Source organism: Phyllostomus discolor, chromosome 9, assembly GCF_004126475.2.
Source record: "Phyllostomus discolor isolate MPI-MPIP mPhyDis1 chromosome 9, mPhyDis1.pri.v3, whole genome shotgun sequence".
Classification (NCBI taxonomy): domain Eukaryota; kingdom Metazoa; phylum Chordata; class Mammalia; order Chiroptera; family Phyllostomidae; genus Phyllostomus; species Phyllostomus discolor.
In genome coordinates, this window is record NC_040911.2 from 104,598,655 (window position 1) to 104,729,630 (window position 130,976).

A 130,976-nucleotide genomic window follows, 5' to 3' on the forward strand; every position below is an offset into this window, starting at 1 on the left:
GGAATCGAACTGGCGACACTGGTTGGCAGCCCGCCCTCATTCCACTGAGCCACACCAGCCAGGTTTCTCTCTCTTTTTTAGGGAGGTGTAGAAATTCGAGGATTTTCTTGACCTTGGTTTAAACCCCGCCCGCACCAGGGCCCAGGAAGTGTAGCTGGGCACGGGCAGGGCAGGGCAGGGAGGGCGCTCCGGCCGGGCTGCAGGGGCTGGGGGGGCTGCGGTGTGGGGTGGAGTGCTCCCGGTCGAGTTGCTGCTTCCACCCGTTCTTGCATCCTCACCTGAGAACACTTTCACCCAGAGAGGGAGGAGGGGCGGGGCAGGGAGAGAGAGCAACACGGTGTGAAGGAGTGAGGTCGATTGGTTGCCTCCTGCATACGCCCCGACCGGGGATCGAACCAGCGACCTTCCATTGTCCCAGACGGGGCGCCAGCCAGCCGAGCCACTAGGCTGGGGCCCGAGGCCTGTCACTAAGGTCCCCTGAGATGCTCCGGGGGCCTCGCGGTCGGGGGGGGTGGCCCCCGTGCCCCAAGGAGACCAGGGTCGCTGCTGCGCCTGTGGGCGGAGGCCCTCGCTGTGCGGGTCTCTGTCTGTGTGTTGCTCGCTGTGTACTTTCACGGCACTGAATAGACTGTGTGTCACCCGAACGGCTCGACCTCAGAATTCGCATCTGACCGGCACAGTGGGCGTGGAGTTCTCCCGTTGTCCGGGACTTTTCCCACTCTCTGGGGGCTGCGTCTCGGCTGCCCCGCCCATTTCCACAGACAAGGGAGGCCGCCAGGGCCCCTCCACCTCCGAGACCCAGCCTGGAGACCCGGGTCTGCAAGCTCCGAGCCGGTCGGGCGCTGCCCCACGGGCGGCCAGCCCTCCTTGTCTCCTGAGGAAGCCGTGGGGGCGGCTGCCCGAGGCCCCCGAGCCAGCAGCCCGGCAGGGGGGGGGGGGTTGCGTTCTGAGCCCGGGTCCTCCGGGGCGGGACGTGTGGCCCTAGTGGGCGGAGCCGGGCAGGCGCGTCCCAGGAGGTGGGTGCTTTGTGGGAAGTGGGCAGGCACCGGGGGGCGTCCTGGGCTGGTGCCTGGCCAGGGTCCCCGTGGCCAGACTGGGAGAGAGGATTCACTGTGGCCGAGAGGCGCACATGCCTGGGCCAGTGCTGGCGGCCACCATGGCCAGTGCGTCAGGGCACCGGTGCAGTGCGGCCCGGGGCTCCCTCCCCGACACTCTTCCGCCTCCATCCCTTCTGTGAAGGGACGTGCTCCGCCCTGGCCATCCGGCCACACAGCGGCACCGGCCACCTGCGCTGGACAGTGGCTCGACGTGCCCTGTTGTCCACTGGGTTCCGAGAGGGTGTGTCGGCCTCTCCGGGGCCCTGGTTCTCAGCTCCTTCAGCGTCTCTGTGAGCTTGGCACGGGACGGGATGGGCGGCCCGTCCTCAGCGTGGCGCACACGTTGGCACTCCGATCGGACTGCCGTCAGGGGGCCTCTGGGGGTCGTCCCGGCTGCGGCGACACCTGACAGCTTCCAGCCGCCCAGCAGGACCCTGTCCCGGTGCCAGCCTGCTCCCCTGCAGGGAGGCCCGGTCCCCCCGGGTGGCCCCTGGGGGGCAGAGCGGGTTGCTGGCCACGTGGCCAGACCCTGTCTGTCCTCCCAGAGCAGTGAGGAGCGAGGGGGGCGGGCGGCTCCTCCAGGGGGTGCAGGAGAGGCTCTGCGGGGGGCTCCAGAAGGTGCTGGCCCACAGGGCGGGTGCAGGGTGGGGGAGCGAGAGGAACTCCGGGGCGTGGCCGCCGAGTGTGCGCAGGACCCCCGCCTGAGCTGCTCCGTGGCTGCTGGCCGCACAGCAGCTCCCCCGGGTGGGGTGGGGTGGGGTGGGGGGCAGGGCCCTGGGGAGAACCGGGGGCCCCTGCCGCCGCTCCCACGCTCAGAGCCGGCCCGTGGGGACGAGGCCCGCCCGTGGCTTCAGTGTCCCACCGCCTGCAGAGTGCCGCCCCTCCCGATGGGCCGCACGGACGTGCATGGGGGGGCGGGGCGCCTCGGTGGAAACTGAAGTGGGTGTCAGCTTGCGCTGGCAGCTCCTCCAGAACGGGGACGGCTTCGGGCTGATGGGAAACACACGTCTTACCGTGACCTCCCCCCCAACACCCGCCTGCTTCTGCCAGGCCCCAGGGGACCGTCAGCACAGCCCCTGCGGGCTTCCCGCCCCGCGGCCGGCCGAGACTCGCCTGGGCCTGGCCGTGGGACCGTCCCGCGAGCACCACTGCCTCACGTCTGTGTGTGCGACTGCAGGGGGGGCTCCCCAGTGAGCACGGCTCCTCGTCAGGCTCCTCGTCAGTCGCTGGTGACGCCCCAGGGGGGTGTCTGTCCCTTGGGGTCCCGGCGCCCTGTCCCCTCGCGTGTTTTCGGAAACCGCACGCCTGCTGTCTGCTGCGAGACCGCTCCCCTCGTCCCTTTGCTCAGACGTGACTGAGGCCGACTGAGAAAGGGAGCACGAGGGGTGTCTGAGGAACGCCTCCAACCGTGGGACCTCTGGAAGCTAAGTGTGCGGACACGTTTCTCCCCACAGGCCTCCCCCGCCATCGGACCCCCCCACGCGCCCCTGCACGGCGCCCGCCCACCGCCGATGGAGACCGGGGCGATGACGCAGTAGGGACCTCGGGCAGGCGGGCCGCAGCCGAGGATGGACGGGGACGAGGAGTTCTTCGACGCCGTCACAGGTGGGCACGCGGCCGGCCTGGCCCAGACCAGCCCTCGGGGTGGGGGGGGGGGCGGGGCCGGCCACCAGGCTGGGGGAGGAGTGCGGCCCGGCACCCCCGGGGTCACAAGACAGGGCAGCCGAGGTCTAGTCTTCAGGAGTCTGGCCCCGTGGCGCCAGTGGTCGAGGGCCAGCTGGTGCTCGACCCGACCCCCCCACCCCCTCGCCACGGCCGTGGTGAGGAGCGGTGCCGCCCGGCGCTGGGAAGCTGCCCACCAGCGTGCCAGAGCAGGGACGGCGCGGCTGGGGTGAGCCACGTGGGGCCCGGAACCGGAAGGTCAGGACGGCCCTGGCTCTCTGCCCACCACCCTCAGGGACTCCGGCCCCGGGTCGTCCTTGGTGGAGAGTGCCAGCGATGGCGGGGGCTCCGGGAGACCCGGCCTGCACCTGCCCCGTAGGAAGAGGCACAGGGGGGGCCGGGCACGGACCGGCAGCCCAGGTTTCCGACCGACCCCGGTCGGACCCCCAGGAGGGGCTGCTGGGCACGACGTCCTCTTTCACGGTCAGGGCCGGGGCCACGCGCTCCGGGTCCAGCCAAGCGCCCCAGCCCCCCCCCCCCCCCCGCCAGCTGGCACACGCGTGTCCCCTGCGGGGCTGCGGCGTGCTGCCCGCCAGGGCTCTGCGGGCGGGCCGGCCTCCACCTCCTGGGCCGCAGGGTGACCTGACTGCCCGCCTGTCCCGCGCAGGCTTCGACTCTGACAGCTCCTCTGGGGAGCCCTCAGAGGCCGGCCCGAGGGCCCCTGGCCCGGCTGACGCGGACGCCGGCAAGAGTAACGGCGTTGGCCAAGCCGAGGAGAGGCCCCCTCAGGAGAATGGGGTTCAAAAGCACAGGTATGTCGTCCCGCGTCCGTGTTCTGGAACCTTCCAGCGTGTCTGTGGTGGCCCCAGCGCGCTGCGTCCTGAGTGCCATGTGGGCCGGCTCCGGGCGGCACCCCGCGCGGGTGCGGCCCAGGATTCCCCGACGCCACGCCGCTGTGTGTGGGCCTGGAGACCCGCGGCGGCGCCTTGCAGGGCCTCGGGGCGTGCCCCAGGCGCCCCGGTCGGTCGGACGCGGGAGGAAGGGCTCCTTGCGCGGAACCCAGGTTGCGAGCGAGCCGGCACCAGCCGGACGGTGACGCGGCCACTGGGCCGCTGCCTTTCAGGACGCGGCTGCCGGCCCCGACCTTCACCAGGAGCGACTTCAGCCTGTGGGGGATCCTGAAGAAGTGCGTCGGCCTGGTGAGTGTGCGCGTGCCAGGGGCTCCGTGGCGGGGCGGGGGGGGGGGCGGGCCGGGGGGGGGGGCACTAGACCCAGGAGGTCGCCCTGCATGTCCGTGTGGCGGCGTGGCCCCTGGTCGGCCGCCTTCAGCGATGGGCGTGAGTGGGTGTGTCTGTGGGGTCCACAGAGGGCGCACCCCGGCAGCCCGCCCACGCAGGGCTGCAGGCAGAGCCCGGTGCTCAGAATCTGTCACCGGGAAGAGGGGTCCCCAGGGTGCAGAGGCCATGGGTCCGTCCCTGTCCTCCCTCCACCGACCACCAGGGTCCTCGCTGTGCTCCCGGGCGCTCCCCGGCGGCGGGTGGGCCCACGCTCGGCTGCACCCGGGACCTGGCCCCGCTCCAGGTCTGCACGGAAGGGCTGCCCCTCAGGTGCCCGCCCCGTCCTCCTAACGCTGCCCGCCTGCGGCCCCGGTCCAGCTCCGTCCTTGCCCCAGAGGGGCCTTCATGGTGTCTCCCAGTGGCGCATTTTAGAGAAAGCATGGACCCACAGACAGGGGCGAGGCCGCGCTCCTCCGTGGGGTGACAGAGGTGCGGTGACCCAGCAGAGGGACCCTCGGTGACACTGCTGTGGCCCGAACGGTCCACCCAGGTCCCTCACTGCAGGCCGGAGTTTCCACGCCGAGACCCGGCGTGGGGGTGGCCGTCCCCTTGGTCCGCTGCCCTTCCCCCTGCACGTTCAGGATCTCTCCTCTCCGCGACAGCGGCCCCCCGCCCGGGGCTGGACCGCTCTGGCCTGAGAGAAGCGAGTCTGGGGCCCTGACCCTTTGGGCTTCGTGACTCTGTTCTGTGGGGGGCCATCCGGGGCGGTGGTTCGGCCTGGCTTTCCGGCTGAAAGCTGCTGTGTGCCGTCTGGGATCCGCAGGCAGGCCCTGGTCTGGGGAGCAGGAGGAACACAGGCCCCGGGGCCCCTGGGAGGCTGCCAGGTGGGACGGCAGCGACTGTGTTGTGACTTGTGTCCACGGTGCTTCACCCCAGGGCGACAGGACCCCTCCAGCTCGTGTGTGTCTCCCGTCCCCCGACACCTGGGGGTGAGGGGGGCTGACGACTCTTGGATGATGTTTTGGGGCCACAGATCCGGAAGTGGCATTGGGGATACACTGCAGTGGGGGGCGGGCCACTGGGGGTGCCGGAGGCATGGTGGAGGAGGGCGTGGTGGCCGCTCCTGCCGCCTGGCTGTGCCAGTGGTCTGAAATGGGGGTGGGGGGCAGGGCGAGGCGGAGCGCCAGTCGGAGCCATCCTGTGGGAGGCAGCGGGGCCCGCGGGCAGGGCAGGGTGAGGACAAGTCCCTGCAGTCCTGGGCCTGGCTCCGAGAAGTTAGAGGGTTGGAGGGGTGGGGGTGGGGCGTTGTGGGCAGAGCTCTCAGGGAGGGCTGCCCCTGACGCCCCTGCCGGCCCCCAGGAGCTGTCCAAGATCACGATGCCCGTGGCCTTCAACGAGCCCCTGAGCTTCCTGCAGCGGCTGACCGAGTACATGGAGCACACGGCCCTGGTGCGCCGGGCCGCCCGCCAGCCCCGGGCCCTGGAGCGCATGCAGGTGGGCCGGGCCGCGCTGCGGGGTCTGGGGTGGGGGAGAGGGGGGTGGCGGGGGCTGGAGGGCGGGCCTCGGCGTTGGTGGGCGTGACCCCCTGTGGCCGACCTCATCACGGCAGGGGCCCGGCACCCCCCCCACCAGCCTCGCCCTGGGCTGTCCTGCCCGGCGGCTGAGACACCGGTGCCAGGCCCCACAGGGGCGCACGGGGCCTGTGTGTGTGTATACGTGTAACGTGTGCCCCTGAGTTCGTGTGCACACGCGTGTGTGTGTGAGTGAGGGGGGACAGACACGCCGCCCTCGCCGCAGGGCCTGCTGGGAAGCACGGGCCGGGGCGGGAGGGCCGGGCCCTGCTGTGTGCGGAGGCACAGGTGGTGGCGACGGGAGGGGCTTCCCCGGACGCCGTGCCGTGCACACGGCCCCAGGGGCAGGCTGAGCCGGCACCAGAGGGGGAGTCCCGACGAGGGCGAGCGGGGGGCCTGCCCGCCCTGCCGCCCGGGGGCTCCTCCCCGGGGGGCCGCTCACAGCCGGTGTCGCCCGCAGTGCGTGGCCGCCTTCGCGGTGTCGGCGGTGGCCTCCCAGTGGGAGCGGACCGGCAAGCCCTTCAACCCGCTCCTGGGAGAGACCTATGAGCTGATCAGGTGAGGCCAGGGCTCCGGGAGGGGCCCAGGGGCAGGCTGGGTGTCAGGTGTGGGTGTCAGGTGTGGGCCCACTCTGGTCTCAGGCCCCAGGGGCGGGGTTGCCCCCCGGGGGCCCACGTCTGCAGGCACGCCGCTTCCATGAGGGGTGGCCACGCAGGCACTCATGTCCTAGGGCCTGACCTGGGCCCGGCCGTCCCGAGGGTCGTGCGGGGGCGTCCCCCGGCCTCTGGGGGGGCCTTGGGTCGGCAGCTCAGAGCCGGCAGAGGTGACGAAGGGCAAGAGCAGCAAGTGACTGTGGGCCGCGGTGGGCCCAGGAGAGGCCCTGCGCCTCCCATGTACAGACGGGGAGACTGAGGCCAGAGGCGCTGCCAAAGGGGGCGTGGTGTCGGACTCAGCAGTGCTGTGCCCCGAGGGGCCGGCCGAGCAGGCACCTGCCGCCGCGTGGGTGTGTGGGTGCGTGGGTGTGTGGGGTTGGGACGGGGTCAGCCCCTCCGTTCATCTCACGGGAACCAAGAAGGAGACGGGGGGCCACAGTGCGACGGGAGGGGTAGTGGCGGGAAACACGCCCTGGGGACCGAGGGGCCGTGGCGCCCAGACGCCGAGGGCCGGGCTGCGCCTGATCCTCCCCTGCCCAGGGGCCTCCGCAGGCCCGGAGCTCACCCCCCTCGGTTCCCGCGCCCGGGGGCCATGTCTGCAGCTCGTCCTGCAGCCAGGGCTGGGCAGCCGCCCGGTGCGGGCGGGAACCGGCCGAGTCCACCCTGGCCGGTCCCGAAGCGGCAGATGCCACTGCTCCTCTCAGTCGAGTACTCCTGTGACAAGCTCTGTGCCCGGGCGGGCAGCCACCTTGGAAGCCTAATTTTTCGACTTTCCTTCCTCGGCGCTGGTGGGAAACTCAGAACCCAGCGAAGTCAGTAATTATGTGGTTTAGCTTTTGTCATCTTTAATGACTGCAGGTGTAGGTGGGTTCATAGTTCCGGAACAGTTTAAAAATGACATTTTTATTGAACAGGAGAGTGCGGGAAAACTCCCATTTCCTGGACAGAAATATCCTAGGGCCTAGGACACCCCAAAGGAAAACTGCCCGGGGCCTCGGAGGAGCTGGGGGGCCCTCGGGGAGGCGGGCAGCCCTGGCCCCGGGCGGGCAGTGGGCGCCCCCCAAGACCCCGACGGCGGTCTGCTCCCGGGCCTCGTCCCGACGGGCCCTGGCAGACCCGCGTGTGCTCGGGGCGGCCCCGGGAGCCCAGCTCGCACGTACGTGTCCGCGTGAGTGTGCACAGGCGCGCGTGAGTGTGCACAGGCGCGCGTGCCGTCAGCGCAGGGCGAGGGGGACGTCACGGTGCAGGTCACACATTTCTCCCACACGAGCGGCCGCGTGGAGCGGTCCCGTCCCCCAGCAACCCCACCCCACCCCATGGCCCCGGGGCTGCGGGGCCTGGGGGACACGGAGCTGGCCGTGCTGGGGGCCCGCCGTCGCTCACGGCCCCCCCTCCCCCACCGCCCGCCCAGGGAGGACCTGGGGTTCCGCTTCATATCGGAGCAGGTGAGCCACCACCCGCCGGTCAGCGCCTTCCATGCCGAGGGCCTGCGCCAGGACTTCCGGTTCCACGGCTCCATCTACCCGAAGCTCAAGTTCTGGGGCAAGAGCGTGGAGGCGGAGCCGCGGGGCACCATCACGCTGGAGCTGCTCAGGTGGGCACCGGCGGTGGGGGCACCCCTCCCCAGGGGCCGCTCTGGGGGCGGGGCGGGTAGCCCTCCGGCAGCGGACCTGTCCCCAGTCCAGCCGGAGCCGGAGCTGCGGCCGGCCCTGGCTGAGTGTGGGGGGGGGTGAGTTCCAGCAGCAGAGGCACCCGAGAGGCCGCCCGTGAGGCCGCCCCACCCTGTCCCTTCTAACCCTGAGCGCTCCTCCGTCCGGTGTGGGTCACAGACACCTGCTCAGAACAACCTGGCTGTGGCGGAACCATTGCAGCCGCGGCCCAGGCTGGGGAGCAGCCGCAGGCTGAGGCGAGGCTGTGACCGACCAGACTACCGATGGAGTCTGTCCCCCGTGGGCCTGGCTGGCTGGCTGCGAGAGGCCCCCGAGGCCCCAGGGCGGGGGGCGGCGAGGTCACCAGGCCCAGGGAGGGCGGCCCCTTCTGGGAGACGTTTGGGTTCCACCTGGGAGACTCGAGGAATTGCAGATAATTGCCGTGGACCACGTCACGCCGGGCTGTCTTGGCCCTTAAACGTGGCTCTTCGATGTGGCGTCCCTGGGGACCTGGGTCTGGGGACGGGCCCACCTCACATCCGTGGGGGCTTTTCTCTGGGGGTCAGGCCGCTGGGGAGGGCGAGCCAGGGGGACGGTGAGGGCCGTGCGGTCGGCAGGGCAGCCCCCGGCGCCTCTGGGAGCCCCCGCCCTGCCTGCCTGAACGGTGTGGGCTGTGGGCCAAGAGCCCCCTCCGTCCGGCCTCATTGGCATTCAGGTGGACACTCTGTTGTCGCCACAGAGGAGGGGGGCTCGGTTTCAAACGGAGGCTGAGTGATTCAGCGGCAGTTCAAAGCCACGGCTGGCCGCGGCAGGCTTTGAGGTGGCGACACCACTCTGTCTGGGGTTTCACTCCGCGGGCTGGCTGGGCTGAGCCCGCCCCTGACGCGCCCGGCCCCCCTGGCAGGCAGGAGGAGGCCTACACCTGGACCAACCCCACCTGCTGCGTGCACAACATCATCATCGGGAAGCTGTGGATAGAGCAGTATGGGACGGTGGAGATCCTCAACCACAGGTAGCCCCCCGCCCGGGGCACCCAGGGCACCCAGGGTGGGCTGGCCGGCCGGTGTGCAAGCGCGCGGGCTGCTGCCCTGGGCCGTTTTCTTGGAGCCCCGCTGCTGCGCCGACGGCGGGACAGGGAGCCTGAGTCCATGGGGGTGGGGCGGGCCCTGCCGCGCACGCTCTGTGTGGACGGCGCTTTCTCTCTGCTCACGAGCTGGCTCCTTCTGAAACGCTCAACCACACTGGACAGCGGTGCGGGGCCCAGGCCACTGTCCAGTGGCCCCCCCCCCACCATCCCGGCCCCTCCGTGCCTGCTGTCCCCTCCTCCTGGACCCCACCACTGTCCGGCCCGCCCTGCTGCAGCTCTGCCGAGGCGTCACTGGCTCCTCAGAAAGTCCGCTGTTTAGGGTTGGACGCTTAAGGGACCTGTAGTCCGTGGGCCAGACCGTGCAGCTGCCCCACGGGGGGCCCGGAGCCTTTGCACCCCTGGGAGGCCGCACACCCTTGGCTGCACTCCCCCTTCCCCCCACCCCCCGCCGGGGCAGCCTGTCCGCCCGCCCCCGCCCGCCCCGCAGCGGAGGCCCGTGTCTGCTCTGCCCGCAGGACCGGGGACAGGTGCGTGCTCCACTTCAAGCCGTGCGGGCTGTTCGGGAAGGAGCTGCACAGAGTGGAAGGCTACATCCAGGACAAGAAGTAGGTCTGCGGGCGGCGGGCCCTTCCGTGGGCCGGGGGTGGTGCTCCCAGCAGACACTCTCGGGGCCCCCTTGTGCCCCTTTCCGGTCAGACAGATCGTTTCATGATTGGGCGTAGCAGGGGCAAAAGACGGGTTTCCGGTGGCGCATCTGCGTGTCGCCCTGTCTCGAGGGTGAGAGACACAGCGGGGCGTCGCCACGGAGCCGGGCCTCGGCCTCACCTGAAACGGAGACCCCGGAACCGGACGGGGCCTCCTCCTCTTGCCCCACCCCCGCCCGCTGCCCCACTGCCCGCTGCGTGTCCGTGTCCGTGTCCTCAGCACGGTTATCTCCAGTCCGTGGATCGGGGAGTTTTAAAGGTTTTGTGAGCAGAGAAAAGGTCAATAGCGTCTTAACACGTTTTCTGCATGTTTTCTTCCCTCTGGGTTATTTCCGTATGTTTGGGTCTCCACTTTCTCCCAAGTGACTCAGGTCACGAGGCTCCGTCCAGCCCCTACACTCTGCCCGTGTGTCTGGTGAGACACAGGCCGCTCCGTGGTGACGCAGCCGGGCTGCTCGGTCTGCTCTGCCGGGCCAGAGGGGCCCACCGGGCAGCCCGGAGAGCGCCTCGCGCTGCTGCCCTGCCCACCGGCCCCCTGAGATAAGTCAGGGCTCTGTGCCGAGGCAGCAGGACCTGCCCCGTCACAGCCTGTGCCTGGTGGAGTCCCCCCGGGAGGGTCCTCCAGGCTGAGCCACTGAGGCCTGGGTGCGCCTGACGCCCCGCACTGGCAGAGCGGAGGATTCCCAGGGTGTGGGGCTCCCATGCCCCCACCCCCAGGAAGGGGGCCTCGCTCCTTCTGGAGCCGCAGGGACTGACTGGGAAGGTCCGCGGAGGCGTGCCGCTGCCGGAGGGGGCAGGCGGGCAGCGAGGGGCCTCGTGTGGCGACAGCGGTACAGCCCACTCCCTGTGCGGGGCCTGCCCCCGGGGCGTGGGAGAGAGGGAGAGAGGGCCGGGTGCACGCAGCCCCGGGAGCCAGCGAGTCTCGGAGTGCGATGTGCGTGCATGCGTGCCTCTCTGCCCCGTCTCTGGCCAGCCGCCTCGTCCCGCCCCGTCCCGCCTGCCCTGGCCTCTCAGGGCGTGTGGTGTCCCCGAAGCGGCAGGAGCAGAGGCCCTAAAACGCACGCTCCCTCCTTTGCGTTTATGCGCAGAGAGCCCCGCGTGGGCGAGACAGCCAAACCGCCCGTGCTCTGTGGGCGAGGCTGTGGGCCGCGCGGCGGGACGGCCGGCGTCTCGCCGCGCCTGACGCAGTTCCAACCCCTCCGTTCCAGCAAGAAGAAGCTGTTCGTCATCTACGGCAAGTGGACCGAGTGTCTGTGGGGCGTGGAGCCCGAGGCCTACGAGTCCTTCAGGAGGCAGGGGCGGCGGGGCGAGCCCCCCGGAGCCGCTCAGCCGGTAAGGCGCTGCCCTGCTGGGTGGGGGTCCCGGGGGAGAGGACGCATGGGCTCTCTGGTCGGTTGGGGGTCTGTGTGTCGGCCCCTCCGTCCCCCCTGGAAACACCTTGCTGTGCCCACCTGGGGGCTGACCCCCGTCTCGCAGCCCCTCGGCGGCTCAGGCCCAGTCCAGAGCCATTCCCGGGGTCGCGCTGAGGGACAGGCAGCGGCTCCCGGGGGGCCCTGGGCACGCCGACCCGCAGGGCCCTGTTTCCCGGGTGACGCACCGGACCTCCGTGTGCGGTGTGGGCTGGTAGCTGGGCCCAGCGACCTGCAGACGGGAAGCTCGTGCTTCCTGTGTTTCCGCCCCGGGCGCTTCCTGGTGCGGTCAGGCCTCTTGTGCAATGAGGCTCCCGCACTAGCAACCAGCCGGGCGTCTGTGAGGACACACGGGCTGGCACGTCGGACCCCCCCCCCCCCCCCCCCCCGGGCTCGCTGCCACGTTTGTGCTGAGCGTCCGTGTTGCTGGGCCCCCTGGAGGTGACGGAGCCTCGTCCCGGTTCAGCTCCGGGACCCACCGCGTGACCTGCAGGCAGGCGGCAGCCCGCAGCTGCGTCTGCCGCGCTGACCTGGGCGGCTGCACAAATGAGCGCCATCCCCCGGCCCCTTGCTTCTGAGAGGCGGCTGCAGGCGCAGCGCCTCTCAGGGGGAGGTGTGGTCTCCGGTGGGCGTGGCCTGCAGGTGCGTCCCCGGCCCCCCCAGCCCAAACCACCTCTGGGCTGGGGGAGCGGGGAGGGGGTCCCCCGCGGCTTGGACAGAGCGCGCTTCCAGACCGCTCCGCCAGCTGGCGGCCAGTGGCGGTCAGACGCGGAAGCGCGTCCTTTCCCGGGGCCGCACTCCCAAGAGGAGAGCCGGGCCCACCGCCGCCTCCGCGCCCTGTCCGCGGGGGCCCCAGCACGGGAGCCCGCCAGGGGGCCAGCACACAGAGGCAGGAGCCCCTAGACCGCGGCAGCCAAGTCCAGACGGGCAGCGGCGTGCCCCTCCCCGGAGGGCATCTCGCTCTGCCCCGCTCGGGGCTCAGTATCGCGTCGGAGAGGCGCTCCCCGGGCCGCTGCCCCTCCCCGGCTCAGCCCTGCGCTCCGTGTTCCAGGACAGCCGCGCGGAGCGCGCTGACGGGGACGCCGGGGACGCCGGGGACGCCGTGCCTGAGGCTCCGGAAACGGTGCAGGTCATTCCCGGCAGCAAGCTGCTCTGGAGGGTCAACAGCCGGCCCCCCAACTCTGCGCAGGTCTGTGCGCCCCTCCCCGACACCGCCCTCCGCAAGCCCTGCCTTCCGCCGGCCCCGCCCCCGGGAGCCTCCCGGCCCGGCCCCCAGAGCCGCACAGGCAGCGCCCCGTCCACATGGGTCCCCTGGACGCGTGGACGCAGCCGACCCGCACGTCGGCACACGGGTGTCGCTGCCCCAGTGCACGGGCAGAGGCCCGGAAGGCGTCCACCCAGCGCCCTGCGGGGTGGTTCGCGGGGACACTGCGTCTGACCCGTCGCTCCAGATGCATTTCGGCGTTTTTGGAAAACTTGCAATCTGTGTCACACACAATGACATGTTAATAGTTCTATAATAAGGATAATGTGACAAATCGTACTTTTTCATGTTTTAAATTGTACGTGTTTACACACAGAACACACGCAACATGTAACTTTTCGTGGCATCGTCACACCCTCCTACAGCGCAGGGCACGTGTAGAGTAAAAAGCCTCTCGCCCCGGAGACGCAGGGGACACACGTGCAAGCTGGGGTCTGCGCTGAGAGGGGGCCGAGGGGACTGAGGCCGGTGCGTCCCCGGCCCGGGAGGGGCCCTGCCCGGCGTGAGCTGCGGGGGCGTCTCCAGGTGCGGGAGGCCGTGCCCCAGGGGCGCCCGCATGACGGCCCCTCTGCCCCCAGATGTACAACTTCACCAGCTTCACCGTGACCCTCAACGAGCTGCAGCCGGGCATGGAGAGGACGCTGGCGCCCACCGACTGCCGCCTGCGCCCTGACATCCGGAGCATGGAGAACGGCGACATGGGTGCGTGCCGGAGCGGGGCTCGGGGGGGGGGCCCACCTGGGCAGGGTTCCCTGGTGGCAGCGTGCTGTCCTCCGGTCCCCGGCGAGGGCGGCGCCTCACCTGGCCGTGTGCTTGCCCCAGACCTGGCGAGCCAGGAGAAGGAGCGGCTGGAGGAGAAGCAGAGGGAGGCCCGGCGGGAGCGCGACAAGGGGGACACCGAGTGGCAGACGAGGTGAGGCCCCGCCGAGCCGTGGGGCGTGGGAGCAGGGAGGGGGGCCCCCCACACCTGGGCCCGCGCACGAGCCGTCCCTGCCCCTGTTGCGATGGTGGCGGCAGCCCCGAGCCCAGCGCTGTGCCCACCAGGCCGGCGGGCCGCGGCCCGGAGCGAGCCCAGGTCCCCTCCATCCCCCCCGGCCCTGTGTACTTGGCCCGAATGTGGCAAATTTACAAAGACAAGGTGGCCGGGACGGGCTGGTGACGGAGGGGGGATCGCCCCCAGGGATGACAGGCTGCGGGGAGGGCTGTCTCTGCAGCTGTCACTGCTCCGTAACTAACGGCCACCCCCGGGCCGCAGCCCGCATCCGGGGCTGGCCCCCCAGGGGCTGCCAGGCCGCAGCGTGAGCTCAGGGTCCAGCCACGAGCCGGGATCGGGGTCTCGGAGGTCTCAGGGCACCAGCGGCTCGCAGCCGTGTCCAGGGCCCGGGGTGGCCCCCTCGTGGCTGTCACATGGGTGTCACGTGGGTGTCGTGTTCGAAGCCAGCTTTCCGCAGCCGGGCGTCCAGTTTCCTTCGGTATGTTACTCTCGGCAGCCTGACATGTGGAGTGTGCCCTGGCCCAGCAAGGGGCAGTGAATGATGCCCCTGGCAACTGAACCCAGCGAATACCCCTGCACTGCTTTTTAAGCAGCCAATTTAAGAAAATACCGTGCAAACACTGACGTTTGTCCCAAGAAGACAATCACCCCCACTTTGTGGGTCCCCACCCCTGCCCCCCAGGACCCTGCGGGTGTCCTTAGCTGTTCCCACATCGTGAGCAGAGAGGGGAGGGGGCAGGTGGCTATCGGGCCGGGGACTGAGGACAGTGACCGCGCCGGCTCTCCCTGTGCCCTGGCCCCGCCCCTCCCCGGGCCACAGCCTGTGGCCACCCTCACCTGCGGCGGCTCGGGGCTCAGGCCCCTCTCTGGTGGCGGGCCAGCCTGCCGGTTGGCTGCGAGGCCCGTGAGGTTTCAGTCCGGGGTTTACGGCGTGAGCGGGGGCTGCCCCTGGAGACGCAGGCTGCTGGGCGGGCCCCTGGCAGCGTCCTCGCTGCGCGGGCTCCGCCCCTGACCCCGCCCCCAGGCCCCGCCACTCCTGACCCCGCCCCCCGCCCTGTGTTGCAGGTGGTTCCGCCGGGGCAGGAACCCGCACACGGGCGCCCCCGACTGGCTGTACGCGGGCGGCTACTTCGAGCGGGACTTCTCCGGCTGCCCGGACATCTACTGAGGGCCAGGGCTGCCCGGGGCCCGGGCGCCCGCTGGGCCGCGCTCCACCCGGGGCTCCCCCGCGCTCCGGCCCGCAGAGCCGGCCTTCCTCAGGACCGCGTTCGGGGAGAGGGGCGGCCCTGGCCGGCGCCCCACCCCGGTCACCTCTGACTGCCACCCCGTCGCGCTGGCGCGGCCCCTTCATAAAGCTTCCCGTGGGGCGGCCGTGCTCCCATCGAGGTCTGAGAAGGAAGGTCCTTGCACGCCCCGCGGGGACGGCGTCCGTGGGGCGCGGTGGCCGGCAGCGCCCCTGGCGGGCCTGTCTCTAGAGGAAGGAGCAGGAAGGAAGGGGCCGGTGCCTCCGAGAGGCGGTGTCCCCGTGTCCGGGGCCCCGAGAGCTGGACTCGGCCCCGCGGGGAGCCCCTCCGGGCCGGGGCGAGGCTGTGGGGCGTCAGAGCGGGGGAGTGAGTAGCTGTCAGAATCCGTATTTTTCGCCAGTCTTCAATGATGTAAAGACGACCTTTAAAATTCTTAAAAGTACTCGACTAGGATCTGCTGAAGACAAGACACGCATTATCGCCAACTGTGTACGTCCACAAGGAGGTGTCTCCACGGCCCCCCGCGGCCACGGCCCCCCGGGGCGGCACTGCTGGCCTCCAACGAGTCCTGGACGCACGGCTCCGGGCCTCGGCCCCCGCTCCCACCCCCCGGGCCCCTCGTCCTGCAGGCCTCGCCCGAGTCTCCGAGCGGGAGCCATTCCAGAGCACCCGTGCTGTGGGCCCACGGTGCCGTGTCCTGGTTTTCCCGCCGGTGTGTCTGACACGCGGGCACTGGGGGTCAGGGCAGAGGCTCCGTCCAGGTTGGGGGGGGGCCCCGGGCGGCGCCCGTCCGGCCCGGTGGCCACTGTCTACTGAGCGAGCTCAGCCCCGGTCACGGCCCCCCAATCCAACGGGAGACTGCCCGCTGGGTGTGGCACACAGGCACACACACACACACGAGCACACAGGCGCACGCAGCACACGCACGCACACACCCGTGCACACACGCACGGCGCCCCATGCACGCGTGAGCACACGGCGCACACACACGAGCCGTGTGCGTGTGCGCACACCTGTCCCCACACACACTGGTGAGAGTGGCGGGCTCCCGGGGAGGGTGTTGCCGCGGCGTCCGGTTGGAATCACATCTGTAATTAAAACACGATTGGCAGCGAAGACTCGCTCTGACGGCGTCACTGTGTCACCCGGCCCCCGTCGGCCCCCGTGCCGCGACAGAGCCCTGCACGCAGCCACACGGCCACCGGCTCGCCGCCTGCTTTCCTGGCAGCCCCCGGGCCTTGGCGTGTTCTCTGTACGACATCCCGTCCTGGGACCCGCGGGTGTCGACTGCAGAACGGCCCACCCAGGGTCGGGGGCAGCCCACCCAGGGTCGGGGGCGGCTCGGCCCTGGAGGGCTGCAGCCCCCAGGTCGGGTCGGGCCGGGCCAGGTACGGGGTCCCCAGCCCCTCGGGCTTCCCGCCAGGGTGCCACCTGCACAGAGAGGTCACAGAAAGGCAGGTCCTGGTCCCCGCCCAGCTTCCCGGGCAGGTGAGCTGGGCGGGGCTCTCCTCCCAACGGCCGGGGAAGCTGGGGGTGGGGGGGAGGGACAGACAGGCAGCGCCCCCAGGTGTGAGCGCGCTCAGAGGGCTCGGCTCCCCGTGTGGCCGCCGCCGCGGGTCGCTGGGTGTGCACACGGGGACTGCGGAGCCCTGGGCCCTGGTGGCGGCGACGGTGGCGGCAAGGGGCCGAGGGCCACGCGCGGTGAGACCGTGCGAGAGTGCCCCAGACAACACGCCCTGCTCTGCTACTGCCCCCGGGCTGACGGCTGGCGCGGGGGCAGCCGGCCGCCCAGAGGCGGAGCCCGCTCCCTGCACGGCAGCAGCCCCACAGGCCTCGTGCCCCGAACGTGGGGCCTAGAGCTGCCCCACGCCCCGAAGCAGACGCAGGGCCTGAGCCCCGCACCACTGGGCTGGCGGTGACCGCTGGGGTCCCTCACCGAAGGCCTGGCCGGCCGCGGCAGAGTGCCGGCAGCCCACACAGCGGGAGGGGGGCTTGAAAACCACATCCGGCAGCAGATCAGCGCCCGGGGTGCAGCGAGAATTCCTAAAACCCAACAACATAAACACACACGGGCAGACACGCCGGCCTCCTCGCACGCCCACGCCAAAATGCCGAGCCGAGTGGCGGCTGACAGCTAGGGAAGTGGGGAGCCACGCCCACCCAGGCTGGCAGCGCGGCACAGACGGAACGGGAACGGCTGGTTCCTCGCCCACGGGCGGCGGATGAAACTGGGGGAGGGATGTCTCAGGAGCCAGGAGGCCCAGCCCCACCCAGGGTCCCAGTGCCAGGAAGGTAAGTCCCCACACTCTGGCCGAGAGAACCAGTGGGGACTGAGTCCATGGAGGAAACTTCTGGAGCCCCAAGCAGTTCCTCTTAAAGAACCCATACACAGGCTACTCAGACGCACTTCCTCCAAGCTCCGGCACCGGCACCGGGTGGCAGCTTGAAAGGCCCCAGGGGCGTGCAGGGGGAGGCTGAGGTGCCTGGCACCGGGGCGAGCAGAGGCCACTGTCCCTTTTCTGAGCCTGCTCCCACCACACAGCTGGCAAGCCGGTGCCATATCTGAGACTCCGTCAACCTGGCTGACGCTGTTTGACCCGCCCTGGAGACCCCCAGAGACTCCGCCCCACCCAACTTAGGAGCCCACCCGAGCTGTTAACAGAGACTTTTCCATACGAATGGCTGGTCTTGGCTCCTGCCACACGGCTTCCTAAATCCTCTCGGACAAGCAGCAGCCGGCCTCGGGGAGCCCCGGCCCGGCACTACAGCAGCAGCCCAGGTTCCCAGCTCGGCTTCACTTGGGAGTCTCCGCACCCAGCACAAGCAGCAGGCAGCTCAGGTTCTTTACAGCTCAGGCAGGGGGCCCCGGGTACAACACAGGTGGGGGCTGACCTTGGCCTGCGCCACCCAGGAAACTCCAGGGCCAGGGCACCCAGTGGACAGCTACAGGCCACGTCGGAGCACCACCACCCTGCCCCCACACATTTCATCCTCTACGGAGGGTGGAGGTGGGTGGTCGGTGGTCACAGCCAGTCCTTGCCCCTGACTAGCCTGGGTAAATCCCTCCCATTGACCTGCCAACAGCACCCAAGGCTCAACTGCAGGAGGAGGGTGTACTCAGCCCACATGAAGGGTGCACCTTGACTACCCAGTTTGGGTGACAGGGGAGGCTGTGCCACTGCCACTGGTCCCTACAGGACACCTACTATACTAGGTCACGCTACCAAAACACAGAGTCAAAGCAGCTCTACCTAATGCATAGAAGCAAACACAGGGAGGCTGCCAGAACAAGGAGACAAAGAATCATGGCCCAAGTAGCAGATCAAACTCCAGGAAAGGAGCTAAATGAAATGAGGGCAAACAATCTATCAGATCCAGAGTTCAAAACACGGGTTATCAGGACACTGCAGAGCACGGCGGGGCCCTCGGCAGCACGGAACACGCCCAGGCAGACGCGAGGGACACAGGAACCGAAATAAGGACGATTCTCAGGGGAACAACAGTAGCGGGGGGATGAAGCCGGGAATCAAATCAACGATGTGGAACATAAGGAAGCAAAACACAACCAGTCAGAAGAAGAAGAAAAAAGAATCCAAAACAAACAAACCAAAACGAGGATGGTGTAAGGCCTCTGGGACAACTGTGAATGTCCCAGCATTGCTTCACAGGGGTGTCAGAAGAGGAGAAAACAAGAGTTCGAAAACCTGTCTGAAAAAGCGAGGAAAGAAAGCGTCCCTACTTTGGTGGGGGAAATAGACACACGAGTCCAGGAGGCCCAGGGAGCCCCAGACGAGCGGGACCCAAAGAGGCCCACTCCCGGACACATCGCGGTTAAAATGCCAAGGGTTAAAGAGAAAGAGAGAATCTTAAAAGTACCAAGAGAAAAGCAAAGAATCACCTACAAAGCAGTTCCCATGAGACTCTCAGCTGATTTCTCAGCTGGAAAAAAGAAACCTTACAGGCAAGAAGGGGCTGTTAAGAAATATTCCAAGTCACGTCAAGAAAAGCAGGGACCTACCCCCAAGACGGCTCCACCCAGCAAAGCTATCATTTAGAATGGAAGGGCGGATAAAGAGCTTCCCAGACAAGAAAATAAAGGAGTTCATCATCACCAAACCATTACTACATGAAATGTTAAAGGGACTTGTGTAAGAAAAAGAAGATCAAAACTGTGAACAATAAAGTGGCAAAAAATGCATATCTATCAACAATTGAATCTAAAAAACTAAGCGAACAGGCAGAACAGAGACAGAATCATGGATACGGAGAGCGTTTTGATGGTTGGCAGATGGGGGTGTGGGGGGGGGTGGGGAAGGGGGAGGGGATTAAGGAGTACAAACAGGCAGCTGCACAGGAGCCACGGGGACGCCAGGTACAGTGTGGGAAGTGGGGACGCCAAAGGACTTACACGCGTGACCCACGGACATGGGCAACGGGGGGGGGATTGCCTGGGTGGAGGGGGGGAAAGGGGGAAACATCAGGACAAGTGTCATGGCACAATCAATAAACTATAATTTAAACAAGATTACAAGAAAAACAACCTGATTCGGCAACGGGCCAAGGGCTGGAAGAGACACCCCCTCTCACTGAGGAGGGCACAGGCGCGGCCGAGGGGCAGGGGAAAGACGCTCAGCCTCGCTGACCCCCGGGGACACGCACATCGAAACCGCAGCGAGCCCCGGCCCGCGCGGCCCCGTGGGCTGGATGTTGTCCCGCAAACCGGAAGGTCGTTGGTTCTATTCCGGGTCAGGGCGCAGGCCTGGGGTGCAGACCAGGTCCCCAGTAGGGGGCGCTCAAGAGGCAACCACATATTGATTTTCTCTCCGCCTTTCTCCCTCCCTCCCCCTCTCTCTCAAATAAAAGAAATTGGAAAAAACCCACCACCAAAAACACCCTACAAGGAGATAACCACCTCTCGCCCATTAGGAAAGCTGCTATCTGAAAAATAAAAATGAGCCCCGGCTGGTGTGGCTCAGTGGACTGAGTGCCAGCCTGCGAACCAAAGGGTCACGGGTTCGATTCCCAGTCCGGGGCACATGCCTGGGTTGTGGGCCAGGTCCCCAGTAGGGGGGCCCGTGAGACGGAGACACACACTGATGTTTGTCTCCCTTTCTCCCTCCCTTCCCCTCTCTATCTGGAAATAACAAAAAACCCGACAACAACCCCCCCAGGAAATAGCCAGCCCTGGGGAGGTGGAGAGACGGGAGCACGTGGGCACTGTTGGGGATGCAGACCGGCGCAGCCGCTGTGGGAAGGTCTGGAGTCCTCAAAAAATCAACAACGGAACTGCCCGGTGACCCAGCGACCCCGCTTCCAGATACGCACCCTAAAGGGTTGTGATCTGGGTCCCCGAGAGGAACCCCGACCCCGTGAGCACAGCCACTGCAACCTGCGGGCCCCCAGAGTGCTGCGGATGGGGGGAACGGGGACCAGCACCGAAGTGCAGAGCCTCTGTCTTTGTGCTCGGGCCCCCCCCACGCCCCCCTCCCAGAGCTCAAGGACAGCGCAACAGTGAGGGGACTGCGGGGAGGGCGTGGTGGGAGGCGGAAGGGGGTACAAGGGGGATAAATGGTAACAGAAAAAGAAACACAATACACTGTTGAGAAATAAAAACAAAGAGAAACCACCTCTACATTTAGAACGAATCACTCAGCCTCCAAAAGGGAAGGAAGTCCCGCCCTCGCCGCGGCCTAATTGGTCGGACTGTTGACTCGCAGCCACAAAGGCTGCGGGTTCGATTCCCGGTCCCGGCGCCTGGGCTGGTGGGGGTGGCAAACCAGTCCAGGCTTCTGTCCGGCCTCTGATGCTTCTCTCCCCCCTCCCCCACTCCCTCTCTCTCTAAAAGAGATAAAAATACGTCTTCGGGGGAGGATCACAAAACAAAAACGTAAACGAAGGAGGGAGACCCTGACCCGGGTCACGACCTCCAGGACGTCACCCTCAGTGCCCCTGCTTGTGTGGGTTTCATCTGCGGTACCCGACAGTCAGAACTTTACATGAAGAACCGCAAGCACACTGATCGGGAAGGGCGGGCCCGTTCACCCGTGACCTTGGACGGCGTTCCCTGCGAGAGGCAGCTCCATTTGGGGGGACACGGAACGGGCTGTGACTCTAGACCCCTGCGGCAGCGCCGGGAGGTCGAGTGGGCGTGGTGGGAGCAACAGGGAGTAGCAGCGCTTTTCGCTCCCCGGCTCGTCGTAAAAACGCACGCGAGGTACCCACGCAGCGGCCGCCCGGCCCTTGCTCGGGGGTGGGGGGGGGGCGCCGACGGACGTCCCCTGGGGGCCCGGAGGGCGGCGGCAGGGCGCGCCCCCACTCCTGGGCTGTCCGGTCGGCCTCCCGGGAGGACAGCGGCCGCCAGTCTGCTCCGACCCCACACCGGCCGCTGGGGACTCGAGCTGCCCACGGGGCCGAGGGGAGACGGCCCCCTGCGCTGTCGTCGGGGGGTGTGCAGGCACCGCAGTGGGGACCGCGCGCTCCCACGACACGGTTCAGTCATTTCCCGGAGGACGCGAAGCCAGACCCCCGTGTCCTAAGATACCCCTCCCCTGTCCCCCTGACCATACCCCCTACATCTCGGGACCTGCCGCCCTTCACCGACGGTGACCCTGGAAGGCGCCACCTCGCCCCCGCAGGCGCCCCCGCCTCTCCGGGCGACCCCTTCCCGACCCGCCATCCCCAGGCGCTGCCGCCAGGGGCCGCCGCCGCGCCCCTATGACACAGCAACAATAGGAGCCGCTCTGGCCCGCGCTTCGCTGGCCCACGCCTCCGCCGGAAAGGGCCGGGTCGGGCGGATGGACGGCGGGCCTCGCCAATCGCTCGCGGGGCAATGCCAGCCCTAGCGTCTGCCAGAGGCCAATCGGCAGCGACAGCTGCGGGCGGGGCGGGGCGAGCGGGGGCTTCCGGCGGGGCCCGGCAGGCGCCGAGGAGGAAGAGCGAACCCGGACGGTAGCTCTCGGCTGAGTCTCTGTGCGGGCCAGGTGAGTGGGCTGGCCGGGCACCGGGGCCGCTGCGGGCGGCGCCCGCGCCGTCGGGACCCTCGAGCCGGGCGCCGGGTCTGCGGAGGCCCGCGGGGCCGGGCGTTCGGGGCGGAGGGGCTCGGGGGCCTGGGAGCCGGGGTCCGTGAGCGGGCCGGCGCGCTCGGAGGCTGGGAGGCCTTTGGGGGGGCGGCCTGCGCGAGGCGAGGACTCTCGGGACCGGGGACCCGGGAGGCGGCTCTTGGGCCATCCCGGGCCCCCGCCCCGCTGCAGGCCGCCCGGGCCCCTCCGCGCAGCGCGGAGGCGAGGCCGTCGGGCTGTCGGGGGTGCGGGGCGGGGGGCGGGCGGTGCACCTGGCGGCAGGCTCCCCCCGGCTGCTGGCTGTTTTCGGAGGGAGCGCCCTGCAGCCCCACGGGCGTGGGGCCAAAGTCTCGTGTCCCGCCCGACGTGTTGGCGGTGTCTCCGCCCAGCCCGAGCTTTTAAATCCTTGGGGCCCCGGCCGGAGGACCGAGTTCCCGAGTGAGCGCGGCCGCGGGCCGCGAGACCGCGGAGATGCAGAAGTTGATTCCGCCCTTTGAGAAACGTGAGAAGCTGCGGGGTGGCTCCGTGGCTCAGGTGCCCGGCGGCGCTGCCCCCCCGCGCCCCGCCAGGTGCTCTGAGCGGGTGTTGGGCAGCCCTCCGTGTTCCCTTGTGCCCGGCGGAGGCTCTGCGAGGGGCGCCCCCCCGCCCCGGGTCGGGGCCAACGCAGCGCTCGAGTGGCAGGTCTGGCCTTCCACGTGTGACCGGGTCTGCCCGCTGGTCCCCTTTCCAGGATGACGACTTCGGGCGCTCTGTTCCCCAGCCTGGTGCCAGGCTCCCGTGGGTCCTCCAACAAGTATTTGGTGGAGTTCCGGGCAGGAAAAATGTCGCTGAAAGGAACGACCGTCACCCCCGATAAAAGGAAAGGGCTCGTGTACATCCAGCAGACGGACGACTCCCTCATTCACTTCTGCTGGAAGGACAGGACGTCTGGGAACGTGGAGGACGTGAGTGTGGGCGCCGCCCCGCCTGCGGAGGCCGCGCCTGCCCCCCGGGGAGCTGCCCTCCCGCCCTGCATGGGGTCAGCGGCAGGGTCGCCGCTCCGGCGGCCTCGGCGTGTGTGTGGGGGACTGCTGCCTTCAGGAGCTGCTCCGCGCTGCTCCTGGGTCGTCCCTGCCTGTGTGCGCCGCAGACCCCGGGGGTGAGGGGCTTCGGCCCTGGGGACCTGCTCCAGGAGGCTGGCTCAGCGCCCTTCACCCTCCAGGCCACAGTGCCCCAGGTTAGGTTCGAGAGCAGGTCGGAGGTGGCTTTCTGACTCACCTGGGAAGTTGTTCCCAGAATGTCCCTATTTACACACTCTTTCAAGAGTGGAAAGTCTCATCCTGGCCGGGGTGGCTCCATGGGTTGAGCACCAGCCTGTGAACCTAGGGACCGCGGGTTCGACTCCCAGGCAGGGCACACGCCTGGGCTGCAGGCCAGGTCCCCAGTAGGGGGCGTGAGAGGCACCCATACAGGGATGTTTCTCTCCTTCTCTTTCTCCTTCTTTCCTCCTTTCTCTAAAAGTAAATATATAAAATATTTTTTAAAAAGAGTTGAAAGTTCCCTTTCCCTGTCGGGTGCTGGGCCTGCCCCGGGCCCCCTCTCCCTTTGCAGGGGCCTCGGACCCCGGCTCGTCTGCCCTGCGGGGACCCTGCTGGTGAGGAGCTGGGTCCGGTGCCCTCCCCGCACCACGCCCCGAGGAGACACAGGGCTCGGCGGGTGTCCCTGGGAGGCTCTGGGGCCGGAGGGCGTGTGAGGGAGACACTGACACGCCCCCTGTGGCTGCCGCAGGATCTGATCATCTTCCCGGACGACTGTGAGTTCAAGCGCGTCCCGCAGTGCCCCAGCGGGCGGGTCTATGTGCTCAAGTTCAAGGCGGGGTCCAAACGGCTCTTCTTCTGGATGCAGGTGCGTAGGACCCGCGTTGGCCTTCTTCCGCGCCGTCGGCAGCCGCGGTGAGCGCAGCCCTGCGCAGCGGGCGGCGGGGCCGGCTGTCCCGGCCGGGCCGGCGGGCTCTGGCCAAGCGCTGGCCGCGCGTGCCGCCGCGGAGTCCCCGCGCGGCCCTCTGTGGGGGGCGGGGGCCGCTTCCCCAGCCGGCTGCCTGCGCTGGGCCCTGAGTGCCTCCCTGGGCGTGGAGTTCCCCGGACGACGGGCACGGATTCGAGGGCCGGGGCCCGCTGTGGCTTGCCGGTCTCTGGCCCCCTCGAGGGTCACGAGGACCCCGGGGCGGAAGCAGGGTGACGGTGTGTGGTGTCTGCGCAGCGTGTCGGGCGGAGACGCAGGGTCCTTTCCAGGGCGGTGCCGGGGTGTCCCGCACCCACGGCGGCAGGCCGCCTTCTGTCTGGCCACGCTGCTGCCTTGTCCTCGGCCGGCTGCAGTGCTCCCTGTCACAGGCGGTGGGTGTCACGGAGAAGACCCTTGTGCCAGGGCTGCCTCTGCGCATGAGCCTGGTCTGCAGGTCAGAGTGCAGGAGCGGCTTGCGCGTGCAGTGGGCACACGTGTGTGTGGGCGTGGCAGGAGTCGCAGCATCCCCCCCCCACCCAGGGCCAAGCCTGCCCCTCCCCAGCACCTTCTGGGGCCGGGAGGAAAGGTTTCCGTGGCGGGGGCCCCTCTGCTGGCCTGGCTCGTGCCAGGGCGGCGGGAGCGCAGCTGTGGTCCAGTCAGACTGTGCAGACTCGGTGTGTGAGGTTCGCAGCCGCTGGGGTAGATAGAGCCTGTCTCTCCAGTTTCGCTGGGAAATCTTGCCAGATGTTCTCCACCCGCTGGCCTTGCTGACCGTCCCCGTGTCACTCCTGGGACGGTGTCCCTCCCACTGCCCGTCTGCCCTGTCTCCATGTCCCCAGCACGTGCTCAGGGGCTGCTGGACGGAGGAGGCCTGGACACCGACAGGCGACCCTGCTCAACGAGCCCCAGCGCACCCAGGGGCTCTTCATCCCGCGGCTCACCCCAGGGGCCGTGGGCAGGCGGAGCCGGGGCCGGGGTCACTGCATTGCAGGCACCCGCCGAAGGGGGCGCTGTGGCCGTGCGGACCCCCGGCCCTGGGGGGGGCGGGGCCTCGCCCTGGCGGGGGGCGGGGCCTTTATTTGCGGCCGCAGAGCGCACGTCCCTCGCGTGGGACCGCTGCCGCGTGGCTGGGGGCAGCCCGCTCAGCGGCGGCGGTGTCCTGTCGCCCCGCAGGAGCCCAAGACGGACCAGGACGAGGAGCACTGCCGGAAGGTGAACGAGTGCCTGAACAACCCGCCCATGCCCGGCGCGCTGGGGGCCGGCGGGGCCGGCGGCCACGAGCTGTCCGCGCTGGGCGGCGAGGGCGGCCTGCAGAGCCTGCTGGGGAACATGAGCCACAGCCAGCTCATGCAGCTCATCGGGCCCGCCGGCCTCGGAGGACTGGGTACGCCCGCCGCTGGGGGCGGGGGTGCTGGGCGGCTTGCGTGCTGGCGCCGGTTTCCTTCACACGTCTGATTGGCCCTGAGGGGTGTCCGAGTGTGTGCACGTGCGGTGCTACCCCCTGGGGGAGGGCCCGTGAGTGGCAGCAGGGCGGGCGAGGTGCCACAGGAGCGCCCCACTGGGTGCCTTGGGCCCCGGGCTCCCTCTGTCCTGGCCGCTGCCCCTGGGGGGTTTTGGCAGCCGTGTCCGGGAACTGCTGGGCAGCACTCGCTGCTTTGTGCTGGATTTGCACTGTGGTCACGCTGACCCCGAACGTGGTGGGCGGAACAGGGGCCACCCAGCCGGATGGAACGGGCTTCCAGAACCGTTCGCGTAGCCGCTGCCCAGGCTCTGTGGTCACCACCTCCCCGCGTGTCCCTCTCGGCCTCTGGGCCCGCCTCTGTGCCATTGGCGGGGGGTGGGAGGGGGCGCCCCAGGTGGCTGTGATGGCTGAGCCTGTGTCCTTGCTCCCTGCAGGTGGGCTGGGCGCCCTGACGGGGCCGGGCCTGGCCAGCTTACTGGGGAGTGGAGGGCCTCCAGCCAGCAGCTCCTCCTCCAGGTGAGCCCCCGTCTTGTCCCCACTGCACCCTCGGGTGCCATCAGAAGCTCCCTCCTCAGGGAGACTGGGAGTGGGAGACGTGGGACGAAGCAGGTGTCTGGGAGGGTCCTTTCACGGTCCCGGTGCTTCCCGGACGCCTGCGCCTTGACGGCCTTTGGGGCGGGGCCGGTGGCTGCGGGGCACATGTGGGCGCCCGGCGGCTCCAGCTGCCCTGCTCTCCCCAGCTCCCGGAGCCAGTCGGCAGCGGTCACCCCGTCCTCCACCACCTCTTCCGCCCGCGCCACCCCAGCCCCTTCTGCTCCAGCAGCCGCCTCGGCCAGCAGCCCGAGCCCCGCGCCCAGCTCAGGGAACGGAGCCAGCACGGCAGCCAGCCCGACCCAGCCCATCCAGCTGAGTGACCTCCAGAGCATCCTCGCCACGATGAACGTGCCGGCCGGGCCAGGCGGCGGCCAGCAAGGTAACGCGGGGTCCTCAGCTCCAGGGCGAAGGGGCCGGCCGCCCCCTGCAGGGCGCCGTCCCAGGGGTCTCTGTGGGGCACGTCCCACCCTCCCGGTGGCGCCAGGCCCGCCTCTGGCCCCTGACGGCCGTGTGCTCGCCCCCAGTGGACCTGGCCAGCGTCCTGACGCCCGAGATCATGGCGCCCATCCTGGCCAACGCGGACGTCCAGGAGCGCCTGCTGCCCTACCTGCCCTCCGGGGAGTCGCTGCCCCAGACCGCGGACGAGATCCAGAACACGCTGACCTCCCCGCAGTTCCAGCAGGTGCCTTGCGCCGTGCCGTCCGCGGACGGCCTGCGTCCCTGCCGCGCGCGTCCGGGTCCCGCCCGGGTGGGTGCCCCGCCCCCAGGCTTGCTCAGAGGTGCTGGCCCTCCCTTGCAGGCCCTGGGCATGTTCAGCGCGGCCTTGGCCTCGGGGCAGCTGGGCCCCCTCATGTGCCAGTTCGGTCTGCCCGCGGAGGCCGTGGAGGCTGCCAACAAGGGCGGTAAGTGCCAGCCCCCCTCTGCGGTCGGGGAAGGGAGCCTCCCTGGGGGCGCGGCGCGGGCCGGCTGCCCCCACGCCTCGGTCAGCATCGGCAGGCCAGGGCCGGGGCCGGGCGGGCGGCAGCCTCACGTCTCCGGCACCTTGTAGACGTGGAGGCATTTGCCAGAGCGATGCAGAGCGGCGCCAGGCCGGAGCCGGAGGGCGACGGGAAGGACAAGAAGGATGAGGAGGAGGACATGAGCTTGGACTGAGGTGCCGCCGGCTCTCCCGGGGTGCGGAGCTCGGCCGTGCGGGGGCCGCACCCGCCCCCAGGGGCCCCGCGGCTCTCCCCCGACTTGCTAATAAATAAAGGTCTTGTCTTTTATCTCACAACTCTCCGGTTCTGTGCCTGGGACTCCATGCGGCGGCCCCGCCCCTTTTTCGGCTGCACGGGAGCCGGTGTCTCGGGGTGTCCTCACCTCGGGGTGAAAGGCCGTCCCCCACCCCGCCCCGTGGCCCTGTGACCAGGCTGTCTGACGCTCCTCTTTCTAAGTCTGAGGTCAGCGGTCAGTTAAGTGATTCCCTTTTTAGTTCGTGTTTTAAGAAAAGGGACCAGCGACTTACGGCTTCTCAAACTGTTAAAAATTGGTGGAAGGGAAACCTCGCAACGGCAAGCAAAGGTCAGAAGTGTAAAAACCCAGTTTTATTGTGTCCCGTCCCGCGTAAAAAGACATAACTTAAACGGCTCCTGGAAACGAGGCCGCCCGCTGCCCCGTGCAGAGAAACCCACATGGACTTCATCCACGGGCCTGGCCGCAGGCGGCCTGGGCGGCTGGCTGTTCTCGGGGGCGGGATTTCCGGGAGGCGGGCCCCTGCCCGCCCGGGCAGCCGCTGGCCCCCACTGCGCCCTGGATGCCCGCGGAGCGCGGCAGCGTGACCGGGGACCCGTTCACCGTCAGGCTCCTCATGCAGCCCTGGAAACCCGGAGGCCCGTCCTGTGCGCCCTCGAGTTCTGGGGGGTGGGGCAGATGGAGGGACACGGGTTGGCGCACGGCCTGGTTTCCAGCGGGCACCCCACCACGAGAGGGCGGGAGGAGATCGGGGCGACCCCTCCCCTGGGCGAGGCCGCACTCACCAGGCAGGCCGCCGAGGTGCAGGGGCACCGGGGTGTGCTCCGAGGCCTCCGGCGCGGGGCCCAGGGTCTGGCTGCTCTGGCCGTCCACCTCCAGCCGCAGGGCGCTCCCCGCTTTGGTCACTGTGGGCACAGGCTCTCTGAGGCGCGGCTGGGGGGCCCTCGCCAGCCGCGGGGCCCGGGCTCTGCCACGCTGTTGGCCTCTGCGGGTTGGTGCCCGAGTCCCCGCCCGGCTCCGGAGTCAGGGGAGGGGCCCGGCTCACCTGCCAGCTGGTGCCACTGCCCGTCACACAGGGCCCCGGAGAGCGTCACGGCGGTGGAGACCGCGCCCGCTCCATCGTCTGCCCGCAGCAGCACCTGGGGTGGGGGCGGCCGTCAGGAGGGCCCTGCCAGCCCCAGTGCCGCCCCCCGGTCACAGCCCCCGCCGGCTTACCTGCTTCCCCAGCACCTGCGCCTGTAGGTAGGGGGGCGCCTGGAGGCGGCCCAGGTGGAAGAGGAGGCCCGTGGCTGTCTGGGGCCGCACCTCCAGCCGCAGGCTCACGTTGGGCAGGCTGGCCCCCAGGGTGTCTGCAGGGGGGTGCCGTGAGCAGCAGGGGAAGCGGCCCCAGGCCCCTCCCTCCCTCCCGGGCCGTGGCTCCCACCCTGCCCCGTCCGGGCCCTGCCAGGAGTGGGGCCGGCAGACACACCTAGAGTGAGGGCTCCCCCGCTGCTGGCGAAGAAGAGGCCGAGCTCCAGGGGCTCCAAGAGGCAGGGCGTGACCCCCACCGTTGTGTGGGGGCTCCTCAGGGGCCGCCCATCCAGGGCCAGCCTCTTCACACAGCCGCCGAACCGGGTGCTGCTCACGGACGCCTGGGGGCACAGCACACGTGGGGTCAGGTCCTGGGGCTGCTGGGGAGGGGGTGCCGGTCTGGCTGGGCTGGGGCCCGGGTGGGGAGACTGGGCAGGGAGAGCTCTCACCGGGAGCCTGTGGCTGTGCTTGCTGCCAGGAGGAAGACCCCCCACAAAGAGGGTGTGGGGCCGGGGGGCCTGGGCCCCCTGGTGCCGCTTGTCCGTCTCCTCTCGGCCCTGGGCCCAGACCCCATTCACCCCCATCTGGATCCGAGTCTTGTCCCAGCGCACGGACACCTGGCGGTGGGCAGAGGTGCGTGAGGCTGGGAGCTCTCAGAGCCCCGCCCACGTCCCTTCCCCTCAGCCCCTTACCCGGTGCCACCGGCCAATCTGACCACGCAGGCGGCTCTGAACCCGGAGCCGGGGCACAGGGCCACTCGCCGCCTGAGCCACGAAGTGCCTGTGGCTCAGGAAGAGGGCCAGGGCGGGGCTGCCGGGCGCCCGGGGCACGGCGAGGGCCAGGAGCCCACTCCCCGAGCGGGGGCGGACCAGCATCGAGAGGCGGGACCTGGAAGCCAAGGGGGCGTCAGCTGGGTGGTCCCTCCGCACCTGCCCCGCCCGGCCCGGCTTGGTCCAGCTTACCGGTTGCTAAGGGGCGCTGGGAGGCCTGTGAACTCCAGGTAACTGGGCAGGGGGCCCCCAAACTGGTAGGTGCCCTGGAGGATCCCGAGGGGCTGTGGCGTGCAGGCGGGGTCTTGGGCGGGCTGCCGGCTGCGCCGGGAGGCCTGTGGGGTCAGAAGGGGATGCAGGGGTGCTGGGGAGCTGTCTTCCACCCGCCCCAGCTCCGCCCACCCCAACCTCGACCCCAGTGCCCACCTTCCGAGCCGCTGTGCCCTGTAGTCCTTGAGGTGCAGGTGATGTCTGGGGCCTGGGGGCCGGGGCGCAGCCTGAGCTCACACTGACACCCCCCAAGTTCTCCTGCAGGTCAAACACGCGCTGGGGCCCCTCGAGCCTGCGGGGGGAGGCGGGGGGGCAGTCAGCCACGCAGGCAGCCCCTGGGTGGGGCGTCAGCGCCAGCGTCCCAGCACCCGCTCAGCTCACCTCTGCACGAAAACGTTGCTGATGCAGCCACTGAAGTTACGGTAGGTGTCCGGCTCAGGCAGGCCTCCCAGGAGGAGCCGGGGGGGCTCCACGGGCTGGGGCCGGGGCCTGGCGGGGGGCCCCCGGTGGGGCACCATCTGCTGAAGCTGGTCATCCACGTACAGCCAGACCCTGTGGGGAGAGCGGAGTTTCTCCCCCTGCCCCCCTGCCCCCCAACCCCCTGCCCCCCACCTGGCCACTGCCCCACCTGCTCCCAGCTCACCCCGTGGCGTTGCTGTAGAAAGCGACGTAATGGGGGGCACCGTCCGAGAAGACCCCTGACGACCTCACCTCGGTCCTCACACACCGGAGGGTCACATGGCCCTGCTGCAGGGACACGCCGCACAGCCCATCCTGGGGACAGTGGTCAGGTCAGCAGGCCACGCCGGGGTCCCAGGCTTGCTCCCTCCCGCGGCCCGGGCCCTGTCACCCCAGCTGCAGGGGGTCAGAGCCACGAGGGGAGGGCGGGGCAGAGTTGGGGAGCAGCTGGAGGTCCGCGGGGCCGCTGGACCCACCGGGGAGGCTCTGTGGTAGAGCAGACCGCTGTCCTGGGTGCTGCGGAAGCCGAAGCCAGAGTAGACTTGGCCAGTGAGGGGCGGGACGTCTGGGAGCGCCAGGGGCAGGAAGCCGCGGCCGGTGAAGGTCATGGCCCGTTCCACCTGTAGGCAGGCGACAGTGAGGCCCAGGTCCGCCGGCAGGAGAGGGGCCGCCAGCGGGGCGGGGCGGGGCGGGGGTGCAGGGCTCACCAGCAGGTCCGCGGTGCAGCCGGCGCTGATGCCCGTGGTGTTCAGCCGCTTGAGATCCACGTACTTGCCCAGGGACTTGATGCCCTTGACGCAGCCGCGCACGGAGCCGCCGGTGGGGAAGAGCCGCAGCAGGCTGCGGGGGCGAGCGCGTGTTGGGGACTGGCATGGGGGCAGGGAGGGTGGGCGTGGTCGAGGGGGGCCCTGCGCCGGCTCACCTCGGGGGCAGCTGGTCCGGAGGCACGCCCCCTAAGTAGTAGGAGTCGGCCAGCTGCAGCACGTTGTCCTGTTCCACGTTGAACACGTTGGCCCTCTCCACGCGCACCAGCACGCGCTGGCGGCCGCCCCCCAGCAGCAGCACCTGGATCTGCAGGGCAGGACAGGGGCTGCGGAGCCTGCAGCGTCCGCTGGCCCCTCCCGCCCAAGGCCGCCCCACGGGGCTCCAGCCTTACTGCCTTGCTGGCCGAGGTCAGGAGCGGCGGGGTCGTCAGCGGGACGGCCTCCTTCAGGCCCTCGCCGAAGTCGTAGAGGAGGTGGAGACTGCCGTCCATCACCGCCAGGCACAGGAACTGGCCCTGCGGGGCGGGCGGAGTCAGCGTGGGTGGGGCCAGCACGGGGCGGGGCCAGCACGGGGCGGGGCCGGCGGCGGAGGGCGGGGCAGTGGGCGGGGCCAGCGTGGGGAGGCGGGCCCAGCAGGCCTGCCTGGTGCTGCAGGAAGAAGATGATCCCGTTGGAGGACACCAGCCGCAGCTCCTGGTCGAAGCGCTTGGTGTTGCCCGACGGACTGGCCGCCTTGATGTGGGCGAAGCCGGAGCCCTCCAGGTAGGAGCCGTCTGTGAGCCACGGGTCTCCAGTCGACTTGGAGCTGCAGGGCAGAGGTCACGGGGTCAGTGGAGAGTGGGCCAGGTAGGGGGGAGGGGCGGGCCCCAGGCGGCACCTACCGCGGACAGGGCTTGTCCACCGCGGTGCTGAGCCGGAAGGTCTGCTCGAAGTTGTAGAGGCTGATCACCTGCTCGTTGAGCGTGCCGACCTCGATGCAGCCCTTGTACCCGGGGAGGCGCAGCGGCTCCGGCGGCTGTGGGCGCAGGCTGCGTCAGGGCGCCACCGGGCGGGCTGGCGCCAGACGCCAGCGGGACTTGCGGGAACCAGCGAGGGGGGAGGGGTGGCCACGCGCCCCGGCCCGGCTCACCGTGAAGCTGCTGGGGTAGCCCCCCACGTAGAAGACGAAGTCGTCGGGCTGCAGGCTGAGCAGCCCCTCGTCCCCGGGGGCCACCGTGTCGCCCTTGGTCTCCTGGATCACCCTGTTCTCCACCGTCACAGACATGTGGCCGAACTGGAGGGTCCTGAGGGCAGAGCGAGGGCGTCTGGAGTGGACACGCAGCCCTGGCAGGGGGCTGGGGAGGCGGGGGGTGGGCCAGCTGCCCACCTGTCGATGCTGACGGCTGCAAACTGCTCCCCGATGTTCTCATCGACGCTGAGGTTGGCGGGGCCCGCGGCCCCCAGGCGGTACACCCAGTGCACCTTCTGGTCCCGGAGGGCCACACCCATGTAGTCGCCAGTGGCCTGTGGACAGGAGACGCGGTGGGACGGGGACCCAGCCCGCCCGCCGCTCTAGCCTGACCACCCGGCCTGCCCAGCCGGCCCGGTACCTGGCGGCTGCCCATGTACAGCACAAACCGGTCCTCGGAGGACTGGTTGGACCCTGACTCCGGGCTCTGCAGGTAGAACTTGAGGGCCGTGTAGGCGGCAAGGTCGCTGAGGTCCCGGGGGGCGCGCAGCTGCACCCCCGAGTTCCCGTTGAACTTCATGGACACCTTGACCTGCGTGGACGGTGCACAGCCCATCAGCGTCCACCGCCCAGCTTCCCGGGTGCCCCCCCGCCCCTGCCCCGCTGCACCCAGCACTCTCGCCCACCTTGCTGGCGGCGCCTCGGGCCTGGGCGATGAGCTCCCGCACGCGGCCGATGCTGGCGGACAGGGCCAGGCTGGCGTTGTGCGCCCCACGGTTCTCCAGGAGGCTCAGCTTGGCCAGCAGCTGTGGCAGCGTCTTCTCCAGGGTGGACACTACAGAGAGGGGGGCGGAGGGGCGGGGTCAGCTCTGAGACCCCTGCCTCCCACCCCTGGCCCACCCCCCGCAGGGGGGAAGGGGGGGCGGGGGCCCACCTGAGCGGCCTGCGTCGAGCACCACCTGGCCCAGGTCCTGGCTCTGCAGACCGCCGTACTGGCCCTGCCACTGCTCCAGGTTCTTCTGCATGTCCCGAAGCCGGGACTGCACGTGGGCAGCTGTGTCCTGGGCCTCGGCGGCTACTGCCTTGGCGTTGGCGATCTTCTTGCTGGTCTCGTCTGTGGTGGGCCGGGGCAGGCTCAGCGGGGCCAAGCAAAGACCATGCCGGCCCCGCCCCCGCCAGGAAGACCGCCGAGGCCCCCCCGACGGCCAGCAACGGGGATGCTGAGAACACGGAAGCCCACACCCCACGCCCCGTCCCCCCCCCAGGTGGCTGCTTCTGCGCCAGCCTCTTGGACCAGAGCTGAGCTGCCCTGACGCATCCGTTCAGCCTGGTCTCCCCGCAGCCACCACTGCCGTCCCCGGGCCACCGCCCTCTCCCCGTGGCCCTGCCACGGTCCCCAAGGCTCCCGAGGCCTCCACGCGGGAGCAGGCAGCACTGGTTTACTGCACACCAGGGTCGGACTCGCAGTTCCTCTGCTCTGAGACGGCCTGGGCCCCTCTGTGTGCCCACCCCCCTCCGTGCTGGCCTGCTGTCTGTGCCCCCTCACAGTTACCCCTTGCTGCTCGGGTCCCTTTTGCTTGGCGTTCACCTCCCGACCAGCAGGAGGCGCTCAGGGCCGGGCGCCCAGGGGGTTGCCACTGTGGACAGCGCAGGTGTGAACCTTTCCCCCCTCACAGAGCCCTACCACCGGCCGCTGGCTGAAGTGACGCTCGTGTGGGCAGGTGTCCCTTCGCCTCTGGGGACAAGCAGTGGGGGTCGGAGGAGGAGGGGAGGTGCGACCTACCTGTGTCCATAGCCAGCATGGCCTGCACCTCCCGCACTCTGGCCGCCAGCTGCTCCTTTCTGGCCCGGGCATCGCTGAGCTGGGTCCCGGTGCCCTGGAGCGCGGCCCACACTGCGGGGGAGGCAGCCTCAGCCCCTGGGTGCCCCTCCCCTCCACGTCTGGGTGCAGCCACCCTGGCCGAGGCAGACCAAGGCTGGCGTGCACACAGACAGATGGAGATGCCCAGACACGAAGGCCCTCGGCCCAGGGGCAGGCGCTGGAGGGGCCGGGGCTGCTCTGGTCCCACCGTAAATGAGATTGCCCCGTTGTGGAGACGAGACCCCAGAGGCTCAGAAACGCCAGCGTCCGGCTGAGATTCCGGCAGCAGCTGGCCCCGTGTCCCCTGACCTGGGCACTTGCCCTCCCCAAGCCAGGGACACCCAGGCGTGGTGGTGCTCACCTCGGCCCAGCCTCCGCTGCTCCCCGAGAATGGCCTCCTCCAGGGCGCTGCTGTTGGCCCGCAGCTCCCGGGCCCGGGAAGCCAGGCCCTGCTGGACCACCGTCTGCAGACGGGAGACAGGACACAGGTCACACCCACGCGACAGGAGCGGATCGGGTGACTCAGGGCTCCTTCAGCCGAGGGGAGGAACGGGGGGGGGGGGGGGGGCAGTTGGGGCCCCACCTCCCACGTGCGGCCGGCCTCTTGCAGCGCCTGGCCCGCGGCGCCCTCGGCGGCCTGCACGGCTCTCAGGATGCTGCTGTAGGCGTTGGCAGCCTCGATGGCGCGCTGGATGAAGCGGTCCTGGTTGACTCCGAGGATGATGCTGGGGGGGGGGAGAAGAGCCCGAGGGTGGGGTCAGGTGGGGACCCAGAGATCCTCAAGGGGCTCAGGGGCCTCCCTGCTGAGGACAACTGCTCCTCCCTCTGGGCCGCGCCAGCCGCGTCCCGCTGAGGCCCGGCCTGGTCCCCCCGGCACCCTCGGCAGGCCCCGCACCTGGACAGGTTGTGCGCCAGCTGGTCCAGCTGCCACGCGTGGGCCTCGGCGGCCTCCACCAGCTCCACCTTGCTGTCGATGGAGGCGAAGGCCCGGATCTTCTCCTGCAGTGGCGCCCGGGCTCCGTCCAGGCTGGCGGCCAGGCGCTCGTACTCCTGGGGGCAGAGGGGCCGGGTGGGACCTGTCCCCCATCCCTACCCCCTTCCCACTCCGCTGGGACCCCAGGGGCCACGCTCCACACGGGGAAAAGCCTCCCGCCCCGCCCGGGCGCAGCACACGGGCAGCGCTCACCTCCTTGGCCCGGTCCATGCCCTGCAGAAGCTCTGAGACCCGGGCCAGGGTCTCCCTGGCCGCCTGCAGGGTGTCACTCAGAGTGGCGTTGTCCTGGGACAGCTCCTGCTTGCGACGCTGCAGGGGACAGGCAGAGTGGTGGCAGAGACAGAGAGACATGATGGGGTGGGGGCAGGTGACCGGGGTGGAGGGGTGCAGGGGTGAGGCAGGGGCACAGGGCGGGAGGGGAAGGGGAGAGGGCCGGGGCGGGACGGGACGGGGCGGGCCCGCACCAGCGCCTCCTCCAGGCGCTCCTGGTTGCGGCTGTTGAGCTCCTCGGCCTCCCGTGTGGTGCCCACCGCCCGGTTCAGGGCCTCCCGCAGGTCCATGAGGCCGGCCTCGTGCTGCGCCAGCTGCTCCCGGGCGCGGGCGGCCAGGGCCTGGTTCCCCTCCCAGCGGCTGGTCAGCTGCTCCTGCACTCGGGCCAGCACTGGCGGAGATGGGGCACGGGGACGGTCACTTGGGCTGGGATCCCCGGAGCCCGCCCCTGCCCCCTGGGCCAAGGCCTCCTCCACTCACGCCTCTGGGCCTCGTCCAGCTCGGCCTCAGCTGCTGCCCGGGGGGCCCCCAGGTCGCGGGCCCGCATCTCCCTGAGCATTCGCTCCACCTCGGCCAGGGTCCGGCGCAGCTGCTCGCCCGATGGGGCCGTGGCGTTGGCCGGCAGCAGGTGCTCTGTCACCAGCTCTGAGGGTTTGAGAAGGGGGCTGTCACGCCTGAGGCTGACACCGGCCCGCCAGCTTCGGGGCTGAGGACCCTGCCTGAGCTCCTTCAGCACACCCGGGGGAGCGGGGGGTGCTCCGGGCGGCTCGGCCCTCATGCCCCACCCCTACCACCCCCAGCCGCTGTGCCCCTGCTCAGCCTTCTCCCTCGGCCCCTGGCCTGGGCAACCTCTCCTCCTGTCCAGTGCTCAGCTGGACCTGCCCTTCTTCCCTGACCCTTGGGCTGAGCCAGGTCGCCTCTGATCTCTTCCTGGTGACACATTTCGGTTTGTAATTCAGGTGCTCCCTAGCGAGTTTCCCCAGGGGGCAGGGTGCCCACCGGGCGGGCACCGGCCCACTTCCCACCGCTCTCCTACCCTCTCCCCCTGGCTGCACCGGCTGCCCCTCCCACCTCGGACTCTGCCCGCCTGCTTCCTCGGCAGCCGCACCCTCTGCCCAGTGAAACGCCCGAGCTCCCTGGAGGCCGCTGCACTGCCCTGAGCCCTGAACATCATCCTGACCCCCCTGCCCCCGCCCCCCGCACCCGGGGCCAGCGCCTACCGCTCAGGGTTCGGCCCAGAGCCTGGATGGTCTCCAGCAGTGTCTGTGCCCGGCCCAGTGTCGCCTCCGTGCTGGCCAGAAGCTGGCCAGCCTGAACTCGGGCCCCTGTGGCCTGTGGACACAGCAGCCCATCAGCCCTGAGCCTCTGCTGGCTGCAGGGCGTGGGGAAAGGCTGGGCCTAGGCAGTGGTCTTGGGCCTGAGCGGAGGCTCAGGAGAGACACAGACAGTCTGGGGCCCGGGGGGAGGGGTCCATGGGAGGAGAACCCTGAGGGGCGGCCCTGAGGGCCTTGGGGTCCTGCCTGTCCGTCCAGCCGCTGGGTGTCCTGCCCGAGGCTCTCGCTCTGCCCCTCCAGGGCCTCCAGCTGCCGCACGGTCTCGTGGCGGGGGCCTCCCGGGCTCCGGAGCTGGCTCTGTGGGGAGGGGACCGTGAGGGCCTGCCGCTCGGGGTGGGGAGGCCAGGGGGCCTGGACTCCAGGGCACCGCCGCTCAGTACCTGCAGGTCGGCGATGGAGGCGTTCAGCCTGTGCAGCTGGGCCCAGGCCGCAGAGCTGACGTTGATGCCCTGCAGCTGCTCCCGGATGGCGGGGAGGAGGCCGCCGAGCCGCTCCAGGTCATCCAGCAGCAAGACCACACAGTGGTCACACACTGGGCGGGCAGACAGGTGGGGCGGGTAAGCCAGGGGGTGGGGGGCCGTGGGGCTGGGGGGGGCTGCTGAACTGGGCTAAGGTGAGGGCCAGGGGTCAGCCCAGGGGGTTGAGGGTCAATGTAAGGACAGGTGCAGCATCCCTCAGAAAACCGAGAGGGAGAGTTGTGGCCACAGGACTCCCCTGGGTGTTGAGGTCAATGCTGGGGTCCCCGGGTCAGTGGGGGCTGGAGAAGGGGGTGTGGTCGGAGGGGTGGGGCGGGGCAGAGACCCACCTTCGCAGTGCACACCGGGGGCCCCGGGCCGGCCAGGCACCGGCACCGGCACCTGGTGCTGCTGGCTGCAGCTGTCGCAGCGGTCCCCGCTGAGCCCCGGGGGGCACGTGCAGCGGCCCGTGTGCACGTCACAGTGGCCCCCCTGGCACTGGCAACCTGGGGTGGGGGGCGGAGGGTGAGGCGGGTGGCTGGCAGAGGGCCCCTGGGTGCTCGCCACCCCTTGGGCCCCACCCACCACACTCACGCCTGCAGCCTTGCTCAGGGTGGCCCCAGTGGCCGGCGGCACACTCTCGGCACTGGAGCCCCCCCGCCCCCGGCCGGCAGGGGCACTGCCCACTCTGGGGGTGGCAGTCGGAGCCCTCGGAGGCCGGTCCACAGGCGCACGGGCGGCAACCCCCGCAGCCGTCGAAGCCGAAATGTCCTTCCTGTGGGCACAGGTGTGGTCACAGCTCTGGCCAGCCCTCAGGACCCTGCTTCCGCCACTCCTTCCACCCTAAGTTCCCACCCTCCAGCCCGAGGCCACGCCTCCCCAGCCCAAGGTCCCGCCCCTGCACACCAGAGCCCACCCTCCAGCCCGAGGCCACGCCTCTCCAGCCCGAGGCCCCGCCCCTGCACACCAGAGCCCACCCTCCAGCCCGAGGCCACGCCTCTCCAGCCCGAGGCCCCGCCCCTGCACACCAGAGCCCAGCCGGAGGCCCCTTCCAGGCAGCCCTACCTGGCAGCGGTCACAGCGAGGCCCTGTCACACCGGCCTTGCACAAACACTGTCCAGTGTGGGGGTCACAGGCCTCTGTCCCACACGGGGAGCAGTCGCACCCTATAGGAGGTGGAACTGTGACAGTAGCCCCCGCCAGCCTCTCCCCTCCCCCACACTTACTGAGCAGGAGTAAGGCCGCCCCTCGGATCCTCACCTGCCCCTTTTTACCACCTTCCCCTGGTCCAGAGTGCAAGGACGTCCCGCCCGACCACAGGTGGCCCCCTCGCTGTCCCACCCTGCCAGAGGGACCGGCCAGAGCCCTCCCGGGGTTCACCCTCAGTGGAGGCCGGCCCGGGGCTCTTCCTGCCGGGCCTGGCAGGGGACACAGCCGGCTCCCAGGGACATCCAGCGCCCGCGCCGGGCCGCCCCGCCCCGGGGGACCTACGGGTGCAGTTTCCTGGCAGCAGGGCGTTGCCGTAGAAGCCGGGGGCGCAGGTCTCGCAGTGGGGCCCGGCGGTGTGGTGCAGGCAGGTGCGGCAGGCGCCCGTCAGGGGGTCGCAGTCGTTAAAGAGCAGGTTGGGGTCCCCGTTGCCGCTGCAGTTGCAAGGCCGGCACGAGCTGCCCAGCACCAGCGGGTTCCCGAAGAAGCCGGGGGCGCACCTGGGGCGCGGGCGGGGTCAGCGGCGCTCTCGGCTGCGCCCCGCCCCGCCCCCACCTCCTAGGCGCCGCCCCCCGGCTCACCGCTCGCAGGAGGCTCCCGCGTAGCCAGGTTTGCACAGACACTGCGCGCGGCCCCCCGTGAAGACGCAGCCCACCGCGAAGCTGCCGAAACGGAGGCGGTTGTCACGCACCCGCACACCCCGCGGGAGCGCCCCTCGTATCCAGACTGCCCCGGACTCCAGGGGGGGCATCACCCCCAGCTCTGGGGCCCACCCAGCGGCCCCGGCCGCGGAGGACGGCAGGGTCGGCTGGACCAGCTTACTTGTTGGAAGGCACCGAAACGGGGCAGGGGCAGCTGACGCAGGGGGCTGCAGGGTCCTCGGACCCGTTGCGCACGAAGCCGGCCTGGCAGCGCTCGCAGCGGTCACCCTCGGTGTTGTGCTGGCAGCCCTGGGGGAGGGGCGGGGGGCGGGTCAGCACGGAGCACGCTGACTTCCAGCTCCGCCCGCACTCCGCCCAGAAGCCTCCCCACGCCTCCGTGGGTCCGCAACCACGGACCCACAGGTCCCTCGTGGGTGCCTTGGTGGCTGCCCTCCCTCCGCCAGGGCCCACTCACCACGCAGGTGCCCGTGCCAGGGACGCAGAGGTCTGAGTGGCCGTGGCACTGACAGGGGACACAGCGACCCAAGAAGAGCCCTTTGACGTCCCGGTAGTAGCCGGGGGCACATTCCTGGGGGCAGAATCGGCATCGGGGGTCAGCAGCGGAGGCTGGCCAGCCCGGCTCAGGGGCGGACCGGGAACCGCGTTCACGAGCCAGACTCAGGCGGACCGGCGGGCAGCCCGGCAGCAAGCAGGTCAAGGGCGGGGACACCGGGTGACAGGGGACGAGCAGACAGCGGAGCCAGCGGCTGGCCTGGCCCGAGGTGCGGGGGTCGGGCTGCTGGGAGGGTGGTACCCGGCAGATGGAAGGTAAAGTGGGGTGGCAGCAGCGGGGACCCAAGGCAAGAGTGGGCGGCCGCCCCTCCCCCACCTCACCTGGCAGGAGGCCCCCAGGTAGTTGGCGGGGCACATGCACAGCTCCACGCTGCTGGCCGGAGGCCCCCTGCCCGCCTCGCCGGCCACCTCCAGCGCCACCCCGCGCAGGGAGACGGCGGAGGAGACCCTGGAGAAGAGCGCGCGGATCTGCAGCTGCTGCAGGCCGGCCAGCACCATCATGAGCTCCTCGCGGGACACCGGGCTGTGCGTCTCCGCGTGCCGGAAGTTCCCCTGCGGGGCCACCACAGTCCTCAGTGGGCGGAGCATGCGCCCCTGACAGACCCTCCCGTGGGGGCGGGGTTTCCCCTGGGCTGGAATGAGCCCCAACAGCCCACGGTCACTGTCATCGTCGGGGGTGGAGTGGCCCCAGTCCCCTCCCGTGGGGCACAAACCCCAGCTCTGGGTGCGGCGAGTTTTCCAACAAAAAGGGAGTTGGAGCTTTTAGAAGAAAACGAACGTCAGAGAGACACACGCTCTCCTAAAGGAGACGCAGAAATGCCCACTGCCGATGGGAACGCCAGGAGTGAGCGGGGCAAAGACACAGGCAAGCCCCAGTGGGGAGCCGGGCGGGGAGCCACGGGGCCCAGCAGGGAGCAGGGACGCAGGCTGGGGCCCGCTCCACCCACCTCCACCAGCTGCAGCTGCCCGCGGTGCCCGCGGCCGGCCTCCGGGTACACTGGCTCCAGGAACATGATGCTCATCTGGTTGCCCTGGGGAGGCAGGCAAGGGCCCCGTCAGGGCTGCCCGAGTCCTGGCTGCTGCGCCGCGCCCCCCCGCCGCCCACCCGGCTGCGACCGCCCCGTCGGCCACCTGCAGCACCACGTCCGGCCTGCTCTCCGTGGGGAGGAACACGTCTCCACGCTGGATCTCTGAGTGCAGCTCGTAGCGGAGCGTCCCCCCGTAGGACGACACCTGGAGGACGGACAGAGGAGTGTGACCTGGCCAGACGCTGCCCACGGGTCGAGCCGTCCGCGGCGGCCCTGGGCACGCTCTGGGAGCCCCTGCGCCTCCCTGCACACAGGCACCGCCCCCCGACACCCCCCCACCCCCGCCCCAGAACCGGGGCGCCTGCTCACCCGGTCCCCCAGGTAGGAGGGCGGCGCCTGCCAGTACAGCTCCGGGGAGCCCTCGGGGACGCGCCGCAGGTCCGCGTAGAGCAGGCTGCCCTCCTCCCGCAGCGCGTGGGGCACCACCTGCCGGTCGCCGCTCACCAGCGTCCAGCCCTCCATGTCCACGAACTGCGGAGCACAGGGGCCGTGAGCGCCGCCAGAAGCCCCAGGGCCCGCCCTCCACGGCAGACACCGCTGCTGATTGGCCAACAACGTGGCCCCGCCCCGAGGCCGGACGGCCCCGCCCACGCACCTCCTGGCGGCCGTGGGTGGAACTGCGGCAGCGCTCCGTGGCCCCGAAACAGAAGCAGCGGGTGCAGCCTTTGGGGTTGGCAGCGTCCAGGGAGAAGGTCCCGACGCGGCACTGGTCACATCTGGGGCCCTGGACGTTCTCCTGGGGGCAGAGGTCAGGGCAAGCCAGTTGGTGGGCCATGTGCGGGCCCCTGGCTGCCTCGTCTCCTTGTCACCCCATCGCCTGCGGGCGGTTCTCCCACACCCCCCGGGGGGTCCCGGCCGTCCCAAGGGACAGGCTGCTGTGGACAAGGCAGGGTGAGGGTCAGGTGGGGCGCAGGCCCCGGTCCCCCTGGGACCCTCGCCCCTCACCTTGCAGCGGCACTGGCCTGTGACGGGGTCGCACACGCCAGGCGCAGAGCCGGCGTGCAGGCAGTCACAGGGCCGGCAGCCGGGGTAGCCGTAGAAGCCCGGGGCGCAGGTGTCACAGCGGCGCCCGGCCACGTGGGGTCTGCACCTGCCAGGGGGCGGGGTTCAGAAGCCGGCCGGGCCTGCCCTCCACCCGGACCCCTCACGCTGAAGGGAGAGACGGCAGGCGGCCCCCAGTCCCCCAGACGGAAGGAGAGCGCGCTGCAGAACCCCAGGAACGATTGTGGGGGGCAGTGTGGGCTCCGCCCGGAAGCACCCCCAGGACCCAGGCCCCCGGGAGGCCCCCGCCCCGGGCCCTCACTTGCACTGGCCGCTGTCCTTGTCGCAGGCGGGGTCCGTGAGCTCCTGCACCCCGGGGCCCGAGCAGTTGCACTCCTCGCAGCCGGCCAGCGGGTGGCAGCCGAAGGTCTGGGGCTGGCAGACGGTACACGCAGGCGGGACGGTGCGAGGCGGGCAGATGCAGCGGCCGGTCAGCTCCTCGCACAGGCGGCCACTGCAGTCGCAGGCTGTGGGGTCACCCGCAGGGCTGGTGGGCCCGTCTGCCCCGCTGGGAGGCCCAGGCCACGGCTCGGGGCGGCGCATCCCCGGCCTCCCAGCCTGGCTCCCCCCAGCTCCACGACCCAGCCTCAGGCGGCTCCTCCAGCCCCGGGTCAGAGGCCCAGAACCTTCTGGACAACCCTGTAAGGCCTGGGCCAGACGCTGCCCAAGGTCCCATGGACAGGAGGTGGCTGGGCTGGTCTGCCAGGCTCTAGAAGGTTCTCCTGACCACTGTCCCTACTTCCTGGGGAGCCCCCTGGACCAGAAAGCACCCCCCTGAATTCAGGCGCCCCCCCCCCCCCCGGTGCTGGTGAAGCCATGGACGGAGGTACTCACGCCTGCAGTTGGGGAAGCCCCAGTAGCCGGTGGCACAGCGGGAGCAGTCTCGGCCAATGACATACGCACGGCAGGGACACTGGCCCCCAAAGGGCTCACAGGTAGGGCCGGTGGCACCCACTTCGTGGCAGCCACAAGGCCGAGCCCCATTGTTGTAGAAGAGGGACAGGGAGGTGGCGGCGTCACGGCAGAACTGGGAGGAGCTGGTGGGGCTGGGGCGAAGGGCGGGCAGTGAGAGCAGCTCCGGGCCTGGACTGGCCCTGCCCCAGAGCCCCGCCCCTGCCTGGAGCCCCGCCCCTCCCAGCCCCGAGCCCCGCCCACCTGATGTGGTAGCCCTGGCTGGCACACTGGCTGATGAAGTCGTAGGACTTGTCCAGGGGCTCCTCCCTGAGGTAGCTGGGGCTGTAGGCGTCCTCGGGGACCACCAGCACGTACTCCTAGGGCACCAGGGTCTGGTCACCTCCCAGGAGCCCAGCAGAGGGCCCCCGTCCGGGAAGTGTGCCGGAGCCTGCTGGCTGCAGCTGAGCTCCAGGGGCCACCGCGACCGGCCACCATCTGGCCGGGCAGCTAAGACGGAGTTGGCATCACCCCTGGGGCCCGGGCCCCGGCGAGGCTGGCAGGGTCTGGGTCCCTGCCTGGAGGGCGGCTGGACTCCTGGCTTCCCGGGAGTTTGGGGAAGAGGCAGCACCTTCTTCTGCCAGGGGCCCTCCCTCCGTCCCCCTGCCGGCCCTGCCCGCTCCAGGAAGACCACCCTGACCCGCAGGGCTCTGGGGGATTGGTGCCCCCTCTGGAGGTCCCCAGAGGTCGCTGCCCCTGGCATCCAGCATGGGTGCAGGCGGGGGAACACACCCTGGTTGAGTGACCTCGGGCCGTGTGACAGGCGTGGGGACGGCTGGTCCCTGGACAGGTTCAGGATGCCCACACGCGGGGACACCAGCCTCAGGACTCACCAGCCACAGCCACCGGCCCTTGGGCACACGCACGGTCACGGTGAGCTCGCTGTCGGTCACGTCCAGGACGGCCCGGCCCTCACACACCACCAGGACGCGGCAGCCGTAGGCATGTGGGCAGAAGGTGGCGTTGGCGTGGCCTGGAGGGGCAAGGACGGGCAGGTCAGCCCTCCCCCGACAGACCACCTGGGCCAGCAGGGGCGAGGACTCGGCCCCACACCCCACGAACCAGTGAGGCCCCTGGGCTGGGCCGAGTGAAGACAAAACACACAAACGTGTAGGGACACGTGTGCCGTCAACCCGGGACCCGTGCTGACCCCTCCAGCGCCCGTGTGTGATGGGCGACCCCTAATCCTCGGAATGGGCGGGAGGAGCAGAGTCTGGGAAGGGGACGGGGAGGCGGGGCTGGCTGCACAGGACACTGGGTGGGCCCCGGGGCACCTCGCTGGGGAACTGGCGGCAGGAGGGGGGTGGGCCTGTCACTCCCAGCCAGGTCCATGGGCCACGTGACCTGCGTAATCAGCACATCACCTGCCCGCATCGCGTGGTGACCCCACGGCAGGGCCGTGTGGGGGAGACCCCCAACGGGCTCCCAGCCCTGAGCTGTGCCCCCGCCGCCCGCCGCAGCCACTCACCCTGCCAGACGCGGCCGCCATTGATGAGGACCTCCACGGTGAAGCTGGGGTGGGCGGGCTGGTAGCCGTGCAGCAGGAAGGCGTAGCGGCCCAAGGCCGGCACGTGGGTGGCGAAGACCACCGTCCCCTGCAGGGGGCAGCACTGTGCGTGAGCTGGCAGGGGAGGGGGGGCGCGGGGGCCCCCCTGCGGGTCCTGCCTGCCCACGTCCCTGTCCCTAGGCCTGGCCTCTCACCTGGGGGTGCTGCAGCAAGGTGGGCTCGGCGTCAGGGTCCACGGCGGTGGGGGGCCGCGGCTGGGGCCCCGGCGGGGGGGCGCCCGGCGTGAGCTCCTGCGAGAGGGTCAGCGGGAGGCCGGGCGGCAGCGGCAGCACCTGGCAGTCCCTGAGGATGATGGGCTGGGGCGGCTTCGGGAAGCGGGAGGGCAGGCAGGCGGCACTGCGGGGGCACAGGGGTGAGTCTCCGTCCGGGTCAGCGTGCCCGCTGGCCGCTCCACCCTGCCCCCGAGCCCGCTACCTGCTGGGGCTGAAGGCCCCGTGGCTGCTGACACAGTGGACCTGGGGCTCCACGAACTCCAGGCTGAACGTCTCCACGGGCACCAGGGTGACGCTGTGCTGTGGGCAGAGGGCCGGGTGTGGGCGTGGGGGCACAGGTCCAGCCTGTCCACCCCGGCCTGCACCCTGTGCCCTGCGCCCGCCACCAAGGCTCCGCCGGGCTCTGCCAGCCCCTCCTCCGCTGGCCCAACCCCTTGCCTTCAACTGCAGCTTCTGGGGCCTGCGGCACCTCCCAGCTGTCCCCAACGCCACTCCTCTCCGCGGGCCACCCCCTCGCCACCTGCAGTCTGACCGCCTGCCCTCCCCGAGCTCCCGGGATGGGGTCTCGGGCGGGTGTTCCTGCCCTGGACCGTCCCCTGGCACAGAAGTGTGCACCCGACAAACGCGACCAAAACGGGGCGTTGCAGCTGCGTGACCACGGTGACACCCACATCCGTCGCCCACATGGGGTTGGCAGGGGGGCGCCCTGTGTGACTTGCTACAGAGAGTTCTGGAAGGGGCCGAGCCAGGATGCCCTCGGGGTGCGAGTGGCTGCCCTGGGGGCCCGAGGGGCGTCCTGTGCCCCGTGGGTGCACTCCCATGTGTGTGGGAGTGCTCCGTGGAAAGGTGGACAGAGCCTGGTCCTTGGATGGGGGGTCGGGGGGGAGCGCGGGGCCCAGCATGGACAGACTGGCAGCAGCCACAGCGGCCCGTGTCCGCTAGGGACACAGAGAGGTGCTTGGACTCCACAGAGTGGGGTCGGCACCCCGGGGCACAGGGCCCCTGTCCTGCGTGGCCAGTCTCTCATCAGTACCAGACACCTGGATAAAAACTGCATGTTTATGGCTCCGAGGAGTCTCCCAACTCCAGGAGGCTGGTGTGGGCACCGGTTCCCGGCGCAGGACGCGGCTGAGCCCTCAGCGTCAGGACACCCAGCAAACGGGACCCTTCCCAGCGCCAGGGAGGGGCCCCTGGGCATGCGGTGGGGGGTCTCGGTGAGTTATATACCCCCAGACAGGCTTTCGCTAAGACCACCGTCTCTTCCCACCCCAACTCAGGGACTCACGCGTCCCCGTACGGGGCCAGGGGCGTTATTGGTAAATAGAGAAGCGTCTCGTGCCCAGAGGAGGGGAGAAAAGCCTGCGGGGGAGGGGCTCTGGAAGAACCAGGACAGGGCACGAGCTGACCCGGCCCTGGCGATGGGGACCTCGGTTCGTTAACACTCGTCTCCCTACTTGTTACGTGGGTTTAAAATCTGAGCGATCTGCCCCGGCTGCTGTGGCTCAGCGGACTGAATGCAGGCTGCAAAGCAAAGGGTCGCCGGTTCGATTCCCAGTCAGGGCACAGGCCTGGGTTGCGGGCCAGGTCCCCAGTAGGGGGCGCACAAGAGGTAACCACACACGGATGTTTTTCTCTCTCTTTCTCCCTCCATTCCCCTCTCTCTAAAAATAAATAAATAAAATCTTTAAAAAATATATTTAAAATAAAGTAAAATAAAATCTGAAAGATCTGACCTCACCCCCGGGGGGTCCTGGGGCCGGCGCAGGTGAGAGACCAGAGGTCAGGGGTCAGGGCCTTACCAGGAAGAAGTGGGCCTGCTCGGCGGTGAGCCGGATGCTGGCGTCCGTGTCCAGCTGGAAGACTGCTGGGAGGTGCTGGTGGTCCAGAGCGGCGCCCCGGCATAGCGTGCTGGGGGGGGGGGGCAGGGCGGTCAGCAGCCGGGCAGCCCCAGGGCCCGACCCCCCACCCGGCCTGGAGCCCTCCCACCCCTCCGGGCGCACCTGTACAGGCAGGGGTGCAGGGTGAGCACCCCCTGCTGGGGGGGCTGCCGGGGGGTGTGCACGGCCACGCCCAGCTCCTGGCGGGCCGCCTCGTTGGCGTACTGCACCACCAGGGCGTAGCGGCCTGGCCTGGGCACCACCACCTGCAGCTGGACGTCCACCTGGGGGGGCGGGGCGATCAGAGGCCCGTCCCGCCCCCCTCCGCCCGCCCCCCAGAGAGCAGGAACGCACGGGGACACTGCTGGACGCTGCCAGGGGCCCTCATCCCAGGACACTGCAGCCCCCCCCCCACCTGCCCCGCCCACCCACGGCCCCAGAGCTGAGCCGTCGGAGGGGACCAGCGACCCTCGTGGCCCCTTGGTGAGCCCAAGGGCCGGGGCTGCGGACCGGGCCACTCGGGTGTCCTGGCTGCCAATGCCAGACCCCCAGCCTTGCCCGAGTCACTCCCGCCTGCGCCTGTGTCCCGTCTCCCTCCCGGCCAAGGGCACCCCCCCCGCCCCCGCAGGTCTGGACCCCGGGGACACGCACGTCGCTGCCCCGGCAGAGGACCAGCGGGGGGTGCGAGGGGCTGAGCTGCTCCGTCGGGCAGGGCCGGGGCAGGCTGTTGTCTTGCAGGCACAGGGCCCCGGGCCCAGGGGCCGAGGGGAAGCCATCCAGGGGCAGGTGGGCGTAGAGGAGGCAGCTGCGGGTGGGGGCACGGTCTGGGTCAGCTCGGGGCCAGAGGCCTGAGCACAGGGAGGGCCGGCCCCCCCAGCCCCCCGTCCCTGAGGGGCAGCCCTCACTTCTCCCTGGAGCCCTGGGCGGCGGGCCGGAAGGTGCAGGCCTCGGTCACCCGCAGCTGCAGCAGAGCGGCCTCGTAGTAGGCACTGGGCAGCAGGGCCACGTAGTCCTGGGGGCGGGGGGCGGGAGGTCGGTGCTGCAGCCCTGCCCGTCCCCGCCCTGCCCCCCCATGCCCTCGAGCCCCTGCCTCACCAGGAGCACCCCCTCGGCCTCCACGAGCAGGGCCCAGGTGCCGGGGTTCAGCACGAAGGGCTCCCCAAAGCCCCTCTGAGGCACAGTGACGAAGGCGGGCTCCGTGCTGGGCGGGAAGATGACCGGCTGGCTCTGTTCCGTGCCTGGGGGGCAGGGGGAGGGTAGCTGGGACTGGACGTGGGCCGCGGCAGGGCAGAGGCCCCGTGGGATGCCGGTGCCAGGGGGTGCAGGGAGCAGGGAGAGGGGTGCGGGCCCCCCACCCCCCCCAAGGCACTCACAGTTGGTGCAGGTGGCAAACTTGCTCTCCTCCTGCACGGAGACGCGCCCGCTCACGCTGGTGGGCCCGCGGTTGACGTAGCGGAAGACCAGCCAGAAGAGGTCAGGAGAGGTCACGGTCAGCCTGGCCACGATCCTGGGCTGGGGTGGGGAGCGGAAAATCGGAGTCGCCCCTCCCTGGCCACTCCCAGCCGGACCCTGGGGCTTCGGAGACCCACCCGCCCGCCCCCCTGGGTGCTGCCCACGGAGCCCGGCGGACGGCAGCCCCTCAGCCCCAGGCCCACCTGGATGGGCGCCATCTGGGCGTAGCCCCGCCAGCTGAAGTTCTCGAACTCCAGGGGGTTGAAGCCGAAGCGCACCGCGTGGCCCCCGGGCGTGGCCGCCTCCTCCAGCTCCAGGCGCAGGTGGTGCAGGTCCGGGAGGTAGTGGTTCTGCGCCGGCCTGGCCAGGGCAGCGGCACGTTGGGCAGGGCGGGCACTGGCCCCGCTCAGCCCCGGGACCCCAGGGACAAGCCCAGGGGCCGGGCCCCCCTCCCCCCAGCCCGGGTGGGGCGGGCACTCACTCGCTGCAGGTGGGGCCCTGGGTGTTGGGGCGGCACCGGCAGGCGCCCGTTCTGGGCTCACAGCCCTGGCCCAGCGCGCCGCCAACGTTGCACCGGCAGCCTGCGGGGGGTGGGGGTAGGGGGCGGGGGCGAGGTCAGCGCTGCCGCCCCCCGCCCCCCCCACTCAGGACCCTGCTCCCTGCTCACGGGGCTCCGTCCGCCCTGCCGTGTGGCAGCGGGGCTGAGGCGCCGCCTGGCACTCTGGACGAGGGGGGTCCCGAGGCCCGGCCCGGGGGCAAGGGGGTGGACCCGTGGGGCCCGAGGGCGCAGGACTGAGCGGAGGAGGCCTGAGGGCAGAACCCCGTCGGTGCCCAGGTCCCGCTGGGCGCCCCCGAGGCGTCTGTCCCGCCCTGGGCTCGGCCTCCCCCGGGGCCCAGCAGGGGCCCTCACTGCGGCAACCGAAGTAGTCGGCCCGGTCCAGCCCGAAGAAGCCGTCCTTGCAGGCCGCGCAGGTCGGGCCGCAGGCGTGAGGCTTGCAGAAGCACTGGCCGTTTCCCTGGGGGTCGGCAGGAGGTGGGGTTGGGTGGGCGGGCGGGCAGGCAGGTGGGCGGGCGGGGTCCCCCCCGCCCCATGTCTGTCCCACGGCCCTCAGCGCCTCGGCCCCCAGAGTAGACTCACCAGCTGGCACTGGGCGGCCCCTCCCAGCGTGCCCCGGGGGTCGCAGCTGCAGCCTGGGGGAGGGCAGAGCAGGCCTGAGAGTGCGGGGGGGGGCTGGCCCTCGCCTCCCCACCCCCCGCTCCGGCGTCTCCCCCAGCCCCCACACCCACTGCAGGAAAACTCACGGGTGCAGCCCTCGGGGTTGCTGGGACTCAGCCCCCAGAACCCCGGTTTGCAGCGGTCACAGCTGGGCCCCTCCACGTGCGCCCGGCACCTGCAGGGGGCCTGCGCCTGGGGAAGGGGAGACCGAGGGTCAGAGTGGCCCCCCACCCTGCTCCCCACGGACCCTCGGCCCTGGGGCCCTCACCCCACGCCAGCTCGGGGGTGCCCCTGGAGTGGGGACGGAGGGCCGGCAGGGGAATAAATGAAACTGGGGGTCGCCCCAGCGCCCCATTACTACGGGGCGCGATGGTCTCGGCCCCGCGGAGGGCTGACCAGGGCTCACCTCGGGAAAGACGCCATCGCCCGGGGCCAGGCCAGCAGGGTGGCAGGAGCCGGCTGTGGAGAGACCCCCCGCGCGGTCACTCCTTGGTCTGTGATCCTGCCGCCAGGCGCCGCCCCGGCCTGGCCGGGACCCACAGCTCCCACAGGCGTGAACAGGCGTGAAGACGTGCACCTCCGTGCTCTGGCCCCCACGACGGGAGGGCGTCCCCCCTCTCCCCCCACCCCCTGCACGTGGTTAGGGACATGCAACAAGCACGCACTGCACGCGAGTAAGCGTGTGAGCACACACCATGCACACAGCATGTGCACACACATCCAGGAACCGCCACGCACAGCTGTGTGCGGACACTTCTGGGGCACGTGGACGCACACACAGGCACACGGGCCTCACGTGAGCACACGCGCGAACCAGCACATGGGCGCAGCCCCGCCAGCCTCACCTTCGCAGGCGGGGAAGCCGTAGGCGCCGGGCTCGCAGGCGTCGCACCGCAGGCCCGTCACGCGGGGCCGGCAGCTGCACCGCCCGCTGCGGGGGTCGCAGGCCGCGTGCAGGGAGCCTTCCGCCGAGCAGTGGCAGGCTGGGGGAGGAGGGGGTGTGGGCATGTGGTGGCCGGCAGGCACCTGCCCGCCCCCCCCCCCAGCCCCCCGCGGGGACACTCACGGGTGCAGGCGGGGAAGCCGTGGAAACCGGGGCCGCACTCCTGGCAGGTGGCGCCGGCGTAGCCAGGGCGGCAGCGGCACAGCCCGCCCGCGCTGCAGAGCTGGTCCAGGGCCCCGTGGGGGTCGCAGTTGCAGGCTGCGAGGGACACAGGGTCAGGCCCCGGCTCCACGGGGGCACGCCTGCCCCTCCCCCCAGGCCCCGGCCGCTGCTCACCGCGGCAGTCGGGGTAGCCGTGGTGGCCTGGGCGACAGCGGTCACAGTGGGGGCCTTCGAACTCGGGCCGGCAGGGGCAGCGGCCGGCCTCGTCGCAGCCCGTGGGCAGGGTCCCCGCAGGGCTGCAGCCGCACACTGCGGGGCGGGGAGGCGCACGGGGCGCTGAGCGGGGTGCACGGGGCCCCGGCCCACGCCCCCCACCCCCGTGCCCACCGGGGACGCCCCGCTCACGCTGGCAGAGGGGGAAGTGGAAGTAGCCGGGGGCACAGCGGTCACACTCGGCCCCCTCGAAGCCCGCCCGGCAGGTGCACCGGCCGGAGTCGGGGTCACAGGCGCCGTGCAGCACTCCGGGGCTGGAACACTGGCAGGCTGCGGGAGGGGCGGCCGCCGGGTCAGAGCGGGGCCGGCGGCCCGCGTCCATGGGGGCGGGGGCGGGGGGGGCGGGACTCACGCTGGCAGTCGGGGCCGTGGAAGCCGGGGGCACACAGCTCACAGTGGTCGCCCTGGAAGCCGGGTTTGCACAGGCAGCGCCCGGCCCGCGCGTCCCGCTGGCAGGCGTTGTCCTGGGTCCCGGCGGCATTGCAGTCGCAGTCTGTGGGCGGGGAGGGGGCGGGCAGGACGGGGGGCTCAGGGGCCCTGCAGGCCCAGCCCCCCACCGCTGCCGACCTCCCTCCCTCACCAACACCTCCCCTGGCACCGTCACGCGGCACAACGGCAGACGCCCAGTGGGCACCGGGCCTGCGGGAGGTCGCCAGGGGAGGTGCACGGATGTCTGACCGCTGCCCTGTGCGTCATATCATAGGTCACGTGTGATTGGAAATGGTCTTTAATGTCAAGTGGAGCCAACGAACGACAATGCAGAACTGGCCCCTGACTTGGAGAAGACAGTTGTGAGTGGTACAGTGAATACAGGACTGATGCTCAAAATACATCAACATAAAAAACCCCCAACAGTCCGATTAAAAACTGCACAGAGATCGGACACTTCTCCGAAGAGGACACACAGGTGGCCGAGGGACCCGTGACAAGATGCTCAGCGTCACAAATCACCAGAGAGATGCACCTTAAAACCGCAGTGAGACGCCCCCTCACACTGGTCAGAATGGCCGTCACCAACACATCGACAACCAACCAGAGCTGGCGAGGACCTGGTGGAAAGGGACCCTCGCGCGCCCCGCTGGTGGGGACGCAGGCTGGGGCAGCCACGGTGGTGAGCCGTGTGGGGGGTCCTCAGAAAACCAACAGTGGGGCTGCCCCGCTGGGAAGGCGTCCGAAGAAAACAAAAACACCGACTGACTGGGAGAGAGATCCCGCCCCGTGCGCATGCGGTGCAGCCTGGTCGGCCCCACCACAGCCGACACCCGTCCCACTGGAAGGAAGACCCCTGCTGGGGACAGGGACACGCCGTGGACCAGAGGACGGCCCCCGACTCCAGAAAGACTCAGGAGGAGAGGTGTGGGTCCTTCCCCGGGGTGGGGGTGGGGCAGTCAGGCTGGCGGTGAGAAACCCCACCGTGTCCTGAAACCAGTGACCTGATTTAGTGCGTGGGGGCTGGGGCGCAAGGGCGGGCGGTTTCACCCTGAGAGCGAGGGGGCGGCCACAGCCCGAGGGTCCCGGTGCGCTCCCTGGAGCCTGGGCAGGGAGGGCCGTCCCTCTGGGGAGGGAATCTTCCCCCACAAGCGCTAAGAGTTTATGGGAAGCTTGAGCAGCAAGGATGTTTATCCAAGCAGGACTCAAAAAAGGAAAATTGGAAAGAACCTAAATTTCCAGCCACTGGGAGTCGGTTAAATGAACGCTCCCTCTTCCTGTGCCTCGCGGGACAAGAAGTGACTCGTTGACAGGGCGGCGGTGGGCGGGAGACGCGATCGTGAAACGCACACCTGCGTGTGTAAAAGCCGAGTGTGCACGTCCACGCGAGGGGCCCCGGCGCTGGGAAGGGGGGTTATTTGTGGGGACGGGACGCTGGGGGAACACCTCCCTCGACCCTTCTCTCACCTGGGTTTTTTGACGGTTTTCTAGCGCGAATGTGTTTTGTTTGCATAAAATGCGAAGGACCGAAATGAAAACCCTGCCCCCAGGTGTGGTCCCCTCCTGCCCCGCCGCCGCGGGGGACTCAGGGCACGGGGGGCGTGGGGCACACTTACTCACGATCTGTCCCGCCGGCAGCATCTGCGCCCCGCTGCTGTTGTGGGCGGGGGCCACGGCTGGGGAGGAGATGCGCCCGTCAGCCCGGTGGCCCCGCACACGCTGGGGGGAGGGGGCGGGACGGGAGGGCCCCCCCCCGCCCCGCCCCCCGGGCGGCCCGCGCCTCACGGTGGCAGTGCGGGAAGCCCTCGAAGCCCGCGGCGCACGCCTCGCACCGCTCCCCCGTGAAGTTGCGCCGGCAGTAGCAGCGGCCGGTCAGGTCCTCGCACGTGCCGTCCGTGAACTCCGACTCGCAGTCGCAGCCTGGGGGGCGGGGAGCCGGGGCGGCGGTGAGACCCCCGGCGCACGGCCCTCGGCCCGGACAGGCTCTCTGCCTCCCCCGTCTGGGCAGCGGGGGAAGCGCAGCGGCCCTGGCTTCCGGAGCGGTGGGCGGGCCGGGGGATGCGGGGGGAGGGGGGCTGGGGGCCCGGGGACACCCAGACCGCCGCAGCCCCCGCTCCGGGTCAGCCCTGCGCCCGGGGTGCCCCGCCGCGGCCGGCCCACTCACGCCGGCAGGTGTGGGGCGAGTCCAGGGGGTGGTCCGGGGAGCGGTAGAAGCCGGGCAGGCACAGCTCGCAGTTGACGCCGGTGGTGTGGTGCTGGGGGAGGGGCGCAGGGCCACTGAGTCCCGGCCGGCCCCCCGAGCCCTCCCCCCTCAGTCACCGCACGGCACCCCGGCCCCACCCGGCCCCCGCGGGCCCACCTGGCAGTCGATGCACACACCCCCGCCCCGGGGGACGCCGCCGGGGCCCTGGCTGGCGCCGAGCCGGCCCACCGCGGGGTCGTAGTAGCAGTCGTCCGCGTGGCCGTGGCAATGGCAGGCTGCAGGGAAGGGCAGGCGTCCGGCGGTCAGCAGGCGCCCCATGACCCCGCCCGGCTGGGGCCCCCCGGGCCACGTCCCACGACCACCCCAAGTGTGACCTGGCTCGGGCGGCAGCACTGACATGCGTGTGCATGCGTCCACACGAGTGGGAGCTGCCGGTGTGCACGTGTGTGTGCACGTGTGTGCGCGCGTGCGGGGCGCGGGGGCACTCACGCTGGCACTCGTTGGCGCTGTCGGGCGTGGCCGGCTCCCAGGGCCGCCGGTTGAAGCCGCGGCAGCAGCGCTCGCAGGCGCTCCCACAGGTGTTGTGCTGGCAGGCGCACTGCAGCCTGGGGGCGCAGGGGCGGGGCTTAGGCCACGGGGACACGGGGATGCACGGGAGCACGGGGGTCTGCGGGGCCGTGAGGGCAGGGTCGGAGCGCGCACAGGGGCGGGGCACTGAGTGGGCGGGGCGGTGCCCCCTTGCCTATGGGTTGGCCGGGAGCAGGGAGTGCTGGGGCTCTGCCTTCCACTACAGCCCAGGACCCGAGGCCTCAGCCTCACACAGCCGACCGCCCTGAGCTCAGCCACATGCCCCCCCCCCCCATGCATCCAGGGCACCTCCCCAGGGCAGGTGGCCAAGAACTGGTTCGTCTTCCAGCCCGGGGTGGACGCCAGTCAGACGGCTGTCCCCTGCCGCTGTCCTGGACAGCACCTCCCGCTGGCTCGGCAGGCAGGGGGACAGCTGACTGCAGCTGGGAACCGAGGGTGCAGCCACCTACTGCCCAGACACCCACACCAAAGCCCCATGCCGGCAGAGACCACATGCCAGCCTAGGTGGGGGCGGGAGGCGCCCTATGCCAGGCCGGGTGTCCCCAGGGCCTGGCCAGCGCTGTGCCTGACCCCGGGGCCAGCTGTGAAGAGAGACCCGGAGCTCCGGTCCTGCAGCTCCAGCCCCCGTCCCTGCGAGCGTCCTTGGGACCTTGGAAATGAGCGCTGCTGTCCCTTAGCATCCAGGGACACCTGGGGAGGGGGAGGGCTCCAGGGGAGGGCGGCAGGGGTGGCTGCGGGCAGCCTGTCTGTCTCGGAGGTGGAACCTGGGGCCACAGCTGCTGTTGGGTTTTCCGGCAACCGGCACGGCCGGGGCACCTCTAAACCGAGACATTCATGGGGGCGCCCCACCGACAAGCAGCGTCAGCCACGGCGGCAGACACGGCCCTGGCCCCCGAGATGTCACGACCGGGCAGAAACCGCGCAGTAAGCACATTGAGATGTTACCAGCTAAGGAATCTAGAGCTTCATTAAGAAAGAAAAGGAATGCCATAAAAAACAAGCAGACGCGGTCCAAAGAGCCCGCCGGAACGTCTACAGACAGAAAACGAAACGATCGTGTTTAAGACTCGATGGGTGGGCTGTGCGGCAGAGGGGAGACTCTGAGCGGGAGAACGGTCCAGAAGACGAGGCGGGGTCCAGTTCCAAGACAGAGGGGCGCACAGCCCGGGTTCCAGCAAGAGAGCGGGGACAGGGGACAGAGGAAGGGGCCTGACAGGCAGCGCACTGGCGGTCAGCGGCGGGGATCCAGGGGGGAGTCCTGGGGGGTCAGAGTCTCAGAGTTGCAAAGCGGGGGTCCTGAGCCAGAGAAAACACGTCTGCCTTTGACACCACGGAGCGCCCGGAAGACAGCGTAGAAGCTTCCAGCGGACGCCCCGGCCACCAGAGACGCCAAGAGACCGTGAGCAGCCGTCTCCGAAGTGTCCAGAGACACGGCCTTCGACCGGAAGTCTGCGGCCAGCTGACCATTCACCCGAGAGTGAGGCCCAACAGCCGTCCAGACGGTGGCGGACAGAACTAGCACAGACATCCGGGGACGTGCCAGTCACCACGGACGGCTCTTGTCCCCCAGAGCCACCTGCGGAACCTGGCCCCCCCGTGGCGGCCTCTGGGGTCTCTGGGGGGTGATTAGGTCCGGAGGGCGGAGCTATATTAACAAGAGTGGTGTCCCGCCCCCCGCCCCCCACCCGCTCTGCGGGGACTCCAAGAGGTGCCAGGTCTGTGGGCTGTGGCCGGGCAGCCTGCAGGCAGGGCTGTGAGACGCAAACCCAAGTCTGTGGGGCTTGTCCGAGGGCCGGAGCGCCTGGGACGCAGGCAGCAAGGACCGAGGACCGTGCCAGTGCAGAGCGGGGAGGGTAGGGGCACAGAGCCGGGCAGGAGGACAGGCAGGCTGCCGAGTGGGGACTCTGGGTGCTGGGTGCTGGAGTCTGGGCCCTGGGGGCGAGCTGAGCTCATTCACGCCCAAGTGCAGGTGGGGCCGGGAGTTGCCGGCGCCGCCCTGGCAGGCTCAGGCAGACCTGCCACCCTCCCAGACCGCCCCGCCCCGAGCAGGCGCCCCTCCCAGCCCCCACGGCTTTCCACTCTGCCAGCTCTGCAGGCAGGAGCCCCCAGGGCTGCCCGAGCCCACCCTCCTCAGGCCCATCGGCCACCATGGACCGGTCTGGAGTCCGCTTCCGGCCATGGCTCTGACCACGAGACGGGGGTAGGACCCTGTGCTGTCTGGGCTTCGCTGGCCCCGTGCAATCAGGGAGCAGATGAGACAATAAAGCCCCAGCAGAGGGCACAGAGCAGGCCCCAGACCCGAGCGCAGGGTGTGGGGCCCACATCACCCACTGACACCCAGGCTGTGGGCCCGGGGCCTTGGCCCTGCCCGTGGTGGGGGGGGAAGGTCAGGGGCGTGGGCACAGCGCCCTGCCCGGAGCACAGGGGCGTGCAGCCTCAGGCCGACCGTCTTGCTCAGTGACTCCTGGGCTCAGGTGCAGACAAGAGCCCCCTCCGCTGGCCGAGGGGCCCAGGGCGCTGCCCCTCCACTTGGCCGTGCCCTCGGGGAAACTGAGGCCTGGGGGTGGTGGCCACTGGGCCAAGGCGAAGGCAGGCATGGAGCCGGGGCTCCCCTGCCGGAGACAGGGGTGGGCAGGCAGTCTGGGGCCTCACCTGAAGGGGTCGGCGGGGTCCCTGGCGTCACAGACGTCCGCGTGCCCGTGGCAGACGCAGCGGCCGCCGATGCTGATGTCCTTGATGCTGTAATAGTACTGCAGCCGGCCGTGAGCGCCCCGCCGCCGCCCCGGCCCCGCCCGCCCCGCCCCGGCCCCGGCCCCGGCCCCGCCCGCCCGCCCGCCCGGGCCGCCCGCTCACCCGGCGGGTGACGGTGGGGTCCCGCAGCGCCTTGCCCATGAGGTGGCCCAGCAGCGTGTTGGTGCGCAGGAAGCGCAGGCGGATGTTGGTGGCCTTGGTGAAGTCGCGCAGCAGGGGCGAGTAGGAGAAGTTGGAGGCGCCCGGGCGCCCGTTCACCAGCGACACCACGATCTGCGGACGGGACCAGGGTCAGGCCCGCTCCGAGCGCCCGGCGGCCGCCACACCGGCCGGCCCCGCCGCGCCGCCCCGCGCCCGCCGCGCACCTCGCCGTTCTCCAGCGGCACGATCCGGGAGTGCTCGGTGCTGCAGACCACGTCGTCGTCCCGGGAGACGCGCTCCAGCGTCCGTGCCCCGAACCGCTCCAGGCAGTCCCTCCTGGAGGCTGCGGGGACGCGTGGGGACGTGAGGCCGGGCCAGCACTGGCCTCTGCCGCCTCAGGGGCCGCCCCAGCTGAAGCCGGGCCGCAGGGAGCCACAGGGCGGCACCTGGGCGCCACCTGCACCGGGACCCAGCGGGCCCCACGCCGGGGACGCCTGCCTCGGGGAGGCACCCCGGCGGTCCCAGCCTGCGTGGAAGCCGAGTGTGGCAGAGCAGGGCCACCTGGCCACCCCAGGGACCCGCCGGCCAGCCCCGGGCTCTGGGGACTCACAGGCGAAGAACTGCCAGGGCTGGTAGGAGCGGCCGAAGTCGGTGGAGCGCTCCAGCACCCAGAGGTCGGGCCGCGGGGCGTTGGCGAACTTGATGAGCACGTAGGCGACGTGGAAGACCTGGGGGGGGGGAGGGGGGTGGGGGGGACGGGTGAGGCCTGGAGGGGTGCCCCGTCCCACGGCGCGGGCCGCCTGCTCCCACAGCTGTGGGCTCTCCTCTGGGTCCACGGGCACCCCGGGGAGAGGGCTAACCTGCTCAGGGAGCTGACCGCGGGCCGGGGGGCTGGGCAAGGAGGACTCAGGAGCTCACCCCCTGCCGGTCACGAGGCCAGGTACGGCCCCTCGCTCCCAGCAAGCCTGGCCTCCTCGCCCGCCTAGCAGGGGACGCCCCCTCCTGGGAGGGGGCCCCTGTTACAGTCTCACCTGGTCACCCCCCCCATTGTCCTCGGAGCCGCCTCCGAACCTGCCTGCCCATTCTCCCACCCGCCCTCACCACGAGGCCCCAGGTGCAAGGGGCCTGGAGCCGACAGAGGAGACAGGCTGGAAAGTGGGGAGCCTCGGAAACGCCCCAGGGACGAGGCACGAGGCGGGGTCCCCGTGTCAGGGCCCAGGGACAGCGTGGGCTCAGACGCTCCCGCTCAGCCCGAGGCCTCGAGGTGGCAGCTGGGCCGCCCAGACCCCAGAGAGGGCGGGCGTGTGGGCTGGCCCCACCCTCGAACCCAGCATGCGGGCCTCCTGTCCGCCCCTGAGCCCCCCAGGAGGTGCCCACCCTGGGCTGGGCCTCCCACAGGGAAGGAGGTGCTTCCCTGGCAGCCCCGCCCATGGGCCAGTAAGCCCCGCCCCCTGGCCTCCAAAGCCAAGAGCCCGCTGTCTGGGCTGGGCTCTGTGCGAAGGATTCGGGCTCCAAGGAGACCGGGCAGGGCATCGGGGGACACGGTCACCCCCAGCTTGCACTCCGGGGTGGGAGGCCCAGACACACTGGAGAACATCCCACATGTGGGGGGCGCCCCCCTCATCCCCCGAGCCAGGGCCTGCTCGTGGGGACAGCCCCGCGGGCTCTGAACTGTCCACAGACCTCCAGGGTGATGTCATGCTCTCGGCCACCACATGCACCCTCAGCGGGGCCCTGGCCCGCCAGGGGAGCAGGGTGGCCACCCTTGGGCGTCCACCTGTGTGGACTTCTGCTTCCGACCAGCTGAGGCAGAGAAGGGCTCCCCTCCAGGGCCGCCCGGGGCCCTCAGTCACCCCCCAGCCCTCATCGGCCTGAGGCTGACGTGGTGACCCCGTGGAGGGGCGGCGGCCCCTCGAGGCCCAGCCCTCAGGAGGCTCGGAGTGCGGGGGAGGGGGCAGCATCCCCAGCCCCAGAGACAGGCCTGCCCTGCGTCCACGCCCTTCCCGAAGGTCCGCATGAAGCTGAGTGGCTTCTCCCCAGGGTGGGGGGGAGGTGGCCTATTCGCCCACGTCCAGGCTCTGAGGTCATCTTCCGGGGCTTCGGTTCGGGGAGGGACGCGGCCCCCGGGGGAGGGAGCCTGCACCCAGCCGGCACCTTGGCCAACCCTGAGGCCTTCCAGGGAATCCCGAGGGGCTGCGGGGGTCCTGAGTCACAAACACAGGCTGCTCTGGGGGCGGGCGCAGCTGCCCCCCCCAGAAGGCCCCCCCGGGAGACTCAAGGCTCCCGCCGAGCCCCCGGGACCCGCCCCCGCCTTTCCCTGAGCGAGGCCACCGAGCTGCCCCTCCCGTGTTGGCGGCCCACTGCGTTTCCCCAGCTGCGGGCACCGGCACAAATATTGGTTCAGAGGCACCGGTCAGGCAGGATAGGGCGTCCTGGGAACTTCCCGCGCACGCCCACCCACTGCACTCACTGGCCGGGCTTAAAGAAAGACCCCGCCCCCGCCACTTGGTCATCGGTCTGTCACTCAGGGGCCCGGACATCTGTCCCTGAGGCTGCACACGGGGAGGGGAGTCTGCAGGGAGGGAGCGACAGCGGCCCAGGGCTCCCGCCTGTCCCCGACCTGTGCTGCTCCCGGGGCCGGCGGGTCTCGACCCCGGAGAGGTGTGGGCCCCGGCCTCCGCCCTCCGCCCTGCCCCCACCCCGCCCGCCCGCCAGGCTCGGCTGCCAGCGGGGGCTGACCTTTCCCGCTGCCGCGGCCTTTTCTGCCGAAGGAAAGAGCGTCTTTTACAGCAAAAGCCAAACAAAAGCCTCCCGAGTTATTTTTAACAATCTGGCTATTTTGGGGCGGGCACGCCTCCAGGACAGCAGCCGAACGGCCTCTCGGCCACGGCGCCCCCAGCCCCCACGCCTGGCCTGGCGGCAGGGGGCCAGGGCCCCCCAGGAGGGCGTCTGCACCCCAACCCGGCGACCCCGACCCGGCGACCGAGGTCCGACGGGGGCCAGGGCCAGTGCAGGAGGCCCCGTGTGCGTTCCAGGCACCAGGGGCCGTGGGCCCCGGGCAGCCGCGTCCCCACCCAGGCTCAGAGGCAGCGGAAAGACAAACACAGCGGAGGGCGAGGGCCAAAGGTCAGGGGTCAGGGCACTGGTGGCACAGTGGATCCCTCGCTCAGGAAGATGCCGCCGTCTCTGGGTGGCCGAGCCAACACCGGAGCCCCCTGTTGGGGCGCTGCAGAGGGCCCCCCCCATGCCACACCGCCCTCCGGCTGCAGAGGCTGAGGTGGGGGAGGGGAAGGCGCAGGGTCGGCGCTGGGATCTGGACGTCACAGTCCCTGAAAGCCTGGCGGGGCGCAGAGGGTGACAGCTGGCCCGCAGCCTGCCAGGCCAGGCCCCTGCCTCACCCAGGGCAGGAACCCCCGGGTGCAAGGGGGCCCGGGCAGCGCACCCCACCCCTGCCTGGCCCATCGAGGGGCAGGGAGACCCAGGTCTGTTCCGGGGGAGGAGGGAGCCCGGCCCCCACCGGCCAGCGCCCGGCTGCTGCTGGAGTCAGTCACTGGGCAGCCGGTGACTCAGCCCCGGCCCTGCCGGAAGCAGGGCCCAGTGCTGACTCCCGGGGCCGGCCAGGGTCCCAGGCTGTGGCCGGGCGGAGGCAGGAAGCCCCTCCTAGACCCGGCGTCCGGGTCAGCTCCCTGGCCATCGCCCTGGGAGCGAACAGTGGGTACCCAGCCTCCTGCATCCCCCGCCCAGACCACTGGGCCGGCCTTCTGGGGCCCCACCCCCCATGCTGACCGCTGCAGCCCAGCCCCCCCCCCCCCGCCCCCGGTGGGCTCTCTCCCCTGCGTGTGTGTGGCCCTCTCAGCAGACACCCCTCTGGGAACCTTGGTGGAGATAAAAGCCACCGCAGGGGCAGGGCCTGGGGCTGGGGCGCAGGGCAGGGCAGGCAGGCCCCCTCCTGGGTAAATAACCAAGGCCCACCGGCTGTCCCCACACGGGCAGGGAGGCCCCGGCTCCAGGGGAGACCAGGCATGGAAAAGCAAAACAGAAACTCGGAGAACACAGCAGCAGCCCCAGGGGCCTGACGCTGCTGGGTGGGCTCCGAATGAACCAGCGTCCGGAGCAGGGGTGGGTGGGGGGCTTTCAGGGAGTGTCGCGGGCAGGAGCTCAGGGGCTAGAGCGGAGGGCCATGCCCCGGGTGACCCAGCGCCTCAGCAAAGCCGGCCGGGGGAGGGGATTCAGAGCCCCCCTACCTCCAGGGGCTGCCCAGGGCCCGGCCTCCGCTCAGAGCTCCCCCCCCCGCACCCCCACCCGCCCCAGGTCAGGCCAGATGGTCAGCCCCAGGCCGCAGGAAGCGGAGTTTACCTCTCAAGGACCCCAAACCCAAACAGTTTAGTCTCTGGTGAGCGGGACGCGGTGGGGGTTGTTTAAAAGCGGATGGAAAACAGGAGCCTCTGGGGGCGGCGGGGCCTGGGGGGGTGTCCAGCATGAGGTGGCGGGGGCATCTTCGAGCCCCCAGAGTTGGCGGAGGCGGGGGGCCCCGCTGGTGTGTGTGTTGGGGTGGGCGGTGTGCCCGGGCCGGGACCGGGAGCCCCTCCATCCTGGGAGCAGGGCCCAGCGAGGCTTCCCCTGTGCTCACTCGGAGAGTCGGGCCACGCATGCCAGACCACGAGGTGCCCCCACTGGCCACCCAGGGCCCCCCCCACCACCACCCCCGCCCTCCCCAGGGAGCCGGGCTCAAGGGCCCATGTCCGGTCCGGCCCCCACACCTGTCCTGGCTGCTGGGCTCCGTAACCAGAGCCTGGCCGGCCTCAGGCGAACTTCCTGCCGCTCCCCTGGAGCCACCCGCCGGCCCTGCGGGGGGACAGCCTCGTGGCCAAGTGCCCAGCCGGGGCCAGGAGCCCTGCCCGGGGAGCCCCGAGCCTGCCAGCCGCAGAGCCCGTGCCACCTGGCCACGGGGGTCCCGCCAAAGCAGCTGTGGGGGGCCTTGCTGAGGAGCCAAGCCCCTCGAGCAGGTGCCCTCAGCCCCCTGTGCAGACGAGGGGGCTGAGGCACAGAGGCCAGGTGGCCAGCGGGGCCAAGCCCTGCGTCTCTCCAGACACTGCGCGAGGTCTCGGCCCCTCCCCCAGGTGCTCTGCGTCCCCAGGTGTCCAGGGACAGCCCCACCACAGCCCTGTTCCTCGGCACCCCCCCTGGTGTCCTGGCCCCCAGGGGGGGCACAGGCCCCTCACCTGGCACTTCCAGCCCCCGACCCACACTCCTGGCCGCAGCAGCACCCACTCCAGCCCACCCTCGAGGCTGGCCCAGCCCCCTCTGCACCTTCCCCCTGCTGGGCCCTCCACCTGGCCCCACCCGGGACAGAACTCGCTCCGGGGCTGGCCACTAGCAAGGGTCCGACCAACGAGGGCTCTCAGGCCGGAAGGCTCCTGGCCCAGGTCCTTGCCTCCAGCAGGGCAGGTGCCGAGGCCCTGGCCGCTTCCGGCCCCCCAGCCAGGACGTGGCTCCTGGAGCCTCAGTTTCTCCAGCTGCGACTTGGGAAGGAAGAGGGTCCAACGTCCACCCCCATGGGAACGACAGAACGGGATTCCGCGTGGCCGTGGAAAGGGGGGGCCGGCTCACCCGCCCAGCCCACCCGGCCCACCCACCAGGTGTGAGATGCGGCTGGGACCAGGCCCACGGCGCCTTTCTCAGCCCTCCCAGGGGCAGGAGGGCCTCCCGGTGCCCGGCGCTGGCTGCCCCCACCCCCCTCCGAGGCATCCGCTCCAGAGCCCAGAACAAAGGCGGCTGGCAGCCCGCCACAGGGAGTGCCCAACCCCGCTGCCCGCTCAGCCCCACTTCCTGGCGGGAGCCCCGGCCCCACCCCGACCCTCGTCAGCGACGACGACGACAATGGCCCAGTGATGACGACGGGGAGAACCCCAGTCGGGGTCGGGACCCCTGGGCCGGGCGAGCTTAGCCAGGCCCCTCCCACCGGGCCCCAGCTCTCATCCGCAGCAGGGAGTGCGCTCGGAGGGTCCTGCCCTGGGGACTGCCCCCGTCTGACCGTGGGCGCCTGCTGCTCCCGTCACCGGCCCTGGGCAGGCTCAAGGGCACGGACCCCAGGGCCACCACCCCAGGGGCCCAGGCAGACGTGCCCCAGGCCGGCCCCTCCAAGTGCCTCCCCGGGGCTCCGGCCCCCAGAGCCCTCCCTCCCTGCCCTCGTGGGCTCCTCCGCCCCAGACCGGGCACTGCAGGCGGGACCCGGTCCCCATCCCCAACCCCTTTCCCCTTCAGGCCGTTTCACGGTTGGGGAAACTGAGGCTTGGAGAGGCAGGGTGCACAGGTGGTGAGCCCCCTCCCTGGCCCAGGACCAATCGGCACAGCCGGGCTGGCAGGTGAGGAGGCAGCGGCTCGGGGGTCTCGGAGCCCAGAGGGCTAGGGCCCCACCACAGCATGGGGCCGGGCACCGTGCCCACCAGCTCTGAGGCCGCTCCGGGGTTGCCGTGGAGACTGGGCCACTGAGCCCCCAGCCGGGGCCCAGGCCCCTCCCCCAGCCTGGCGGGGCCTGTCCCACAGGGAGGGGAGGAGCAGGCGCTCGGGGACCCACCAGCTCAGCACAAGTCCCTCCGACTGACCCTGGGTGGGGGCAGTGCCAGAGGGGGGACCCCGGGTCACACGGGGCTTCGAGGCTCCCTCTCCGACTCCCCGCCGGGACAGGTGAGCAGGCCGAGCCCAGCCAGACCTGGGACCTGCAGGCCATGCACCCCAAACCCACCCACCGGGCCTGCCCTGCCGGCCAGCCGGCCTACGGGACACACTTCACCGCCTCTCCCCAGATGCGCAGGGCCTCGGTGGGGGGAGGCTTAGGAGGGGGCAGGTGGAGCCCCAGGTCACAAGACTGGGCAGTGGCCGGCCGGCCTGGACTCTAGCCCCTGGACCCGACTCCTCCCTCCCCCAACGGGGTGGGGTCTGGCGGGATCCACCTTGTAGCCCCCACTCCAGGCAGGTCCGGCTCCGTCCCCCCAACCCCACGCCCCAGGGGCAGCGGGACCTCCGGCCCACGCCACAGGCCGGGCACTCGGCAGAGTCACACGGAGAGCGGGATGCACCCCGGGCCCGCGTCTGGCCCTGCAGGTCCGCCCATGGCGGGGCTCTTCGTCCCTTGGAAACTCCCTGCCGCGCCCTCCCGCCTGCAGGGCCCGGAGCAGGAGCACCTGACCCCGAGGTGGCCTTCCGGCACAGGTATCCCAGGAATGTCCACTTCCCCCGGCCTCCCCCGCGTTCCTGGGGCCCGCCCACCGCAGCAAGCCCGAGCCCAGCTCCCTGCGCAGGAATGCCCCGAACAAACGCCGACACTGCAGCTCAGCGTGGGGCGGCCTCCGCGCCGGGCCACAGCCCCCCGCCTGCTCTCCCTGGCCCCGCGGGCAGCACCCACTCCTCCCGGGCGCTGCAGGGAGGCGGGAAGAGCACACCCAAGGCGCCCACGGCCACGCCTTTGTCTGACTGGGCCTGCCGCCCGCAGACAGTCCGGGCCCAGACTCCCCACGGGCCCCCTGTGTGCGTGCACTGGGTGGGGACCCCACCGTCCAGCCTGTGCCCACAGGGGAGCCCCGGAGCCGGGGACGTGGGGGCGGGGCTGCGGCGGGCACCGAGGGGACTCTACCTGGCCCAGGTCCAGGGTGACGTTGACCTCGTTGTACTCCAGGCCGCGGGACAGCGGCGGGCTCTGCCACCAGCGCTCCGTGCCGTCGACGGCGTTGCTCGCGGGGTGTGCCTTGTTGCTGCTGGCGGCCGTGCAGATGTCACAGTGCTGGCCCTGCGGGGGCGCGGGGGACGGGTCAGGGGGCCCGGGCCGCCTCCGGTCACCCTCCCCGCATGGCCCGGCCCACCCATTCACTCCTCGCTGACTCCGGGCCCACCCATTACGGAGGAACGGAGAGAGTGGAGAGGCAGAGGGGCACCCGCTCTGGGTGTGTGGGGGGAATCGAGGTGGCCCTTTCCGAGGAGGTGGCTCCAGGCAGAGGGACCGTCCGTGCAAAGGCCCTGAGGCAGGAAAAGCCTCAGAGTAGAGAGAAGGCCAATGGAGCTGGAGCTGGGGGCGGGGGAAGGGGCCAGGCCCACTGCCCACCTCCAGCGGCCTGTCTCCCGCCACCCCGCCAGGCTCTCTCCCAGAGCCATCTGGGTTCGGGTCTCCAGAGGGCCGGAACTAAGCCGTTCTGGTGGCCTGCCAGGGTCGGCCCCGGAGTGGGGGCATGTGGGCAGCCAGCGGGCGGCACCTGGACCTCCTGGGCCTGTGGCTTCCCAGCCCTGGGGCCCGGCCAGGTCACGGCAGCTGCCAAGCCTCAGTGTCCCCGTCCGAAGAGTGGGGGTAAGGCTGGCACCTGCCTCGGCCGTCCGAGGATTAACCACCCCACCCCAGGCCTGGCAGCTGCTTCTGTCACGGTCCAGACACCTGCCGGGGGCCGGTCCTCGGAGCACACTGCTCTCAGCGGCATCCGGGCCTGCTGTCCCCGTCCGGGAGGGGCAGGTGCTGGGAGCCCTGGGTGGGGTGGGGGCAGGGCCGGGCCCTGGCCGCTGGCCCGGCGCGGCCCAACCCCCACCCGGAGGAAAGCAGACCTGCCATCCCTGCGCGCACAAAGGCGGCCCTCCCGGACTTGGCACGGACTGAAACCCGAGAGGCCGGTGCTGGGGAAGGCGGCCACCGCACCGCCCGGCCTCCCGGGGGGCCGGACCCCGTCCTGGGAGCTGGGGTGGGAGTGTGGGTCGCTCCGCCCCCTCTCCCAGGCTTCCACCGTGCATCTGGGTGGCCGAGACCCGTAGGCAGCAGAGCGGGCTCCGGGACCCTGGGGCTGGGTGCTTTGGGTGCCCCGCTGCGGGCCTTGTTCCCGCCTGGGGCCTTCGCACCCCGATCTCCTGTCCCCCGTCTCAGTGCAGAAGTCTCCTCCTCCGCAGCACCCCCACTCGGCTCCAGGCCCCCCAGCACGCTGGCCTGACACCCCCGGGCACCCCACGCTTTATTTGTTCTGCCTCCAGACCTGGAACTGTCTGGCTGGCAGTGACTCTGCATTCACGGCCTCCCCGGGCGTGCAGAGCTTGGGGTTGAGGGGCAACACGCCTGCCTTGTCCCTCACCGTGGTCCTGAGCCCTCCGCCCCGAGCTGCCACACCTGGGGGGCAGGGCCACAGGGATGGGGAAGCTGCGGAGGGTCCTGCCCGGCAGCAAGGAAACGGGGGCCAGCGATAACAGCTTCCCCTCCCAGTGAGTCACCGCTCCGGCAGCCTAGCCCCCGGCTTCCCCTGTGGCCCCAGGGCCGGCCCTGGATTCCTCCCATACCCACCTTCGGCCCTCTGAGCTGCCCGCACGGCCCCTCCCCCCTGCTGGGCTCACCCAGGCCCCCACGGGGACCCCTGCCCCAGTTTCTGTCCCCACTCCTCCAAGCGGTCCCCCAGGAGCTGGGAGCCTGCAGCCGAGGGCCCCTGTCCTCTGTGGCCCAGCTCCCATGCCGGCACACGACCGGGCTCTGTGGGTGGATGGAAGTGGGGCTTCACCTCCCTGGCACCTCCTGTGCCCGGCCACCGGCTTCCAGCTGGGGTTGGCGGGCAAGGCCCTACCACAGCCTCACCGGGGGCTGGGGTGCTGGGCAGAGCCCCTGCTCCTAGAGGAGAGGGCGGAAGTGCTGGCCGGCCCAGGGACTCATCCAAGGGCACATGGTGTCCACATGGTGGCCGGCCTTTCCGCCATGCCTCACCTGGCGGCCTCAGAGCTGGGGCGCCCTTCGCTGGGGGCCGCTGGCTTTCAGGGACGGCTTTGGCCTCTGTTGCCCGACCGTGGGCTGGGTGAGCAGGCTGACCCTGGTCATTCAGGGCCAGCTCCCTGGCACCTGGCACCAAGGCCGCCACTGACCAGCTCCAAACGCATGTGAGGCAGGCCCTTGCACTGCGCCCATTTCACAGACACGGAGACTGAGGCTGTGGGAGGAAACCACACAGCTAAGGAGAGGCAGCCCCGGCCTGGCTCCCCAGCTTCTCCTTTAGGCACTAGGAGGGAGTATGCAGGGCCCTCCCTGAAGGGACCTGGCTGCTGGCCCTCCTCAAGGGCCATCCCCTGGGGCCAGGCAGTGTGGGCGGGCAGAGAGGACTGGTCTGGGGCTCAGAGATGGCCTGGAGCTTCCGCTGCCTGCGTAGAGGGGCGGCGGGGCTCTGCCAGGCCCCCCCGGGGGGGGGCATTGGACACCCCACATGTGCGTCTTCCCTGACCTCAACCGGATGGGCCGAGGGCCTGGGTCTCCACCGCTCCCCCAGCCAGGTCGGGGTCCAGTTGCGAGGCTTCTGCAGGTGTCTGCACCTGTCTAGGCCTCAGTTTCCCCATCTGGAATCTCAGCTGTGCGGGGCGTGGGGGGCAGGGCAGAGGGGAGCGTGCAGGTGCGTCAGGAGCCTGCAGGAAGCAGCGCTGTGTCCCTGGAAGGGGGCGCCACGCCGGCCCCCTCGGCTCCTCCACTGCAGGGCCAAGGGCGGGAGCCAGGGCCCCCGGCTCCTCCATCACCCCCTGTGACTAATCCACAGTCGACCGCCCTTCCCGCCCCCCGCCGCCCCCCCCCCCCCCCCCCCGTGCCTCCCTCACCAGGAAGGCAGCAGCCTGGGGCCTCTGCCCCGGCAGAGCGGGCTGTAGCCCCGGGGGGCCCCAGACTCTCCTGAGAGGCCAGCAGCAGGGGTGGAAAGATGGGCCCAGAACAGGGTGTCAGGGAGTCCCTAGACCAGACCCTACACCGCCCCCCAGGCCACCCCAGGCAGGCCAAAGAGCCGCCTCATAGCACCCCGCTCCCACCCTGTCCCCGGGATCTGTCCCCACAGCCCTGCCTCCCTGGGAGTGCCCATGTGTGGGGCCACGGAACTGTTCCCTGCCTACAGGCTCACGACTTGCGGGGGTGCGCCCCCAAGGGTCCCCAGGGAGACCTCACACCTGTGTGTGGGGCAGAGACCGCGCCCCTGGCTGCAGCCCTCTGTTCCCGTCCCCAGGGCCCTCCCCCCGGGCACTTCGGGGCCCCACCGAGCCCCTGCACCCCCAGCGGGGATGGCTTCGCGCTGTGCAGCGAGCCGGGAGAGCCTGCGCGGTCTGGCCCCTCCCGCCCGATCCCAGTCCCATCCAGGCGCCAGCAGCAGGTTCCAGCTCGTCCTGCGGGAAGGCGGAGCGGCCCGCCCCCTCCCTGCAGGCATCCAAGTCCCGCCTCGCCCGCATCCCGGGACTCGCGGCCGCCTGGAACCCGGCACGAGCCCCCTGGGCCCCGCGGCCCGCAGTCCGCGCGGGGGAGGCTGCGTCGGGCCCTCCCGGGCGTGCGGTGGCGTGGGGACGCGCAGGTCTCTGGCAGAGCCCGAAGGGCAGAGTGGGGGTCCGCTCAGTCCTCCGCAATGTGAAACCCGAGAGTCGGGGCGGGACACGGGGACTTCGGTGGGTACCTGGCCTCTCCCGGGCCCGGGCGCGCCCGGCCAAGTCAGGCCGGAGTCCCGGAGTCCGAGCCCGGCCCGCCCGGAGCCCGGCCCGCCCGGAGCGCGGCCCGCCCGGCACCGGGTCCTCAGGGCCGCGTCCCCCCGCCCCACCCGCCCCGCCCCGCCCCGTAGCCCCGGCCACCGGCCCGCGCTCACCTGGATGGTCTGGATGGGGTCCCCGCCGGCCGCGGGGCCCCCCACTAGCTTGCAGTACAGGTCCTCCGTGGGGCGCGGGGCGCCGCGCGCCGGGGCCTCCTCGCCGCAGGTGGCCGAGGCGGCGATGCGGGCTCCCTCCGCCAGGTTGAAGTAGGGCGGGTGCAGGCTGAGGTCGCGGGGCGCCGCCGCCGCCTCCAGCGCGGCGCCCAGGAGCGCCAGCCCGGCCAGCAGCCGCAGCGGCCACGCGGGGCGAGACCTTCCCATCCCGCAGGTCCGGCCGCGCTCCTCGCACTCTGGGACTGCGCGCCGCGGGCGCCCTGTGGGGTGTGAGCGCGGGGCCGGCCGGCTCGCTCCGCCCGCGGACGTCAGGCCCCGCCCCAGCCCGCCTGGGCGACCGAGCCCCGCGCCCCGGGGCCGCGGAGGGGGCGGGGCCGCCGGCAGCCTTAACCCTTCGGAACCCGAGCGGCCGGCCAGCCCGCCTCCGGAAGGGGCACCTGCTGGCCTCAGGCCAGGCCGTGGGAACGCGGAGCCCCCCAGAACCCCCCAGGGCGTGGCCCGAGTCCTGGGCGGCACCCCCGCGCCCCACAGCGCCCCAGTTCCCCGGCGCACCCGCCCGGCTGGTCCGAGCCTAGAGGCTCCGCTTTGTTTTCCTAACTTCGGGCACCTCTCGGCGGCCGAGCGCCCCCGGCGGTCCGGGCGCAGGCAAGGCGGCCGCGAGTCGGGCGCACTCGCACCTCGGCCGCGGGGACATCTGTCCGTCAACGGCTCAGCGCGTCCCCACCGGCACCCCCCAAAACTGCGGGACGTCCGGAGCAGCAAGGGATCCTAGACGTCTGGCTATCCCCACCCCCAACCCCTGCCCCCGGTCAGGGTGCCCGCGGGAGACCCTCGCCCCACTCCCCACGTGGGCTTCCGGCGGCAGTCCCCTCACACGGCTTCTCTGCCCCGTCTTGCCAGCGGCGGGAAGGGGCCCTCTGCACCACGTGAGTGGCTGCGCGTGGGGGCCGTGAGGGCACCCGTCTGTGGAGGGACGAGGACGCCCGGAGTGGGGACCCCCTACTTCCAGGTCAGGTTCACCCGTGCCCCTGCGACCTGCTGGGGTTAGAAACACCGGAAAGCAGGGACGTGCGTCAGGAGGGGCCGGGCCGCTGCCAGGGAGCAGCCAGGGAGGGGCGTCTGCGGCCTGGTGGGCACTAGGAAGACCGACCGTGGAGGACGGCTTTCCAGCACCTGCTGGTGGGGGGGGCGGTGAACCTGCCCTTGGGCCAGGCAGTGCCTGTGCGGGGGGGGCCACGTGGACCCCAAGTCTGTGGGCCAGGCCGAGCCCTCCCGCTGGACTCCGGGCCCCGCCAGGGCGCTGGAGGACGCCCGGGAACTGGGAGGACACCGGGAGGCGGGCCCCCGCTGTGCCCCAGCTGTCTGTGCACTCCTCGGGAGGCTCCGGCCCGTGGCGGTCTCCAGGGACGCCCTCGGGGGTGGGGACGGGGTCGCAGCTGCCGGCCTGGCAGCTTCCCCCACTCTCTGAGCCAGGCCAGCCAGACGTCCGTCCCACGTGGGGGCCCCTGGACGGTCCCGGGAACCGGGGAGTTGGAGGGGCCGCGTCCAGCTGGCCCTGGCGGGGGTCCTGCCCGGCAGCTGCTCCCAGGGACTTGCGCCACGGCCCACATGTCCTGGCCACCCTGCCCCCCGCGGTTCCTGAAACTCCAGGGACTGGGCGGCCCCCACTCCAGAGGGAGCTGGGACACGGGCGGTGAGAACAGCCCTCCCTCCCCGGCCCTCCCCAGCTCCGTGGCTGTGACTTCACTCTTAGTTCCCTTTGCCGAGAAGCTCTGAGTGGGGGAGGGCCATCTCGGAGGGTGGGCAGGAGACCAGGAATTCGGGTCCCCAGATGGGCAGGCTCGGGAGCTCATTTACGATCCCCTGCAAAGGGCGGCCGCCCCGGCCAGCAGCAGACCCATCCCAGACGGGGAGTTCATTCGACCTGCCCAGCCTTCCCTGCCCCCGCCCCGCATCTGGCACACCGTAGCCGCACACTGCTGCCCCGGCATCCCCTGGGCATCTGGGCGCCCCGGCAGTTGCGGTTGGAGACGGGGAGCCCTCTCTCCCCCCGGTCTAGGCAGGCTTCCCCACATCCCCCGCAGGGGCCAGTGGGCAGAGGTGGCGTGTGGGCGCCCTCTGAGCCCTGTAGCACCCAGGCCTCCGCCGGCTGCCGGGCGGGCAGGCAGGAGGGGCAGCTGCCCAAGAATGCGCTGAGTCAGCCACGGCGCCCAGCTGGAGGACCGCAGGACAGCTGCCCCTGGAGCGGAGCAACGGATGGCCACCAGGGTGGGGAGTGGGGATAGGGGAGATCGTGGTGCCCACCGCCTGCCCCTGCCGTGGGCCTTTGCGCCCGGTCAGGGAGGGGACAGCATGGGGAAGGAGGGGCGAGCTGGTGGGAGGTGCGCTGGGCAGGGGGGGGCTGTCCCGCCCCATCCCCAAGAGGCCCATCAATATGTCTCCTGCCTTCCTCAGACTTCAGGGCCACCCAGCCGCCTTTCCTACTTAAAAATGGGGAAACTGAGGCCGAAAGGCCCAGAGGTGACTCCAGAGCACCACGTGAGCGAGGGGGAGGGACTCGGTCAGCCGTTTGCTGCCTCCCCCTCCCCCCTACCAGGTAGCCCAGTTCTGTCCCGAGTCCCCAGGAGAGGCCCACCCAGTCCTGGAGGGTGGATGCCCCAAGAAGGCCTGCCTTCCTGCCCCCGCCCCACAGCAGCAACCTCCCAGGAGCCCCTGCTGCCCCTCTGGGGGGCAGGTGTGGGGGCCCACAGGCGCACTGGGCTCAGCCAGGGGCGGCTGCACAAGCGTCCTGGTGCTCACAGTGGGCACCAGGCGGCTGTGCCGGCGGGGCCTCTGCTCCCTGGGCCCCAGCTCTGCCCCCAGGCCCTGTCCCCCTGGGGGAGGCCACAAGGGCCGGTGCTTCCTGGTCTGAGTTTGTCTCAGCAGGAAGAACGTGGGGGAGCTAGTGCTGTGGTTTGGGGGAGCAGGGTCGTCCCTTCCCGGTGCCCGCCCATCCAGGGGGCCCAGCAGGTGGGCACGTCCATTCTGGCAGGCACGGGGTGGAGAGGCCGGGTGTGGGGCGAGGCTGATTCTGGTGGCTGCTGCAGGCGGGGCCCAGTGTCCTGGAAGCAGCCTCCCCAGGGTCATAAACCAGCAGCGAGGGAGAGCCCCAGCCTCTGCCGGCCTCTGCTTAACCCGGACCAAGCCCCCATGGCCTGCAGCCGCACAGTCCAGTGAGGGAGCCAGCGCAGCACCTGGGAGCCCCGGAGCTGGGGCCGGTGGGCAGGGGACAGGCCTCCAATCCCGGGGCCTGGACCCGGGGACCAGCAGGAGGCCCCGAGCAGCGACTGGACCCCTCCCCGGGCCGGGAGCCCCCCACCACTTGTCTCCCTCCCCAAGGGCTGCTGTCCTCAGATCTGTTTTTTAGCGTGAGGAAGGACCGGGACAGGCCCCTGTGGCCCTGGAAGGAGTGGTCCTTCCCCTCCCTGCTGCGGCCCCAACGGGCCACCACTGGCCTGCAGGGCACGTGGTCCTGGGAAACCTCAGAGACCATGAGTCTCTGGGTTGACCCGGCAAGGAACCGACGGTTGTGACCCACGCGCTGCCGGGCAGGGCCCCTCTGCTGGGAGCCTTCTGACCCTGTGTGCCCAGCTCGTAGGCCACGCCCCAGGGTGTCCACTGCAGGCCTGGCCCTCGGGCGGGCGTCCTGACGTGGGGGAGGGAAGGGACGCAGACAGACTTGGGTGTGCCGGGCGCCCACAGGCCTGAGCTGGCCGGCGCTGCCGCTCCGCAGAGGCACCCCATTCGGCGGCCCTTCCCGGCAGGCACCGTGGGCCTGGAGGGCCAGGCCGGGTGAAGGGCACGCCTGTCCGGCGTGTTCGGAAGTAGGGGGCTGTGATGCTCCATGGCGCGAGCAGCGTGACCTCCATCTCTGGACTCCAGAGGCGGGGGTCCAGCTTGGATGCTGCCCCAGCCGACCTTGGGACCCTGGCTCTGTGAGGTGCCGGGGCCGTGAGCTGGAAGGACTCAGGAGTCAGCAGCACCGTCAGAGTCTGTCCCTGTCCTGCAGGGCAACCTGTGACCCGGGGCGGAGGGCCTGCTGGGCCGGCCGCCGGCCTCCCCCAGGCGCACTGGCTCCTGTCTGTGCTCAGACGAAAGCCAGGCCCCACGAGGCCGCCGGGCGATGCCCCATCCCCCCCTCGGTCCTCGCCCGCCCCCGCCAGGCTGGGCCTGGTCACCTCCACCCCTCACACAACACAGCCTCTGCCTGGTCCACTCGAGAACCTTCCGGACCTGCCGAGAACTCTTACGAGACTCGTTCGGGCCAACCGGGTGACATCGTCAGGGGGCCGATCCCAGATGCTTCCCAGAAACGACACTTTGGCGGCTGCGTTTACGTGTCTGGGACGGAGGAGGGGCTGCGAGGGACTGAATGTGCAGGTGGGAGGAGGCCGGGTGGGGGGCGGGGGCGTGGAGGGACACAGGGCAGCCCAGAGCTCGCTCTGCCCTCCGGAGGGGCTGGGGCTCTGAAACCCGGGCTTCCTGGTGTTGGAGAGAGAGGGAGGGGGGCAGGGAAGCCTTGCTGGGCCGTCCCTACATGCACCCCAGTGGGGAGCGCCCTGCAGCCCCAGCACGTGCCCCGACTGAGAAGGGAACCCCCAGCTTTTGAGCGCACCGGACGGCGCTCCAGCCCACTGAGCCACCCACCCGGCCGGGGCCTCGGAGGGCGGTGGGGCTTCAGAGGAAGGGGTCAAAGGGGCATTTCCAAGGTGTGCCGGCCTGGTTGCCCGGAGACAAGGGGTGGGCCGGCTGAAGGCAGTTAGGAGCCTTGCGTGCCTGGGGTGGGACTGCCCCCCACGACCGACAGCTCACCCACTGAGGGGTTCATGACCGGGGGCCCCGTGGGGCGGCCCTCCGAGGACCCCCGTGGATCCCTGTTTCTGTCCACGTGCCTTCGCCTGGTTCTGTCCCTGCCGGGTCCGGGCCCTCTGGGTGGCTCCCCAGAGAGCCTGCCCTCCAGGCCCCCCCTGCAAGAGCAAAGGGGGGGCTGGTCCAGCCAGGCTGCTCTCAGAACCCGGCACCACGGGCCTTGCCGAGGGGAACCCATCGGGGTGCCTCTCAGCACCTTGCCAGGGTGTGAAGTCGGGCGTCCAGGCCTCCTGACGCCAGATTTGTGGGGAGCGCTGGGGAGGACCCCCTACATGTCACTGTGTGTCCACACTGGTACCCCCCACCCCATCCTTGCTACCTCCCTGCCCCATGCCCTGGCCTTGGGGGGAACGGGCGAGGGGGGAGGGACCCAGCCCCGGCCCCAACCCCAGCCCCAGCCCCAGGCCTGGCGTGCCCTGCCCCCTCCCTCCCACGACCTGGGCTCCTGCAGCCCCCTCCCCCGCTGGCCCGTGGGGCCTGGCCCAGCTCTGGTTCCCATGGGGGGCAGGGTGAGGGCTACGTAGCTTCTCCAGGAGGTGCCCGCAGGCAGCCTTATATGGCCAGGAGGCCTGGAGCCCGGGAGGAATCTGATCTCCCAGGAAGGGCAGGCAGGGATGGGGCTGTGGGAGAGGGGCGCCCGGAGGTAGGGCCGGCCCCACCCGCCCTCCAGGGCCAGTGTGCTCCCGCTTTGGATCGCAGCAGCTCCCGGGGCCTAGCCCTGCTGGGGGGCTGGGGTCACGAGAGCTGCCGCCAGGGTCAGCCCGTGTCTCTCGGCACCGCAGAAACCACACAGACGCACAGCCGACACACCTGGCCTGGGTCCAGCGGCTGCCGGGCCGGGCCTTGACCAGCCGGGCCGCGGGCTGGGGCTCAGCACCCCCCACCCCCATGCACCACGCTGCCCGGGGCCCCACCTTGGCCTCCTAACCCAGGCCCCCTCCTTTGCTCCCTCGACACGAAGGGTCTCTCATCCTCTCTCTGTCTCTCCACGGCTCTCTGAGCCTCCCTGTCTCTCCCCATTGCTGCCCTAACTCAGCCAACCGCAGCCCCCTGGGCCGGCCCGGGGCCCCCACCCCGGGGTCAGGCCTCTGAGCACCTGGGTCTGCTGGGCGTTTGGAGAAGGGACTTGTTTCCCACAAGGGGCAGCCGCATGGTCACAGGGCCACGTCCTGCCCAGCTTGCCCGCCCGCCCACCTGCCCGTGGGGCGCCCTCCCGCCCCTGGTCCCTGCCCAGGAGAGGTGTGAGGGGCGTCCGCAGGAGCCTGCCCTCGACCAGTCCCCCCGGCACTGTTTCTGATGGCCACTGTGGGGGCAGCCCATGTGTGCCTCCGCGGTGAGCGGGCCGGTCCGTGGGGTGGATGTGAGTCAGCCACCAGAAGGCGGACTTCCGGCACCCACTTGACACACAGGAGCGGGGGCAGAGGGCCGGAGGAGGCCGCCCTGGCTGCTGGCCGCTCCCAGGGGCCAAGACGGAGCCTTGTCGGGCAGCGCCCTGCCCCAGACAGGATGGTGGGGGCTGTGGAGGCTCAGGCAGGAGTGGGGGAGCGTCAGGCCTGCAGGTGGAGAGGACTGAGGCCCGGTTACCTCAGGGCGCCCGTGGGCCACCCACGCGGCCGGTGCCGCCCGACAGCAGCGGGAGGCATGGGCCTGTGTTTAGGGTCGCGGTGCACAGCCAGCCCCCCACAGGGGCCTGACTCAGCCTGGAGCCCAGGCCCCCCCTGACCCTCCTGAGTCACGTCCCCCTGAGTCACGGCCCCCTCCCGCCCTGTCCTCGCGCGGTCCCCACCGGGTCACCGGTCGCTGTGGGGGTCGGTCTGCTGGCTCCGCCCTAGAGGCTTGAGCGTGAAATCTGCCCGTCTGACCCCAGGAGGTCACCAGGTGCTCCAGGTACAAGCAGCACCCCAACCACTCCCGTCTACGGTCCCCCGGTTTCACAGAGGAGGGCTCCAGAAGGCCGGAAGGCGGGGGCAGGCAGGGGGGTCCAGCAGGGCTGGGCCGCCTGGGCACCCCCCTCGGGCCTGCCTGCTGGAAGCCTCCGACTCCACGCTGGCGGGCTGGGAGGAGAGGGAGGCCCAGGTGGCCCCCTCCAGGGCCCCCCACCAGGACTCCTCCCCACGGAGAGAGGTCGTGGGTGGCCAGGAGGCTCCTCACAGTGACCGCAGGAGGCTGCTGAGTCCCGCCCTCACCTGCAGGGCGCCCACCCTGCCCCCGAAGGTTTGTTTGCCTCTGACGGGCCCCTGCGTGCCTCCCTGCACAGGCTGACCCCGCCTGGCCGAGGCCAGGCCCCGAGGCCCCGGTTCCGAGAGGCAGGGCAGTCAGGGCCCTGGAGGAGGCTGATGACTGTGACGACCACGCTGCAGCCAGCCTGGTCCCACCGGCCCTGTCTGCGCCAGGAATGCAGCCCCCCCCACCTCGTCCCCCACCCAGGGGAGGAATGTGCCGGAGGCTGCCGGGAGCTGGGCCCTGAGGGAGAAGGTGATGCGGGCGACCGCCCCTCCCGAATTCCTCCGCCGGCTCCAGACCCCACCTACTCCCTGTTCCCCTCCTGCTGTGCCTGGCACTCCCGGTTTCCCCTCCGGCGGGTCGCTGGGGGGACAGTGTCCCCTCCTCGGAGATGCCTTCCGCTGGGTCATTGCCCTGCAAAGCCCCGGACCAGGCACGGTTGCCATTCCGGGCCGAAGCCTCCCTGGGGGGCCGTCCTGGGCGCCGTGGGGTGCTGAGCAGCACCCCCCCACTAGTGGCCAGGAGCACTGTCCCCTCCCCCAGCTGCCACAGCTGCCCCCTGTCTCAGGGGGACCTGCTGCCCTAGACCCTCTGGAGGTGACGTGGGTGTGGTCCCCGTATCCAGGCTGTGAGCACCTCGGGGCTGGGGTTCGGCCCCCGTGGGCGCAGGACAGCCCAGGGAGCCACACGGCCACCTGCCCACAGGCCCCAGCAGGTCACAGCACATACAGGGACGATGGTGCTGCCCGGCTGGGCCCTGCTGGAACCCCACAGCCTCAGCGCCCGGCACCCGCGGAGCTGGCGGTGGCGGGGAAGGGGAGAAGCTGCTGGGAGCCAGGGAACGGGGCGGGGCGGGAGGGCCGGCCAGACAAGCCCGGCCAGGCCCAGTCCCCAGGGCAGGAATCTGGGTGCAGGCCTTTGCCTCTGGGTATGCTTTGGCTGCTGACGACACTCAACTGGCATGGCGGGTGGACGGGGCCCAGGGAAAATCGAAGGGAGCACCATAAACAAGACAGTAAAGCAAAAGGACAAAATAAAGTAAAACACTCGAACTAACGACCCGGAGCGGAACGGGTCGCTGGCCCGGGGCTCCCGGTCTCCCTGGGGCTCCGACAGCCAGTGAGTAATGCAGCTGGTCCGCCCCAGGCTGGCCGCAGGAGTGACCACCACCCCCCCCTGCCGCCCCCGGGGCGGGCCCAAGACTGCCCAGGTCAGGCCAGAGGGTGGCCCCCAACAACCAGGGGAGGCAGTGGCCCCAGGACCTGCCGAGTGGGCGGTTCACGGAAGCCTCCGGCTCTCAGGCTCCCACGGCCCACGGTGCCCCGGGGCAAGGCTCTGCTGAGAGCCAGCCCCCCTCCCAAGAGAAAGGAAGGCAGGCCGGAGGCGCAGCCGCCACAGCTCCTGTCCCCGGGCCTGCGTGGGTGGGAGCTGGTCCCTGGGCCCTGACCGGCGGCTCACCCCGGGCCGGCGCCCAGTCCTGGAAGGAAGTGTCTCCCTGCGGGGCTGCTCCTTCCTCACCCAGTGCCTCCACGGCCGGCCCGGCCCTGCCCGGCCCACAGACCGCAGGTCTGGGGGGCAGCCTCCCCTGGAAGTCTGCACTCCGCCTGCGGGCCGCCTGCGGGCCTCCTGCCCGCCCTCGAGGTGAGCGCGAGGTCGATACGGAGAAGCAGCAGGGGCCACACCCACCAAGCCCATGCTACTGGCCGCTGCTGCGGGCCTAGGCAGCCTGAGTGGGGACCTGCTGGAGGTTGGGGCGGTTACCACGCAGGTCCTGTGGTCGCCGACTCGGGACTCGAATCTGCTGTGCGACCAGGGGCCACAGGTCACAGCCATGGTGATGGCGGTGACGATGGTGGTGATGGTGGTGGAGACAAGCAGGGAGCTGGTGGCAGTGGTGTTGGTTGAGGGTCTGCCGAGTGCCACACCAATTCTGAGCCCAGCACGTGCTGACCCACTGGACGCAGGCGACCCCAGCCCTGTGGGGGGCTCTCTTACCGCGGCCCTCACTGCACAGCTGGTGGAGGAGGTGGCCGAACAAAGTGTCCAAGAGGCAGAGGGGGAGTGGGAACGCTGCCTGTCGTCCTGACGAGGTGTCGGCCGTCCAGGCCCCGCAGAGCGCGCTGGGGCGGAGGGTGGGCCAGAAGAGGAGGAGGGCGCGCTCTGGGGCAGACAAGGGCACCAGGGACCCTGCGGGACCCGCCCTTCGGAACAGCCGATCCCCTCGGCCTCTGGGGCCGCCCGGGAGCGGCAGAAAGGGCCGGGCTGGATGGTGTCTTCAGCGCCAGGTGCTCCTGCCCCGGCGCCTTTCGTCCCGCCAGACCTCCGACGCCCTCCCAACCCACCGCAAGGGGCTGGGGGCCTGGAGCCTGGCGGCTCGTCCCCCTTCAGGTAGCAGGGGGCAGACAGGGGAGCCTCTGCCTGGGGGCCCCTTGAAGGGCTGCGTGCAGGGCCCGGTGTGGCACCGCTCCCTCCCCTGCAGCTGCTGGGGGGGGGGGGCCCTGCTGCTGAGGCCCCCTCTGCTCCCATCAAGGGTCCGCTTGCTCCTCCTCGTCCGTGGATCTGGGCTTCGGACAGCTGGGCTTCTCAAGGGGGGCTCGCCCTGCTTTCACGGCCCAGGGCTGCGGGGGGGCAGCTTCCCTGTGAAGAACTTGGCCTTGGGACCCTGCCCCCAGGAGAGGAGGCCACGAGGCCTCGTGTGTGTGTGTTGTATGAAGTTTTTTATTGTGGTAAAGTATCTATACACCAGGCTCAACACCGCTCGGTGATATCAAACACACTGACACCGCACCACCAGTGCCACCGTCCACCTGCAGAGCTTTTCCATCCTGCCAAACGGACACCCCGTCCCTGCGAAGACACTCACCGCCCCCCGTCCTGGCACCACCCCCATTCCACTCTCTGATTTTGATGGCAGAATCATGCAGGGTTTGTCCTTCTGTGACGGGCTCACGCCACTGAGCACCACGTGTTCGGGGCCCACGCACACGCACACGCACAGGTCACAGTTTCTTCCGTGTTCCGTGCCGAATAACGCCCCACGGTACGCGCCTGCCGCGTTTGGCTGGTCTGTTCCTCGACTGATGGGCCCTCGGCTGTGTGTGTGTGTTGGCTGCTGTGAACACAGGTGTGCAAACCTCTCTCTCCACACATGCTGGCTCTCAGTTCTTTCGGGCGTGTGCCCAGGAGCGGAATAGCCAGATCACATGGTAACTCTACGTTTAATTTCTTGAGGCACCTCCATAGTATCCCCTACAGCGGCTGCCCCAGTTTATATCGTTTCCGACAGTGCACCAGGGCTGTGATTTCCCCACGCCCTCGCCAACGCTCATTTCCTCCGTGTGTGTGCTCACGGTGTCCATTCGAACCGGCGTGGGGGTACCCCGGAGCTTCGATTCCCATTCCCTGGCGACTGGCGGTGTCGAGTGTCTCTAAGTGCACTCTTGGGTCACTTACCTTCTTCGGTAAAGGGTCTACTCAAGCCCCCTTTTTGAATCAGCTGGCTTTTTTTTAGGAGTTCTCTATATATTCTGCATATTGACCTATTATCAGATGTGTGGTTTTTAAAATATTTTATCCCACTATGTGGCTTGCCTTTTTACTAATTTTTAAAAATTTATCTACTTTTTAGAGAGAGGGCAAAGGGAGAGAGGGAGAGAAGCATCAATGTGCAAGGGATACATTGATTGGTTGCCTCTCAAGCGCCCCCTACTGGGAACCTGGCCCACATTCCAGGCAGGCGCCCTGACCGGGACTCAAACCTGTGTTGGGTTCTCAGGCAGGCACTCAATCCACTGAGCCAACGCCAGCCAGGGCTTACTGTTGATTTTTGATGTACAAATTAAAAATTTTTTTTATCAAGTTCAACTGTCTTTTTTGTTGTTGTTGTCTGTGCCTTTGGTGATGTACCTGAGAAGTCACTGCCAAGACCAGTGTCACGAAGCTTGTGCCTTTGTTTTCTCGTTAAGAGACTGAGGTCTTGAGGTCTCGAGTTTGGGTCCTTTCTCAGCCCCATTTGTCTCGAAGACGGTCCTTTTCCCCTTGGTCTCGACAGCCTTGTCAAAACCCACGTGACCCCGTATGTGAGGGCTCTCTGCTCCCCACCCGGGGGAGCCACCTGCGGGCCTCTCCCTGCCTCTGGTGCTCCAGCTGCCTGTCTCTTGCCGTCCGGCTCCGGGGAGGATCTCTCATCACCTGCCCCGCCGGGCTCGCCCGCAGGCAGACGCACGGGCAGGCCAGCTGTGCAGATCCCCAGCCACACACATAAATCATGTCTGCACGCGTCACGTCTGCGCACGTGCTGGGGGCGCGTCACGTCTGCGCACGTGCTGGGGGTGCGCAGCACCCGACCTCAGGGCCGCCCCAAGTGCTGGAGGGCCGTCTTGGGAGACTGGGGCTCCTGATGCCCTGTGCCCGGGGCCCCGTGGGAGCGACGGCACACACTGCCGGCACCTCGCTGGTTTCCAGATGCAGTTAAATCCTCCCAGAGCCACCATGAGGCTCTGGCCAGGGTGACCAGCGTCACTGACACATCCTGTCCCACAGGAGAAGCAGGCAGCCACGGGAGAGCCCCCGACTGTGCAACCAGAGACCCGGTGGGGGGAGTCACGTGGGGGCTGACAGAGGACAAGGAGGGGGTTTCTGGCCCGCTCAGCCTAGAGCAGCCACCATGGCGGAGGCAGGATAATACAAGGTCTCAAGCCCGCCCTCAAGGGGTCTTGGGTCCCATCTGGGAGATGAAGCCCCAAGCGGACGTTTCAGCGGAGGGCGGCCCTGCGCGCTCGCAGGAATGTGGGGCAGGGACTCGGGAAGTCGCCTCCCCAGTCTGGGAATTTTCTGTTATCTTTATTAATGGGTCTTGGCCCCAGGAGGGGGCCGGCACAGGTTTCTGTCCTCGAGGGCTCTGCAGGACTGCCGCGGGGTGGGGGGAGAGGCGGTGGAAGCGGTCCTTGGAGAGCGGTCAGACGGAGCGGCGCACGGGCTTGACCCGGTTCTGCCACCAGGCTGGGCCGGGCTCCTGCCCGCTCGGGACTCGGGACTCGGGACGTCCCAGGGCGGCCTCCCGCCCACGGGGACCTGGCACAGCCCTGCGGCCCCCCTGCGTCCCTGGCCCGCGGCCTGGCTCGGCTCTGTCCGCCGTCTGCTCTTATCTTCCACTGCACCCAGAAGAGTTCCTCCTCCGCTACCTCCGCGGGGTCCGTGCCCGGACTGGTCTGCGTCGCGCATTCCGACGGGCGACCCCGCAGCTTGGTCTCGCCCGGGCGGCGCGCCGCCCCCGCCGACGGGGACTCACGGTGGGAGCCGGGGCCGCGAGATCTCTGGCTGCAGGGGCTGCAGGGGCTGCAGGGACCTCAGCCGGCCTCCAGGCGGAGCGGCCGCAGGCCCGGGGCCCGCGCCGTCCTACAGGCCAACTCAGCCCCGCCCACAGCACCCTACTGGCCAGCGGACGCCCCAGGCCCCGCCCCCGCCCGCCCACCCACCAGATGCGGAAGTGCCCTAGGGCGCCCGGCCGGGCTCTGCGCAGACTCGCCGCGGCCCGCCGGGACCCGGAAGCACTCGCCGAGGCCCCGCCCCTCCCGCCAATAGCGCTGCCGGGGGAAGCCGCGCTCTCTTTCTCCGGACGTGCTCGTGGCGGTGGCAGCAGGTAGGCCGCGGCGCCGGCTCGCGGGGGCTGTGGGCGGGGATCGGGGCGAGGGTCGGGGTGGGGGCTGGGCGCGCGGGGTCCGGGCGAGGCCGCGGCGCGGGAACTGCGGTCGGGGGCAGGGCTCGCGGACACGCCTCGTGCTCACGCGCGGCGCGGGGCCCCGCAGGCGCTCTCTCACCATGCAGAACGACGCCGGCGAGTTCGTGGACCTGTACGTGCCGCGGAAATGGTGAGCGCCGTCCCCGCCCCGGCCCCTTTCCCCAGCCGCCGTCACCCGCGCTCCCCTCCGCTCACAGCGCTCTCCCCGCAGCTCCGCCAGCAACCGCATCATCGGCGCCAAGGACCACGCGTCCATCCAGATGAACGTGGCCGAGGTGAGCCGGGCGGCGGGAGGGACTGCACGGCCGGGGAGCAGAGAAGGCTCTGGAGCGGGGCAGCGGGGCAGCGGGGCCTGGGCAGGCGCCGGCCTGGATCGTCCCGAATCCCCAAGTTCATTCAGAACCAGAGTCGCTGGGGCGCCTGTCTGGTGTGACTCTCCTTCTCCATCAACAGGTTGACAAGGTGACGGGCAGGTTCAACGGCCAGTTTAAAACCTACGCCATCTGCGGGGCTATTCGCAGGATGGTGAGTGTCTGGGGGCTGGGCCCACCCGGGCCTTTGGGGGCCGAGCGGTGTGTCTCGCCTTTTCTCATTGGTCGGAAGGACAGTTGGGGCCTGCGGGACTGGGTTTCGGGGACTGCCCATTCCGGGGGAGGGCGGGAGGTTGCTCAAAGACAGGACCGCCTTGGGAACACTCAGCCAGTCTTTACTTTGGAGCCTCCCAGGTACCCCACTCTCCCCCTCCCCCAGTCTCCAAGGCCTGCCCTGTCCCGTGAGGCATGAGGCTGGGAGAGTCCCCCCCCCACCCCCCATTACTGCTGTGTGGCCCGGAGTGGGGACGGCAGGGGACATGCCCCGTGTGCTTTTCCCCAGGGCGAGTCAGATGACTCCATCCTCCGACTGGCCAAGGCCGACAGCATCGTCTCAAAGTAAGAGGGGGGCCCCAGGGGGGCTCAGAGGCTGGGACTCCCCCCCACCCCCCCAGAGCTGAGGCTTTACTATTGTTCTTCCTCTCGTTTAGGAACTTCTGACTGCAGAGCATCACAGATGTGAGACTTTCCACAAATAAACAGTGAAACTCCCCGTGTCGGTTCCCTCTGTGCTGGTGGGCGCGCCTCGGGCTCCGCAGGGCCAGGGCTGACACCAGGCTGTGAGTGGCCCACAAGGCAGCCAGCCGCAGAAAGGAGAGTCTGTGAAACGTGCTGCGAAACCACGTTTTACTCGAGAGCACAAATACAAACACCTGTGACGTGACTCAGTGTTGAGGTCAGGTAGTTGCTTAACATCCATTGAAAATCCACAACTGCTCCTGGGAGCGGACGGAGGGGCCCTTGGCCCTCGACACCCACCCCTCAGGTGCCGGGGCTTGCTCTAGAGGACGGCGTTCCGGCTGAGGTCTGGTGGAACCTTGGCTTCGCTGCAGGGACTCCTGAGAGCCACACAGTGGCAGCTCGGTGCTACCGGAAGGGACACGGACACGGGTGGGGAGGGCAGACGGGGTCGACAAACGACTAGATCTATGACATAAATAGGCAAACTTAAGTTACGGCATTGGTCAGCGGCTCTACAGCTGTACAGAAACCACTGGGCGGGTGGGTTCCTTGAGGCTGAGTTGTAAACCAGGACTTTTGGGGCGACAGTGCTTGTCACAGACGTGTCCTTGAGATGCTACGGGGGCCCGGAGGTTGCTCTCCTGGGGCCTAGCAGCTGGCACCTTCCACCTCACTCAGCTTGGGCCCAGGATGGGGGGGGGAGTGAGGCCAGTTGGGGTGCAGACGTGGGGACGGGCCTGCAGGGGGTTGGCGGTGCTCCCCGCCGGGGTCCAGGCCGAGTTGCTGGTGGCTGGGTGCTGTCATGAGCACAGTGGGCCTTTCTGTGAGGGGTGCGGGGTGGGGGCCGGCCCAGAGCCCCCTCAGTGACAGGTTTGTGGCGCGCTGGCAAAGCAGTTCCATGGCCCAGGCAGTGTGGCCCAGATGGGCTGATTTGCCAGTCCTTGGTTCTTAGTGTTCTGGGCAGGGTGGCGAGCCGGGGAATGACGTCACAGCTCATGCAAGGATGACGCAGGCCTGCAAAGCCAAACGTGGTCATGCTGGCATGGCCCAGGCTGGCTTGGGAGTCACAGTCACCTCCCAGTCTTCTCCCCACTTGAGGGTCAAGTGTAGTTTCAGGTCAGCCTTGCATGCTTTGTTCGACCAGCCTTTGTTCCCTCTGGAAAAAGACCCCGCAGGCCAGGGTCCCACGTGACGATGAATAGGCTGCTTTTCTGCCATGGTATTGCTTAGATCAGGAGCCAGCCGTGCACCGGTCACCTGAAGGTCCGGTGCCACAGCCCAGTGGTGCTCTCCTGGTGGGCAGCGGAGGGCAGTGTCCGTGTGGGGTGGACACGTGTGCCAAGGCCTGTCAGGGTACGGCGTGACACTTGGGCAGCAGGGCTTCGTGGTGACCCGATGCCTGGGACAGCAGAGGCCCGAGAACAGAAGTGGTCAACAGGAACAAGAGTCGCTCTTGCTGGCCTGACAGACTCCAGGGCTGTGTGTGTACGGGCCAGGCGGCTGGACTGGAGCCGGGCCACAGGCTGGGGTTGTGTCCACAGCGCTGTGTTCACACCAAACCCCCAACAGTCAGGATTAATGCTTCATCACGTAACTGCAGCGACCTCCATGTGTCCAGCACCAGGCTGCCCAGGCGGGGAGGCCGGGCCTGTGCAGAGGGCTGTGACCCTGCGTGGGAGGCGAGGCAGTGCAGAGATGGGGGCAGAGGCCGTGATGTTAAATCTGAGGTCCTGGTGCGGGACCAGCCTCGGCCCGGGAGGACGCCCGTGTCCCACGCTGTGTCCACGTGAGAGCGCAGGAACGCTGGGAAACGCCAGGAAGGTGTACTGCGCCTGGGAACCAGAGCCACGCCCCCAGGAGAGCGAGCGTGTGTGGGCGGGGCCTGGCGCCCCTGCCCGGGGGCAGTGGGACCGGAGTGCAGCTCCCCGCCTGGGCACAGCCCGCGGGGCCCACAGTGGGGGTGCGCCGAGTGGGGCGGGCGCCAGGGGTGGCCGGTGCAGCGCCCCCGCTAGAACTGCTGCGTGAGGCGCCTGTAATGAGGTAGCACCTGGTTCTCGGGGAGATAGAGAGCAAGCTCCAGGGCCACGAGCACCGTGAACTCGAACCCGATTAGGTCCCGTCTGTTGAACCGGAACCTTTCCTCCAGCTTCTGCGGTGAAGGAGAGAGAAGGGCTCAGTGTGGCCCCCACTCTGGTTCCCACCCAAGCCAGCAGGTGGGGAGTGGGCGACGACCACCTCTCCCAGCCCCCAAGGGGCAGTGCTGAGCGATCAAATGGGAGCTGGGGCGAGGACGCGGGGCGGGCCTGGGAGGGGGCGTGGCCAGCCAGGGGCGTGGCCAGGGCGGGCGCGCGCACTCACGTCGATGAGCTGCTTCACTTCGTTCTTGCGGAGGTCGCTGCTGATCTTGGCCGCCAGCAGCACGCACGCGCCCGCGCACAGCTTGCGGTTCTGCTTGTTGAGCTTGCCCTGCAGGACGAGCTTCTCGAAGTACACGTAGGCCATGGACACGGTCACGGGCTCCAGGCTGCACTCCTCAGAGAGGTTCCGCATCTCCCGTTTCAAACTGCGGGGTCACACGGGAGTCGGGGTCTCCCTTAGAGCGGCGGCTCGTCCCGCCCTGTTCCGTAAGGGCCACCGCGGAGGGCGGAGGACGCAGTCCCTGCTGTCCTTTGGCTGTGGGGGCAGGTCACCACAAGGGCACAGGCGCTGACGTGGCCCTCGGACCACCTTGGGAGCCTTGGTGCTGCGGGGGCTGCCGGGGTGGGTGTTAGTGGGAGCCCGGCCTCCACCCACAGCTCCGGCAGCTGCCTGCTGCGGGGCCGCGGGTGCCGGTGAGAGGGCTCAGTGGGCACGGGCAGCTGCCGGACGCAAAGAGACGGCCTGGCCGCAGGCAGCACGTGTGTGCACGCGTGTGTGTGCACGTGTGCACAGGTGGTGTTGTCGGCGGGGGCGGAGGGCGGGAGGCCCCTGGGTCTGTCAGGCCCCGGCCGGTGTGGGAAACGGGGAGAGAGGCCAACAGGGGCCCGGGATGGCACGCTGCAGCAGCAGCAGCAGCAGCAGCAGCAGCAGAAGGGGGTCTGGGGGTGTCCCTGGGGGGGCCCCGGCCCCTACCTCCTGATCTTGCTCAGCGTCAGCCTGACGTGCGGGAACTTCTCCCGGAACGTCTCGTTCATGTCCTTCTTGAGGTCGGAGGGCTTCACGTACTCGATCACCGTCGTCTGCAACACAGGGGCAGGGGCTGGGCCGGCCGCCGCACGGCCGCTTCCCGCCGGCCCGGCCCGCACGCGAGGGGGCGCCGTGCCTCCCGAGGGGCCCGGGCCCGGGAGAACGGCACCCCTCGGGCGGCGGCCGCGCTCACCGTACCATGTAGGAGGCGAAGATGAGCACGCGCTTGTGCTTGCCGCAGGGCCACTGCGGGTCGTCCAGCAGGTTGGGGTTGTACTCCAGGGCATCCCCTGTGTCGCTGCCTGCGGGCGGGAGGCAGCCCTGACCCAGCGCCCCGACCTGGGGGCGGGCGCCCTGCTCCTGCCGGCGGTCACACCGGGCAGGGGTCCTAGGCCAGGTCCCACGGGGCTTGGGGGGCACTCCCAGCCCAGGAGGAGTAGAAGGGGGTCCTGATGGGAACGCGCCGGCCTCCAGAGCCGTCTGCGGACACGGCTTCTCCCCACGGCCTGGCTGCCGGTCTGCTCTGCCAAGAGCCCTTTCTGTCCCGAAAGGCCACGCCCAGCTCCCAGGTCCCAGCCCCAGCCCCAGCCCCGGCCCCAGCCCCAGGCCCCGGCCCCAGGCCCCGGCCCGCCTCAGTCTGGACCGAGGGCTGTGGGTTCAACGCGACTCTGCTCTGCTGCCACCGGGGGGCGCCCGCGCGCCGGCGAGGGTACCTAGCTCTGTGCTGGTGGGCGGGGGCTTGGCGGCAGCCGGCTTGTATCGGGACGCCGGCAGGGCCCGGGGCACGCTGGGCCGGGGCTGCGGCGGGGGGCCGTGGCCGTCTGTCTTCTGTGTGACCAGGGCGTTGGTGGGGTACAGGAACTTGGCGTAAGACACCACCTGGGGAGGTGAGCGCATCAGCGGCGGTCCTGCCCCTCCTCGCTGCTGCCCCTCCAACGCACCCCGAGACCCGGCTCAGGCCGGAGCTGGTGCTGCTCGCCTGACGCTCAGCCTTCTCAGTGACAAGAACATTCTAGACTGACGCCCCCCCAGCCCTCGTCTGGGCCTGTGACACAGGCTGGCTCTCCCCGCCTCCGACCCCATTGCCTCCGACCCCCCGAGTCGAGGGGCCGCTGGCATGGGGGGCAGCCCGCTCCCCAGGCCCCTGGCACCTGGAGGACGAGAGGGGAGCACCCGCCCACGCACTCCTCTCCCCCCTCCCCCCCCGGGGACCCGAGCCCCGCCCCCGCCCGGCCGTGTGTGCGGCACCGGCTCTTGCCTTCCCGTCGGCCCCCAGCTCCACTCCTTCCAGCTCAAACACCATCTCGGAGGAGACCGACACGCCGCCGGACGGGTGCCTCTGCTTCTGGCTGTCCACCCGCAGGTCGCTGCAGCGCACGGCACAGGGAGCTGTGGGCCCTCCCCTGCCCCTCCCCTCCGGTGGGCGGGGCAGAGCCTCCCGCTCCCCCGGGCGCCCCCCACCCCAGTCTGAGGGCAGGTGCCACAGCGCCATGTTGGAGAGCGGCGGCCGCACTGGCGGTGCTGGGGACGTGGGTGAGGACGCCTGCTGTAAGCGGCCTGGGCGCGCCCCTTCCCCAGGGGGAAGCTTCCTTTAAGGCATCGGTGGCAGCGACGTGCCCTGCAGCCGGGCCACAGCCTCACCCACGGCTGCGCCCCAGGGGTGCCCCCTACCCTGCAGTCACACTGGGCGGAAGGTTTCCACGCCAGGTCCCAGGCGCCATCCCCACCTGGGCGGCTGTCCCCCTCTTCCTGGGTCACTCAGAGGACACAACCACCTGGCTGGTCACGAGGACACACGGCGGTGTCCCCGGGAGAGGAGCACCCCAGCACTGACCTTCAGGCAGCTCAGACAGAAGCGAGGAGAGTCAGGCCCCTCCCCGGGGAGCCAGGAGACGGCTCGCTAAGGCACATCTGCTGCGAAGCCCAGCCCGGCCGCCCAGCCACTCACCTGACCCGCAGGCCCTCCCCGTAGGGCAGGACGGAGAAGGCGGCACACAGGGAGCGCTTGGCGCAGATCAGCACGATCCTGCGGGGAGGGACAGGGGGGGGCGCCGGTCAGAGCGGGTGGGGGCTCTCGGGGGGGGGGGGTGGAGTTCTTCCCCACAAAGCCTCAGGGGACGGCAGCCTCCCCCGGTGTCCAGGGGCCCCTCGGGCCGGGGCCAGGACCCTGGTTCCCCGGGTCAGGTGTTGGCAGACACATAAGGCAAAGGGGCGTGCCCACCGGGCGGCTGGGTCTAGGGTCTAGGGAGCCCCTCCTCTGCCGTCCTGGGAAGGCGGGGCCTAAGTATGCCAGGAAACACCCCCGTGGCTGCAAGGGGCCCTGGCACAGGAGTGTGCAATGCAGGGGCAGCCCTTGCCCCACTGGGAAGGGCTCTGCTCGGTGAGACCCCGGCCCAGCTGGGAGGATGACAGCTGGGCTCCCCTCACGTCTGGGATGAGTGCCCACTGAGTGCCCACTGAGGCCGGCCGGCCAGCCTGTCAGGCATGCCTGGACCCACACCCCAGACCCAGCCTGTGCTGGGCTGCCTAGGGCCATCCGACCACGGCTACTGCTGGGAAGGGGGGACGGCAGGCAGCCATCCGGCCCACTGAAGGGTGGCCCTGCCCCAGGGATGCCGCCACACTGGGGCTTTAGTTCGGCCCCTCCCCTGCGTGTCCAGGTGAACCCAGCCCTCTGTCCTGAGCGCGTCTGCCTGTGCTGACGCCCCTTCGTTCTGCGCCTGTGCTCATCTGCTGTCCCCGGGGCTCCGGGGACGGCCAGGGCAGGGGGCTGCGGTGGACCGGCGCTGGGCTGACGTGGGGGCAGGGGCGGGCGGCCCCCAGCCGCACCTGCTGTTCCTGGTGTCGTACTGCCGCATGTTCTTGATGAAGTGGGTCTTCTTCAGGCCCTTGTGTCTGGGGGAGCCGGGCACGTGCTTGGGCCTGCAGGCGAGACACAGGTCAGGCGTCCCTCCCACGCCCTCTCCGGCCCCCGGGGCAAGTGCGCAGGGCCACAGGGCTCTGGTGGCAGCAGGCGGGACCTTTACCTCGGAACCGAGGGACATCCCACCGCGTCTTCCAGGAACTCGAGGGAGCAGCGCTGGGAGGCGACCCGCCTCCTGTGGAGAAGACACAGCAGGGCTCAGCGGGGAGACCGGGGCGGGCAGGGCAGACCGGGCAGGGGCTCAAGCTGCAGCAGCGCCCGGCCAGGATGGGGCCGGCGGGGGAGGAGCACAGCCAGGCCTCTGCAGGCAGGGGCTCTCGCTGCCCACTCCCGGGGCATCAGGGGAGGCCTGCTGGGCAGACACCCGCGTCCTGAGGCCCTGGGTGGGTGCCGTGGAGGGGGCCAAGCCGGCCCTGCCCTGAGAGCATGTCCAGCTGGAGTGACCTCCAGGACTTGCGCCGGGAAAGGGAGCCGCCTGGTGGGAGTGGACATCCCTGAAGGTGTCTGCGGCTGTGCCTGCCCCGGGGGCGGGGCCCCCAGGCCCCAGGGGCAGCCCCGAGGGGCTTCCCCAGCTCATTTCCTCAGGCAATTTCCCAGGTGGTGCCAACGGCAGGTGCACGCCTGGGGCTCCGTCTGTGAGCCCGGCCGGCAGCGGTCCCCACGGAGATGCGGGCGGTGCTGCCCCCCCACCGAGCACGGCCCTGAGGCCCAGCAGCACCTGCCTGCCCCAGCCTGCGGGGCCCCGGCACCCGCTCGGAAAAGCTGCTCCCCGTGGGCTGGGCAGACTCCTGTCTGTGACGTTCTTCCACCTTCCCTTCCCTGTGAGAGTTCTGTAGACAGACCCTCCCAGCAGCTCCCCAGGGAGGCCGTGTGACCACCCTCCGTTTACACACCGGCAGGGAGACCGAGGCACAGAGCTGGGGAGTGGAGCTGGGCCCCCCCCTTGCCCCACAGGGCTCTGTCCGGCAGCCCACTCCCAGGAGAGAGGACAAGGGGGGAGGGGACAGAAGCACCGTTACACGGCACCAGGCAGGCCGGGGGGCTCCTGGGAGCCTGGTCTGACCCAGTCAGCAGCCCAGAGCCCGGTGTGCTCACGCGTGTTGGTGCCGACCCAAACGTAAACACCGAGTTAGCGGTCCTCTGAGGGAAACGAAGGTCTCAGGGGCTCCCCGCCGTGGGCTGAGCCCCGTGCAGCCTGACTGCCACCAGGGTCTCCCGTCACCGGGCCGCGGCCATCCTCCCTAAGCCCTGGACGTCCACCTGGCCTTGCGACGGCCCCCAAGCAGGCCGCGCTCCACGCAAGCCCAGCCCACGGAGGAGAAAACTGAGGCTCAGAGAGGCCGTGCCACCAGCTCGAGGTCACAGAGCCGCTGGGTGGTGGGGCGGGGGCTCGCCCCGCGGCTGTTCCCACAGCCTGGGCCCCGGCACGACACCAGGACACAGGTTCTGGGAAAGGGCCTCGGAGGCCTCTCTGCTCCTAAAACACAACAGCGGGTCCTTGAAGTCTGGAGCTGGGAGCCGGCAGCCACCTTGCTGAGGCTGGCCGCCCCCATGCCCTGGGTGGCGACCCTCTGCCCAGGCCCGGGGAGCACGGAGGGAAACAGGCAGTCCGTTTCGCCCTGTGGTCGGTCGGGGCTGGGCGGCGATCCCCAGACGCGAGGGCAGGTGCAGCCCTGGGGGCAGGAAGGGCACCTGGACCGGGACTCGAAGGCCACGCAGGAGGGAGAAGCAAGGGGTAGAGGGACACAGGGCGGTGTGGGTGCAGCGGGAAGGGCCCCCGGGGCACCCAACTCTGACCACACCCCGCCCTGTCTCAGTTCCCCTGAGCTCAGGCCTGCCACATGCCTTCTTCAGAACCAGGCGGTGGAGCCCCAACCCCAGTGGGCTCCAGGCACTCCCTACGGCCGCCCCCCCAGAGCCCCTCCCACCAGCGCAGCTCCAGGGGCAGCCGCTGTCCTGTCCACAGGGTCTGGCCCACAGACCCCCCGGAACAGCACCTGGCCCACCCGACCGGAAGACCCCGGGACCCCCGAGGGCCGGGGCTGGAGCGGGCGATGCCGGTGCTGCCCAGATGACTCCCACGTGAGAGGCTGCGCCTGGACTCCAGGGCCAGCCTCAGAGCCTGCCCACCACCCCGCCGCTCTGTGCCGCGGACTGAAGGCCAAACAGGGGCCGCGACGAGCAGGCGGTCGGGTGCCCAGGTGCAGGAAACCTGCCACTCCTCGGGGTGAGGGCTGTGGGCGGGGCTTACCCCAGGGCCACCCCAGGGCCCGGAGGTAAGGACAGCAGAGGGGTCCCTGGAGATGGACTCAGGGCCGAGGAGTCACTGCCGGCCTGGACGTGACAGGACCAGGGGTGCGGAGCTCAGAGGGGACCGTGGGGATGGGGGCAGCACGGAGGTGACGGGCCACCAGTGCCGGGGCAGCCTTGGTGCAGGGGGATGACGGTCTGCAGGAGACGCAGGGCCCAGCTGTCCTTCCCGTGCAGGGACCCCTGGTCCACAGGGAGGGGCGCCCGGAGCAGAGAGCTCGGGGGACCCGGAGAGGCGCCTGGGAGCCTGTGTCCCCTGCGGGCACTGGGAGAGGTGGGCTGGGAGGGGTGTCCCAGACTGCGGCTGGGCCTGGGGGCCGCCCGCCCGCGCTGAGCGAACCCACGTTCAGGGCACTGACAAGGTTGAGAGCACCGCCGCGGCCCCATGGGCAGCCGCCGGCAGGATCGGGGGCCATGACCCCGGTGCCTGGGGACCCTCAGGGTCGGAGGGAGCCCCAACACCGTGTCCAGGGGCTGGCCGAGCCCCGGAAGACCCAGCCCTGACATCCCAACCCTGTGCCTGGGGCTCACAGAAGGTCAGGGTCACCTCCTGCACCCGGACCTGGCGTCATGGGCGGGGGATCCCGGATGACCCCGCTCCCCAAATCCTGTGCAGGGGGGCCGCAGGCCCCACCCGGGACTGCGGGCCCCAAGTCACCGGGTCCCCGCATCCCCGCCCACCCCACTCACCTGTGGCGCTGCGGGTCCAGGCCGAGGCCGGGGGGCGCGGGCGCCGGGGCTGAGCAGGCCCTGGGGCGCCGAGGCCCTGTTCCCGGTTCCGGCGGGCCCGGCGGGGCCGGGGGCGCGGTCTCGGGCCCCGGGGGCGGCGGCGGCGCCGGCGGCTCGCGGGCCTCGGCGGGCGGCGGCGGCGGCGGCGGCGGCTTCTCGCCCACCGGGCCCAGGCTTGGGGGCCGCCCGTCCAGGGAGATGTTGTTGAGGAAGAAGAGCGCGGCCTGCCGGCGCCGCGAGTCCCCGCGCCTCCGCAGCGCCTGCGGCGGGGCCCTGGCTGCAGGACCTGGGCCGGAGCCGGGGCCGGGGGCCGGGCCCGGGGCTCCACCCGCCGCCGCCGCGGCCATCCTCTAACTGAGCCCGCGGGCGGCCCGCCGCCGCCGGCGCGCAAGCGCCTGGGATAGCCGCTCATTGGTCGCGGCGCGCCCTCATGCAAATATACCTCCGTCGCGCCCGGCAATTGGTCAGCACGGAGCCGTGGGCGGGCCGCTGAGCTCGGGGGGCGGCTCCCCTGGGTCACGGAGGTGGTGTCCCTGCGCCCCGAGGGCCCGCGCCCGGTCTGCTAGCCCGCGCTTCCGCCGGGCCTGGCCCGGAGCCAAGCGACGACCGGGCCACGAGTTCGAGTCCCCGCGCGGAAGCCGGGCTCTTGCTGGGCTGCGGCGTTCGTGATCGGTCTCCGTCGAGACTGCGTCTTCAGGCTCCAGCGCACTTCCCCTGCGGGGGTGTGCCCCGCAGAGCCCGTGGCTGTGTCACCTGCCGTGTGCGAGGCCCTTCAGTGTGCAAACTACAGTCTTGGCCGAGGACCCCGGGCTCCCGGAACGGCTGTGCGGCACCGCAGCGGTGCCGCCAGGGCTCCCTCCTTAACTGCAGAAGAGACAGCGGGTCTGTGGAGAGGAGGGTCTGGGAGGGCGGGGCCGTCCTACCCTTCCCCCAGCAGCAAGGTGATCTAGGCCTCAGTGTCCTCTTCTGCACCCGCGTCCCTCTGACGTCAGAGCGGTGGCTTCAGTCTCAGGCGCTGCCTTCGGGTGGGGACAGCGATTTCAACCCCAGATGCAGTGGGGAAGGCGCTGGCTCCGCAGGGGGCGTCGCCAGCGCGGTGTGCCCTGGGCTGGAAGCCGGCGTTCGCCGCTTCATTATGCGGCTCAGCAGTGCCCCTGCACGCGCTGTCCGTCGCCCCGTGGCCATGGTCTGCGGGCACCAGGAAAATGGGTGGCGCGCCTCCGGTCTCGAGGTGTATGAAGGTCATCGCCTTCACCGGCGTCAGTCAGGGCCCGGCTCCACGGCCCGCTCCCTTCGGACCCTCACCCCCCTTTCGCCTGGGCACGTCTCCTGGTGACCTTCATTGGCCAGCACAGCGAGGCTCGCTCAGTGCCCAGCCTGCCCTCTTGCCTTTCCCGCCGCCCTTCCAAATCGCCCACAACCCTTCACCACCCAGGCCTGCAAATCGGATGGATGTTCTTTTATTTGATTTTGGGAAAATCAAGGCCACCTTCAGCAGCTGGGAAATTTCAGGCACTCGTGGGCCCCCCTCCCCCGACACCCCAGACTACTCTCTTGGGAATTTAGTCTCTGTGGCCACTCGCCCATTAGTCGGCCTGCTGCCCCAGCTTGCCCAGGCCAGTCACCACCCCATGTCCTGGGTCTGTCCTGGACTGTGTGTGTGTGGGGGGGGGGGGGGCAGAAAGTCCTGGAGGCTGAGGGTGGAGCCCTGGGTGGGCTGCCTGGCAGCATCAGTGACAGATTTGAGGCCAGGGACTGCGGGTGTCTATGAGCAGGGGCTGTGTGGGGGCTGGTGCCCATTCTCCGTGCCATTCCCCACCGTCCCCAGAGGGCACCCTGTCCCTGTAACGCCCTGCTGGTTTTGATCCTGCCCTCCTGTAAGGGAGTGACTGACCTCCCTGGCTGTGGAAGCATTCGAGAGTCACCTGCGCCAGCGGCCCCCTACCTTGCTAGTCACACATGCCACCTTCTTTGCACCGTCATTTTCCCAGCGCCCCGGGGGGCCCTCTCTGCGGAGGCACCGCCCCCGGCTCCCCCGCCCCCCCCCCAAACTCCCAGCGTCTGTTTGCGGGACTCCGCCACCAGGGGGCGTCTAAGACCGCCACTCGCACCTCCGTGCCCGGAGAGCAAGGGAAGCCAGGAGCCCCGGGCCTGCAGGGTCTGGGATGGTAGGAGGGGCTGGGTGAGACGGCGCTGTCCAGCAGGGACTGTCTGTGCGCTGCGGTGGTAGGGCTGGGCTGGGCTGGGGCCTGAGCGTCCCTGCCGCTGGCACCTTCGAGCCCCTGCTCTGGAGCAGGTGCTGGGGAGAGGGTGGGATGGCAGGTCCAGAGGCCGTTCTTGGGAGGAGTGTGATGGAAGGGTTCGAAAGACCACCTAAAGGCTCCCTCTCGGCCTTCCCAGCTCCCGTGCCCACTGTGAGGACCCAGACCCCTTCCCCCCAGACCGGGCTGTGCTGGCAGTGGGAGCTGTCCTGGCCTCGGTCAGTCAGGTGGGTGGGCCGTGGTGCCCTGTCCCAAGCGCTGTGGGTCTCCCCTGGCCGCTGCTGCCAGACGAGGGGCCCTGGTCCTCAGGGTCTGGGGCTCCCGGGCCCCTGGCTGCCGCCAGGGGCTTTCCTGGAGTTCCTTCTGCCTCAGGACAGCTTCTTGGAGCCTGAGGGGAGTGGCCTGAGGTTAGGCTTGGACACCCAGCTGTGGCCTCGCACGTCCTCCCTGGACATGACACTGGACTCTCCCCAGGGCCTGGAGAGCAGTCTCTGGACACCGGCCCCCGAGAGCCCACCCCGGCAGGGGTGACTTGTCATGACACCAGCAGACACTGGAGCCACGGGACCAGAGACCGGGCCGACAGTGAGCCCTGCGGGTCTGCGGGGGACAGTGGAACCCCTCCCCTCCCCCGCTGTGTGACCCGGGAGCCGGCCAGGCCGCCCAGGGCCCCCCTCGCTGCCTCACAGAGGGCTGGGCACGTGCTGGGTACCCCAGGCCGAGGGGCAGCCACGCCCAGGACCCCTGAGACGCTGGCTGGGTGCCTCCACAGCCTGCCGTCGGGCCTGAGCTGCAAGCGTGCTGCCCCTGTGCCGAGCCGTGCGGTGCCCTGCCTGGCGCTCAGCAGGGGGGTCCACGGGCCGGGCCAGGGCCCTGTTCTCACCGACCACCAGTGTGGGTGCCAGGGGTGGGGGGCGCCAGTGCCTGTGGGGGAGCCCCAGTGCCGGCTGCTGGGGGGAGGGCGGGGAGGCTCAGAGCGCAGGGTGGGGCAGGGACCTGCGTGCCCCTGTGGGCCACGCCCACTGGGACGGTTTCCAAACAGTGCCCAGCAGGAAGTGACTGGAAATCAGACAGGTGTGCCGCAACCCCCCCCCCCCCCCCCCCCGCCGCCACCTCGAGCCTGGCAAACACAGGCCTCAGCCACCTGCACGGCAACAACAGGGCCTTGTGGCGTCCGTGGCCCGGCCGGCCTCGGAGCGGACCCGCCCGTGCAGACAGCCGGGTGGCGCCCAGTGTCGGCCCAGGCGAGCCCGGGCTCTCTTGGGCTCCTGGGGCCTGGCCTGAGCTGCCTCTGTGGCCAGGGCCGGACGCAGGGCAGTCCTGACACTGGCCCACAGGCCGGGCTCCCGCTTCCACTGCCCTGTGGGGTGGGGCGGGGCCCCCAGGAGCCGCCCTCGGCAAACACTGGAGCAGCCCCCACGTCCCCGCAGGAGCAAGAGCACCCTGCACCCTGGGTTCTTCAAAGGTGGCCGAGAGGGTCCAGGCGGCCCTACCCCTCCAGGGTGGGGGGACTGGCTGGGCTGGCAGCGAGGGGAGGTGGGCCGGGAATCCCCCCCAGGCCCCCCCGCCCCTCCTGTTAAGGGAGAGCCTGTTGGGGGGCGGGGGGGGGCACGGAGGGCTGGTTTCTGGGCTCCCGTCAGTGTGAGGAGGCCATTCCCCAAGCGCCCAGAAAGGTGGGGTGGAGATGCTGTGGCTGTGGCGACTGCTCATCCTCCCTGACCCCTCCCCCGCCCTTGGCCACTGACCTTTGTCCCGTGGGTCAGAGGACGGGGCTTGCTTCCTCTTCAGGGGGCGGCCCTGCCGGGGCTCCGCGGTGCAGAAGCACCTGGGTGCCTTCCCCCGAGGGCTTGGTGAGGCCTCCTCAGGGCTCAGGCCCCCCTGGCGGGGAGGGGTGTGGTCAGGGCTTGGGTCCCCCTCCCCACCCCGAGCCTGGGGCAGCCCTGGCTGGGGGGGAGCCCACGTGAGCCCGGGACCCACTTCATCGTCGGAAGCATCTGGTGTGGGCGGCTGGTCCGGCTCGTCCGGCACCGGCGGCTGCGCCTCGGGCTTGCTGAGCTCTGTGGGGCGCAGGGTGGGGGTCAGGCCAGGTGGATGGCCTGGGGCCCAGCAGCAGCAGGGCCCTCTCTGGCCGACTGGCCTGGGAGGAGTGAGTGGCAGCCACTGTGCGGGTGAGGAAACTGAGGCACAGAGGGGCGTGGCTCCAGTGCCTGTACCATGACCCCACCAGCGGGGGTGTCCCCTGGCCCGGCACTGGGCAATGGGGTGCCCATCTCTTGCCCCCAGGCCCTAGCTGCTGGACACCCTTCCCCTCACAGCCTGTGGTCAGAGGCGTGTCTGCCCTGACCCCCCAACTCCTTTCCAGCTCTGCCTGTGGGGGACCCAGGGTTTGGTCCGGCAGGCCCCGGGGGTCTGAGCTGGGCCCCAGGACACCTCTCCCTCCTGCTGACTTTGACCACTGCATCTCCCTCCCCTCCCATGGCCCCACTGCTGGGTCCCCGTGGGCGCAGCCTTACCCGGGCGGCCCTCAGCGTCAGGCCTCTGTGGGTGTGGGGACGGTTTGGGCCTCTCTCTGGACTCATCTCCGGGCCTACCCGGAGACAGCAGGCTGGGCTGGGGCCCCGGGAGGGGCTGTGGGGGGTCCTGGGGGGAAGCGACATAATGGTTTGGGCTCCTTTGAGTTCACTTGGGCACAACCCGTGGGCCCTGGCCTGGGTGCAGCCGGGGGCTCGGCCGGGCTGCCGGCCTGGGTGTGGGCCCTCAGAGGTGGGAACAGGGCGGGGGCTCACCTCGGGGGTGCGAGGTTCTTCCTGCTCCGGTGCTCTGGTCCCCTTGGTGCCATTGCTGCGTCCCCAAGGTCCAGACTGGGTAGGAGGCTCCGCTCGCTGGGGTGTCTCAGGACTGGGGGTGCGCGCAGTTTGGGGGCTGAGTGACCCTGGCCGGCCCGTGGACTTGGGGGCGTCCCGGCCCCGGCCCCACTCCGAGAGGTCCAGGGGCTTGTCTGGAACGTGGTCCTGCGTGGTCCGGGCCTCCTTCGCCCTGGGGCTGCCGGAGCCCGTGGGCCGTGGGTGCCGCTTCCCGGGCAGGGCTGCCCTGGCCACCTCGCCCTCCGGCCCCTCCGAGTCAGACCCGACCGGCGGGGAGGGCAGTGTCTCCCCTGGCCTGTGGGGGCCCCTCGGCCTGGCCCCGTCCGCCTGGCCCTGCGCCCGCAGCTGCTGGGCCAGGAGCAGGCTCAGGGCCCCCTGCAGCCGCTGGCCCCGCAGGTCCACCAGGGGGCCCGACAGGCCCAGCAGGCCCGGGGGCTCCTCCCAGGCCTCCTCCTCGCCGGCCTTCGGGGCCCGGGGGGCTGTGGCGGGGTCCCGGGGGCTGCTGTGGCAGCTCCGCAGGTGCAGGGACAGGCGGTGGCTCAGGAGACAGAGGCGGTCAGCCTGGAGGGAGTGCTTCAGGGACTCGTAGGTCACGGCAGAGGGCCGGGGGGCCCGCGGGAAGCTGGAAGGTGGGGAGGAAGGAGCCCAATCACAGGGGCCGCGGTCAACTGCCAGGTCACAGGGGAGGACTCGGGGCCCAGGGAGGTGAGGAGAGCTGCCCAGGTCACAGGGTGGGTAGGGGAGAGGGCAGGTGGGAGGGGAGAGGGTGGGTTCCCGCCCCCCCTCCACTGCCCCCCCATGCCATCCCACCTTGGAGGCCAGGCCGTGGGACTGCCTGGCCAGCGGAGACTGGAGCGTGGGGCTGAGGCCTTTCTTTATGGGGCATCAGCTCCCTGGCTCACCTGGTGGGCCCAGCCCCACCTCCTCCCCGCGGGTCCCCTGCCCCACCCTGGGAAGTGTTCAGGAGGTGCCCCCTGGGAACTCTGCGGTGGGTGGGGGGCCCGGAAAGCCACGTTGCAGAAGGGCAGAGCCCCTGCTGGGCCGTGGACCCCTCCCCAGTGCGGGCCAGACCAGAGACAGGAGCTCAGCCGAGGCCGCCCCCGCGGTGGCTGTGGGCGGGGCCGCACCTGTCCAGGGGCAGGCCGCGCTCGTAAGGCGGGCTGGGTGGGCCGCCCAGGGCGGGAGGCGTCCCGTCGGCGGAGCTCCGGTCGGCGGAGCAGGCCCGGGCGCCTGGCCGTACCACGGCGATGGTCCCGTGCAGCTGGTTGGAGATCCGCTGGGGACTCTGCACAAGCGGTGGGGGGTGGGGGCGTGGCAGTTAGCGGGGGTGGGGGGGGTGCGGGGGCGGGGCGGCCGTGGCCTCTGCCTCTGCTCCCTGCGCGACCTTGGGCAGAGCACCCGCGGACCTGCGATGTGCTGCCTCCCCCGTCAAGTGGAGCCAGGCGGTCCCGGTGTGGCAGAGAGGGCGGGCACGTGGCACGCCGGGCGGGGCTGGGGTCCCTGGCGCTCACCACGTCTGGGGCCCTCGGCTCGGCAGGGTTGGCACTCGGGGAGATTTTGGCCCCTGGAGACGCCCGGTACACCAGCTTCTCTGCAGGAGGAAAAGCGGAGGCGGAGGGGCCGGGTGGTGAGGCGGCCCCGCCCCCCTCCGGCTCCGCCCCCGCCCCCCATCCCCTCGGCCCCTCGGCCTGTTGGGCCAGCGCTGCCCGCCCGCCTGTGGCGCACACCTGCGGGGTGGTCCTCCGCCTCCTCCCCTGGCAGCTTCTCTTCCGTGGCCTTGCGTGCGCCCGGGGAGATGCATGGCGGGGGCGAGGTGGTGTCCGGAGTGCCCTCCCTGCACGGGGGCTTGGGCCTGTGTCCCGAGGGGAGGGTGAGGGCAGAGCCCCCAGAGACAATCAGAAAGGCTAAGGTACCCCTCTGGGGTTCCTGCCACCACCGTGGGGGGCCCAGGTGACCCAGGAAAAGCTCTCTCGACACTGCCTGAGACCCCACCTCCCGGGCTCCCGCAGCAGGCTCAGTGGCCCTGCCTGTCTGCCTCGGACCCAGAGCCCCCAGGTCACCCTGGGGCCGTGCTGCTGAGGGGGCTGGGGACGCAGCCTGTTTCTGGGGGGGCCGCTGGGCTCCTGGCTGGCTACAAGCCCCCCTGTGTGCGTCGCTCCGAGGTCAGGGGTCGGCTCCATGGTGAATGGCCCGGGGGACCCCCCCTCCGTCCGGTGCCCCATGCCCCTCCCCCTGGTGCCCCACAGATGCGTCCTGGGTGCCCACTGTGAGTGGGGGAGGGGGGTGGGGTGTTCACTCACCCCGAGCCCCGAAGCTGGGCCACCTCTTCCCTCAGGGTCTCATTCTCCTCCTGCAGCCGGTTCATCTCGCTGGCTGCAAAGGACACGGGTCAGCCAGGGCCTGGGGGTGGGAGGCGGGTTGGGCCCTCACCGCTTGCCGCCTGAGGGGTCAGTCACTTGTGGCTGAGAGAATAGCGCCAGCCTCAGGGCAGCGCAAAGCATGCGGACCCTCCCCCCAGGAGCTTGTCCCCCCCAGGAAGGGGGGAGGGCGTTGAGGGCCAGGACGCCTGGGGGGCGGGCAGGGGGTGCAGGACACCTGCAGCCCAGGGGACTGATGAGGGATGAGGGAGGGACTAGCTGGGGGCCGACTGGTCTGCAGACTGGGGCGCGGGTCACCTCCCCCACAGAAGGGTCGCCTTCTCCCCTTTCCTGGTGACCCCACGCCGGGTGGGGCAGGCTGGGGGGGGGGGCGGGGCGGGGTCACAGCACCCCAGGAGGGGAGGGCGGCTCACTGAGGACGCAGATGTGCTGCAGGTGCTGGAGGAGCGAGGTCTCGAAGTCCTGCTGCTTCTTCCGGGCCAGCTCCTGCGTGACGGTGCAGCGGTCGCACAGGCCAGCCCGCAGCCTGCGGGGGGGGGGGGGGGGGGGCGGGGAGGCAGGGCCGCTCTGAGGAGGGGGGCCGCGGCCACGGAGGGGCCGCACCCTCTGGGACTTGCCCCTGTGGCCCCCAAACCCTGACAGCCCGCCCCACCCCCTGCCCGGTGGGTTTGGGAAGGAGCCATGATCCCGCAGTTGGCTTCAGGCCCTGCGGGGCCGGGCGCTGTCTGGTTCAGTTTATTCACCCCCGGGACCCCCAGACTCCTTCTCCACGGGCCCTGGTCATCTTCCCCCTCCCCCAGCTGCCGCCCCCTCTGCAGCACGGCCAGCAGGTGCCCCGCCGCCCCACAGGCGCCCCGCGCCCGGCCCACCTGTTCTCCAGCACCCGCACGTTGTCCTTCAGGGCCTTCTGCTGCTCCCGGAGCTGGTGGTTCTTGGTGCAGAGCTCCTCCACCCTCTGGGCGTCCCTGCGGGGGGCGAGCGGCGGGGGGGCTGCTGCTCTGCCCGGTGGGCCCCACGCTGCCCCCCGCCCCGCCCCGCCGGCCTGTCCCAGGGTCCCGGGCTGGGTCCCGCTGGGCGTGCCCGCTGTGGGGACTTCTGGTTCGTGGGGACCCCGTGTGGGCCGAGCTCAACCCAGCAGGCCCCCCGCCGGCACCGCGGGCCACCAGGGTGACTCCTGCCGTGTCCTGAAGGGCGGAGCCCCGCTGGGGGCACGGGGAGGCCCCTCGGGCCTCAGCGTCTCAGGACTTCCGTGCCTGTGGATAGGCGCTGGGGTCGCAGGCGCCCAGGCGGACGAGGGCAGCCCTGCAAGGGCCCCTGTGCACGTGGGGGCCTTGGGGTCTGCAGTCCCGGGGCGCCAGCCCCTGGGCCGTGATGGGGACCCGAGACTCCCGCCCCCGCCCCCACCCGTGCCCAGCCTGTTTCCACTTGTGCATGCGTGGTGGGGGAGGGGGAGACCTGGCATTGGGGGCGGTGGTGAAGGGGCAGACGGGCTGGCCGCTGTCCCTCCGCCCGTCCCCGTGGGGCCAGGCTGTGGGGACTCACCGGCATCGCTCTGAGTTCAGCTCCAGAAGCTTGTTCTGCAGGCCTGGGGGGTGGAGGAAGGGGCAGGGGGTCAGGCCTGGCTGTGTGGCCGGCCGACCCCTGCAGCAGAGCCCCGGGCACCCCCCCTCCCCGTCCCTCTCCACACCCCACCCTGCCCAGGTCCCCCCTGACTCTCCAAGGCCGCCCCACGAGGTGACGAGGTGGGTGCCCACTCTCAGTACTGCTGGAAGCCCGGCCCGGGCCCAGCACCTCCCGCCCCTCTCCCCCGGGGGCTGTGGCCCTGGCATCTGTCTGGAGATTGGCCACTACCTCGAGGCTGGGAGCAGCCCACCACCCGGCCAAGTCCTGGGAGGGGTGTTTTGTGGGTGCAGCTGGTGCTGAAATAAAGTGGGGCCCCAGGGGAGGGAGGCCCCGGCAGACCCCTCCTCGCCACCTCGGTGTGCCCCAGCCGGGGCTCACTGCCCAAGCAGGCCCCGCCTCTCCAGGTCTCTGGGGAGGCGACCCAGGCCCTCGGGCCCTCCGGCGTGTGTGTGGGTGCTGGTGGGACGGGGTTGGTCTCCGAGGGCCAGGCCCGGGCTCCGGAATGGGGGGGGACTGCAGGGTCAGGTGCATGTCCGGCGAGGTGGGCGGGGGGCAGAGCTCAGACTAAGTGTCCCAGAGGGAGACAGCGGCCTTTGCACTGCACCCCAGAGCCCTCTGGTCAGGCCTCCGGACCCCAGGGCGCCCTCCCTGAGGCGGGCAGCCTCCCTCCTGGGGGTGCTGGGACCCCCACGCTGGGCGGTGGAGGCCGTCGGCTCTCTGCAGCCGGACCGGGCTGACCCTTTGGGAGACCACCTGCAGGGCCAGCCTCGGGGCTCTGGGGTGAGGCTAGGCAGCCGGACGCGTGGACACTCTGGGCTCCGGGCCCGGGAGGCGAGGCCCAAGGTTTGGAGGCGCACTGTGGGAGCCCCCAGGCCTGGCCTTGACCGTTAGAACATCTGCCCAGGCGGAGCCACCTGTGGGGACACCCCCCGCCCGCCCGCCCGCCCGCCCCGGCGCGCTCACCCAGGACCTCCTGCTCGTGGACGGCCTTCAGCCTGTTCAGGGCCTCCATGAAGCCGTCCATGGCCCGTGGCGCTGGGGCTCGGGGTGGCCCCTCGGCCCTACTGCTGCTCTGTCTCCAGCCTGTGGGGCAGGAGGTGCGGAGGGGGCGCGTGGGCGTGGGAAGGGCCTGTGGGCTACCCCACACCACTCCCACGGGGGCACGCCCACACGGAGGACCCAGGGGCCTCGTCCACACTGTTCCACGCTCAGGGCACACCCCGTGGGGAGCTTGGAGAGGACCGGAGGGGTGGGGCTGTCCACTCAGTCTCCCCTCCTTCACCCCGGTCACCCCGGCTGCGCCGCAGAGCAGGCCCCTCCCCCGCACTCCCCCACGGGTACGGACTGGCCCCGGGCCGGGGAGGCTGGGCCATGGGCCCGGTTCTGTCGGCCGGACCCTGCTGTGCCGTGCCCACCAGGTCCGAGCCACCACGAGACTGCCACCCGGGACGGGCCCCTGTGTCTGGCTCCCTTCCTCCACACTCTCCCCAGGACACGCTCCGCACTAAACCACTGCTCGACCCCCCGTCGGCCAGTCGCTGGAGACCGTGGCCACCGCAGGGGCCTTGAAGACGTGCGGGGGCTCCCAGAAGCGGCACCCCACAGTCCCGAACTGGAACCCCCAAAGCCACGCGGGTGTCCGTGCACGAAGCAACGACTGTCCCCAAACCCACCACCACGTCTGTGCGACACCCGAGGCCAGCCCGCTGCCCACCAGGAGTGGGAGGCACAGCTGCCCTGGGCCCCTAAGAGTGGGGTGCAGGCGCCTGGGGGTGGGGCTGGGGGCCGCTCTGCCTGGGGGAGCAGGCCTGGGGACCCCGAGAGAAGCCCAGGGCTTTGAGTGCGGGGCCGGGGCTGCCCGCCGGGAAGCAGACCATCCCCGGGCTCCCAGCCGGGCCCTGGCACCCGGGTCCAGCATCAGAACACCAGAAAGCCGGGACTTGTGGACGTGGGACTGGGCCCTGCTAGAGGACAGGGCGAGGCCCTGCGCCCTTTGGTGTCCGAGGAGCCGCCCCGGCGGGGTGCTGGGGTGCGGTGAGGAGTGGAGGGACAGGAAGATGGGGCTCCCCAAACTCGTTTGTCAGACCCACCCGGGCTGCGGGCCACGCCCAGCACTGCTGGGGAGCGGGGTGACCACGTGGCGGTGCTGTGCGGGCGGCGAGGCTCCAGCCACATGGCGGGGGGGACGTGGGGGGGACGGTGCCAGGTCCAGAGGCTGACTGGGCTTGTGGGAGCCAGGGCGGGAGCTTTCTCTGAGGGCGGGGGGGATGCACCCTTGCCCTGCGGGGACCCCGGCTGTGTCTGGGGCCCTGCCGTGTTCATCCTGCCAACTGTGTCTCGTGGTGGGGCCCCTGGGAGGGAACCCTTGGAGCCAGGGCCTCCGTGGACTCGGGTTCCGGCAGGCGGGCGGGGACGGCCTGGGACCGGCGGAGCTGCTGCGCCGGAAATTCTACCGGGACCCGCCCGGCGGGAGGCTCTTCCCTCCAGCACTGGCGGTGGCCTGTGGGCGGGGCCGCCTCCCGTAAAGGATGAGCCCGAGGGAGCCTGCGGTGGGGCCGTGGGCCCGGGAGAGGCCTGGGTGAGCTCTGGCTCCCAGTGGGAGGCAGGCGATGTCCCCAGTGGGGTCCCTGCGGTGCCCCCTGCGGGCCCGCTCACCTCCCTCCAGGTTTCTCCCAGTGCCCCAGCCGCCCCGCCAGCCCTCCGGGCTGCTCCTTGCAGGGTCCATGGTGGACAGCAGGGGCACCCGCCTGCACGCTGGGTCGGGGAGCAGCTCGGACAAGTGTCCTGGGGCAGGGCTGTGCGGGCGGCCGGGGCCCCTCATCTCCCAGGGAGGCCCAGGGCTGTGGGGGCCGGGTGATGTCCCCAGGAGGGCAGGTGACCGGAAGGGACTTGGCTGGGGCCAAGCGGACACTGTCCCAGGTGGACACTGTCCCGTCCACGCTCCTGGAGTGTGGGGAGGGCGGGGGTGGAGGGAGGCGGAGGCAGCCTCGCTGCTTTGGGGAGGAGGGAGGCGGCTGTAGGCAGAGCGGCCCCGGGCGGTAGCCCCTTGCTGGGAGGTCAGCCGGCTCTGCGTTCGCCAGGAGTGCCCTGCACAGCCAGGGGGCTGCGGGTTCAGTGAACTCTGGGGTGAGGTGGGCCTTGCCCAGGCCTGGGGGCCCTGTACCTGCGAGGGTGGCCTGAGTTGCCCCCTGGGGTGCGGTGGGAAGCCAAGACCTGAGTTCTGCCCCTTAGGGCCCCAGACCCCCACCTGTGGCCATCCCCGCTGGGACCCCTCTGCTGGGGCCGAGCCTTTGGGAGGAGCAGGTGGAGGGAGGGGTGAGTGTGGGGGGGGCACGCTGACGCCCCTGCCTACCTGCCAGCCCCCAGGCCTGGGGGTGCAAGCCCCAAGCCTGCAGCCCTGGTGGGGACCCATCCTGCCTTGGACCCCCCGGAAGGTTGCAGGCTCGGGCGAGAGGTTCTACCTCGCAGAGCCTTGGTTTCCTCATCTGGGGGGTGACGCCACCTGCATATCAGGGTGCTGTGAGGCTCCTTCCCGTGACAGGTGTCCAGGTGACCCCTCCCTGGTGACACGACCCCAGCCCCGTGCCTGTCAGGCCGAGCGCTCAGTTCGCTGCCGTGGAAACCCTGCGTCCCCCGCTGCGTGCCCCCTCCCTCGAGACCCCCGGGCCAGCAGCAGTTCTGTTTACAGGCCCCCCTCCCTCCCTTGGGCCGGCGCAGGGTCCGCGGCCACCAGGGCGCTTTGAGGAAGGACACAGTCCTGAGGGCCGGCTCGGGGCCAGGCCCACCGCCGGAGCCGCCGCACCTTCCCGGCCTCAGAGTTCCCAAAGCACCTGCTGCGTGCAGCCTCCTGAGGAGGGCTCCTCAGCCCCATCCCGGGTCCGGCCCCAAGGTTGCAGGGCCTCCATCTGCCCCCCGGCCCCGGGGCGTCCTGCGGCCGTGGGTGGTTGCCCCCCCCCGGGCTGAGCCCTGGCGTCCCCGCTGTCAGGCGGACAGGCGGGACCCCTGCCCCACGCTCCCGTGCACCTCGGGCTGTCGGGGCTCCTCAGACACCGCCAGCGTTCCAGCGGCCACCTGCCCAACAGGCGGTCAGTGGCCGGCCTGGCCCCCACGGGCCAGGCGCCCCACACATGACGGCCTGGCGGGTCTCACGCTCGCCCCTGGCAGCCCCCTTTACAGACGAGGAAGCTGAGGTGAGGGTGATGCCGCCTGCCGCAGTCGCCGGCTCCCAAGGGGCACAGCCGGGACAGACACGGGGACTCCCGGTGACCTCCTGGGCCGGCGCGGGGCAGCGGGTCATGTCCAGAGGTGCGTCCCTGCCAGGGAGGGCTCTGACATCCCCCAGACACACGGACCCACGGCACACGGGCACAGCCGGGACGCCCCCATGCTCACACACGGATGGACAGGGTCCTAACACGTCAGCACACACCCCGACACACGAGCACCGTGTGCTCATGTGCCGCCCTCAGCTGCCCCCCCGCACACACATGTGTGCGTGCATGCACGTGTGCGCTTGTGGCCGCGGACCCCACATGCACACACACACATGTGCACAGAGGGCAGGGCAGGTGTGTCCTGGGCCAGGCCAGGTCGCTCTGCGACTCAGGTAACTGTGGGCCTTGCAACCGAGCTTCCTGAGGGTGGGCCGCCGGCCGCCTCCCTGAGGCCCGGCTGGGGGAGGCCGAGTAGGACTCGTGTCCCCCCCGAGGTCTTTGTCACTGTTCCCCAGAGACCCCCAGCTGAGAGCAGCTGTGTCCCGCCACGCCCAGGCTGTGCCGTGGACCTCGCCCCCCCCCCCCCCCATACACACACCCAGCCCCAGGGCTGCACCCTCGCCCATGAGGACCCAGCTGTGCAGCGGCCCCAGATGGAGTGCCTGGCTGGCCCCTTCCCGGTGCCCCCGCCCCTCGCCCCCAGCCTCGCCTTTGCACCCCGGCCCTGCCCAGGAGGCCCCCTGGCCCCTCCCCCACTCAGCTCCCTGGAGGAGCCGCAGGCAGCTGCGCCCCTCTCTCCAGCCTGGCTAGCCTCTTCCCCAGTGAGCGGAGGCTGGGGAGCCCCCGGGAGCACCTCCAAGGCGACCCTGACCCCCGCCCCGCCCCCGAGGGCTGGAGCCGTGTGGCCCCGGGGTCCCCGGCACTCACACGGCCCCTCGCGCTTGCTGACCTCTGCGGCCCTCTCCGCCAGCCCGAGCACCCGCCTCGGAGACAGGAGGGAGCAATGCGTGAGCTTGCACAGGCAGCCAGACGCGATTTTGGCCAAACCCGCTTGACAGGTTCCGGGCCGTCCCTGCCGGGAGCAGAAAGGAGGCAGAGACGGCCCGAAGCCGCCGGGCGGGTTCTGCCATCGCGCAGAAAGCGGCAGAACGGGTCGGGCCTGAACCACATAGAGATGGGATTGTTTCCCCATAATACCCCGTGGCCCGGCCCCCGGCCAGTTAGCAAGGAGAATCCGGGGCCGGGACACGGGACCGAGGGCGGGGGGAGGGGACTGGGGTGGGCAGGGGCGGGCAGGAGGGAGCCGACCTCTGGTCCGGTCACCTGGCGGCACCCGTGGCCTGCGGGGGCCCCTTCCGCCTCCCGTCCCGGCCTCGGTTTCCCTGTCTGCGAAGTGAGGGCGAGGAGGGCAGGGCCTGCTGAAGGCACCCTGCTGGTCTGGGGGCCGCCCCATCCTCCGCTCTCTGAGGAAGGCAGGCAGGCCTGTGCAGGGGGGCAGGCCGGGGTTGCCCTGTGGGGCTGGGCTGCGGCTGGGGCCTTGTGGTTTGCGTGTTTGCTCTCTGCACGGTGACCTCGTGGCCGCACTCGGACGGGTCAGAGCTGCCTCTGCAGGGACAGCAGCCTCCCCCCGAGCCACCTCTGCACCCCACGCCCCAGGCCCCCACCACCCTCCTCCCCGGCCCCCCCCCCCCCCCCGTGCATGCTCCCTTCCCCCACCGCCGATGCCTCCTCCATCACCTCCCCACGCCCCGCCCCCACCCTCACGGCCCAGGAGCTCCCGCCCCACCTCCCCAACGAGGTCCGACAGGAACTTCCTGCTCCCGGGAGGCCCCTGCGGCCACGGGTGCGGGTGGCCCAGCCCTGGGCCCTCAGGAGGGTGTCATGGTCGCCAAGCCTCAGAGCTTTTCGGGCGGGGTCCCTGCACAACGCCTTCCCCCTCCCGGCTGGGCTCTGTGCGAGAGGGGTCCTCCGGCCGCCGGCTGTGTGTCTGCGTGTGTCTGCGTGTGCCTCATGAGGGAGCGCGTGTGGCGAGTGCAGGCACAGTCTGACGTGTGGGGCCCCCACGGCTTCCGTCAGGCTCCCACCCCGCGCCCCAGCACATGCAGACGCCGAACAGGAGTGTTCGTGTGTCACACATGTGACAGAGTTCGCCACGTGCCACAGGGTCAGGGAGGCGTGGGACCAACCCCCTGAAGTCCCTGCACCCAGGGCCCTGCAAGGTGCAAGGGCCTGCACCTTGGCGGCGGGACCAGCTGGTGCAGGTGAGATGGCGGGCACGGCCACCCTAGGTCTCGCCTGGCACGTCCATCGGGCAGCTGTTTACAGAGCACCCACTGTGCTCAGGCCCTGGAGATGCAGGACAGAGGTCCCTACTTACAGAGCACCCACTGTGCTCGGGCCCTGGAGATGCAGGACATAGGTCCCTACTTACAAGAGCACCCACTGTGCGCAGGCCCTGGAGACACAGGATGGAGGCCCCTACTTACAGAGCACCCACTGTGTGCAGGCCCTGGAGATGCAGGACAGAGGTCCCTACTTACAAGAGCACCCACTGTGTGCAGGCCCTGGAGACGCAGGACAAAGGCCCCCTACTTACAAGAGCACCCACTGTGTGCAGGCCCTGGAGATGCAGGACAGAGGCCCCTACTTACAAGAGCACCCACTGTGTGCAGGCCCTGGAGACGCAGGACTGAGGCTCCTACTTACAGAGCGCCCACTGTGCGTGGGCCCTGGAGATAGTGACAGCCCTGCTCCGGTGAGCTGGGCCCTCGCTGTGGGGAGGAGAAAGTACAGGACAGCTCGTGACAGGCTGAGGGTGCCCCGAGACGGGGTGCAGGACAGGAGGGGTGCGGGGACACCGTGGGGGAACTGCCTCTGGGAGCCACGGGCAGAGGGAGGGGGCGGGGAGCTCTAGAGAGAGGAGGCGGGGCATCGGTGTGTCCTCACAGCCGTCCAGGAACTGCCCCTCGGTCGTCCACTTGGCCCTGGGCGCTGCCCTGGGCGCGTGCGTGGCCGTGACCCTGACGTGCATTTTGGCCTCCCGTGTGGGCACCTGGCTCTGAGAATCGGACACAGTGGGCGCCCGCTGAGCCTGGGCTCAGCCGTCAGCAGCTGAGACGAAGGCCGGCAGCGTTTGGCAGAGCGGCTGGGAGGACCGAGTGAGGTTACCGCCTGCCGCCTGCATCCATCATTCTCTGCCTGTTGACGCCCGGGGAGCCGGGTGCTGGGGAGCGGGGCACACCCACCTGGCAGCCCCTGCCCCTCAGACGGCACCCGGCCAGGCTCCCAGCGACGGCCTGGACCACCCTGCAGACTCTGGCTTCCCCCCAGCAGAGCCCAGGGCCAGGGTGCTGCTCACGGCCCACCTGCAGCTGGAGACCAGGGCCCAGGTGGGCTGGGTGACACCTGCCAGGGCTGCAGGGGGTCAGGGGCCCCTCCCAGAGCCCAGCTGGGGCTCCCCTGGGCCCCGGAGCACTGCACTCCGCACCTGTGAGGGGCTGGGGCCTGGAGCCTGGGGAGGGGTCTGTGCCCCCCGCCCCCCAGCCTTTCTTCTGAGGCAGCTGGAGGCGAGCCCAGCGGGGGTGGGGCGGTCAGCTTTCATCCCCCGCTGGGAGGGGCTGCAGATAAAGCTTCAAAGACGTCTGCTGGGGCACCTTTAGAAGCCCGGCCTGTCCCGCCGCTGTTTGTGTTACGGGATTGATAGATGGCGGCGCGGGCAGCGGCCCGGCCAGGCCAGCCCGGGGCCCTGGGTCCCAGATAAATGGCTCACCTATTAATAAGGCCTGGCAGAGGGGGCCTACGGGGGTGTCTGGGGCCTCTGTCCCCACCCTCCCTGCGGGGGGCTCCCAGGGACTCTGCACCCAGACTGCCGCTCAGGAGCCGGGAGCAGGGGTGGGCCTGGCCCGGCGGCGGGAGGGGGTGCCTAGCGATGTCTTGGGGGGCGGGGGAGGCAGCCCCAACTCTCCCTCCGCAGGGCCTCAGCGCTAGGCGCCCCGTTCTTAAAACCACGCGGTCCCAGCCCAGCGGAGCGAGGAGCGCCCCCTCTCGGCCAGAGCTGAAATGGGCGGGGCCACCGTCCCTGTTCCCCGGGAACCTCGGTCCGGGGCCGCCTCTGCGGAGCCCCCTCCCCGCGCGTTTCACCCGCTCTCCAGCGCAGGGGCGCCTGGCACAGTCACAGGGCACAAGTGTCACCGCGGCCTGGCCCCAGGCATCACCCTCTCCCCCGAGGAAACCCGCACCGTGAGCCCCGGCGGCTCCCGGTCCCCACGGGGGGCGGGGCCTCGTCCGGTCTTCTCCCAGACGCGGAGGGGCGAGACCCCGCGGTCTCTGGCGTCCTGTGGGCTGGCTCCTCGTTCCTCCTGAAGGCCCAGTTACGCCCCGTTGTGCGAAGGGTCCCCGCTGTGCCCCTGCGTCACCTGTCGGTGGGCCCTTGGGCTGCTGCCGTCTCGTGGCTGCTGCGAGGGTGTGTGTTCGGTCGCTGGAGGAGCCCCTGCTTGCACCCCCCTTGGGCGTGCGCCCCCGAGGGGCAGTGCCGGCTCACGCGGTGATTTTCGGTCTGAGGAACCGTGGGCGGTGTGGGTGCCCGAGTCGCCCCAATAGTGGGGACCACCGACCAGCTGCCAGATGGCGAGTCCTGCTCACGCTGACGGGGGCGCCGTCGGGGTTCTTGCTAGAGGCTGGGCCAGGGGGGAGACCGAGGCTCTGGGGAGAGAGCCAGCGACTGGGTCAGCAGGGGACGGGTTGGGGGATCAGGAGCAGCCCCCGCCCAGGGCTGGGGTCAGGGTGGGGACAGTGGGCACAGAACCAAAGGCAGCAGCAAACACTCAGTCATCGCGAGAGACGACACACTTTGGGGGGTTACTTTCAATGACACTCCCGTGGAGAGGACGGTGGGGTCCCCTGCCGCTGTGAGAAACGACACCCTGAGGTCCGGTGTGACTTTTCCACGGAAGGTGTCCCCCCCCCCGGGGTGGCGTGTCATCCACATCCACATACGTGAGCGTGTGCATGTGCATGTGTGTGAGCTGCATTCTACACGATTTCGAGGTTGTTCCCAACATCCCCTGCGACCTTTGCCTTGCAGAAACCCCCCCCCCTCCGTGGCTCGTCCTCCCGTTCTCGTGGCAGTGGCTCCCGTGGAGCAGGAGGTTCTGGTGTCAATGAGGCCCAGCCCAGCGGCTCGCTCTCTCTCTCTCTCTCTCTCTCTCTCTCTGTCACAGGCCGTGTCTTCGGTGCGGCATCTGAAAAGTCAGTGCCGAACCCCAGGTCCTCTAGGTTCCCGCCGGGTCGTCTCCTGGGGGCTTTCCGGTCTGGGGGTCACATCTGGGTCTGCAGTCTGTCCCGGGCTGACCCGTGAAGGGCGCGGTCCATGTGTGGGCTGGTGGTTCTGCACGTGGACGTCCGGCGGCCCCGGCCCCAGGCAGTGAGGGACCGTCCTTTTTCCGCCGAGTGGCCCCTGCTCCTTTGTCAGAGGCCCGCCGACCCTGCTGGCGGGGGTCTGTTTCCGGGCTCCCCGTCTGTCCCATTGGTCCGTGTGTCTGTCCCCGCACCAGCGACCACGCCGTTGTGATTGCTGCGGCTTCTCAGCCGGTCCCGCAGCCGGTCCCGCGGCCGGGGCCTCAGCCCTCGGACTCCGCTCTCCCCCCGGCCGCTCAGCTGGCTGTCCCGGGTCCTCTGGCCTCCGCGCAGACTTCAGAGTCAGTGTGCCCACGCCCCAGGGCAGTGGGCTGGGTCCCGACGGGGCTGGTGGGGACTCTCCCAAAGTGGACTTCGCTAGCCGTGGGGCGAGGGCTCGGGGGACAGGGACCAAGGGGGCTGGGGGAGAACCCGAGGGTGCCCCGGTCTTCCTCCACCTCGGCTTCCTCTGGGGGCCAGTGTGGTGCCGCCCCGGCAGGGGTGGGTGTCAGACCAGAGACCTCCCCGCGGGAGCTGGGTCGTGCCTGGCCCGGGAAGTCCTCCCATGTGTGTGGGTGCTCTTGGGGGTCAGCAGCTGGGGAGGGCCCGACCCCCCAGCCTGTGGGGAGGTGTCCCAGACCCCGGGGCAGCGATGCTCCCTGCGAGACCCCCCCCCCGCCCCCGGAGCCCGGCCGGCGGTTCTGGGCCCTGCGGCCTGGCTCCAGGAAGTTGGAAACTTGTTTTTCTGCTTCCTGGTCCCCAGATGTAAACAGCCCCGACCTACGATGGCAGAGCTCCCGGCCTCGCGTGTCTGCGAGGAACGGCCTCCGGCTTCCTCGAGCTGCGGGGACCGGGTAGACATCGCCGCCGGCCGGCCGGTTGCTCGGGGTGACCCGGCCCTGGGTCGTCGGGCCGTGGGGCGGAGCAGGTGGCCGTGAGGGGAGGGGCCCAGCCAGAACGGGGGCATCACAGTTAACAGAACTGGGTGGGCAGGGGGATAGTCTCACACCCAGAGGTCGCAGCCCCAGGGGCTGCCTCCGGCGGGAGCATGACCTCAGCAAGCCCCGGGGAGCACACCTCGGGGACCACCCCCCCCAGCACCTGGTAAAGATACAGTGACGGCCCCATGGCTCTCGGAAGATACTGATGTTGTTGTTTTATGAGAAACGAGAGTTGAAAACATGAAAAGCCGGAATTCTGTGGCCAGGAAAAAAACAGTTCAATGATGAGGACAAGGGAAGGGAGGTCGGGCTCCCTGTCGCCGCTGGTCTCCGCGCCCTGGAGGGACAAGGTGGGGAGGTGGCTGTCTCCAGGGCCCCTCGGAGACCCCGCCTCCTCCTCCTCTGCCTCAGGGAGGCTTTGGAGGCCCGGTTTCGGGAGGTGGGTGTTGGGTGTCCAGGCAGCTTCCTGCTCAGGAGGGGGAAACCTTCCCGGTTTGTCCTGGGCCAGGGCGGGGGGTGGGGCGGGCACCCCAGGCAGCACCTGGCCTCCCGCAAGCCCGGGCCGTCCGGTGACTGGCCAGATGCTCCGATGACCCGCTGTCGCCCAGCCCTCTCCAGAAGGAGGTTCTCCCGGCCACCCATGCTCTGGGCCAGGCAGTGGCGCATGCACCGCGGTGCAGGATTCCAGTCTGCATTTCACGGCTCAGCTGCAAAGGAAGGGGCCCCAGGGGATACCGCGGGCAGCCCGGGGGTCGGGCGGCTCTCCCGGGGTCCCCAGCCCTCAGGTGGCACATGTTCACCCTGGGAGCCACCCACCATGGGTGCTCGTGGGTGCTGGAGGGCCAGGAAGGGGCTTGTCTGGGCGAATGGCTTTTCTCGTCTGGCGTGGCTGGCCTCTGGGGCCCGGCTCCACGCTGGGGTCTGCGGGACGCGAGGGGCAACACATCCATTCCCAGGGTCCTGGGCCAGAGTGGGGGAGCCGCCCCCCGGATGGCACCCCGGGGGCTAGGGTCTTCGGACACACTGCCTGGGGGTTTTTGTTTTGTGATTAAGGCGCAGTCCCTACAGTCTGAAATGGACTGTGTTAAAGCGGTCGACCCAGAGGCATTGAGTGCGTTCACGCTGGTGCGCAAACACCCCCTCCACCCCGTTCCAGAACGCCGTCCATCACCCCCACGCGGGACCTGTGTCTGTGGAGCACTCCCTCCCCACCCCCGCCCCAGCCCCCGGCCACCCCCGGTCTCCAGGGAGTTGCCTGCTCAGGACGGACAGTCCCCAAGCAGAGCCCTGCCCCGTGCCGTCTTCTGTGTCTGCCCACTCCCACTCAGCACGCGGGGGCCCGTCCACGCGGTGGGCTGTATCCACACCTCACTCCTTCTCCCGGCCGGCTGGCATTCCGCTGCAGGGATGGGCCGAGGTCTGTCTGTCCGTTCCCCCCGACGGGCACCGGGCTGTTGCCCCCTCGAGGCTGCTGTGCGGGTGGGTGCGCTTGTGATGCCCGGGGGCCAAGGGTCTGTGCTCCCGTTTCCCAGTGTTTGGGGAATCGCACTCAGGTGGCAGGCCCTTCCTGTCCCCTGTTGTTGGAGCGCTTCTTCTTATTCTTTAAAATCCTCGCCCGAGGGCATGTTCCTTGATTTGAGAGTGGGGGGGGGGGGAGAGAGAGAGACGTTGTTTGGTTGCCTCCCATTTGCGCCCCAACGAGGGATCGAACCCGCAACCCCTTGGTCTACAGGTGACGCTCCACCCCACGGCCAGGGCGGCTGGAGCTCGTGCGGAGCGGCTCTCACCGTGCCTCTCCCTCTGGCGTTCTGCGGGGCCGGCCTCCCCGGGGCCCTTCCCTGTGGCCGTGCCGATGGGCCGTGCAGCTGCGCGGCCCCCATCCCCGCGTGGGACCCCCCAGCCCTGCAACTCCCGGAGCTCTGTGTGCTGGGAGCCGCTCTGTCCACACCGCCGCGTCCCCAGCCATCCTTCCTTCCTTCTCGCTCAGCAGGCCCCTCTTGGACGGACGGACAGGTGGACGGGAGGATGTGGATGGCGGTGCCCCCCCGTCCTGGGGAGCAGCCTTCTGGCCCTGCACCCCTGGGCATTTGTGAATAATGTGTCTGACACGTCAGCGAGGGGCCGCTGCCACCTTCCTGTGCGGCTGGGACGGCGACCCGGGGGTGGGGCGGGCAGGGGCTGCGTGGTCCTGTCCCCGAGGCCCGGCAGGGTCGCCCGGTCTCGGCGCCACCGGCCGGAGCACCAGGGAGAAACCAGGCGTCGGCCTCCACAGAGGGGCTTCTGGGGGGGTGGGGAGCCGGACAGTGCACCCACCCGGCCACCACGGTGGGAGCCCACCCCTCGGGGACACTGGCCCCCACAGGGCGAAGGGCCCCTCAGCCTCTCCTGTAGAGGTGGGGGTGGGCGCCGCCTCCCTGAACCCAGCTCCGGTGAGCCCACCGGGCGCCCTGGGGGACAGCTCCCTGGCCCCGGGCGCGGGGAGGGGCAGGGGTGGGGGGCCGGGGCGGGGACCCTCCCTGGCCCCGGGGGACACGGCCCTAGCTGGGGCCGAGGCCGTGTGGTTCCTGGCGGCCTCCGTTGCTCCCCCAAACACGCAGTTGCATAAACGGCGATAGCACTTCATAAACATTTTTCTAACATGCGAGTGTTTGACGTGAATTTCAGCTATTTCAGAACTAATAAACAATTGTCAGTGTCATGGCCGACGGGGAGCAGAACCTCCGCGGAGCTTTGGGGAAGATCAAAGGCAGCGTCGGGGCCTCTGCGGGGGAGGGGCCCCTCCTGGCGGCGCAAGGGGCCGGGGGGGGGGGGGGGGGCGGCCCAGAGGAGCGGGGCCGTCTCCCACAGAGGCACCCGGGGGCCCAGCGCCCAGGCCTGGAGGAGCCTGTCCCTGTGGTGGGGGGGGCGGTCTGGGGCTGGGTCTGCGCTCCTGGGCGAGCCCCGAGCGCTGCTGGGTGCCCTGCCCGCTGATGGGGACCAGAGGGGGTGTCCCCTGTCCTGTCTGAGCGGGGCCCGGGTGTCAGGACGCCCGAGAACATGACGCCCTGGGCCCGGGGCTCCCTGCTCTGGTTTCCTCCGTGTCACTGTCCCTGGGGGGCTGCAGCCCGTGGGGGCATGGCTGCGGTGCCCAGAGGTCCCCGTGAGGGCAGCCGCACGCCTGGGCCCAGAACCCGGGGGTCTGGGGGCGCTGCGGAGCGTCCAGACGCAGACGCGCACACGGAGCCCAGGCACACGGAGACCCCACACTCACGGGCAGCGGAGCCGATGCAGGAGCGTCCCCCGTGTCCCCGTGCTGGGACCGACCCCTCGCCCCGCCCTGAGCGAACGGACCAGTGAGCGGAGGAAGGAGGGGAGGGGGCCTTCGGCTGCGCCCACCGGGCTGCCGGGGCCCAGTGGCCGTGGAGGGGACGCCCGGCTGCCTCCGGCCCCCTCCAGCCCCCTCCAGCCGCCTCCCCGCAGCTGGCCTCTCCCTGCCCCCGGCCAGCACCGGCCTCAGGTCTGTGTGCCAGCCCGGCTGCTCGCCCCACGGGGTCCCTCTCTGTGCATCTTCCGTCTGGCCTCTCAGACGGTGCTGCAGCGGGAGGGCCTCCTCCTGGGGTCTCCGAGGAACTCAGCGGGAGCGTGGGCCCCGGGCACAGAGGTCAACAAAGGCCCCACTGGGCGGTCGGTTTTGGCAGGAAGTGGACCGTCCAGGAGACGTCCCCACGTGGCACAGCATCTGCCTGACCGCCTCCACCCCCGACAGCCTTGGGGTCGCACAAGCAGGGTTGTGACGCCTCAGGGCCCAGAGAGGCCGAGTGACCTGCCCACGGCCACACAGCCGGTTGTGCAGAGCCAGGGCTGGACCCTGGCTCTGTCCCTGCTCCTAACCGGCCTGCACCTGCCCCTCCTAGCGACGTGGTTTACATGTGCGTGGGTTTGTCTGAGGGGCCTGTGAGGCCAGGGCGGGGGCCTGTGCCCCCCGTCATCCAGTTGCTGGTGCCATGGGTGGGATGCACGTGGGCCCCAGACTTCAGGGCTCGCTGACGACATGTGGGGACAGAGCAGGCACTTCTGCCCCCAGACTGAGTGCCTCCTCTATTGGTTCAGTCCCTCCCGCACCCACTCCGGCCGGCCGGCCACGCTGCGTGCCCCCCTGCAGCCCAGGGTGCGTGGTGACACCCGCCAGAAGCCCGCGGTCCACTTCCAGGAGCCGGCCAGGCCCTGCGGAAGCCCTGCGCCCTCAGAGGGAGTGGGCCTCACGCTCGGGTGGCTCCTGCTGGAGACCTCCCCTGGACACGTCCACCCTCCCCACCCCTCACGGCCCCGCGACCACGGCCCACGGAGGCCGACCCGGGAGGGGGTAAGAGGCCCCCTCACTCGTTGGCCCGGCCCCCAGAGGCCTCAGCCGCGGCTCTCATCGGAAAATGTGAGTCTCCCCTCCCGGCCGCTGGCTCCCCACCAGGCCCCAGCCCCGCCCCCGGGGGCATCAGCCGACACCTCGGCCTGGCAGCAGAGGCTGGCCTGACCCCACTCCGCTGGGCCGCCGGCCGCTCTGGGGTGTCCGCTGGGTGGTGGCACGGAAAACCCACCCCATCTGTCACGGACGGATGCGAGGCCCTGGGGGCTCTCTCTGAGGGGGGCTTGTCTCCAGATCCTGGCTCAGCCTCGTCTTTGGGGTGACAGCTCACCACAGGGGCCCGGCGGGCTGGGGTTGGGGTCCGCAGGGGTGCTGTGCCACCTCTGTCACTGTCACTGCATGCCATGGGGGGACAGAGAGGGCCCAGGTCCTCTTCCTCCCCTCTCACCCTCCAGGAGGGCATCCAGGAGGGGGGTGGGCTGGCCCCCCCCACCCCCGCCCCCGCCCCCAGGCTTTGACCCTCCTGCCCCTGGAGGCAGGGCCGCCCGGAACCCCCACCTGCGCCTGCCGACCGCCCGGGGCTCGGACCGTGGCCGGGGCAGCACACTCGCCCACGTGTCCCTCCGTGGTGAGCGAGTGTGCGCGAGCGTCTACGGTGTGACGAGACCCCGGCGCCGTCCAGCGCGGCGGCTCCGAGTCGCACGTGGCGGCTGGGCTGCGCAGTCCGCGTGACTCCCGCACCCGCGCGTGCAGGCCCCGCTCCAACACGGGAATGCGACGGCAGCGCGTTCTGCGGTGACCACGCGCCGAGATGTCCTTCACGCTCCCCCCAACCCTGTGGGAGTCACACGCGTGGCTTGCGTTGGACTTCTCCTGGACGGCGCCACCTGGACGGCAGGCGGGTGGACACCCCCCGAGGAGACCCGTGGCGAGGACAGCCCAGGTGGTGGGTGACCCGGGAGACGGGGCGGGGCAGGGGTCTCTGGACTCCAGCCTGCCTGCGTGCGCCCCTCTGTCCGGGGGTGGGCCGAGCCCTGGCCCAGGCGGCCCCGGTGCGGGACGCCTGCCTCCCTGTCTCTGGGTCTGGTCCCTCCTCCGTGGGCCGGGGACAAGGACGCTGTCCGGCCACCTTGCCAGGCCTCGTGCCCCTCAGGGAGCCACAGTGGCGGGGGCCATGCACTTGGCTTAAAAGGATCGGGCCCAGCCCTGGCCGGGGGGCCCAGCTGGTTGGAGTGTCGTCCGGTGTAGCACCAGGTTGCGGGTTCGATCCCCGGTCGGGGCGCGTATGGGAGGCGACCAATTGAAGCTTCTCTCTCTCCCTTCCTCTCTCTCTAAAAACCAGTAAACGTGTCCTGGGTGAGGGTTTAAAACACAAGAGCCCGGCCCGAGCGGTGGTAGGGGTCGCTGTCGTTGCCGCCGTCAAAGTCAGCAGGGCAGGTCCCGTCTGCTGGGCGGTCAGCCCCGAGGAGGGGTGGAGGGGGGCGGAGAGGGCCACCGTGAGGAAGCCCGGCTGACCGGGGGCTCCGGCCCCAGACATGCGTCCTCTCCGGGGGCCGGAGGCGGACGTCCGAGGTCCGTCCCTCCCGCGGGGACCTGGCCCAGCCTCTCTCCAGCTCTGGGGGTGCTGGCAACGTGTCCCCTTGGCTTAGAAGCGCGTCCCCCAGTCCCCCGTGTGCATGTCTGTCCCAGTGTCCCTTCCAATAAGGGCACCGGTCCTGCGGGGCTAGGGCCACCCCTCCAGAGCCGCCTCGCCTTAGCTAGGGACACCTGCAGCCACCGGTTTCCAAATAAGGGCACGCTCTGAGGCTGGGCGTCGGGTCTCCGACGGGCGTGGCTGGGGACAGAGCCCACACGCCCAGTGTGGGGGAGGGGCAGCGGCCCGGGGCTCTGGGTGCCGTCTGCAGGGGCCCCGAGTCCGACTCGGGCTGGGAGGTGGCAAAGATCACCGGGTGCCCCAGGGTCAGGAGCTGTGCGTGTGGGGACAGCCAGTCCTGGGGGACTTTTGTGTCCCTGGTTCCCAGGAGCTCGTGCCAACGCCCTGGGCAATAAGGTCTGGTCCCCGGAGGCCGAGCTGAGCCCGAGGCCCCGAGCTGGGTCCCCAGATGGGGCTCAGAAGGGCCCCAGGATGTGGCGGGAGGGGGGGGGCGGGCAGAGCGCCTAAGCCGGGGATCTCAGCACGATGCCCCGGAGTCAGCCCCAGCCACCGACAGGGCATTCGCAGCCCGTCCCCAGGCCTCCTGGAGGAGGGTGCTGGCCCCCTCCCCTCCCAGGGGGCCCGCCGTGCAGGGTGGGGTGCCACTCAGTCCCCCTCTTGCAGCCACTCCCGGCACCCGGGCTTGGGGCCCCGAGGGAGGCCCCCAGCACCCAAGGTCCCCGACACTGGATGCCGCCTGCCGCCTGAACCCTCCTTCCAGGGCACGGCGCCCTGCGGTTTATGACTGCTTTTCTCTCTTCCGGGACCTTTGCACTGGGATCCCCATGCACCCCACACGGGGCCAACGTCCCCAAGGCCATCGACCCCTGGCTGCCCCGCCCAGGGTGCTGGGACGGGGGCCACCTGACTTCTCAGGCTGGGGAGACAGTGCTCGGTGGGAGCCAGCTGTTGGTGCAGAGGGTGGGCCCGGGGGGTGGGGGGTGGGGGTCTGGGGAGGGAGGGGCGGCCGGCAGGGGGTCCGGAAGGTGGGAGGAGGCTCAGGGTCACCAGGGGTGGGGGGAGCACCAGGGGTGGGCAGGAGCTGGAGGCAGACCCACGACCGACCGGGGTCATTTGGGGGCGTCAAGGACGACCCAGAGATCCCGGGGGACAGGTGGGTCCCACTGCCCAAGCTGGGCGGCTGGCGGGGGCGCAGTAGGGGTGCCCGACTCCCAGCCCCCCCCGGGCCCTGCTCCCAGCGGCTCCAGGGGGACCCCTTTTTGTTCCTGCTTCCTTCGCGCCCGCCGCACGCAGGGCTTCACCGTGAAGAGCCATAAATCACCGATCGGGAAAAACATCCCTTGTCCCCGCAGAGGACGTGGCTGTCCCCGGTGACGAACGGCTCCGAATGAGCCTCATTCAGTATTTATCGCTTCCGCGGACGGGACTCACAGATGTCCCTGGGAAATCCTGCCGCCCGCGGGTATTTTTAGTGCCCATTGTCCACCCCGGCCAGGTCTCTCTGGGCCTCTCTCTGGGGGGGGGGAGCGGCACCCGTCCGGGTCTCCTGGGAGCCGGGGGCGGGGGTGGGGGGTGCCCTCCGGCCCCCGCTGTCCGTCACCGAGTCAGCCCAGGACCGACCGGGCTGCACTGAGTCCTTGAGCTTAGAGCTGGGGGAGGGGGAGTAGGGGGTGGGGGCCGTGCTGGGAACCCCTATCCTGTTAGGGAAGCAGGCAGGTGTATGAGGGCTGGGAGGGCGGGGCAGTCCCCCAGTCCCCCAGGAAAGTGGGGGTCCCATGGCCCGGGGGGTGGGGTCTCGAGTATCTGTGAGCAGCCCCCCTCTTCCTGGCTCCCCAGGGGCTGCGCCTCCCTTTGGGGGTACATGGGGGCGGCCCAGGCAGGGGTTTCATCTCCGGCCCCATCTCCGGCCCCATCTCCGGCTGAGGCCAGCGGCTCGGTGGACGTGAGGCCCAGAGGAGCTGGGGGTTCAGCCTGCGCCGTCCTTGGTGGCCGAGGTGCCTGGAGGCACCTCGAAACTCCTGGAGGACATGGACAGGGCGGAGGACAGGCATCCGGCTGCCTGCAGGGCCACCGTGGGCTCCCCGAGGGTGGGGACCGGGGTGCAGCGGGGCTGAGCGCTCACCCTCCGGCCGCCACGTCTGGGGTGGCGGGTCCCCAGCCTGGGCCTGCGCGGCTCGCTCTCGCAGCCCCCAGTGCCCTGTTAGTGCCGGGTGTTCGCCATGCGGGACGCCCCCCTCCCCCACCTGTGCGGCCCTGAGGTGTGGGCTGGGTACACCGTGCACTGCCCAGAGACCCCCAGGGCCTGGGCCCGAACCCCCTCAGGGCCCCCACAGAGCAGCCGGCGCGACTCTGAGTGTCCCTGGGCCTGGCAGTGGGTTAGACAGCCTTCATTCGAGTATCTGACGTCCCCTCTCGTCCGTGAAATAAACACGGGGATGTGTGTGCGGGTGGCGGTGAGCGCTCGCAGGTGCTGCTCAGAGTCCACGGCCCAGGCGCGGGAGACGCTCGGGGCCCGGCCGCCGTCCGGAGAGGAGCAGGCAGGGGCCAGCGAGCCCCTCTCCAGTTCCGAGGGGTCGAGGGGCGGGGGCAGCACCCCAACCTCTCACCAGCAGGAGGCACCGCGACCAGCGTTTTCTGAGTTTGGCTTGGAAGCGACAGAACACGTCGTCACGCTTTCCTCGACGTCCCCGGTGGCAGCTCCAGGACTCGGGGCTCCGCAGTGAGGGAGGGGCTCAGAGGGGTCAGGGAGGGGGTGACTGTCCCCCACGAGATGCTTCTGGGACTGAGGCAGGTGGTCCCTGAGGGAAGGGTCCCCAAAGCCGTTCATCGCGGTTCCCCGCTCGGCTGAGGAGTCACACCACCCGCTGTGCCCGGACCCCGTCGGTCCCCCTCTGCCCTGCCCTTGACCCTGAGGGCGGCGGACGTGCCCGTGAATGCCACGTTCAGGCTGGGGACCACTGTCCATCCTCCTCGGGCACACCACCCCCCCAGTCCAAGCTCGGGCCCCGCTGCCTACTAGGCGGGTCAAGGCCGTGCTCAGTCCTGGGGCAGCCCATTTCGGTGACCTCCGAGCCCTGCCCGTGGGGAGACACAGAGGTCGAGGGAGAGCCCTGCCCCCAGGCGGCTCACCTGTCCCTGGGGATGCGGAGGGGGCGTCCAGGCTGGTGTCGTGGCCCCTCCCGGGCTCCTCCGGCCCCCTCGCCCCATTTCGAAGTTGCTAGAGGGAGGCTCCTGCAAAGGGAGCGTGGCAGGTTCTGGGCCGGCATGAAGGGTTTCGGCATTTCCTGCAAAATCTTTACTCCTCACCTGGCCTTCCTATCATTAGGGACGGTCTGCTGCTGCCGCCCGCCCTGCCTGCCCCCTGCTCCTGCCACCGGAAGGCTCTGCCTCATGGCCATCACCTCCCCCGGACAGGCCACTGGCCAAGGGGGGCTGTGGCTATCAGACCGAAGGTGGTGTGGGGCCGGGGCCCAGAGCCACGCCTTGTCCTCTCTTCGTCCACCGGGTCGCTCCGTCCCCTGCCCGCCCCCACGGCCTCACCCCTCCCTCCCTGCCCTCCTGTGGGCGCACGCACCTTGACCTGCCCAGCCCCGGCCCCTAGAGCCCTGGGAGGCCAAGGGCAAGGGGCCTGCCCTCGGCCCTGTTCCGAGGTGCTCTGCACGTTAAGAAGGAAAGACACGCCAGCACAGGGTGTGACCGTTGTGTAATCCCCGAAGTGTTTACGTGGAGCGACTCGGCCCCTTTTATACTTGAGAGACCGGAGCAGAAACAGTGAGTTCAGAGGTCAGACGCAAAGCCCTCGGACCCCGCTAGGGCCCCCGTCCCTCCTCGCCCGGAGTCACTGCTTAATTTCCGGGGACCGGAGTCCAGCAGTCTCGGCCTGGCCGGTGTCCACGGCTCCGCGTGGCCGCCCCACGTGTGCCCGGCTCTGCGGGCCCCTCCTCTCCCAGCTGTGCACACGGTAGTCGGGGTGGGGGGGGGGACTCCCAGCCCCGCCTCGTCCCGGACCCAGGACAGGCCTGGCCTCCGCCGTCCACACTGGCCGCCCCGCCGGGGCCTCGGAGGCGGCGGCAGGCGGTCTGGGGAGAGGGAGGCCGCCCATCCCCACCCAGTGCCGCCCGAGGGAGCCCCTCCTGATGGCACGCACAGCTTGCCCTGGCGTGGACGGTGAGGGCCGCTGCCCCCGCCCTGGGCCAGGACAGCCTCAGGCCCCCCACCTGCCCCTCCTGCGCAGACCCACCCCTCGCGTGGGGGCAGTGAGGCGGGTGGGCAGGGCTGGCTGGGGAGACCCCGTGGAGGCCCCCTCTGTTGTCCCCTTGGTTATAAAAGCTGGATCGGGGGGAGGTTCGGGGGAAAACGCTTTAGAAGAAGCTGGCGCTGTTCAGGACCCTTGGAGCTCGGACCCTCCGTGGCTCACAGGACACCTCCTCTGGGCGGCTGGACTGATGGATGCCCCTGGCTGGGCAGCTAAGGCTGCTCCCTCTGTGCCCGGCAGCCCTGGGGGGCGGCGGGGGGCCTCTCACTGGCAGGGACTCCGGGTCACCACCGCCCAGCTGCCAAAGAAAAGCTCGTGGGGGGGGGGGTGGTGTCATAGGTCCTTGACTCCGAGTCCCCCGTCCCTGGGTAGGTGTAGACAAGGAAGGGTGTTGTGGTCACAGGGAACAGCACGTGCAGACGCGCAGAGGCGGTGCGTCCCGGAGAGTGGACGCTGGTGCTGTGGAGGGGGTGCCCTGAGGCCTCGGGGCCACCGTGGCTGCGGCCAGCGGAGCGGCTGCTGGGGCGGCACACGGGCCAGAGCGTTTGGAAGCAAAGGAGAAACAGACCCAGCAGATTTGCATCATGGGAAGTCGGAGCTCTGGGCCAAGCGGAGGGTGGGGGACGGGCTGTGGCAATAACTGGGTGGGTGGACCGGAAGGCCCCAGCCGGGGGGTTTTCCTGGGACCAGGGGGAGCAGGGTCCGGCGGCAAGGGGGCGCAGGTCTCGGGGTGCGACCCCCAGGAGGGAGGCCGGGGTGTCGGCCCCGTGCGGGAGCCCGGCTTCTCCTGGGCCCGCCGGCCCGGAGGGCAGCGGGGAGGCAAGGCCGTCGGCCGGGGGAGGCAGGCCCAGATTCCTCCGCGAGTCCTGCCCTGGATCCAGTGGGGACGCCTGTTCTGGCCGCCCGTCGGCCGCCCACCGCCCCCTCCCCCAGGCCCCAGCGTGGCCAGGCGCCGTCCACCAGCGGTGCCGAGAGCCCTTTATCAGATAATAAATAAGTCGGCTGGAGCCGCCCGTGTCAACATCTTGGCGGGCCTCGCAGGGGGGCTGCCCGCGGTGGCCTCCACGCGGCCGTCAAGGGCCAGCCACCCCCACTCTGGCTCCGGTGGGCCTGGGGGCTCAGCCAGCCCCCTCCTCGGGGCCCGCCCAGCCCCTGCAGAGACGCACGTGGGTGAGGAACAAGGCGCCTCCCAGCCTCAGGGGCCCCGGTCCTCTGGCTTCTCGTCTTCCAAAAGGGGTCCCCGTGGGACGTGGGGGGGCTCGGCAGCACCTTCCTGGGCCCCGTCCACACAGCCTGTCCACACGGCGGCCCCCCACCCCGAGTCATCACGCACTGCCCCGGGCGTGGGGCGAGGGGAAGAGCCGCAAGGGGTGTGCAGGTCTCGCCTCTCCCTGGGGCTGCAGCCTCCCCCGGGTTCGGGGGCAGATGACGGGGGCGGCAGCAGCTGCCTTCTCCTGGTCTGGTCAGAGCGAAGGCCGGGGCCCGCCCGTGTGGCTCCCCCAGGGCGCTGCCCCTCGTGTGAGTCCTGAGAGGGCCCTCCAGGAGGGTCTGAGCCTGCTCTGCGAGGGGCCAGCGGAGGGGGGACCAACCCACGGGGGCTCTGGGGCCGGGGCACCCGGGGCCAGCGGGACGCAGGGGGTGCTGGTCGGAGGGCCCAGGGGAGAAACGCACCCTCGTGTGAGACACGGTGGGGGCCTCTGACGCCCTCGTCCAAGACCCGCGTGTCGGGGGGAGGGGGCTGCTTCTGCTTCGGAGCCAGCCTGCGGGACTGGTCAGGGGGCGCTCTGGGCCACTGCTCGGGGTCGGGGGTGAAGCTCAAATGAGGGGCTGGCAGGGCGGGAGCAGGCGCTGGTTCAAGGAACCCCAGCGGAGGGCCTGGCTGTCTCCCCTTCTCTGTGCCCTGTCCATCCATCTCTCTGCCTCCCTGGCAGGGCCTCCCCCTCCCCAGGGACACAGGACAGAGCCTGGGGGTGGGGGGAGCTTGGTGGGTGCTCTCTGGGATGCGGGGCCTGGGGGGACGGGGGCAGGGTGGGGCGCCCTCTTCCCCAGACTCCCTGGGAGGCCGGGGCATGCTGTGGCCGCAGGCTGGCAGCACCCATGAGGTGGTCTTCCTTCCCAGCCCGCTGCTCTGACAAGCGGCCGGGCTGCCCAGGCCGCCAGCCTCCCGGCGTCTGGCTGTTTGTGCCCAGCGGGCAGAGCCCGGGGGGCGGGGGCGGGAGGAAGAGCTGCAGGAAGGGGGTGCTTGGTGGCTATATTAAGGCTGCAGGTCCTGACAGCTTCCGGCCCAAGAGACGCTCGGGGAGAAAGGCTTAAATTTAGCAGCGAGATGTGCATGCCCAGGGGTGGGGGGCCTCAGTCCCCCTCACCCAGGGCACATCCTTAAAAATGACAGAAAGAGGCGGGAGAGATGGCATCTTTTCCTCTCTGCCAAGGTCACTCCCTCTGTCCTTGGGAACCTGCCCCCGGTGGCCACCTCCAAGAAGCCTCCTCGGGTTGCTCAGCACCAAGCATGGCCTCCAGTCCCGGGAACTCGCAGCGTCTGGCTCCCCCGCCCCCACAAGTGTGGATTTCAGAGCTAGGCGTGAGCCCGTGGCCCTCCCCCAACTACAGGTGGGGAAACTGAGGCTCTGACAGAAGCCGCCGGGCCCCCCAGGGGCAGCACTGCGTTGTGAGGATGCTGCACTGTCCCCTCCAGCCTTGCTGCGGCCTGGTGCCTCGTGCCACCTGGTGCCTGGGTTTCTCCCATCAGGTGTCCACCCCCTCGGAGCAGGAAAGAGCAGGGGACAGGGCTGGACGAGGACACGGGCGACCCCCTCACCCCTCTGTGCCTCGGTTTCCTCCCTGGGAAGCCTGTGGGCACAGAGGCGAGGTGGCAATGGTCTCACAACTGGCCACCAGGCAGGTGCCCCGGGTGTGGCCCTGCAGACTCCGCCTGCTCCTGTCCCTCCCGTGCAGGACGCTGGCCGTGCGGCGACAGACCCTCCCTGGAGGGGTTTCCTCTGCAGCCCGGCACCGGCAGCCTGGTTCCCTGTGTGGCTGCCGCTGCGGGCACTTTGGGGCGGGAGGCCGGGAGCATGCCCCTTCCCAGGCTACAGCCACCACCGGTCAGACCCCAGGCCCTGAGATGCAGCCTTTAACCGGCTCCTTGTGGGGGGGGGATCCTGCAGCAGCTCTGCATGGGGGGGGCCAGGGATCCCCAACTCACAGAGGTAGAAGGAGGCCGGTGGGCAGCCCTGAAGGCACCCTGCTCCTTAGCGGCGCCCAGGCCTGCAGACACCCTCAGGGGCCCCTGGCCTGACGCCGAGTGGCCACCAAGGTCCAGCAGGGGGGCATGGGACGTGCTTCTGGAAGGGGCGGTCTGCAGGTCGGGCTTGTCGCCTCAGGGCCAGGAAGTCCCACAGGTGACGGGATGGGAGGGCAAAGGCAATCTCTTTATTTCACCTGTTTTCTTACAGCCTCGCTTGTCTTTAAAAGACGCCGTGCGGACACCGGGCTGGGTGGACCACGAGGGACACCAGGGAAGACCGCCAGGACAGCTCGGTGGGGGCCGCCTTGCAGCTCACTTGCAGCACTCGGAAGAGTTTTGAATCAGGCCCTGGCCGGGTGGCTCGGTTGGGTGTCGTCCCAAGACACCAAGGCTGTGGGTTCGATCCCCGGTTGGGCACGCACAGGAAGCAACCGAGTGCACGAGTCAGTGGAACAACAAATCGATGTCTCTCTCTCTTTCATATCAATAAATAACACTTTTTAAAAAGATTTTTCAGTCAAGTTAGGAGTCGAGGAAAAAAAACTTTCGATTGGAAGGCTTTACATTAAAAATAAAACTTGCAGTTTCCGCTTTCCCCGGGAAAACCAGGAGGTCGTTGGGCAAAGGCAGAGTCCACGTCCACGTGACAGTGGCCTTGGGGAGCGTGCGCCCCACTCCCCACCACTCCCTCTCGCTGCCCCGACAGCAGGCTGTGAGCAGCCCGCACCAGCTCCCTCAGGCAGGGTGCCGTCCGGCCGGCAGGACCAGCCTCTTTGTCACCCGACCCTGGGAGGGGCCTCGGGAGGAGCAAGGGGGGCGGTGAGCAATTCTGCTGGGACCTCAGACCAGCCGGGGACGGGGCCCTCGGGGCTCAGGGACCTCGGTCTGCCCGTCACAGCGGCTCATGTGCACCGACCCGGCCAGACCAAGGCCCTTCACTGTCCCTCTGGGAACACCGTCCAGGCACACTAGTGTGTGATGGCCTTACGGGAAGGGCTTCCCCTCGGCGTGGGGTCCCCCACGGTGCAGGGCGGGCACGCCTGTCCTGGGGGTGAAGCCCGAAGGAAGGACAGACCCTGAGGCCCGGGGTGTCCCTGGTGTGGCCTGGCCCTGGCCGCTCCACGCCTGACGCTGGGTGTGCGACAGCCAGGGGGTCATTCCGATGGCTGCCCCCTGCTCAGGTGACGGTGGCGGGCGTGGACCATGGAGGCCAGGGAGGCCATGGGCGCCCCCGTCAGTGTGGTGCCGAGCCTCCTGCAGCACTTGGGGGTCCCCTGCTGTGTGTGTTGGGGCTCCAGTCTCTGTCCCCATGCTTTCCTCCTGCCTGGGGCCTGACGGCCACCTGGACGGGCCTCCCCACCACGTGCCGAGGGCAGCTCAGCGCCTGGATGTCCTGCCGGCTCCTGTCCCTCCCGGCGGGTGGGCCCGGTGGGCTGTCTCCTGGGCTGGAGCGACACAGGCAACGAGGCGGGTCTGGCGGGTGACTGGGGTCTAGGCCAAGGCCAGTGCACACCAGGGCTCCTGGCGCAGGGCTCCCCCGAGGCCAGCCTGGGGGCCCAGGGCCGCAGAGGGGAAGGCGAAGTCCTCAGGCTCGAACTTGAACTCCAAGTGGCTGGGGGCCAGGGGCTCCTCCGTCTGGCTGGAGGCCTGCAAGGGGGACGGGGGGGGTGCGTGGGAACTCAGGGACACCGGGGGGTCTTCTCCCTCCTGGAGTGGGGTGGGGGACCCCTTGGGAGCACCAATGAGATCAGACACAGGGCTCTTGGCTGCGTCACCTCTAGGCACCAGTGACCGGCCGTGTGGCCAGCCCTGTGCTCCCAGAGAGGCCCGAGGGGACTGTGACCTGGCCAGGGGGTCAGGGCTCCCCGAGGAGGTGCCCAGGAGCCACCCTGTCTGCCTTACCTGGGAGGTGACACTGGGCGCAGGGCAGGTAGGGGACGCCAGGCTGGGCTCCGGTTTCAAAGCGGCGGCTGCATCCTCAGGGTTGGGGACAGAGGGCGGCCGGGAGGCCGAGCTGTTCCCAGTGGACCCTGGGAGGGGAGGAGGAACGCTGGCGGAGGCCGTCACAGCCAGTGAGGGGGCCGCGGGGGCTGCTGCAGTCCCTCCCGCCTCCCCCCTCCCCCCACCAGACTGGTCTGCGGGCAGAGTGGGGGAGTTCGCACTTCAGGGGGCAGCGCTCGCGCCAGACAAGTGAATCTCTAATGGTGGAATGTGGGGCACCAACAGGGAGACTGTGAGCCCGCGGGAGGGGCTGGAGGTTGTCCGGGCGGGCCCTGGCCCTGCACCTGAGGCGCCCTTGGCCTTGGCCATGCTCTTGGGCTTCCGTTTCCGCGTCTGGATGCTCTCCTTCTTCATCGCCAGGGGCCGCGGCACCTGGCAGACACGGGCCGGGTGGGTGGCGGGGTCCTCTCCCCGCGCGCCCCAGGCTCCTGCGCCGCCGCCCACCCGGCCAGGCGCTCCTGGAGCCCACGTGTCCTCACGGCCCCAAGGGGGGGCTGCGGAGACCCCTGGTGCCCTCCTGGAGGTGCGGGGCCGTGCAGAGGTAGACCGAATGTCCCGCCTCTGCCCCTGGCCGAACGGCGTTGGAGGAACCTCTGGTCTCGGTGGGCGAAAGGACAATGTGCGAGGCCGCTTGCGTGAGGGGGCCAGCCCAGAGACCCCCACCCGTCTCCTGCAGCCCGGCCCCGCCCCACCCGCCAGGCCCCGCCCCGCCCGCCAGGCCCCGCCCCATCCGCCCGGCCCCACCCCATCCGCCAGGCCCCGCCCCATCTTCCCGGCCCCGCCCCATCCGCCCGGCCCCGCCCCGTCCGCCAGGCCCCGCCCCATCTTCCCGGCCCCGCCCCATCCGCCCGGCCCCGCCCTCCCCACCCGGCCCCGCCCCGTCCGCCAGGCCCCGCCCCGTCCGCCAGGCCCCGCTCACCCCGTGCAGCTTCGTGTACAGCCCGCAGGCGTTGCACACTGGCTCGCCGTCCGCGTTGCGCCGCCACAGCGTGGTGTTGGTCGTGCGGCAGTTGGTGCAGCAGAGGCCGGCACGGCGGGTGGAGGACTGTGGACAGGGGAGGCCAGTGTGACCCGGTGCTGGGCGCGGCCAGAGGAGGATGGATGGAGGCAGACATGGCCCCGAGGGTTAGGGGTCAGCAGGGAGGACCAGCCTCAGTTTCCCCATCTGTCAGCCGTCTCGAGGACCCTTCCCTCTGCAACGACTCTGTGTAGCCAGCCTGGCCGACCACCGCGTCCCCTAGGCTGTGGCCCGCGGTCAAGGGCACGAGTTGGCCCCTGAGAGTGGCCTGGGAGGGCACACGGGGGTCTGTCGGGAGCCCCCGTACCAGGCACCAGCTCCCACGGAAGTCCAAGCCCTGTGAACGCCCCTCCACTGGACTTCCGTGGCCACAGCCTTCCCTGGTCAGGAAAGCAGCCGCTCGTACTGGACACGGCCCCCCCTGCCCGCTCCCAACCCCGCCTCCCTCCTGTCTGCCCCTCGGGGGCCGGAAGCTTGGCACACACAGGGGGCCCCCCACGGCAGGTGGCCTGCGTGCAGAATCTGTCTGCGTGGAAAAACAGCCTCCCCCAAGCCCGAGGACCTGGCCCCCGAACCCCGGGAGTGCCAGGGGACACCTGCGAGCCATGTCTGGATCGCTTTATGGGGAGGACGGGTCCCAACGAAGAAACTGGAGACCGGGGGAGGCTGGGGGTGGAGAGGTTGAGCAAAAAGGAGAAAGGACCCGTGGGCACGGGCCCTGGTGCCGTGATTGTGGGGAGGGGGGTGGACCGGGGCTCAATGGTGATGGAAAACAGACGATACATTTTTTTAAAAAAGGAATGGGAAATTAAGCTAAAAATAAGAAAACGGAGGGGAGGGTAACTGAAAAAATCCGAAGCGTTTGCTCGTTGGCCTTGCCCTCCCCCCTCACCAGACTCGACTCACAGAGGGGAAACCGAGTCTCAGAGGCGCCGAGGGCCCTGGTACTCCCCGAGTGGGCAGAACCGCCCGGCAGCAGGACACACGGCGGGGACTGGTCCCCGAGCTTCCGGCGGCCCCGCGGGACCCGCAGCCGGGCGGCCGCTCTCCGGCCCCTGCCCGCCAGGCCGCTCGGCTGCCTTTGTTTTCTTTTCCAATCTGGTTTCTTTTTTTTTTTTAAGTGGGACTTCAAAGGCTGCTGGCTGCAGCAGGCCACCCCAGCGCTGGGACATCCAGGGGAGTCAGGGTGGGGGCGGCAGGGAGGGGGGGCGCTGGCAGGGGGGGAGCAGGGGCGTGGAGAGGCTCCGAGGACGAGGGCTGCTGGGGGAAGACGGGGAGCCTGCCAGTCCCACATTTGGCAGCCTCCGGACCTGGCTCTGGTTTCGAACAGGCTCCCCCCAACCCCGACCTCTTGGGCCCGGGGGCTGGTTGTGGGGGGCGTGCCACGGGATAGAGCCTGGCCCTGGAGCTCAGGGCACACTTCACACTCTGCTGGGAGGAGAGGCCGCCAGGCGAGGCTGGGCCGGAAGGAGCACCTGCTGGGCCAGGGCGCCCGGGGCCCCAGTCAAGGTCCGACTCCCTCAGCAAGGACGCCGGGCCCCGCGCACACACACACGGCCAGGCTCCTTCCCGGCGCCGTTGCCAGGGCCCCCACGGACCAATAAACTGTGGCCCCCTGGCCCTGGCTGTGGGCTCCCCCGTTGGTGGGGGCGGCGGCTGGGGCTGCAGCCCCCGAGCCTACGAGCAGGCCAGTGGGGAGGCCCCCTGGGGTGGCCTGGGGCAAAGGTGCGCCCCGGCCTGCGGGTGACCAGAGGCAACACAGACACCAGCTGCAGGGCGGGGGGCAGGTCCTCACTGCTGTGTTCCCGTGTCCTTGGCGACCAGCTTTGGGGGCATTCTGATCGTTTAGAAGGTCAGGGCGGGTTCTCCCCAGGGAGGCCCCTCCTGGGGCATCAGGCCTGGCCCCACGCAGGGACAGGGATGCACAGAAGTGGGGGGCCAGTCCGGGGCCACTGGCAGCCCCTCCGTTGCAGGGAGCCCGGTGGACTGAGCTGTGGTCTCAGGACCCTGTAGGAGTCTCTGGGTTTCTATGCGAGTGTGTACCCCGCCCCCCCCCCTCAGCCGCCAGGACCAGCCACAGGGGCCGGCCGCCCTCCCTGAAGGCCAGGTGGGGCCCCCCAATGCCAGTCAGAGTGAACCCTGAGGAGCCTGCTCGGGGAGGGGGACAGGGAAGCCCCCTGACCTCTACCCACTCCGCAAACAGACTCGGGTCTGCTCGGGCCTGGATACAGGGGTGGGGACGGTCTGCCCTCCGTGGCCTGTGGCCTTGGGTATGTGAGCGGTCACACAGAACGCTCCGCCTCAGCGGGTGTCCGAGTCGCCCTGTGTCGCCCAGACGAGCACCCGAGGCCTCAGAGGGCCAAGTGCCCGGACACGACGGTCCTCGGGGCCGGCCGAGGCCTGGCGCTCTGCAGGGCTGGCTCATTCAGCCTTTGGCGCAGGCGGGGGGGGATGGCTCCTGACCCCGACTCCCAGGGCCCGGGCCAGGAGACCCAGGGCAGGGGGCTCGGCCAGGGTGGGGACACCGGGGCCCCGGGGGTGGGCACCCCTGCTGTGTGCCCAAGTTTGCCACCTGCCGGCTGTGAGCCCGGGGAAGCGGCCCCCCTCCCCGAGCCCTGGATTTGTCGATGGCTGTTGTGAGGATGCACGCCCCAAAGCTTCAACAGCAGCCCCCCCGTCCCCCCCCCGCCATGCCAGGAATTTTCTGCTGGGGGGGGTGAGCCCTGCAGAGGGCGGGGACACCTTCCTGTCCTGGAGGCCCCTGTGTCCAGGCACCCTGTTTGGGGCCTGGGGTCAGGAGGTCTGGGTCGCAGTCCCCCAGGACCCTGCCCTTCTTAGCCTCAGTTTCCCCACCAGTGAGGGCCACACCAGGCACCGGCCAGTATGGGACATGGGGGGCAGAGCAGGGGCATGAACGCAGGGGGAGACCAGAGCGTGGGGTGATGTAGACTCCACGGGGCCCCCTCTCTCCAAGAGGCACGGTGTGGCTGGGGACCCACAGGGCCCCAGGCTGCAGGCCCAAGCTGGGGGAGAGACAGCGGCCGCCTCAGAACGGCCAGACCCAGGCGGCCCTGCGTCTTGCCTGCCCGGTGCGGGGCTCGGGGCAGGAGCCTGGTGCTCCCACAGCCGGGGGTGTCGGGGCAGGGGGAGGTGGGGGATCCTCTGTTCCCAGGATGGGCCTGTAGCTGCGCACCCCCAAGCCCAGAAAGGCAACCGTACAGGCTGGCTGGGCCACCCCACAGTGTCGGCCGGAGACCAGCCCGGCTCTACCCCTGCCAGGGGCTGATGCACCAGAACCAGCCGGAACCAGCCGGAATCGGCTGGCCGGCCGTGACCGGGCGCGAGTGAGCCAGTGAGAGTTGGACCGGCGCTGCCGCACCCCCACCCAGGCCTCGCTGCCGCGGACAGTTCCAAAACCAAGCGGGCCCTTCCGCTTGTTTACAAAACTCAGCGAACGTCAGGATGTGCCTGCAGACGGGTGGGCAGAGCACAGTGACTCCTGGGGACTCTGCCCCACCTGGGGCAAAGGTCCGGTTCGCAGTCCCCGGCTCCCACTGGCTGCACGGCAGGAGGAACCAAAAGTGAAAACAAGCTCAGCCCTGGCACCCGGTCCGGTCCCCACCCCGCAGGGTCCGGCACCAAGTGCTCCCCGGGCCGGCGGCAAGGGGCCTCCCGCGTCCTCCAACGCAGCACCCGCTGTCCCCTCCGGGCGGCCCCCCCTCCCCCCCAGGTCCCCTGGTGCCGTCACCACCAGCCAGACAAGGAGCCTGCCACCCGGTCACCCTGGGAGCCCCAGGCTGAGCTCCCTGTGGCCTCCAGTGCAGGAAGCAGGTCTTTCGTCCCTTCCTGCCACGCCAGCCGAGCAGCGCTGTCTTCCCCGCCGGCCCGGCCTCCCCACAGCGCTCCCCTCACGGCGCCCAGAGCTCCCGGGACCCCCAGACCCTGAGTGCGTGCATGCGGCACCACCCGCCGCCCCGGGAGTGCCGGCCTCCTGCCCCTCCCCGCCCCCCCGCCCCGCGGCCGCCCACACTCACCAGGCGCTTCTGGGGCCGCACGAGCGGCCGGTTGACGCCGTTCATCTTGTGGTAGAGGCCGCAGGCGTTGCACAGGTAGTGGCCAGTGCCGTCTCGGCGCCACAGCGGCGTGGACAGGGCCCCGCAGTTGACGCACTCGCGCCCCTCGCCGGG

General features: G+C 70.4%; 7 protein-coding genes across 9 annotated transcripts in view; 3 read left to right on the forward strand and 4 right to left on the reverse strand.

Annotated features, from left to right (window-relative positions):
- The first annotated feature begins 2,551 nt into the window (after nucleotides 1-2,551).
- Nucleotides 2,552-15,070, forward strand: OSBPL2 (oxysterol binding protein like 2). The gene is made up of 13 exons (XM_028524325.2): nucleotides 2,552-2,702; nucleotides 3,427-3,571; nucleotides 3,883-3,958; nucleotides 5,396-5,530; nucleotides 6,068-6,165; nucleotides 7,672-7,854; nucleotides 8,814-8,921; nucleotides 9,512-9,601; nucleotides 10,909-11,032; nucleotides 12,161-12,298; nucleotides 12,952-13,075; nucleotides 13,196-13,286; nucleotides 14,433-15,070. The coding sequence occupies exons 1-13, from the start codon at nucleotides 2,666-2,668 to the stop codon at nucleotides 14,533-14,535; spliced, it is 1,452 nt and encodes a 483-aa protein (XP_028380126.1). The 5' UTR covers nucleotides 2,552-2,665; the 3' UTR covers nucleotides 14,536-15,070.
- A 6,417-nt stretch (nucleotides 15,071-21,487) lies between these two features.
- Nucleotides 21,488-26,972, forward strand: ADRM1 (adhesion regulating molecule 1). The gene is made up of 9 exons (XM_028524033.2): nucleotides 21,488-21,591; nucleotides 22,400-22,613; nucleotides 23,437-23,553; nucleotides 24,823-25,033; nucleotides 25,546-25,627; nucleotides 25,852-26,084; nucleotides 26,230-26,387; nucleotides 26,505-26,607; nucleotides 26,754-26,972. The coding sequence occupies exons 2-9, from the start codon at nucleotides 22,401-22,403 to the stop codon at nucleotides 26,855-26,857; spliced, it is 1,221 nt and encodes a 406-aa protein (XP_028379834.1). The 5' UTR covers nucleotides 21,488-21,591; nucleotide 22,400; the 3' UTR covers nucleotides 26,858-26,972.
- Nucleotides 26,973-27,290: 318 nt separating this feature from the next.
- LAMA5 (laminin subunit alpha 5) lies at nucleotides 27,291-67,837 on the reverse strand. 3 transcript variants are annotated; one of them, XM_036010004.1, is made up of 80 exons: nucleotides 67,494-67,837; nucleotides 63,518-63,670; nucleotides 56,495-56,612; nucleotides 56,109-56,227; nucleotides 55,846-56,016; nucleotides 55,645-55,742; nucleotides 52,894-53,009; nucleotides 52,561-52,679; nucleotides 52,366-52,456; nucleotides 51,987-52,121; nucleotides 51,818-51,877; nucleotides 50,125-50,265; nucleotides 49,905-50,042; nucleotides 49,674-49,808; nucleotides 49,461-49,595; nucleotides 49,240-49,377; nucleotides 48,801-48,853; nucleotides 48,481-48,586; nucleotides 48,317-48,369; nucleotides 48,089-48,194; nucleotides 47,660-47,759; nucleotides 47,382-47,538; nucleotides 47,100-47,238; nucleotides 46,822-46,964; nucleotides 46,632-46,738; nucleotides 46,378-46,531; nucleotides 45,850-46,010; nucleotides 45,649-45,757; nucleotides 44,052-44,149; nucleotides 43,772-43,973; nucleotides 43,539-43,665; nucleotides 42,904-43,043; nucleotides 42,275-42,390; nucleotides 41,954-42,165; nucleotides 41,382-41,586; nucleotides 41,024-41,168; nucleotides 40,674-40,814; nucleotides 40,388-40,549; nucleotides 40,122-40,223; nucleotides 39,938-40,021; nucleotides 39,312-39,542; nucleotides 38,893-39,006; nucleotides 38,599-38,726; nucleotides 38,358-38,438; nucleotides 38,062-38,276; nucleotides 37,636-37,736; nucleotides 37,165-37,345; nucleotides 36,921-37,076; nucleotides 36,496-36,647; nucleotides 36,302-36,412; nucleotides 36,002-36,113; nucleotides 35,265-35,426; nucleotides 34,976-35,175; nucleotides 34,704-34,820; nucleotides 34,413-34,567; nucleotides 34,101-34,242; nucleotides 33,879-33,981; nucleotides 33,440-33,550; nucleotides 32,591-32,770; nucleotides 32,343-32,491; nucleotides 32,078-32,248; nucleotides 31,855-31,991; nucleotides 31,618-31,771; nucleotides 31,370-31,503; nucleotides 31,131-31,293; nucleotides 30,881-31,003; nucleotides 30,647-30,795; nucleotides 30,432-30,564; nucleotides 30,201-30,344; nucleotides 29,909-30,039; nucleotides 29,647-29,817; nucleotides 29,422-29,557; nucleotides 29,188-29,330; nucleotides 28,918-29,113; nucleotides 28,675-28,842; nucleotides 28,404-28,566; nucleotides 28,151-28,284; nucleotides 27,981-28,074; nucleotides 27,721-27,840; nucleotides 27,291-27,597 (listed from the first exon to the last, which is right to left on the reverse strand). In XM_036010004.1, exons 1-80 carry the CDS (start codon nucleotides 67,755-67,757, stop codon nucleotides 27,383-27,385), a joined length of 11,133 nt encoding a protein of 3,710 aa, XP_035865897.1. In that variant the 5' UTR covers nucleotides 67,758-67,837; the 3' UTR covers nucleotides 27,291-27,382. The 3 variants fall into 3 exon arrangements, with proteins under 3 accessions (XP_035865897.1, XP_028379445.1, XP_035865899.1); XM_028523644.2 differs by having other exon boundaries at nucleotides 34,976-35,172; nucleotides 35,262-35,426; XM_036010006.1 differs by lacking the exons at nucleotides 49,461-49,595; nucleotides 49,674-49,808; nucleotides 49,905-50,042; ... (3 more) ...; nucleotides 52,366-52,456; nucleotides 52,561-52,679 and having other exon boundaries at nucleotides 27,292-27,597; nucleotides 34,976-35,172; nucleotides 35,262-35,426; nucleotides 67,494-67,836.
- Nucleotides 67,838-80,183: 12,346 nt separating this feature from the next.
- On the forward strand, nucleotides 80,184-81,504 carry RPS21 (ribosomal protein S21). Its single transcript, XM_028524527.2, has 6 exons — nucleotides 80,184-80,322; nucleotides 80,489-80,551; nucleotides 80,633-80,696; nucleotides 80,875-80,946; nucleotides 81,295-81,350; nucleotides 81,443-81,504. The coding sequence occupies exons 2-6, from the start codon at nucleotides 80,502-80,504 to the stop codon at nucleotides 81,450-81,452; spliced, it is 252 nt and encodes an 83-aa protein (XP_028380328.1). The 5' UTR covers nucleotides 80,184-80,322; nucleotides 80,489-80,501; the 3' UTR covers nucleotides 81,453-81,504.
- Nucleotides 81,505-81,621: 117 nt separating this feature from the next.
- CABLES2 (Cdk5 and Abl enzyme substrate 2) lies at nucleotides 81,622-91,513 on the reverse strand. Its single transcript, XM_028524607.2, has 10 exons — nucleotides 90,562-91,513; nucleotides 87,665-87,736; nucleotides 87,468-87,560; nucleotides 86,587-86,664; nucleotides 85,897-86,005; nucleotides 85,352-85,517; nucleotides 84,837-84,940; nucleotides 84,585-84,691; nucleotides 83,832-84,036; nucleotides 81,622-83,622 (listed from the first exon to the last, which is right to left on the reverse strand). Exons 1-10 carry the CDS (start codon nucleotides 90,945-90,947, stop codon nucleotides 83,482-83,484), a joined length of 1,461 nt encoding a protein of 486 aa, XP_028380408.1. The 5' UTR covers nucleotides 90,948-91,513; the 3' UTR covers nucleotides 81,622-83,481.
- A 963-nt stretch (nucleotides 91,514-92,476) lies between these two features.
- RBBP8NL (RBBP8 N-terminal like) lies at nucleotides 92,477-100,803 on the reverse strand. Its single transcript, XM_036010007.1, has 13 exons — nucleotides 100,690-100,803; nucleotides 99,646-99,688; nucleotides 98,973-99,068; nucleotides 98,517-98,629; nucleotides 98,026-98,098; nucleotides 97,453-97,577; nucleotides 97,237-97,316; nucleotides 96,853-97,010; nucleotides 95,648-96,347; nucleotides 95,375-95,501; nucleotides 94,839-94,918; nucleotides 94,607-94,739; nucleotides 92,477-93,249 (listed from the first exon to the last, which is right to left on the reverse strand). The coding sequence occupies exons 1-13, from the start codon at nucleotides 100,748-100,750 to the stop codon at nucleotides 93,230-93,232; spliced, it is 1,809 nt and encodes a 602-aa protein (XP_035865900.1). The 5' UTR covers nucleotides 100,751-100,803; the 3' UTR covers nucleotides 92,477-93,229.
- A 23,501-nt stretch (nucleotides 100,804-124,304) lies between these two features.
- Nucleotides 124,305-130,976, reverse strand: part of GATA5 (GATA binding protein 5) — an 8,743-nt gene continuing 2,071 nt past the window's right edge. The window contains exons 3-7 of the mRNA XM_028525018.2: nucleotides 130,824-130,976; nucleotides 126,691-126,816; nucleotides 126,056-126,143; nucleotides 125,673-125,800; nucleotides 124,305-125,417 (exon numbers count right to left, since the gene is read on the reverse strand). The exon at nucleotides 130,824-130,976 is cut by the window's right edge and continues 23 nt beyond it. Coding sequence (XP_028380819.1) covers nucleotides 125,262-125,417; nucleotides 125,673-125,800; nucleotides 126,056-126,143; nucleotides 126,691-126,816; nucleotides 130,824-130,976 — 651 coding nt within the window. The 3' untranslated portion in view covers nucleotides 124,305-125,261. The remainder of the gene's footprint in view (nucleotides 125,418-125,672; nucleotides 125,801-126,055; nucleotides 126,144-126,690; nucleotides 126,817-130,823) is intronic.

Coding starts and splice junctions, on each gene's coding strand:
- LAMA5 (XM_036010004.1), bottom strand. CDS start 67,757: ATGGGAAGGTCTCGCCCCGCGTGGCCGCTGCGGCTGCTGGCCGGGCTG. Junction 34,243..34,412: donor CTGGCGCACAACCTGTCCAG/GTGCGGGGCCTG, acceptor CCCCCCCCCCAG/CATCATCCTCGGAGTCAACC. Junction 27,841..27,980: donor GCAGTGGCACCAGCTGGCAG/GTGAGCCGGGCC, acceptor CTGTGCCCACAG/TGACCAAAGCGGGGAGCGCC.
- CABLES2 (XM_028524607.2), bottom strand. CDS start 90,947: ATGGCCGCGGCGGCGGCGGGTGGAGCCCCGGGCCCGGCCCCCGGCCCC. Junction 86,665..87,467: donor TACGACACCAGGAACAGCAG/GTGCGGCTGGGG, acceptor CCCTCCCCGCAG/GATCGTGCTGATCTGCGCCA. Junction 86,006..86,586: donor GGGGAGGGCCTGCGGGTCAG/GTGAGTGGCTGG, acceptor CGTGCGCTGCAG/CGACCTGCGGGTGGACAGCC.
- ADRM1 (XM_028524033.2), top strand. CDS start 22,401: ATGACGACTTCGGGCGCTCTGTTCCCCAGCCTGGTGCCAGGCTCCCGT. Junction 25,034..25,545: donor CGCCGGCCTCGGAGGACTGG/GTACGCCCGCCG, acceptor TGCTCCCTGCAG/GTGGGCTGGGCGCCCTGACG. Junction 26,085..26,229: donor GCCAGGCGGCGGCCAGCAAG/GTAACGCGGGGT, acceptor GCTCGCCCCCAG/TGGACCTGGCCAGCGTCCTG.
- OSBPL2 (XM_028524325.2), top strand. CDS start 2,666: ATGGACGGGGACGAGGAGTTCTTCGACGCCGTCACAG. Junction 2,703..3,426: donor GTTCTTCGACGCCGTCACAG/GTGGGCACGCGG, acceptor TGTCCCGCGCAG/GCTTCGACTCTGACAGCTCC. Junction 11,033..12,160: donor CCCCCGGAGCCGCTCAGCCG/GTAAGGCGCTGC, acceptor TCCGTGTTCCAG/GACAGCCGCGCGGAGCGCGC.
- RPS21 (XM_028524527.2), top strand. CDS start 80,502: ATGCAGAACGACGCCGGCGAGTTCGTGGACCTGTACGTGCCGCGGAAA. Junction 80,697..80,874: donor TCCAGATGAACGTGGCCGAG/GTGAGCCGGGCG, acceptor CTCCATCAACAG/GTTGACAAGGTGACGGGCAG. Junction 80,947..81,294: donor GCGGGGCTATTCGCAGGATG/GTGAGTGTCTGG, acceptor GCTTTTCCCCAG/GGCGAGTCAGATGACTCCAT.
- RBBP8NL (XM_036010007.1), bottom strand. CDS start 100,750: ATGGACGGCTTCATGGAGGCCCTGAACAGGCTGAAGGCCGTCCACGAG. Junction 99,689..100,689: donor CCACGAGCAGGAGGTCCTGG/GTGAGCGCGCCG, acceptor TCCACCCCCCAG/GCCTGCAGAACAAGCTTCTG. Junction 97,011..97,236: donor AGCCGAGGGCCCCAGACGTG/GTGAGCGCCAGG, acceptor CCGCTTGTGCAG/AGTCCCCAGCGGATCTCCAA.